Source organism: Nyctibius grandis, chromosome 31, assembly GCF_013368605.1.
Source record: "Nyctibius grandis isolate bNycGra1 chromosome 31, bNycGra1.pri, whole genome shotgun sequence".
Classification (NCBI taxonomy): Eukaryota; Metazoa; Chordata; class Aves; order Nyctibiiformes; family Nyctibiidae; genus Nyctibius; species Nyctibius grandis.
The window spans coordinates 2,980,904-3,102,799 of NC_090688.1; the positions used below are offsets into that span (position 1 = coordinate 2,980,904).

The following is a 121,896-nucleotide window of genomic DNA, read 5'->3' on the forward strand; positions in this document are numbered from 1 at the left end:
CCTCATTTGCCAGCTTCTTAATGGCTGCAGAAGGTTTCATGCATGGAGTTACACACAAACGGAAGATCCTTGAAGTCATTTATATGACTAGGAAGGATAATCCCACTGCAAACTGTGGTGCTTAAAAGAAAATCCCACCTCGCTAAGTGTTTCTCTATGGAAGGAAAAGTGGCTGATCCATAAAGAGAAGTCTCTTTTTGAGCAGCAGCCTCTTACCCCACGCTGCTCCTGCTCTGCTGCGGGGCTGAGCCTCCCCGGAAACACAAGAGGCAGAAAGGAAGCTGTGTCTGTAATGTGTATTTTTAAACTTGTAGAAGGAGGGAGATGGTATCAAAGGTCAAGTGCATCATCTTCACAAGATCTCTGCAGATTGGATGAATTAAAACCAAATCCAACATTAAAAGTAAGTTGAGAGCACTTCTGCTTTCCTACAACTTGTCTCAGCAAGAATTAGCCATTCACACGTACAGCTGGGCTGACTTAAAAAGCTGAAGTACAGATCCCCATCTTCCCTTGCAGTGCAGCAGCATGATGCGAAAAAAGTAGTAAATCAAGATATGGAATCACCCCACCTTGGTCATCAAGTCTCCTTGTAAACTACATCTGGCTGTAAACTCAGCCTGGGAGCGGGAGGGAGCAGGAGACACTCTTGCCACGACTGGCAGTTGGACACACGATTAAAAGCTGAAGTGCTGTTCTAGCCAGGGAGCCCTGGCCAGAAGAGCTGGGATTTTTCAGAGATCATCCTCTGGTGCATTAGTTATTACAGAATCACAGAATCAACCAGGTTGGTGAGACCTCAGGGGTCATCGAGTCCCGCCTGAGGTCTCTTTTATTTATCTCCTGAGGTCTCTTTTATTATCTCCTTTGCAGCCAGTGCCACCCCTGGGTCTTTCTCTGCCTTCTCTTCCAGCTTCTCCAGCACTTGACACCCTTCCCCTGGGATCCTGTTTGCTCTCTTTGGTTCTTTGGGTGTCTTAGCCACCTCCTTTGATGATGTAGCCTTTTCCAACACAGGTGGTTTTATGGCAGTCACCATATCTTTCTTCTTCCCCTTTCTGCCCTCCTGTGACACTTTAGCCATCGCCCTGAAGGGACCCACAAGCCAGTTTAGAGGGGTGTTCTGAGTTATGTACTCAAACAGGTCATCTAGGGACCTTCGGGCTTCTGTCACACAGTCCTGGCTCTGGGTCAGGGTGGTGCTGGAGAGGTCCTGGAAAGACATAGCATTGGAAAAAGAACTGTGGAGCTTGTGGATACTTCGAGTGGCCTGATACACAGCTTCTTGGATGTTGCTGGGGAGACCTTGGACGCTGGCTTTCAGGTTCTCATAAACAGGTTGTAGCTGCTGGGTGATGATACGCAGCATAGCTAGAGTCCGTGACTCTACCTGCTGGGAAAGAGATAGAGCTCAGTTACTTGGCAGATGAGATGTACACCATTCACCAGAGGCCTGAGTAAATACGCCCTGCTAGGGATACCTCTGGTTGGGAAGCAGTTTTAACTTGGTTTCCTTTGGGTTGGGTCAGGCACCAGTCCACCCACAGCTGATGGAGCTTCTCCTGCCCATCCAGGAGCTTCTGGCCAACCTCTTGTTTCACAGATTCAATCTGATGGGACAAAGGAAAGGAACAGCTGTATGGCAAGCACACACCAGCAGAGAAGCACAAGTGCTTCCCTTTCAGGGAGGGATCCAAGGTGACATGCAGCTGGTGGAGGATGGAGGAAGAGCTTCCATCTGGATAGTAGGGCAGGAAGACTAGACAGGAGGAAAAAGGAAAAAGCATGTTTGTACCAGTTTTATTGCCAGCTGCAGTCGTGAGAGAGTATCCTGGGTGCTTTGCTTTACGCACTGCAGTTTGTTCAGGGAGTGCCGATAGGCTCGGCGGCGGACTTTGTTAGAGAGGGAACCCAGACGCACAAAGTAGCTCTGGTGCTGTTTCTGCTCCTCCACAGAAGCCATACCACATCCCTGCACAGCAGTGGCCAGTTTACCTGGAGGAAACAAGAACAGAGATGCAGCTGTGCTCCGCTCCCCCAGCTGTAAGGGGGGAAGAGGTAAGATCAAGCATGAAGGCTGAAGCTTGCTGTGTAAACAGTAGAGGTTTGCAGTTGCTCAGATATTACAGGTAGGCTAGTCCCTGCTTAACGTGTTCTCTTCAGATAAGCAGACTTGACAGATAGGTTGAAGCACGCACCCACGTGTTTATTTGCCTTGAGGCTGATGGGCAAAGACCAGTTAGCAAATGCTTGAACTCTGTCCCATACCATGTGGCAAGTCAGTGTTGACAGACAGCCAACTTGGTGACAAATTCAGAGCTACCTGGCTGCTTCAGAAGATGGGTCTTGCAGTGTCAGGTGCTCTCTAGTCATGTGGGAAAGGATTTTCATTTACAACCGCCAGCTAAGCGTTTTCTCACCTAGTTCCTCCTCTGTCATCGGGAGGTAGTGATCCACCAGATCTTCTGATATACCCAGGACAGATTCCACACCACCTGCCATTGCTTGGCTCACTGCCTTGGCTTTGCTTATGCTGTTGGTCACCACTGAATTGGTCATCTCCACACCCTCCTGGATAGCCTCTCTGCTCTGCTCCAAGGCTGTATTTATTTTGCTAGTTATGGTGCCATATGCAGCACCCAGAGCTGTATTGACTGTAGAAGTGACCATTGATTTGGTCTTCTCAACACCATCCTGAACAGCCCCTTTGGTGAGGTCCACTGCTTCAGTCACTGTGTTGGTCACAAGATCCTTTGCACCCTGGGCAGCCCCGACAGCAGCAGTAATAGTAGAAGTAACTGCAGACTTGGTCAGTCCAACACTGTCCTCCACAATGTGCTTCGTGAGATCCACTGCCCCTGTCACCTTGTTAGTCACAAGGTCCTTGGCACCCTGGGCAGCCTCCACAGCATTGACAATAGTAGAAGCAACTGCAGACTTGGTCAGTCCAACACTGTCCTCCACAATGTGTTTACTGAGGTCCACTGCTTCAGCCACCTTGTTAGTCACAAGGTCCTTGGCTCCTTGGGCAGCCTCTGCAGCATTGACAATAGTAGAAGCAACTGTAGACTTGGTCAGTCCAACGCTGTCCTCCACCATGTGTTTACTGACGTCCACTGCCTCTGTCACCTTGTTAGTCACAAGGTCCTTGGCACCCTGGGCAGCCTCCACAGCGTTGACAATAGTAGAAGCAACTGCAGATTTGGTCAGTCCAACGCTGTCCTCCACCATGTGTTTAGTGAGGTCCACTGCTTCAGCCACCTTGTTAGTCACAAGGTCCTTGGCACCTTGGGCGGCCTCCACGGCACTGTTAACAGTGGAGGTGACCACTGACCTAGTCAGCTTGACGCTGTCCCCAACAACATTTTTAGTGAGGTCCACAGCTTCAGTGACTTTATCAGCCATTGCTTCTTTTGCCTCACAGGCAGCATTCATAGCAGATGTCACTTTGGTGGAAACCAGCTGCTTGGTGTCCGAGATTACCTACAAGAGGGAGAGGCAGAGAAAGATACTTTTTTTTTTCTGAAATAGGTTTTCCCACCCTGAAATAGCTTGTCCATATGGCTAAATTGTGCTTTCCGTCTTGTGGGGGAGCTGGGGAAGTCAAGTACACCTATATTTACGTGGACATCTTCCTTTCCACATGCTGAAGGTGTATCTCCAGCTTTCATCAGCTAGCAGTGCCTCCTCTAGCTCATGTCAGGAACTGACATGACAAAACAGTGCTGCTGAAGTTTATTTCCCCATATTCTTCTGTACCTGTAACAATTCCATCAAGCAAGAGATCAAGTCATGGCTTCCCCAGGAAAAGCCTTTACTTTACCTTATCTGCTGGCTGTTGAAGAAAAGGCAAGTTCTCCTCCAGTTGATCCAATCCTTTACAGGCGTATTCATTTACAAGTGCAACTAGACAAGACAACAGGTACCAGTTTATTCTTCAGTTTGGAGAGGGGTTTTTGACCCTACAATGGCCAATTCAGGACACACTCGTGAAAGCAAGCCAAAAAAACCCATCACTGTTCTGGGCTGGTATGTGTGTATGTGCACAAAGTGAACAAACCCTACAGTTTGGTAGGTTCAAAGAAGTCTCCATTTTCCCTTCCCAGTTTCCTACCTACTGGCAGCACATTGCTCCACTTGGGGCACAATTCTTGCCCCTGATGGGTAGGGCGATTGGCTTAAAGGGTTGAAAAATGTTGGGATGAGACAGACTGAGCTATATCCAAGATGGACACTGCTGCTACCAGTTGGGATGCTCATAACTTGGAGTGACAGAGAAAAAGCAGGGAGTTTTTGCTTAGCAACTTAAAGAAACCACAGATGAGGCCAAACTTTTCTTCTACTAGTAACAGTTTCATGTTCATGGAATTCAGTGAGTTCATTGAGCAGCTGGGAACTGCTGAGTGGAAGACTCAGTGCCACAATTAACTAGAATAATGTGCTATAGGAGGTGGATATCACCCAACAGGCACATGAAACCCCTCCCCACCTATTCCTCTGCATAGAAAGGGTCATTCCAGTGACTTCACTTACTTTGTGGCTCGAGTTGGTTCAGGATGGGCTGTGCCCCACCAACCACGCTACCTACTGCGACAGCAGCCACAGTCTCAGCCACACTGCAGACACCACTGAGGTAAGGATGAGTCTCCTTGGTATGGTTGTAGGCAGAGGAGACCAGGTTGAATGCGGAGTTGAGCAAGGGCAAGCTGGTCACCCGACTGACAGCGCTCTAAAACCCAAGAGAAACAAGTGACATTGGAGACCCAGCCTCAAGCTGGTGAGCGAATACAAGCCGTGTGTCTATCCAGAAGGGTCCTAAGAGGACATCCAGTCCATCTCCTCACCCCTCTTAAACTCAGCATTGAAGGGACTCATCCAAAGACCCCTAGCAAGTCAGTGACAAGCCAAGATTAAAAGTTTGAGCTCTGGGCTCATGGATTCTGTGTCACACCGGGTTTCAGCACCAAACCCAGATGTGGAAATCAGACCTGTAACAGCTCACGTTTCAGAATTACTTGCATTACTTCAGCCAGCCTTGAAGTTTTGTCTCGAGCAACAAAAGTTACCTTCTGTATTAACCGAGTTTAGATTTAGCCACAGCTTCATGTGGTTAATCTTTCTGCTACTCCCTGGTTCTGAGGTGCTGACAGAAGTTAGTCTACCAGCGTATCTGTCAGCAGGTAGTTTAACTGTTGCATGTTGAAGTACTGGCTGCCCTCACACCTACCGCTTGCTGCTGTTCCTCAGCCTTTAGCAGATCTTTCTTTGTGGTCTTTTCTGATGCCATGCCGAATTCAACTGCAGCTGAAAGGAAAAAAAAGAGCGTAACAGCAGGAGTACAACTTAATTTCCTTTAGTGAATTAAAGTCTTAGCAAAACTGGTGAAAAGCAGAGGGCAAAGTTGGGATCCATCATTCAGCACGTCCTAGGATCATTAGTGTGGCATCACTCATCTTTCTTGCAAGGGTATGAAGATATTTGAGAGGTTCCATGATTTGTGATGTGCAGATATTTATGTAGGACAAGGACTGTACTCGGTCACCTCCCTCAATCCCCAAACAGCCAGAAACCTTAAATTAAATAACCATCCTACTTATTTTATTGCTGATAACATTTGACTGGCTTCAAAGTGAAGAACTGGGTGAGAGCTCTCTTATCTGTCATGCGTTTTCTCTGCTAGAGGTGCTTCTGGTTCAGCTTCCCACTGCACGGGCTCTTTTCTGGCCAAGGACTGGAACACTCGAAGGAAAGATGCACCCTGCAGAAGTGGGGCTGATGTGGGAATCCCTGAACGTTGTCTCACTTGATCATGACAGATTACTGTCCTAACAAGTCCTGGTGAAACGCAGCTGCAGCAGGGCTTGTTAGGACAGTAGTATCAGTCATTTTTTTAGTTTTAATTTTCAAAATGTGACAAGCTCAAACAGTTTAATAATGGAGTTTAAAACCAGAAATATTGATTTTGAAAAAACTGTCTGAACTTGCTTAATACCCTTTAAAGGGAAAAAGCCCTCAGATTTCCCCCACTTTGTCTGGAGTAGAGATAGGTTTTGTAATGGCTTAATCCATTCTCCTCTTTGGGGGAAAAAAAAAATTCAAAAAGGCTGGCAGGACTTCAGCTCCCCTCCAGAAAGGTGTCAGGGCCAGAGACGCTGAAACAGCGATAGATGTATTTTACCTTCTTAAAAAGTGTTCAGTGTTCATAGCCCCTCTCCTCTGAAGGCTCACTCTGGAGTGTCCTTTGCAAAGGACATGGAGAGGAGAGTCATTTTAGAGCAGTCCCACTATGCCTGTGTTCGTAGTGGGGGACTTATATCAACTTCCCCACTGCCACCAGCTCCAGCAACACTCGCAGTCTCACAGCTTGGGGAAGGACATGAAAATCCTTCGAAGTTTTCCTAAAAGGGTGAGCCAGGTTTCACAGCTGCAGCATTCTGGCTGGCTACCTTGAAACTTGGGTCCCCATCCTACTGACCAGCTAGGCAGGAACTCTCTCCTCACTTCCTCTGAAACCAAGCCTCAGAAGTGTTCTCTTTACATAACGGGATTAAAGAAACTCAAGTATAAAAATTACGCAAGATCTTGAATGTGTATTGGCTTCCCCAGCATAGACCTAGGTTGGTATCTGGACACTCCAGTATCATGCGATAAATCCAGGATTACTTCTCAGCCTTAGTCAGGCACAGCAGGGTTTTCAGTGTATTTATTTTTCAGTGCAGCGTCCGCTTTCCTCTCCCTTGCCAGTTAATTCCTATTCTTAGAATTGCTGTGGCATTTTCCAGTGGAAAACCCTCAAACCAAAATTCCTCACGAACTGGGTTCCCAAGCCAAGCACTGCTCCAGGCTCACTGGCAGACTCTACCCCAAAAAAACTTGCCATCTTATTTATGACAGAAACCATTGTCTTCTTTCTTGTGTTCTTTGACTTGTGTAAGGTTTTTATTTCGCTGTGGAAACAGGAGCAGAGAGCTGGTGAAGCAGCAGTGGAACGAGCATTTGTTAGCCCTGGGCTGCCTATGGGTAGAGCTAGGGGAGACATCTCAGGAGGTATCTTGCCAGGATGTCAAACATTGCTGTGTTAACTGTGTGATTAGTCAGCATCTTCGTGAGATTCACACAAGGCAGGGACGCAGAGTGCTACGTCTCTACAGGAAAAGTTGTCCCAGAAGTTGGGACCTCCAGCCTCTCAGGTGAGAAGCCCAGAGCCAGCGCTCTTCTGCCCGTCCCCGGTAAGCACCCTGCCCAGGGCGCTGCCCGGTTGAACAGCACAGCAGAAACACAGCTTGAACTTTATCAGTCTGGCAGGACTTGTAGAAAACCGCTCCAGACAAAAGCAGGGCTTGAACGTAAAGCCTCAGTCCCAAAGTCCACATGGTTTGCTCAGTTAGTGGTTTGCTCTTGCGCTGCTTTAGGGCAAGTTTGTTGGTTTTTTTGAAGCCAAGTAGGCTGAATCAGTGTGTCACAGGGCAAAGCACAGCTATTTCAACACCACTACAAACAGCCCCTTTGTTCAGTTATTTTACTTCTATACGGGTGGGAAAAACTCAAACTGCAGAGTCTTACTGGCCTTGCTGTCAGGGTTAGCACGCGGAGACACGCTGCAGCAAAGAAAGAGGCAAGGACTCTAGTTGCTAGTGTAAGGCAGGAGTAACTCCTTGGCTGATGTAAAAACTAGTATAAGGTTAGAATCAACCTCTGAAGTACGAGGAGCCCATCTGAATTATGGATGCAAATGTGTCAGTGACAATCCTTGCAGCACAGTCATGTTAGAACACGGTTTGCTCTCCTCTGTGGAGGAGGAACCGGGGTGTGTTGCAATGCCAGCATTTGTGGTGTGGGCAAATCTTCACGCGCCCACAGCGTGGTTTTATTTTCTCTTTCCCCTGCAAAAGTGCTGAGCAGCCCTTGTTTCACTTCAGAGATTGCAGGAAAGCGCTTAGCAACTCTGGGTCAGTCGTTTCTGAATCCTTTGGAGAAAGGCACAGCTTGAAGCCAGGGCAGTCGCAAAGGGGAGTCCCAGCAGGCAGACCCCACGCGTGGGGACCACCAGGCAGGAAAGCAGAAACAGCGTCACTGTTTGCTTTGCTTCCAGTTTGCTTTGTATGCAAATGATGATCAGATGATTTCATACCATTGCTACACCAGAAACATTAGGTCACTGCTGGAGAAAGTTCTTGAAACGGGTCGTTTCAGAAAGATGAAACTCTTCAGTGCACATTTCTTGCGTGGCACGACAGCTCGACTGCTGGTCATTGCCCAACTGGGCACGAGTCTGAACTCGGTGAAGCCGCAAGGGCGATGGCACCAGCAGTGCCAAGGCGCTCTCCGCTCTCCCTGCCTCTCCAGCGCGACGTCCTAGCCTGGCAGGAGAGCACACACTTTCCTGCTGGGGTGAGCACCTCCCTTGATCGCTGTCGCTCTGACGGTGACCAGCGTATGTAAAGCTACTCTGTAACTTGTGTAAGGTTTTTATTTTTCCGGTGGAAAGCTCTGCCCGATGAAGACAGCCTTGCTGTTATGTTGTCTCGCACACAGAGAGGTGGGTTCTTGCTGTTCAGGAACCTTTTCTCCCTTCCAAAAGTGTTTTACCTTGGGAAGACAGATTGAGCCATAGCTAGCGTGCCTGGTTCAATAGCTTAACTGGCGATTCCTTAATGACCATTTAGGAAAACAAAGCTAAGTTTAGTGCTTTAGATATGAGCAGGGAAGGCTAATCAGGGCAGAGGTATGAATTTGTGGTTAAAGCACTTACATTCTTTTCAAGATTCACCGCTGATACCCCAGTTACCATAAATGCAGTCGGCAGAACTGGGTCACGGGATGTCTGCTGCAGACAGCACTGCCCACAACCACAGAATCAATGAGGTTGGAAGAGCCCTCTGGGATCATCGAGTCCAACCGTTGCCCTGACACCACCCTGTCAACTAGACCAGGGCACTAAGTGCCATGTCCGGTCTTTTCTTAAACACCTCCAGAGACAGGGACTCCAGTGCTCCGAGGGCAGAGTTAGTTTTAGGAGGAGGATCAGATGATTTTCAGCTTTGACCTTGGGACATTAGCATCCGAATTGCGGGCAGAGGTGCCCATCTAACCTTTCTGGAAAAGCCACCAGCATCAGGGAGCCGCAAAGATTAAAGCCACTTCTGCAGATGGGAGCAGGGTTTTCCCTACACACGCTTCCAACAGAAATTAAGCACCACAGCCAGTGGCCAGTACGAGGTCAGTAACTCCTTGGGATGGTGAGTGTTTAAAGCTGTCCAAGCTACTAGAATTTGGAGATTTTAGGAAAGAAGGGAGGGAGTTTAATTAAAACAATTTCTTGGCTTTCTAGTACTTTCCATTTACCCATTTTTCCATGAGGACAGACCTCTCAGTTTCAGGCAGAAGCTGTAACTTGCAGAGCAAGCTGCTTGCTCTTTAGCATACATTTTCATCTGGAAGTTGCAGCAGAACCAGCTTTAGTAATTGAAGTCCTTCACAGCCATACACAGTTTCAGGTAGTCATGACCACATTTAAGAACCCTGTCAGTCTTGAGAAACACTCAGCTCGTTTGCCAAGTGCTCCCTCCTGCAAGCTGGCAGAGCCGTGCATGGCTGCAGCCAAAAGAAGTTACCTCGTCGCTCAGGCCCCCCTTGGTTAACGCTATTATCGTGCCTACACCAAATGATCATGTGAAATAGCTGGAGGCAGGTCTGGCAGCACCGTCACAGGAAGGGAATGCCCAGCTGATCCTTCTGCCTCCTGAGGCACCTACTGCTTCTCCCACCGTCAACACAGGGTGATGGCCAGGGTGCACATCACATGCTGTCCCTTCGTGGCTGGGCGGGAGAGCCACCTCCTGTGGACCCTCTCGCACAGCTTTGATCTTCACCAGATGATAAGCAGAAAAGAGCCTTCAGACCCAAAGCTGCTCCATCACAGATCAGAGACCCACAGTGTTACCAAGCAGCCATCTCAGGGCTGGGAATAAGGCTTTAGGGAAGGATTTGAAGCCTTTTAGCTCTTCCCCAAGGCACGAGATGCAGCGTGACACTGTAAGATGTCACTTTTGGCCTCAAAAAGCCAAGACACCCCCACCCACAGATGGGGGAAAGCAGCAGAGCCCCAGCACACAGCTCTGGGCTTTCCCAGGGAGCTGGAAGGGCCCCGTGGGCAGAGCTGGGGGAGCACAGTCCCTCAGCGGGTACGTTTTAGCCTCAGTGCTCCCCAGGGCCAGGAGCCAAGGGCTCCAGGCATGGAGCCATTTCCGAGCCCAGCCTCCACCCTCCACCCCTGGGAGGGCTGCAAAGAGCCACCCGAGGCGAGGGGCAACCTCGGGGAGCCCCCAGCCCCAAGCCAAGCCACAAACCCCATCAACGCCGCCCCGCCAGCCCTGCCTTACCTGCCTCCTCCATGCCCCAGCACCAACAGGACAGGGACTGTTGGGCCTCGCCCTCATAAATACCCCAAGGGCCCGACGAGCAGCTGAGGGAGCCAATGGGGAGCAGCACTGCAAGGTGCTGGCCTGGCCAATGGGGAGCAGATGGGAGAGCGAGGGGTGGGAGGTGTGTGTGGGGCGGGGTGAGGGAGACAGGTGAGGGGCCTGGGGACCTCATGGCCGTGGGGTGGGGGTGCTGCTGTGTGTCCCCTCCAAGAGGGACATACCTGCTGGGGCGTCTCAGGGGCCCCTATGGAGGGCATCCATCCCCCAGCGCTTTGGCCTCAGGGCCATGCCGTGGGACACGTTGCCCCACAGCAGCTGTGGACAGGGGTGCACCCCCCACCATGGCAGGGTGCTGGGGGACGCGGGTGCTGGAAGTCTACGGGGATCTGCCCCGCGGTTGCGAAATGGGCTCAGCCCATCAGCCTGCAGGCACTGCTCCTGTTCCCATGCCCTTGCACGCCCGTTTGGCTCAGTCTCCGAGCTGGACGAGCCTGCTTGCCACCACGTTGGCCCACACGCTCGCTTCTGGGAGCCAAGAAAGGCCTGGGCAGAGATCAAGCTATTCCTGCAAACCCTCTAGCAGAGACCTGCTCACGAAGGTGCATCCGTGCTGCTGGGGACGTGGATTCAAGCGTGGGCCTTGCCCGCCATCCACGGTGGGGATGTGAAATGTCCTCAGCCTGGGTTTAGCCATAGCACCGGAGCTGCTTGGAAAGAGGGTGCTGGGCCCTGAGCTCAGCCCCTGTTCCCCAGCTCAGAGGACCTGTTCCCCAGGTTGGCCCACGCCAGCTCAGCCAGCGCCAGCAGGCAGCTTGTGCTTGGCTTTTTCCACAGAGCAGCTGCGTGACCAGCCAGTGGCATGGTTGGAAAGTCCAACCATGGGTCCCTGCATGGGTGGTGGGGCTGAGCATGCCAACGCCTGCTCTTGGGCTGCTCCATGGCTTCAAAGATATTGTCAAGAAGCCCCAGAGAAGCAGGACATGGGGTCTGTGATGTGAAAACATCACTCAGCTGTGATGTTTTCTTGGCAAATCTCTCCTACCCTGCAGCAAGGGTGCTGTAACTACCCAAGGAGTACGACATGTTCTCCTGCTCTCAGCCCTTGCCTGGCTACAGCAAATACGTGATGGTGAAACATGCTGCTTCTCAAGTTTGCTGTGATTTTCAAGATAGGGATTGCCTTTTATTTTTATACTTGCAGAGAGCCCAGCAGTGCAGGACTCTGAGCCTGGCTGGGGGAGGTTTGGGCTCTTTAATAGCAATAACAAATAATAAAAATGTTAGTTAATGCTTTGCTTTTCCATTTGTACTTTTTCATCTTCAGATCTCAAAGCCTGGTTTGAAACCATCAATTATGCTTCCTGTTGTCTGTTTTCAAGATCAGTGGGGGAGGAAACTGAGGCACAGGTAAGAATTATCTGAAGTCTTCTAAAGCTATTAAACTGATTGAGTCATCTTGGTTTTGGCTGGTGAATGCAGGAGACCTTGGTTCTCATTTCTGTATTGCCCACAGAAAGCCATGAAGGCAGCGGGAGCAGGAGGTTGTCAGTAGTCTTTGAAAATGTGCTGTTAAGCTGACAAAAATGTAGACAATTATCACTTCTCAGCTTTGAGGTTAAAAGGAATCCCCCTCCTTCCTTGAGTCAGACTTATCACAGAGTCATTGGCTGAAAAGACCTCGTGAGCTCAGGTAGTTCAACCAGGACTATTAGCAATGCCAGGTCAGGGCAGCTGTGGGCTTGGTCTAGCTGAGCCTTGGAAAAACTCCCACGGATGGAGACCTCCCACAGCCTCTCTGGGTGTTGGATCTGGTATTGCATTATGCTGCTGATGAAGAAGCAATTCCTAATGTCCACTCTGAACTTCCCCACCTACAAACTGTGGCTTTTGCCTCTTGTTTTACCACGTGCACGGCTGAGAAGACTTTTTTTGCGTTTGTTCGTGTGACATAAGCTTCATTTTCTAGCATCACCTGGGAACCTTTCGTCGAACAAACTCCCTGGGAGTGCACGGTCCCTCCTTTGATCTCGTTCCCTTCCCAGGGTAAATTGCAGGTTTGAAGTGTTCAACGTCTTGTACTAAAACTGAAGCTGATTAGCAGGCGTCACATGGTGGCTTTTATAGGTCGTGATGTGTGTAGGGGAAAGGATGGCTGTTCTTGTCTGTCCTCTGAAGATCTGATCAAATGGTTTGGGTTTTTTTTTTTTGCAGGAACCAGGAATCAAGAAATTAGTCCTGTGTTTCTCTGAATGTTGGCCTGTATGTGGACAGTGGCTGCGTCCTCAGGTACAGTGTCGATGAAGCAAATTGTCAGTTCATGGGGGTGAAGTTCTTGAGTAGGCCAGGCCAGTTGTGGTGATGGTGAAAGTCTCATGAGGCAGGTTATATTTCATCACCTAAGTGGGTAAACCAGCACTGTGTGCATGATACGCCTTCATGTGGCTTGTAACGTGGCACAGACAAATGTGAGCAGTAGTGGCAAGTGGTTTGCGTGGGATAACATCAGTAATTATAATTAATGAGGCAGTGTTTAATATCTAAAGTGTAGCTTTAGATACTGGGTCACGATACCAATGCTTGGAGCCCCTATGTCAGAGCACTGAAAATGTGGAGATTGTAATTTCAGAGCAAAGGTTTGCATGACCATTTCTGTGATCCTTGTTACTGTATAAACGCCACGTACGTGAAGCTGAGGTAAAATCAGTTCTAAGAAGTTTGGTGGGCGTGGGAAGGGCGTAGGAGGAAGCAGAGGAACGTGTTTGGGGAAGAGAAAGGGAGTTGTGTTGGCTGGAGTGAATGAGCCCTGTGGCGCTGGGCAGCGCTTCCCACAAAGGCAGCATCGCATCAGGAACTGCGGCCTTGTGCAAATGCTGCATCATCCAGACACGGGCAGAATCCTTCTGGTGATCCCCAGGCGTAAGCCCCGTCGCTGGTGCCTGTTGGCAGCCAGGAAACCCTGCTCCTCTGCAGCCCTGCTGCCAGCTTACAGCTCTCGCTTCAGCTGCATGTGGGGTCTGTGTGTGGACGAGGCCTCTCCAGCTACGTGCTTCCCAGTTGTCCCAGTCCTGTTTGGATTTCTGTTGAGAGGAAAGCATGCAGGTATGTGGAGGGTTTGGAGGATCAGGCCCTTACGTTGCGTCCCCAGTGTTAGGCTCAATTCCTTTCCGTGCTCTGTGGTGCGTCACAGCTCAACATCGTCCCTTTGGGGACCAGAGGCCACATGTGACACTGAAGTGCCCCATCTGCAAGTGTTCACCTCCTGCAACGGAAATGATCTCGTTGATCTTCCATGGCATTTACTCCATTAGTAACCTGCCACGATGCCATGGTCACCTTGCCCAGGGCAGACACAGGCACGGGAAAAGATGATTCAAGGGTGAGGCATGCATTGCTTTGGTTTGTGTCCCTCAGTTAAGTCAAGGAAAGCCCTTGGGCTTCCAGCAGGCTGCTTGAGCAGCTCTGTACTGCTGAGCTCAGGTGTCCCTCTTTTAGGAGCTGCAGCGCAGTGTTGTCTGGAGCCCACTGAGGGGACGTGTCAGCCTGTGGTCTTTGCCATTCGTTGCTGTGCAAAGTCCACAAGATATTTGCTGCCAGCCCCATGTCTCCACTGCCCGGAGACTCTGCTTTCTCATGTTCCTGTCTTCCTCTCCTCCACCACTTCCCCTCACAAGGAGTGAGTGGTCTTTGTGGTAGCAGTGGCAGAAGTAGTTTTAGCTGGTCACATCAACTCAAAGCACTCTGTCCCTCTAACGCTCCAGCTTCCTGTCAGCTGCAGCAGTTGTTGGTGCTCCTCACAGCAGCCACAGTCTGAAGGAACATTGGGTGTCCTTGAGATGATCCTGCAGCTCTGGGTGTCTGGATCCAGAGCAGAGTGACGGAGGCAGGGCCATGGCAGAAGACTCCTTGCTGGATCCTGTCCTATGCTACCTGTTAGTCTCTTTCACCAGACTTTGCATGACCATCTCCAAAGGCAACGGCCTTCAAAGTGCTCTGGACTTCTGAAAACAATTCTCCAGCGAGGTATCAAAAGCTTCAGCCCAGCTCTTGCCTCCCAACCAACCCCCTTGGTCTCTCTCCAAGCCTTCAAAGCACTTTCCTAGTTCCGGGTGTGCTGCAGCTCTCTGCTGCCCTCACCCTGCATCAGCAGATACAGGACTTGCCTCTCTCCTGCTGCCTGGCTGCCCACCTCACCCGGAGGGTTTCCCAGCTCCTGGTCCCTTCCAGCAGCTCGCCTACCCTAGCAGGAGGGCAGGCGGCGGCAGCTCAGGCAGGTTCCTGCCCTGAGCCCCAGTCGGCTTTGCCCTCACTGCAGGGAACAGCATGATGGGTTCTTGGCTGCTCTCCCAGTCTTCCAGTTCACCTTTCGGCTGGTTTTCAGGCTTCAGGCTGGTTTTCTACACACCCGACGGTTCCTCCCTGCACTCTTGCCTCATGCCTTAGGTAGAGGTGGGGTGGGTTAATGTAATGCTGGTGGTTTTTTGATAGATGAGAGAGTGGATGTCATCAGGGCCTGCTAAGTGTGTCCTCTCCATCTCAGGCCGTTGCTGAGACCCCTACTCTTGCTTCCCCAGTAATCAGAAACACCCGCTTCGTTTACATAATAATGTAAAATCAGTCTTGGGGTTTGCCTAGCCTGACCCAGGTTATTTTAGGAAGTGTAGGAGCATTAAGGAGGGCAACATTTGTCCTGGACTGCAGCATCATCTCTTCATTTTGGTCTTCCGAGAAGTGGTGAAGTTCTCATAGAGAACAACTGAGTGCTAAGTAAATAACACATTTTAAATGTATTTGCTCAACCTCTTGTCAATATCCATTGTGCAGACGGTGATTTCACCAAGGGCAAATAAGTTTTTCCCTAGAGAAGTCTGAAGAATCACAGAGCCTCTCTGCTGAAGCAGCAGAGAGAAACTGCTTCTTGTTCAGCTTCCGTCACCAAAGAGCCTTGCATGGAGGGGGAGGAACATGAAGCCTGGTGAGTTCTTGTTGCTGGATGCAACATGACTCTGTGTCATCCCAGTGCGTGTGGAAACTTCAACACACCTGCTGAGACTGCTTGACCTTACACACAGGCCCTGCTGTTCTTGGCATTTTTTTCCACCTGTGTCAGGTAGAATGGTCTCTCTTGCGTGTGTCCTTCATGATTTGGAAGAGATCTTCCCTATAGCCACATATGGCTGCTCCTCCATAGCTTCTCTATAGCTCCATCTTCTCTAGAGCTGGGATGATTTTGGAGCCACAGCAAGTCCCTCGGACAAAGCAGACGTGGCCTCTGGTGGGTGTGGAGGGGAGCCCGGGCGGTTAGAGAGGAGAAGTCAAAGGTGCACGTTCCTGAACCCAGCAAGCTAAGCACCCTGCTGTTACCATGAGCCTTTTAAACATTGAGGGTGTCTGTACCTCTTGTGATGCTTCTTGTGGTTTTATGGGACCAGCCCCCCTGCTATTTTTCCCAGAAGGGGCTGTGAAGGCATTGTAAGGGACGGACTCTGAGTCATGGTGACTGTAACGGGGAGACTGGGCTGCCCACCCAAGGAGAAATTTGCCCCCCTTGGAATTGATAAGACCAGCTATCAATTCTGCTCCATCCAAGTCTTGTTTTAATGATGTTTATCAGCTCGTAGTTCTCATGTACCCGCCTGGACTTTGGTTTTCCTAAACCATTGTGCCATAACTTCACTTTGAACGGTATTTCCACGCGCTGCGAGACTGTTAGAGCTTTGTGGTGCTAACTGCAGCTTTGTGCAAATGAATTCAACAATGCTTGAAGATTTCATAAACGGAACTGGCTATCCCTGCTGGCGGGGGGACCGAGATATTGTTTCCTCACAGCATGGGGCATTTACCAGATGGCAGAACAGTGTTTTCAATCAGAATTGTAACTCCAAAGAAAAGAAATGCCTCAAAGAATCTGAAAGGGAGGAAACTAAAACTCATCAGCCTCTTAGATAACTGCAATATAAGCAAGTCATGTTATTTGTTCTGTGGAAACCTGAAGCTCCCAGGGCTTTATCTCACTGACACCAAGTTCTCTGTAAGTTACTTTGACAACGTTCTTGTTTTACTAGAAGAGAGGACCTTAAAAGGAGAGCATATATAATTTAACCTCTAATGAAATCAGTGTTCCACTGCTAGAACGATCTAGAACTGAGCCTTATTTTAAGGGCTTTGTAGACCCAACTGAGCAGTGTGTAGGATGCAGCACAGTTTTTGCAGCATGTGGATTCACTGAATGAGTAAAAGTTTCTCTAGAAAGTGGGCTGCTTGTTTTCTGACTCGGATGGTTCTCGGGGTGCTACTAGTCATACACAGCGACTGGCCGGAGCCTTTTCCTTGAACAGTCCCTGTCTTACAGTAAGACTGTGTTCCCTGTGCTGTGATGGGAACTGCTGAGGGTAAAAGGACGGAGGGGTACTTGGATACAGGTATATATAATTCTTAAATGGACGTGAGTTGGGACCCTAATGGGGCATATGGGAGGGTCAAATGCCAGGCAAGAAGGTGCTGTCAGAAACATGTTTAGCATCTGAGTGTCAAAAAGGTGACACGAATAGTTAACTGTTCAAATACACAATCCTTGTACATCAGCTTAATGGCACACAGAGGACTCGAGGGAAGAAGGGTCAAGTGGCTTTTTTTGACCTTCTCATGGCACTTCTATAGAGATGTGAGTGATGCTGGAAAAAAAAGTCTGAAAGAGAGTAGTGCCAGTGTGTTATTAAACTGTCCTGCATCGGGAAGTCATGAGGGATGTGTGTTCTCCCCTCCTCTGGAAATGGGACTTACATGGGTGACCGAATATGGATCCAGGTAGGCTGTTAAGCAACGCTGATTTGAACTTCAGGCTAGGAGATCCAAAACCGAGCTGCTTTAGACACCCGACCTGCCCTTGTAAGGGTGAAAATGTTTTTTCCAATACTCAGCCTTCCCTCCTGCTCCCTGCCAGGTCTGTAACGTCTGAGAACCCTCTCAGGCTGTGGGAAGGGCTTGCTGCTCTGGTAGGTCAAGGTTAAAACTCTAGTGCATCTACAAGAGGAAAGAACGACTTTGTGGCGAGGCAAAGCCTTCAGATCTGGGAGGAAATGCAGCCTGACTGCTGCGGGTCGCGGGTCAGACTCAAGGCTTTTGTGCACTGACACAGGCCTAACCTTTGGTCCGAACCTAAACCCAGGCCGGGGACTTTCAACCTGTGATCTGTGTGGGATCCCCAACAGACCCTGAGAAAGGAGGGGAGTGAGGAAGGGGCAGCTGAGGAGGCTCGTGCGCGCCGTACGCCCTCTCTGCAGCGGGCTGCAAAGCGGGGGGGGCGCGTGTGGGTGCTGCGTCCCTCTGATTTTGTGGGTTTTAATAGATGGATGTGAGAGGTTAGCGCTGCGGGCGCGGGGGGTGTAACACGGGAAATACCGTTCTGCATTTCTCTTCGCGGCGCCTCGTGTTCTCTTTGTCCGCAGAGGCAGGACGGCGGCTCTGCGGGGCCTCGGCACGTCGCCGTGGCGGTGGAGCTGTTCTGGCAGCGCCAAACCCGCCGCCATTTCTCTTTCCCACCCCGTGATCTCCCCCCCCCAGCCACCGATTTTCACGCTTTTATCCTTCTTCTGAAGCTGATTCTTCTCAGAAATCACTTGGTAACCCCCTGCTTACAGTTTACTCCATCCGATGACCGTATTAAGGAAACTTTATCGTTTTTAATTTCCTCGTAGCATTAGTAGTTTTGGGGGGAAAAAACATCCTCCCGGACCAGCCCTTTTTGTCAGCTCACGCAGCCACGCTCGCGGCCTTGCCGGGTCACCCAGGCCATGTTTTCAGGAGCGGGGCTGTACCCAAGCCCCAGAAGCGAGCGGGAGCTAGCGGCCTGGGGGGTTAGAGGCCTCTCACGGATTATTCGGGTTATTCGGATTATTCAGTTTATTCAGGTTATTCCGATTATTCGCATCACGGCAGGGCCTGGAGCTCCCTGGGGGGACGGGACCCCTCGGGTGAGGGGGTGCATTAGGAGCGGGGCTGTTAGAGCGGGGCTCCCTCGGCTCTCCTCTCCCGCAGGGCTCGCAGGGCTCGCCGTGCCCCGGTTTTTTAGAACGATAACCGGCACCATGGCCGCGGCCCCGAAGAGCGAGGGGCTCGCCCGGCGGCGGAGCGGGGGGCGCCGGGCCGAGCTGCTCGCCGGGGATCCCCGGTGCCGTCCCCGGGGAGCGCCGGTTCCAGCGGGTCCGTTCCCCCCCCCGCCCCGCTCCCGGGAGGCGGCGGCGGCCCCGCCCCGCCCGCCCGTTCCCGCCAGCGGCGGCCAATGGGCGCGCGCCCGCCGCGCACGGGGCTTTTCCGCGCCAAACTCCAAAGCCCGCGGAGAGCGCGGGCGGCGGCCGCGGGGCGCAGCGCGGCACCGGCCTCCAGCACCGCCACGCCGGTGAGTCCCGCCGGGCCGCCCCCAGCCCCATCCCGCCGCGGGGCAGGGAGCGGCCGGTGGCACCGGGAGGGGGAGGATGGCGCCGTGTCCGTGCCGGGGGCTTTGCGGGGAGCGGCGCCCGGGCCGGTGACAGCTGCCGGGGCACGGTGCGCGGGTCCGCTGCTCCCCCCGCCCCGGCTCGGGGAGGGTCTCCCCGGGGAGTGAGCGCTCCGGTGCCGGTTGGCGGGACGCATCGCTCGGGGGCTTTGGCAGCGGGACCGACCCCCCCGCTCCCGAAGCGGGACCGCGGGAGGGGGGGCTGTGACCGGCGGGGACGGGGAGCAGCGGGGACGGGGCGGGGCACGGACCGGCATCGCCCCGCTTGGCTTTCGGGGCAGATGCGGCCGGGGCTGGCGGCGCCTGGGCCAGGGGCGGCGGGAGCCGCTGACACCCCCAGCTTTTTTCCGAGGTCGGAACGAAAGCGATCCCGCCCACCCTGGGCTGAATGTGCGGGTCGCGGGGCCGTCGGTGCCCTCCGTGGCGCGATGGGCGGGGGGCTCTGTGTGTGTGTCCCCGCCGGTGAGACGGTGGGCGCCACTGGTTGCCGACGGCCCCTTTAAGACCTCCCGCCCCCCAACCCCGCTCTGATTTGCATGATCGCGCGAGACTTGGGCCTCTGGGGGGGGGGCGCCCCCCCGCGAGAGCCGAGGGAGCTTTTCAATTGTGGCGCGAGATACAGTTGGCGCGCGCCGCCCGCCCGCGAGGCGGCAGAGAGGCATGAGCACAACCAAAGCCGTTAGGCTCACAGTGGGAGGGGCGGGGTTTAAGCCTCTAATAACCAATCGGTGCTGGAGCCGGCCGGGCTGTTGACCAATGGGAGGTGGCGGGGGAGAAGGGGGGCGGGCCGGCCGCCTGGCTGGCGGGCCGGGCGGCGGGGCCGGGCCGGCGCGGTAGGTTGAGCGGGCTCATTGATAGGATTCGCCGGCGGGACCGGGACTCAGCGAGTTACCGTCGTTTTAACACTCGTTCGTTCTCATCCCGGTGTGAACAGGACCGGAGCCATGTGGATCCAAGTACGCACCATGGACGGGAAGGAAACTCACCGCGTGGATTCGCTTTCCAAACTCACCAAGGTGGAAGGGCTGCGCTTACGGATACACGAGGTTTTCGGTGTCGAGCCTCACCGGCAAAGGCTCTTCTACCGCGGCAAACAGGTACCGGCGCGGCGGGGGGATGTTTGACAGCCCCAGCCCCTCAGCAGAAGGGGGACGGAGGCGGGCGGGGGGTCCCGCAGCCGCTTAGCGGCTGCGGGACCCCCCGCCCGCCTCCGTCCCCCAAACTTTGTCCCCCGCCAGCTGGGGAGAGATATTTTAATTAATTAATTAATTTATTTTTTTTAATTGCCTGAAAAGGGGATGTTTTGCTGCCATCTAGTGACTCCCGGCCTCCCTTCCCCGCTGCTCGGGCGGTGGGTCTGCAAGGAGAGGAGGCAGCACGACAGTGCGCTTTGTTTTTTATTTAAGTTTCCAAAATTTTTCTTTTCCTTACTATTTTTCATCTAGTGTGTTGCTTTTCGGTCTTGACAGCGCCTTTGCGAAGTCTCTGAAAATATTACTAAGGGTTTTGTGGTTTAGTGCTTAAAGTTTTCAAGCCTGGCGGGTTTTTACTCTGAAAGCCGTAAAGATCCCGTTTCCTATTTTTCTTTGGAAATTGAAATAGCAGCTCGTGCTTTTTAGGTTTTTCTGCTCTTATATCAAACTCTCCTTAGGTACAGAACTCGCTGTAAAATCTTGAGTGTCTCAGTAGTAGATTATGTTCTCGACAGTATGTTTACTATCGCAGTTGTACGACGATTTTCTTCCACGTGAGTTAATAATGTATCTAAATTAGCACTAAGAACAACTGGTTTAAAACACTTTTTCCATATCCTGCACAGTACTACACTGCTAAACCTTCATGCTAAAGAAACTCTGAACCAGTGGTTGGTTGGTCTTTAGCTACTTTAGGCTGCAGTTGGGATAGTGTGAGCTGGGTGGAGTTAGACAATTCCTTCTAGTCGCTTTTTTCCCACCTTCCCCTCCATTTTGGGATGCCTCGAGCTAGCCGGACGGTGTAATTAGCAGTTGGGACTGTAGGATATGGAAATAAACCTGGACTAGCTTTAATCTAACAAGCTCAGGTACCAGTAGTAGTAAAAAAAAAAAACAAACAGAGGTTTGTAGGAATATGAAGCATCTCTGAAGGGCTTGTGTCACCTCGTCCCTGTTGTGTTAGGGTAGATGCAGTAATTAGCCATTTGTGATTGTAGATAAGGGAGGACTGGGCGAGGGTACATACCAACTGTCTGCCTTGCTTCCACCCAAGTCTGGGCAGATAATTAAGGTTAAACAGATTTTTCAGTAAAGTAGTGACTTTTTTCCAGTAAGGATGCACTTGCCTTACCAATTACCAAGATAATTCCTCTTTGTGTAATTCCAGTAGTTCTTAGTTTAGGCGTGGTTTTAGACAGAAATGTTTATCCTGTGTGATCTCACCTCTCTTAGTCATCGTTCACCTGCTGCGCTCATTTGTGCTTTGTCTGGCTTTTTGAATCATTAGAAATGTTCAAATTCTGATTCCTTAGGATTTTAAAATGATGTCAGGGAAAGACTCGTTAATTAAAAATCCTGCCTCCTTTGTGAGAGGTACATTGTCAGATGTTGGCACCTCTTTCAGACTGTCCTTTGAACTCCTGTGGTTTCATGTCCCGTTTGTGTTCTCTGCTTTTCCGTTTCTGTTTGCACCTGTTGTCACTTGTGTTCCTTGGTGATAACTACGGTTGATGATACCCCGCTTGTCCTGTTGTCTCTTTGTTCAGAAGAAACAATCGATTTCTCGTTTGCTCTTGTGTATCTCAATGAGTTTTCATCTCTTAAACCAGAAAAAGTCCAGATCACTTCCTGTACAGTCAGATTTCCAGGGACTGTTCCGTAGCCATTTTATGCCATAAATCAGAATTGAATTATCATGGTGATTCCTGTGAAGTGTAAATTCTTGTGGTTTTGCTCTGTTTCCCCCTGATAGAGAACAAAGCTCTGGGGATTGCTTTTTCTGGTGGTTTGGGCTGGAAGGGGATGATCATTTCCTGTATAATTTCTTAGTCAGACCTTAAATATGTGGTGAAGCTTGTCTAAACTTCTAACTGCACTGTGGTCTCGAGTACTACATTTTAACTCTAAAATGGTAGCGCTCCTCAGAGTTCTCGAAGGGTAATTGAGAGCCCTGTTTGGTCCTCTGTACTCCTCTTACTTTTTGCAGGGGTAGGATCTTGATTTGACTACACACAATGCCAGAGCTGCAAAATAAACTCTTAAAATTAGCGAGGGTGTGAAATGAGGACATGCCTGGCTACGTGAAAAAGTGATTGGGTAGTTTCAAGTTGAATTGAATCTCTTTTGATTTTACTTTCAATGGAAAAATTGTGTTCTTGCCCGGAGAAAAGTAGGTGATTAACTCTTTGGCTTCTACTTATGCCGCATGTAACAGAGTGATGTAACAATAATCTGGAACATACACAATGACGACATAAAGACCAGTTTGTGTTAATGTTGGTGTTACAGGTTGTGTCTGAACTAAGGCAGAAAGAACTTTTGAGTTTGTAGGTAATGTGGAATTATCTTTACATCCTGATAGGAATGGAGGGCATCTGTAGTTCTTTAGTCCTTCCCGGAGCTGATATTTCCAGGGGATGTGCTGCAAACCTTTGCAGATCTAGAACGCGGTGGCTTACTCTGGGTAGCAAGTCTACCGCCGCGTGGAAGTCTTGTTCTTCTAGCTTGTAGAGTCCGTTGAAAAAAAGAACATTTTAAATAGTAAGAATAACAATCTATAAGTAACTGTGATGCTGAAGAGCTGCCAAGTTCCTTGATTATGAATGGTTTTCAAGCAATGTGGTCTGTCTTGGCGCGTAGAGACGATTACAGCATGATGGGTGGTTTTGAATTGGAAAATCTCCCTTGAATGAAACAACCAGATTATTTTGATGCTTTCCCTGTAGATGGAAGATGGTCACTCCCTTTTCGATTACAGCGTTGGACTGAACGATATTGTTCAACTCCTGGTCAGACAAAGCCCAGCAGTGCTTCCTGCTGTGAGTAAGGAAAAGGATTCTGAACTCTCCGACACAGACTCTGGCTGCGGCTCAGGCCAAAGTGAATCCGACAAAAGCTCTCACAACGGAGAAGGTGCCATGGAACTGGAGGGGCAGCCGAGCACAGCGGCGCAGCCTGACTGGACTGACCCGGGGTTTGGCCTCTATAAGGTGAGTCATTGAAAAATTTAAGATTACTTAAAACTGCACTTCGGGAGGGGAATTGTTTCTCTGTAGTTGACAATTTCTGAAAATCTTTCATGCCCCAGTTGTGTGGGTGTTTTCTTTTTGTCTTAAAACCTCCAAGAGCAAACAACAAAATAACCAACCAACCAACCCACAAACCAATTAAATTCAACATATTGTAAGTTGAAACATCTTATTTTTCATTTTATCCTTTTAACTAAAGCTACAATACATTAATTGATTTAAAAAGAAAAGCCTTCAGAGTGCCTGTTTTGATTTAAAAAACTTTCCCAATATTTTTGCTTGGAGTCACTGCAAAGCTGAAACTTTCTTGAATGAACAAAAGAAAATCTCAACCAGCTGTTCAGAATCATTTTACTTGTCTGTTTCAATGGATTTTATTATGGATCTAGTGATGTCTTTGCCAGACTATGAGCAAGATGGTTCTGAAAGTCTGTTACAGACTAACTAATAATGGCTTGTACTTGAGAAGAAAGCTGGTTGTACACATGTTGGTGTAGAAGGGATTTTTAGCCTAACCTGAGAAGACTGTAGGGGTGCACAACAGTATCAGGAAGGCAAAGGAAACCTTAATTTTTAAGACCATCTGTTAAATGTCTTGATGATGGTGAAGTTCTTGAGATAGTTAAATCTTCAAGTAGACTTGGAAATTAATGCTTGATTTGAAAATCCATTTTGGTGAGCTGTGTGCTTTGTTTCGTGTAGATCAATGACTTGGTTGATGCTCGAGATATGAACATGGGAGCGTGGTTTGAAGCCCAGGTTGTAAATGTAACCAGAAAAAAACCTACAAATGGATCAGCTGACAGTTGCACAGATCCTGATCAGCCGACAACCATTCCTGAAGAAGATGTAATATATCATGTGAAATATGAAGAGTGAGTTTTGTTACCTTCTTGGCTAATAAAGTCATTTGGATCATGATGTTGCTGGGAAGTTTTATTGTAGAGATCCATGGGGTAAAACAGAACTGGGCTGACTCGGGTCATTACATTATTGAGCCCTGTTAACTGTAAGTTTGTCTTACAGTTGGAATTCCAACTGGAATTCCAGTGGGCTGGAATCATGTTTTTAGAAATATGAAATGCTGTTATCCAAGTTTTAAATGGGATACAATAGTAGTAAACTTAGGCTGCCTGATTCTGGCTGTGCCTGTGTGGGAGAAGGGGATTTTATTCTTGATGGTGGTGTTGTGTGTTGCATGGCATCGGTTCTTAAATCAGCCTCTCTGGATAGGAGCTATCACTTGTAACAACTTGCGATGTTGAATCTGATTTTTCTTCTTTGTCCCTCCATGCCTCCCTTCTACTTCAAGTTATCCAGAGAATGGAGTTGTAGAATTGAGTTCGAATGATGTACGGGCTCGTGCACGGACTATTTTGAAGTGGCACCAGCTAGAAGTAGGCCAGGTGGTGATGGTCAACTATAATCCCGATGAACCAAAAGAGAGAGGTTTTTGGTATGATGCGGAGATTCTGCAAAAAAGGGAAACGAAAATGATCAGGGAGATAAATGCAAAGATATTACTTGGGTAAGCAAATTCATAATGCAGAATAAATTGAATTCCCCACCTTTGCTTCAGCTTTCACGAGGTCTGAGTGACTCTGCTGAAAAAAAAAAAAACAGTGCAACAAAAATGGTGCACCAGAAGTGCTGGGGAGAGATGAGGAGTTGGGCTGACGTTTGTGGGTGCTCGACTTCATCGTACTGCGCTTTTGATTAACTTTCACTGGAGGAACTGGACAAGGAATCACAGGGCACGCTGATCTGTGGGTTCACGTAATGCTGGGAGGATGTGAAGCCCCGTGTTCGCTAAGAGGCGAAGAGTTGTTTGCTCTGTTAACTATCCATAATGGGTTTACAAAAACTTCAGTGTCACGTTTTATGCTAGATATGATAATGTAGACTGAACCCTCACTTTATAAAGATGATGAAAAATTACTCTAGTTCTCTCCTGAAGGAGAAAACGCGCCTACATATAAGGGACTGCCATTTTCGGGGGGGGAAAAAAAAGTCTATTTTATTTAAAGTTTCAGATACAAGTTTCAGAGGGTTGCCAGAATATTCCTCCTTTTTCCTCTCACCACAGCGATTTTGACTTTTTAACTCTTAAAGGATGAGAAGAGTTATTCTGAAACATATTGTGGGGGCAGAAGAGTCACTAGTGGTAAATTGAATGCTACAAGTGCCTGGATTCTCATTGAGACAAGAGGGGGTACACTTCAATTGCATGAAAAGGATTTGATTCATAGTAATGCTGTCATGCCACTGTCCCAGGTGATGTGATGCTATGACAGGTTTCTTGTGGCACAGGACTAACACCAGAGCAGTCTGCATGACCGATGTTCATGCATGGCTGTGAATTCACGCTGTGTGATACTTTCGAAGTCTGATCTTTTTGACTTTTATCAACTCACAGGGATGCTGGGGATTCCTTGAATGACTGCAGAATTATATTAGTGGATGAAATTTATAAAATTGAAGAACCGGGCAGTGCTTGTCCAATTAGTGCCAGTCCATTAAAACGTGAGTCTGTTGCATAGTTCTTGCATGTCTCAGTTTTACCTTCTGACGTTCTGCTGATTGCCTTTGTGAGGATCAAAGGTCTAAGAGCTCCAAGACACTTGTAGTTGTGACTCCTTTGACCATTTCCAGCGTATCTTGGTGCTTTCTGGAGTCTGAAGTAGCCTGTGGTTTCTTCTTGCTAACAGGACAAAATGGACCTGTGTGTAAAGCTTGTAAGGACAACCCGAACAAGACCTGCAGAATTTGTGCTTGCCATATCTGTGGAGGTAAACAAGATCCAGATAAACAGCTAATGTGTGATGAGTGTGATATGGCTTTCCACATCTACTGCCTCAACCCTCCCCTTAGTAGTATACCAGATGATGAGGATTGGTAAGTTCTGAGTATGTGTGTGTGGTGTCACAATTACCAGCTAATTAGGAGCAGCAAGTGAGGTCTAGGGCTTCATGCTGCCCTTAGGTGGCAATATTGTGACCGTGGGAGGTGAAGAGATGTTTGTGTGGGTTTTGGTTTGTGTTTTTTTTTTTTTTTTGATAGGACTTCATAGCTTTTCTTGAGTGTCAGTTTAGTTAGAGTATGTTTTAAGCCAGTGGCTTTCAAACTTCTTTTCCCAGGTTTGGGATCTATATGGCTATTCAAAGAGAACTGGAGCTCCCTATAAACCAAAGGCAAACCTGATGCCAGGAAGCTTAACTTGTGTAGTGGTTTTTATGGGTCCCCTACAGGTAGTCCACAGGCCCCATCACCATATTAGGCTGGTGGTATATATAGTTTTATATATTAAATATAGTTGGTGGTAGATATATAGAGATAGACATAGATAGTGAAATACATCTATTTGTATATGTATAGATAGTGAAATATACTGTTTTATTCCTTGTGTCCTGTTTCAGCATTTTACACAATGATTTTATGATACAGCTGATTTCCTGACACATCTGCAATGGCTTAGAAGGTTGTGCAAGAACAGCAGCTAATACAGGTCTAATTCCAGTATGGAGAGTTGTTTCAGTGTCCTGTCTAGTTTCACATGAGGAAATCATAATGTTACAACTCGGTATGTTTTGAGGAAATTCTCTTTGAAGGCTTTGCTGCTAGTTAATTTTCATTGACTGGTGACTTTAGGTATTGCCCTGAGTGTCGAAATGATGCAAGTGAGGTGGTTTTAGCAGGAGAGAAATTAAAAGAAAGTAAAAAGAAACAAAAGATGGCATCTGCTAATTCATCCTCGCGGAGAGACTGGGGCAAGGTCAGTTCAAAAGCCGTTTTATTTTGACAAATAGTGTGTGTTAGTTCCTTGTCATTCTTGGCTGATGGGTCTTGCTCTTCACAACAGGGTATGGCATGTGTTGGTCGCACCAAGGAATGTACCATTGTCCCCTCAAACCACTATGGCCCAATTCCTGGGATTCCTGTTGGCACGATGTGGAAGTTCAGAGTTCAGGTATGAAGCTGAATCCTGGCCTGAGCGACTGTAGGGAAAAATGGGAATGATCCAGCTCTTGGGAGAAACCTGAAACAGTTAATCTTGGAGTGTATGTCACTGGATATGTAAGTGCAGAAAGGAAAGAATTTTGGCTTTGTCTAGATCAAGTGTTCCATAACTAATGCTGCATTGTCCAGGCATTTCAAGTGTTTGTTTTTCTTTAGCGCTTTTTTTTGGTAACTCAAAACCCCCAAACCAAACTTATTTGTTCCCAGTAGTTTGTCCTGGAGATGGGTGGTATCTCCCACTTGTTCTGCTGGTAAGGGTCTCTCTCAAATACCTAGATATATTAAACAGAAGGTTTTATCATCCTGTTAGCTGGGGAAGAAAAAGCACTGACCTCTCCAAATCTTGTTTTGAAGTATTAGGTGAAGGTTGCTATTGCAAGTCTTTCAAAACCAATCCCCTTATACAAACGTTTAATTTCTATATTATTCTTAAATTCCTGGAGCTTTTTAATAAGCAATCTCAGTGAGAAAGTTCCAAATTTCTAAATTCACATAATAAAAAACATCCATGTGTTCAATTAACTGAAATAGTGAATGGATTATTTTTTAAAGGCGTTTTTCTTTCCTCTACCTGGAGCTTTTTGGAGGAGAGTGGTGAGAACATGATTTCACCCTGTAATATATGCAAAATAAATCTGAAATAGTACCACTGCCTAATTTAGTTCCAAGACCAACGGGTAGTCATGTTGCCTGTAACCTGCTGACAGCAGTTGCCTGGCAAACTTTTTTTATTTCAGGTGAGCGAATCCGGTGTTCACAGGCCCCACGTCGCAGGTATACACGGCAGAAGTAACGATGGTGCCTACTCCTTGGTTCTGGCAGGAGGCTACGAAGATGATATAGTAAGTGAATCTTGATTATTTATGCCTGAGAACCCATCTACCTTGTAGTTAAAGACTTGGCCTTAGTTACTTTTTACACTCTATATCAGATGTTTCCCCATCTTGACGATACGTACGTTCTTCAGAAGAAAACTAGGCAAAGGAAAATACAATTCACTAATATGTGCCAACCTGAGAAAGGGGATCATCTAAATTAAGTTTAGTATCCCATATGTCAGCTTTTAATCTAAGAGTCCTTAGTCCAGGGTCTCCATCACATCCACAGTTTGAACAGTCTCATGGTATGTGCTGCCAGATTTTCCTGTGTCAGGAGAGGACAGAAGTCCTACTTCTGAGTGTCCCCTTTGGTTCTGCTAGCCAAACCTCACCCTCACGAGGCTGTACCAGGCTCTACTGCTCGTTCTTCTTGCAGATCACCGGTGCATTGCTAGCCTGCACCCCCTGATCCCCAATGCCTGTTAGAACTCCTGTAAAACAGAGAGCCAGGAATCTCAGGAGCTGTTCCAAGTGTTAATTCTGACTGCAGGGCCCTGTAGCAGTGTAAGTACTGAGGCACAAGTTACGTTATCGTACCTGGAACATGCCCCCCCACTTCCCAGCAGCTCCTGTGAGTGGTGCGCTGCTCTCGTGGCAGAGGTCTGTGCACTGTTAGAAGTGTGTGACAAGACAACAGTTGTCACCCTGACTCTCCTCTCTTGGCAACATGAGAGAGGACCATAAACTAACTGAGTCTGGGAGCTTAAACACAGGAAGCATCTTTTCTTTTTTGAGAATACCATATTAAAGCTGCTTGATTAAAAGACTCTTCTGCTTTTATTGAATTATTTTTGTGAACGTGTTGAAACCATCCATGTACATTTCAGGATCATGGAAATTCCTTCACATATACAGGGAGCGGAGGGCGTGATCTTTCGGGAAACAAACGCACAGCGGAGCAGTCTTGTGATCAAAAACTCACCAATATGAACAGGTCAGCAGCATTCACGCTCCGTTCCTAACCTCAGTAGCTGGCAATCTGTTAACCTGGAAAAGTGTTTGTCCTGTTTATATCAAAAGAAATGGACTAAGTGGAAAAGCTGTCAAAGTTTCAACTGTGCTGTAGGCTACAGATCAGTTGCACAATGGAAATGCTTCTTATGGTCCACTATAAATGAAGCAGAATTGTAAAAGGTATTAGTCTCGCATTTAATATTGACTGAAACTTAAGGAACAGAGTAATAAATTAGCGTAGAAGTTCTCATACTCTCTCCTGAAGACCTTTGCAGCCACTGGTGTGTGAGTCATGTTGGGAGACCAGATCATTTGTAATTCTGAATGGTTGCTCTTATGAATAAGGGTGGACTTGAGTGGAGGAGGTGGTCCATGCAATTACATTAGGGTAATATAATGAATAATCAATATATTTAAAATGTGGTCCCCAGTCAGGAGACTTAATTACTGTCTCCCAGAGTTCTTAGTGTTACACAAGATACTTGAAAGTCTTGCTGTTTAAGACAAACACACGGGAGCCTGGCTACATCCTTTTTCCTGATTCTGAACAGTTCTGCCTGATCAGTACACTAAGTTGGTGGGACTTTCTCTTACAGAGCTCTGGCTCTGAACTGCAGTGCCCCCGTCAACGACAAAAATGGAGCTGAAGCCAAGGACTGGAGAGCTGGGAAGCCGGTCCGAGTGGTGAGGAATGTAAAAGGAGGCAAACACAGCAAATATGCTCCTGTAGAAGGGAACAGATATGATGGGATATATAAGGTAAGAAGGATTTGAATTTGCCTGCTGATTTAGGGAAAGATAATTGGGTTATGGCCAAGGGGTTTTTACAGTGTCTGATGGACTTCCATCTGATTTTTTTAGGTTGTGAAATACTGGCCCGAGACAGGGAAATCTGGATTTTTAGTGTGGCGTTACTTACTTAGGAGGGATGATGAAGAACCTGCTCCTTGGACCAAGGAAGGAAAGGACAGGATGAAAAAGCTTGGCCTGACAATGCAGGTAGTCTTTTGGAACATCTCCATGGTTCCCCTGGACAAGGAACTTGATGGCTAGCAGGAATTTTTCTATTACATGTTCTTACTGAGGATGATCCTTGCGTAAGAATCAAGACAGCCCTCCTTGGTGCTTTCAGTCTTGTGGGTTGTTTGTTTTCTTTTTACATCAGGAGGCTAAATGGACAAAACTCCCTTTCTTATATGGAATTTCTATAGTCTGAATAAGTGCTTTGCACAAGCAGGGATCTATTCCTTAAACCAGAGCACCCCTGGAGCAGTCCTCCAGAGGTCATTCTTCTGACCTGTGATAGTCTGTAACGCTACGAACTGGCATGTTTGCATTGGATGCTTTTTGGTTTGTGTTTTCCTATAGTATCCTGAAGGGTATTTGGAAGCTGTTGCAAACAAAGATAAGGAAAAAGAAAATAATGGAGATGATGAGTTTGATACCCCGGGGAAAGGAAAGAGGAAAAGGAAATCAGCAGGTTTGTGGAGTAGGCAAGTGGATATAGAAAGCCTTGTAGGTTTTTGTGCGTTTTACCTAGTTACTCTTTTCTGGTTGCTTTTTATTTGTTTGTTTAAAAAGTCATTGTGTTTCCTTTCAGGTGGGGAGGAAAAACCCATTACCTCCCCTACAGGGACTCCAAAGAAAACTAAAGTTGAGCCATACAAGCTGACACCTCAGCAAAAATCTCTTATAAAAAGTGATGAAGCCAATGAAAAACTGTGGAATGAAGTACTAGAAGCTCTCAAAGATGGACCGGTATATCATGCTTTTCTTTCCAGAAATACAGTGACAACTAATTAGTGTACTATCCCTAGACACAGACCTCTTGGCTGCATAAAGAAACAGCCTCAGACCTATAGCATTTTTTTTTTCAGTGTAGACATCCAGAGCATAACTTTAAAGTACTGTGTTCGAGGTCAGTAAGTAGGACAAGAACTTGTTAATGAGACTATTTTTTTCCTTGTTGAACTTTGTAGAAAAATTTTCTATGTCTAAAATAATCCCTTGCATTTCATGTGGGGTGGTTTGGATTTTTTCTTGGCTGTATCTTTCCAAGGGTAGTAGCAGTAAGTTGAATCAAATGTTCTCTTTACAGAAATTTCTAAATAAAGTTGAAGAGGCCTTCTTGTGTATCTGCTGTCAGGAGGTTGTGTTCCGGCCAGTCACAACCGTATGCCAACACAACGTGTGCAAGGTGAGCAGTGGATACAACTCCTCTGTCGAGTTCTGTCGAGCCAACAAGCCTTGAGCTGACTTGTTTAGTGGTGAGAGAGGTGGGGGTGTAGGTGTAGGTTTGGGGGGTTTTGCCAGTAATCAGTCTTTTAGTGTGAGTCAGGTTTATATGTTAAAACCTTATGATTTGATGAAAGTTCTTTGGTATAGAAAAGTCTGTGCTTTAGAGAAAGTTTTGCAAACTATCAGGTTGTTGCTACTATCAGGCTCTTTTAAAAGACGATGAGAGCTTCTCTCATCGGGCTCAGTAATTCTGCTAGGTGACACGGATGGATTCGACAGTGTAACAGAGTGCATAGGGGTTTAGTTTGTTTTTTGAAGAACTATGTGAAGTGTTTCTGCAGAAGCTCCAACAGTCTTTAACAGCTGCAGGGGAATTCTTGATCTTTAGAAACATAATGTTGAGGTGTTGGAGCGAGTCCAGAGGAGGGCAACCAAGCTGGTGAAGGGTCTGGAGGGTCTGACCTATGAGGAACGGCTGAGGGAGCTGGCGTTGTTTAGCCTGGAGAAGAGGAGGCTCAGAGGTGACCTTAGTGCAGTCTACAACTACCTGAAGGGAGGTTGTAGCAGGTGGGAGTCGGCCTCTTCTCCCAGGCAACCAGCGATAGGACAAGAGGACACAGCCTCAAGCTTGGCCAGGGGAGGTTCAGGTTGGACATTAGGAAGCATTTCTTCTCAGCAAGGGTCATTAGCCATTGGAAGGGGCTGCCCAGGGAGGTGGTGGAGTCACCATCTCTGGAGGGGTTTAAGAAAAGACTGGACATGGCACTTAGTGCCCTGGTCTAGTTGACATGGTGGTGTCAGGGCAACGGTTGGACTCGATGATCCCAGAGGGCTCTTCCAACCTGATTGATTCTGTGATAATTGAATGAAATATCTCTACCCTATACCTAAATCCTTTGTCCCTGACGAGCGTGCTCTGTTGAAATGCACGCGCTATTGCCTGTAACGAAGGAAGTTTTCTCTCCCACTGCCAGCCTTGCGTTGCTCTCGGCCTTTCTCAGCCCTTGTCAACACCTGGGGGAACCAGCATAGAAAAGGAATCTCGTTCTCCCCATTGGGGTCTTTGTAGAATAAGCTGAATGCCACCTCTCTATTTCCTAACCAATTCTTTTGTTGTCCTTCACCAGGATTGTTTGGATAGATCCTTCAAAGCTGATGTGTACAGTTGTCCCGCCTGCCGCTACGACCTTGGCAAAAATTATACCATGCAAGTGAACGAAACACTGCAGACCCTTCTAACTCAGCTCTTCCCTGGATATGGCAATGGACGGTGATTCTGTAAAGCACTTCTAATTTTCTTTTGTTCAAACTTATTAATGGGTTTTCAATGAGCTTAATTTAAAAAAAAAAAAAAAGTAGTCTGTTCTCCCAGACCCCTAAAAAAAGTTTAAAGTCTTCCTTGTTTTTAAAAAAACTATAAACTTCAAGGAAAATCCTTTTGTATGTTCGTGGGTTTTGTTTTTGTTCTAAATGTTGAACTTTGCATTTTTTTTTTCCCCTTCAAAACTGCCATTCATCAGCACAGAATCATGTTTTTGTTAATGGACTTACAAAGTGCTTCCGGTAGGGCTGCTAATCATTGTGAAAGTTCTCAGAGTGCCCCTTGGGTTTTTTTTTCTTTTAACTTTTTTATTTTTTAATTAAAAAGAAAATGGCTTGGTTGCTAGAACAATCTTCAATGGGGATTTGGCCATAAAGGTAGACTTGTGTATCACTTTGGCAGCATTTTGATGCTCAGTTTGTACAAGATGGTTCCTGGCTTATGATATTTTACCACAAGTGGGTATTTGCTATTTTTTTTTTTTTTAAAGAGCTGTTCTTTTATACATTTGAGAAACCTATCAAAAGCCATTTCGTGCTAATTTTGTGTATCAAAAAAAAAAATAAAGCTGCTTGCGTATAGCCAAGTGGTTGGAGCAATATGAAGTACTACCTCAGTTGGACTTCTTTCTATTAGGGAACTATTTGTTCAGCCAGGTGCTGTCTTCTATCCAGAAATGCCATTGTGGAATATAGTAAAGCCATTCTTGAAGTGCCTTTTGTCCTTTTTGGAAAGACTGGGCTCTGAACCACCAGATATATATTTTTTTTTTTTTGTAAGCACTGAATCATTTAAACTTGCCAACCGGATTTTATTCTTTGGGTAAAATAGAACACTGTAGCTGTATGTGATTAGTGTGGATTTGCAAACTTTCAGGTTTCCTCCTAGGTGTGTTATGGTAACAGGAATTCTTTTTAATTTGTGTCGTTGCATTTCTGCCTGGAAATGGAGAATAACCAATTATGACTTTTTTAATGAAACACTTTGGTTCTCGTACATGACACCGAGCCAACGTGCTTTTGTGAATGGGTTGTCTTTTTCTACCATTACCAAAGTTTGCAGTTTGATACCTCAACAAGACAGGAATGTTTTAATCACACTTTACTGCAGACAGACTGGAACAAATGTGCCTATTTTTGGTTTTCTTAACTCTTACCCTTTTATAAGATTATGATGTTAATATGTTAGGGAAGGAAAAAAAAAAAAAACATTTTATAGGTTTTTTTTGCTGGATTTGTCAATTTTTTGTACAATGTGCAAGTTGAAGTTCTCAAAATAAATATCTTTTCAGATGAAAGTGGTGACTGTTTTCCTTGAATTCTTTTTATCTGAAGCACGTTTCCAGGTTCGTGTTAACATTAAACACTTTAAATTTCTGGTATTTGAATTTCATTGAAAATGTCCTTCCACTTTTTAATGTATATTGTGATGAGAAGAACTTGAGGTGAGTGGGCAAAGCTGAGGAAGTGTGTGTATTTAAGTGGAAAGAACCTATTGCAATGACTTCCTTAGTATATTGGTTTTGTTATTATTTGGAATTTGGAAAACAAACTTTGTTTTCCTCAATAGGTTTCAGTGTACTGCTCTGAGTGTTAGTGTTTGTTTAGCCTGAATTAGAATTTCTCTGCAAATCAGACACTCTATAATTTGGGGCTTGCAGATCTCAACATAAAGCTGTACTAGGAAAACTGCTGTGCTATAAAGTGAGCTGACGTGTGGCTTTGGATGTGAAGGGATTGTGTGTTTTAATGGTAGAGATTATTGGTAGGATGTATTCATTTCCCATACATCCTTGTGTCACTTATGTTGTGAAATTCTGGAGTAATTTCCAATATGTGATTTGGTAAAATAAATGTTTTGTGGATAAGGAATTGGGAAGTAAGAAAAACAATGCTGCAAAAAACCCCCCAGAAAACAAAACAATGTAAGGATCTTTCTTTAATTCTGGGAATTCCCATCTCCTTTCCCAGCAAGTGTACAGAATCGATGGTCTGCACAATTTAATTGAGCATGAATTAAAAAATGCCCCTGATAGTTCCTCATCCTGGCAGCCTTCCACGGTCCTATAATCGCAGCCAGTTTGAAAAGAGTTATCTGACGTGGGGTGATGGTGACTGCTGGAGACTGGGGTGCGAGGAGACGGCGGGAGCTCAGGGTACAGGTACAGGTACTGGCCACTACTGGTGGCATCTCCACAGGAGAAGGGGGAAACCGTAGCTCTGTGTCAGGTCCTCTGCCAGGAAAATGCCAGTCACCATCTGTCCAAAATCACATTGCCATCATCGTGTGGTGCTGCTCTGGGGGGGAAATTGGAATGAAGTGTAGGTAAATCCCACTGCTTGGACACCATGAACTGGCGGGGAGAGGCAGGTTCAGCACACTGTTAGCAGGTGATGGTTAACTTTATTTTTTTTTAAAAAAAGCTCTAGGTACTGGAGTCTACAAGGACCCTAAAACCACCACCTGACTATTGTGAGAGCTTGAGCACATTACACCTGCACACCTGCTCTCACCCTTTGATGTTCATTTCACCCACAGGTGCTCTGGTTCCTCAGGTGCCTCCGGGGGTGCCGGTGTCAGGGGCGGGGGGAGGCACAGGGACGGGGCTGGGCTCCGAGCTCTGCCTTGCCCTGAGCTGGTGGAGAACACCCCGAGTTTGGCAGATGCGGGTGCTGAGGGCGATGCGACCGTCGCTGTAGCTGTACGTGTGCCATCTTTAACACCTCTGTGCCACCCCCGCTCCAGGCTCCCCTCGGGGGCAGCGCGCGGCCGCCCTGAGGGCCACAGGCCCGGCGAGCTCCGGCCCGGGCCTGTGTGGCTCCACCTCGGGGTAAGCCCCCCCGCCCAGAGCGCGATGCCGCGGCCCCGCGGCTGGGGGCCGGCCCCGGTGGCCAGGCGCTGGCCCGGGGGAGCTCGCGGCTGGTCGCCCCGGGGCCGCCACAGCTGGGGGGGGGGGGCGGTCCCTTCCCGCCCCATTGGCGCAGGGCGGCCGCAGCCCCCCCGCGCCCCGCGCGCGCTGCTGTGCGGCTCCTCACGTACTCACCGCCTCGCGCCCCCGCCGGCGCGCGGAGCCGCGGAGCGCTGACGGGCACCCCGCGCCGCCTATCGAAGCGCGCCTTACCCCTTTCTCGCCCAATAGCAGCTGAGGGCGGGCCGCCGTCTCAAACGGCCGCGTTCTATTGGCGGAAAGCGACAGGGCGACATTAGAACGACCGCCCGTTGGTGGGTGGACCGTTACCCGTCGCAACCGACCAATCAACGGAAGAACTCGTCTTGTTGTGCAGTGGCCGGCTCAGCCATGGGCAAGCGCCGCCGCCGCTTAGGGGCGGTGCGCCCAATCGCTATGGAGGTGGAGCGTGCTGCAGCCAACGAGCAGGCTGGGGAGGCGGGCGGCAGGTGCTGGCCGCAGGGAGCCGAGCTCTCCTCACCACCCCCCTTCCGCTCTGACCCCGTCGCCGGGCCGCCGAGCGCTCCGCTGACGGGTAGCGCGGGGCCGCCGCCGTCGCCTCTGCAGGGGACCACCAGCGAGCCCAGGTACGGGGGCGCCCGGCGCCTGACTCCCCTCTCTCTCCCTCGCTCTCCCTCCCTGCGGGGCCCTGCCGCCGCCTGCGGCTCCACCCCCGGGACCGCGGCGCCGGAGCCCCCCGCGGCTTGGTGCTGCCCACCCCCGGGGGTGCTGGACACCGTCCCGCCGGCTTGTTCCCGCTCCCTTCCCCGGGCTGAGCCCCTTCCCCACCGCCTCTCCTCAGCGACGGGCCCCGGCTTTGCCTCTCGCTTCCGGACAGCGGCCCGCCGCGCCTCCCTCCGCCGGCCGGCCCTCCTCCTCGCGGCCCGGCCCTCGGCCGCCGCCGGGCCCCGGCCCTGGGGGGACCGGCCTGTGCAGCCCAGGGAACGGGACGGGCCCGTCGCGGCCCGCTCCTCCCGGCCCTGCCGCCCGATTTGTCTTGGGGCGGCGCGGTAGGAGCTTCCCCCGCCGCCCCCGTACTCGCACCCCGCCGCGGGGCCGTGTCCCCCCGCCGCACACCCTTCCCAGGGGCCTCGGGCCCCGGCCCGGTGTCCGCGGGAGCCTCCGCGTCCGAGCGCGGGGTTTCAACGGAAGATTTTTGGTGTGGAGGACGGGGGGAGGCCCCGGGTGGTCCCTTTCCCCCCCCACTCCCTGAGGGTACCGGCAGCGGGCGGCGGTTGCGTTCGGAGGCGGTTGAACGGGGGATTTCTCAGTGCGATGGGTCAGGAACCGGCTGGGCGGAGACTGGCAGCGCGTGAGGTGCGGTGTCCGCGAGGCGAAGCTGCCGGCAGCTCCGGGGTCGGTGTGCGGCAGGCCCGGCGGCCGGAGGGGCTGCTGGCAAGAACATGACAACGGCGTATTTTTTTTCCTCTTTTTTTCTTTTTCCCTCCCTACGCAGACTGTCAAAGCCAAGGGCCAAAACTAGACTTTTTTTTATTTCTTCTCTGTAATAACCCTGACGTGAACAGAAACAGCCGTGGTTGTACACAGAGGTCCTTCCTCTTGCCCAGCAGCCCTGAGCACAGATGTGGCAAGGTGAAAAAAGTGAGATGACCGGCTCTGAAACAGTTGCGATCTGCAGAAATTGTTTGTCTGGTCACGCTTTGGTGACTTGCCCTGAGTTTTAGCAGCTCAGTTTGCCCCTTTTAAGAAAAAAAAAAAAAAATAGAAGATATATTAGGCTCATTTGGGATGTAGTGTGTGGTGGAAGGGGAAACTATTCAGGAAATCCCTCACCTAAAGGTGGTGCTTGGCTTTTGCTTTAAAGCTGGCTTTGATTCTTGTATGTATGGCTGTGTAGGAGGCAGGTGTATTGCAGAAAGTCTCTTTTGGACCCGTTTGTTTTAAAGGGTTAAAGTCACAAATTAGATTTACTTTTATATGTGTTCTTTAGCTTTTATACTTTGTAATAAAAGCTGCTGTAGAGAATGGGTGTTGTTCAGGGGCACAAACTGTTTTTGTGCTGCTGTTAAGGCCTAGAACGTTGGAGTTGTGCTGTGTGATTTGGTTGTCTTTGTGCTGGGGCAGTGTAAATGTATAATCATGTTATATCAAGCTTGGCCCTTCCAAAGTTAAGTTTCCTTTGACCAAAAGGAGTAAATTTTAAGGAACTCTGTTCATCAGAAACCTAATAGCGTTTTTTTTTTTCCCTTTTCACACACAATAAGTCACTTCTTTCTTGTGAACTTTGCCTTTTTTTCTGTTCTGTTTCCTTTTCCTGTTTTGTTAGAATTCACATAATCACTCGAAATCTGAAGACCAGAATTTAAAACTTACAGTTACATTTCAGCAATTACATCAAATAACCGTTGGAGTGTGCAGGGGTAATTGCTTTTTGATGGCAAGTTCCTAATTTTTAGGTTCCCCTGTAATAAGTGGCAGAAGTTGAGGCAGGTGGACTGACTCCTCCGGTGCCAAAAGGAATCGAGGGCTGTTTCTTCCTCATTAGTGGTAGGAGTTACTCCTATGCAAAGTGTATGGAGGTGGATATACTGATTCCTTGTTCTAGAGCTACTGTTCACGTATAAGATGCTCACTGAAACATCTTGTGTCAGGAAGATGCTGTCCAGCACTCAGTAATGTGTTATTCTTTCTTCTTTTTTTTTTTTTCTCTTGAAAAGAGATAATTCACTTATCTGATTCAGTGGGACCAGAATTTATATGGCCTTATATATAAGAAGTTAGTTTTCTCAGTAAGTTAGAACACATGGACGAAAGAATAAAGTACACAGGTCTGACATACAAGGTTTGACTTTAGGGTGAACATGGCTTTTATAAGTAAGACCTGGAGAGGTTTCGTCAGCTTTTGATGAGCTGATAGGGAAATGCACTTTCAGGGAGAATCCCACCTATTTCCTCTAGATAAGGCTGGTTGTTGGTCCAAGACAAATTCGGTACTGAGAACTACTTACCAGCCTGTTAAACTAAACTGTTGGAGCAAAATGAGGTGAAAACTATTTCTGGTGATACCATCAATTCCTGTCGTTTAACAGATAACCTGGAGTGATTGTTTTACAGCTCTACAGGCACTGGGCGTTTTTAAATTATCAAAAATACAGGCAACTTGTGAAAACTTGGAGCTATTTCCATAGAAGAGGTCTCAAGAAATTTCACAGGAGTTGGGAAAACCAGTTTGTCCAGACGTGCTGGATAAGCATGTTCGCTATATGTTTTTTTTTGTACACGATTATCAAGAGTGATGTATTCTTATTTTCTTTTAGAATGTCCAGCTGTAAAACAATACGTAATGTGTTGGCATTCAGGTAGCTGTTAATGAGCTTTCAAAGTTTCCATCTAACTCCCATGAACAGGGAAGTTCACATGTAAGTAGAAATAATAGCGCTGCCTTGCTGCAGGCTGAGACACCCATGCATCAGTTACCACGTTATGAAAATCTCTTTGCAGTCATAAGAATTGGAAATTTCATTTCCTTTTAATTAATTCTAGGCAATATAGAACTGCGGACTGGTGAATTTTCCACCCTTTCTGTCTGACTTATTAATGTTTTACTGTGCTGTTGAAAAGGATTTGCAACGCCTGTTACTGTCTGTCCGTTGCCTGCGTGTGCTGCACGCGGCGTTACTTGCAATATAGCATCTGTTAATATCAAAGATGGATGACAGCTAAATATGTCACTGCGAGCGAGGGATTTGCTTAATATATTTGGATGCCATCAGGATTCTCCGTGGCTGTGCGAGGCACTGTTTGAAGTAATTATTTGTCGTCTGTTTAAGAATCAAAAGGCGGCTTGTCCGTTTGATGCACTAGCAAATGAAATCCTCGAGTACCACAAAATATTGGCAGAAATGATGTCATTTTACATGGTTTTAGCGATGCTAATGTGTTATTGTTCTCAGGATAAAATAGTTGTGGGATGAGAAAGGTGTTTTCCCATTTTCAGTATTTTTCAGAAAACTGATCATTGCTTAGTAAGATTTTTTTTTTAATCTTTTTTTATGTTTGGTCTTGTCACAACTTATGGATGTAGTCACTTATTACCATGCCTTAATTAAGGTACTTATTTTCATTTATATTTTCATGGAGTAAATTGTTCTCTTTTATAAATTAAGCAGTTCCTCAATTATGTTCTTACTGGATGGCTGCTAACACAGGAGAGTGCATTTCTATTCTGTTGTAATATTTTTGTGTAGTATAAGATCCTTTCTTAGTCTGTGTGTGCCTCAGGCATGGCAGAAATGTCCTGCAACTTAATTCCTTTTTTTTCCTTGCTGTTTCAGAAGGCTTGTGAACAAGCCACAGTTCCCAATTTCTTGGAAAATACAGGATTGTTCTTTTGTTTCCTAAACCTATTTCTTAAAAATACTGTATTTGAACATGGCCTAAGAAGACAATGTTGGACGTTGGTGGTGTGTTAAGATGATTTTCTGTGGTGTTCTGATATTCCTTTACAATTTCTGATGTGCGTTCAGTGTAGTGGGGAGGATTTTGCTGAGCCTCTGTGGGTTTTTTTTCATTGTAGATGAGAAGTTTGTATGAAGTTTGCCACATTTGTTCTCAGTTCTGTGTTGGCAAAACAAGCAGCGCAGCTTTGGCTGTGGTGTAAGTGTTAAGGTTTGGAGCTGTAGCTTCCAGAGAGAACTGCATAAAATTGAGCTGGGAGAGATTCAAATTGTCTAAAGTTACCTTGAAGCTGATGTGAAACTAGCTTGGTTTTCTCCTAAGTTTTGCTTTAGTTTAGGTATTAAATTGTCACTTCTTTCAGTTGCGATTTTGGTTAGGAGGTGTGAAATGGATATGAAATGAGAGATGAAAAGCCTGACAGAAGGCTGTGGGGTTCCACCTGCTTCTCTCTGTGATGAGGAGTTATTTACAGGTGCAGCTGAGGACAGGTATTCCTGCTGGAGTCCACTTCTGGAGCTGTGTGAGCTATGTCATGCTGCTTGGTCCTGTTCTTCCTCCTGCTGGCTTTGCCTCTTGCTCCCTCTCTTCCCGAGTAGATAATTTTCTGGCAATGCAACTGCTCTTAAGCCTGGAATCTGGGTCAGTGTGTCACACCCACTCTAGGCAGGACCTAAAGCACCTTGTGCAAAAAATTCAACCATGATTTGGATTTTACATTGGCAAAATAGTCAAAAATACTTAGAGCAATCCCATTTGTTGGAATTCTGTCTTAGAAAAAATCTGAAGCAAGCTGGAGAAGAAGTTGAGCAAGTTACTGAGAACATTGCTGCAGGCTTGTAGTTCTGGCACGTTTGCTGAAGGAAGACTGTGGGGATTAGTCCTCATTAAGGTATTAATCTGATACAGGAATTACCTTTTTGTACGAAGCTGTGCAGTAATCAAGTTTTCTGAAATGTAGACGCTTTCTGAGAGGAATAATCGACTATGGGTTACTTTATTTTAAGGTTTGCAGCACTGCTGCATTGAACTCAGGTGTTGTGCCTTGAGACTTTGAATTCTTGTTCAAACTGAGCAGGAATACGTAAAAAGCAGGTACTTTCATAAAAAGCAGGTACTTTTTCTGCATCATTTGCTCCAGGTGTGGGCAGGAGGTTTCTCCTTTCACTGTGGTCGTGCCGTTTGAAATGGTGAGCTCCTAAATGCTGTTCTTCATATTCTGGCAAAGTGAACCTGAAGTACTTTTGTGTACCTGGCACCAAAGATCCCAAGTCCCAGCAGAGCTGCCGAGAAGAACCAGTCCAGATGAAATGCTTTTTTTTTTTTAAATACTTCTATAGCCTTGCAGTAAATATAGCAAAGATAATAAAAGACAGCAAAGGTAACTTGTGTCATGCAGTAAAATACCTGGTTGCAGATTCTGTCTCAGTAGTGGTGTGCTGAATTGTGTGGCTTTAGGATGAGTTTATCTTGCCTTTTCGGTAAAATTTGCATTTGAGGAGGGAGACAGTTGGCTACTGATTCTGAATTTAGTCAGAAATAACCATTACATGTTGGCTACCTTGCTTCAGGCGGTAATGAACGGTTTTGATTTCTTACAGATTTATTGCTTTTAAATCTAAACACTTTTTCTGCTTTTAAATGCTGTTTGTGACTAAATAGTTTTGCTGCAGTTTGAAGAAATGTGTGAGTAACGGTACACTTAGCTAAGAGCATGTTTTGAGGGAAAACTTTTTGAGGGAAAACTTATATTTTACTTTAATGAGCTGCATCTGCTGCTTGATTTCAAGTACAGGAGGATCTGGAATTCTGGAGAAGCTTTATGGAGTGTAAAATTTAATAGGGGATACTCTAATTTGTCAAATCCCAGATCTTTATGCCCTCAGCTGGTGGGGACTCGCCCTGCCTGTATGGGAACGTTGTGTCTCTGTTCCTCTTTCTCAAATCTTGTAATATTTACTAAGGCCTTATGAAGGATATAAAAAGCTCAAAGCAATTTGGAGGTTAAACATGTAATGAATTGAATATATAAATAATCTTGAGGAAAAAGTGTTATTTTAAAATTTTTGCTGTAATCTTACAGTCATTTAAAACTGGGCTGAGCAACACCACGATGAACTGCAAACTTACACATTTACACTTTCTTTCTCTAAATGCTGTAATCTGATTCTCGGGAAGAAAGGAAAGTTGTCTTAGCTTATCTCTAAAGCTAGTGATACACGATTGCTTATTTTATATCCAGATGTTATTTGATGTTTTGCAAAAGTTTGTCTTTTCCTCTGCTAAGAAACTTTTGATAGTGCCTGATCCCTGAGAATCCAGATGTAAATTTGAGTATAATTAGTTGGCTTACTGAGAAAGGAAGTAGATGGAAATAGAAGAATCTGCCCTCTAAGTTCCAGCCTAATTCATCAAAAAAATGCCATTTCAAATAAACACATGAGGTTTCCATTAATATTTGCACTCAGTACTTAGTAGTCAAAGAGTGAAAAGTAAATTTAAAGAATTCTTTCATGAACTTATTGTTCTTAACTTATTGTATGTGAAATGCCTCAGAAATACTAAGCGAGTCAGAACCAGAAGTTAATTCAGGCGCACTTGAAATCTGTATTTTGTTGTTTTTTTTGTTTCATTTTGTAACTTTACAGTATTTTCAGTTGAGGATCAGCTTATTTTTTTTTCCCTTCAACTAAATTTACTTTCATTTCAAGTTTACCAGGGACTTGAAGTGGACTTGGGCAAAACTCACAGACTGCAAGCTTTCCTATGTATTAATGCTGAAGGGAGCCTGCAGCCCAAGGCCAGGTACAGGTGCGAGCCTGGGGATGTGGTTCCTGGGGCAGAAGTTCCCCCATTTCTCAGAGCCCTTCTGGCAAAGAGCAGAGGGAGGTAAAAACTTGCATCAAGGCTGTGAATTCTGATTTCTTGTGATGGTGCTTGGCTGTCTGATTGACTCTGTACAGGCTGGTTTTGTTTTTGCTGAGAGCAGTGTGCGTTACTGCAGGCGAGGGAGGCTGCTCTGCCTCCTCCCACACTCCATGAGCGCCGGACTTGGCCTCATCTCCCTCAGAATGGGCATAAAACTAATCTGGTTGAGAGTTTAATTGAGGACAATGAGATAAACGACCAAGTTTAAATCCTTTGTTCGGTTTTTCGGTTTTCCAAACACTGACAGAAGTAGTTGTGTTAAAGTTTTGCCCACCACGATGTCCTGCCAGCGTGGTCTCACTGGGTACAGCTGCAGAGACGGGGCACTGTGGCGTAAGTGATGAGGTGAGAATGGATTTCCATGGCACTGAACATCCTGCCAGAGTTCCCTGAGAGCACACGGTGGTACACGCATGGTCACCTGCTTCTCGATGACCCCGAAGTAAGGCACGTCGTGTTGACTGGTGGGCACCATGGTGAGGTAATGAGGAATTGTTAATATGCTGTCCAGCCTGCTCTAGGATGAGGAATCCTAGGATGAGTCAAACCTCTCTTTTTCTTGTTATTATTGAAAGGGCAGGGGAGGTTTAGTAGATGTGTGTGGATCAATAGATGTGATTTTTTCAAGGGAAATTGCCAGGTGAGGCAAGAAGACAGAAAGTTGAACAATTTGGGTGTTGAAACAAGGTTAGAGAATTTACCATTGATACTCAGTTTGCCCCATTGTGTTACGCAGTGCTGCCAGGCTTTGTGCTCTGACACATCAGAGGGTTATAATGAAAAATAGAGGGCAAGGGAAGTTTTAAGATTGTGTTGTTATGATTTAAGGGCCTTGCTTAAGATACAGCATCTCTCTTTATCTTTCTAAAATATTAAAACAGTAAATTATTTGGCTGCTAGCAGCTTCCTCCACTCAAGAGTAGAATGCACTCAGAATTTCTTCCCCAAAGAGTGAGCTGCTGTGTTTTCAGCATTGAAATGAATAATTTGTTATATATTAAAGATCTTTGTGCTTTGTGGTGGATACATCTTTATGTCTTCAATTATCTAACCTATTTAGATGTGCCTCATTTAGATCTTCTCATTATATCTCCTCTTTTTTTTCCCTCCTCAGTATGTGGGACTTATGACACTTTCCTGCCTTGGTTTGGCGTGCATTGTCCTTAGCTGGTCTCCTGCAAGGGTGTATAATTCACTGTCCTTACATAGTGTAATGAGCTGTGGAACTTAATTTTCTTAACTGCTAACAGCAGTTTTACTGGTGTTACAAGTGCAGTGATGTTTGTTGTCTGCATTGATTAGATTAAGAGTTAGTGGGTTCAGTGTTCTGTAATAAAAGGGTGATTTGCTTGAGGAGCACCAGGAACCCTCAATCCATTTTTAGGCCTGTACAAACTCCAGTTTGTGTAGGAGATAACAAGCTCTTCTGTTTGGGGAAGAGAGACTGTGTTGTAGGAGGAGAATTTGTTACAAGTGTGCCTTCTAGAAAAGTTTAGTCCATGAAGACTTCTCCTATAACAGTTTAAGATGTTTGAAACTCTTCATCACACGCTGAGGCTGTGGTTTGAGGTGGTGGCTTTGCACTATTGCCCTAGAAGTCCTACCCTTGCAACTACACGCTTGTTTTAAAGCACAGCCGTGTAACCAGAGTCAGCTCCCTGATCGTTTTGCACTGTGGCACCACAAACCATCGTGTTTGGCACAGGAGAAGAACAAATGGCCGTGGATGGGAGCTCAGCAGCTATCCAAGTTGGTACCGCTGTGAAATTTCCTCTTGCTTCAAACTGTGGCCAGCGCTTTGTTTATTCTGTGAAATTTTGATGGCTGTGGTTGTTTTTCCTTCAGCGGGGTGTGACACCGGTGCCAGCGTGCGTGCCCACCCCCAGTGCAGTCAGGCTAACGCGTGTGTTTTCAGCCCCTTCCATCACAACCCAAATGAAATCTCGTGGAGTCACTGTGGATATTCTGTATCCTCTTTCACAAAGTTATTTTTGCTGCCCGTGGCTCGCAGGCAATGGTTTTGTCAACCAGCTTTTGAACGCCTACTTTCTCCTTTGTTGCTGTAGGCATCTGTTCCAAAGGGCCTTTTCCTTCATCTTTGTGAATTTTGGTTGTGTGGTTTTGAGGCCTTTGGCAAAAAGCCAGCAAGAGATTTTTGGGGGTTGGCGGTGGGAAAACTGCGCCTTTGGAGAGACAGCAAGTTGTTCAAAACTGTTTTTGCCTGTTGTATACAGTGTAATGCATGTGGTAGCAGGGCATACATCGCTTGGGTTGAAGTTTACCTTTAGACCTGATGCCTTCTTTAAAGGGCTCTGAAGATACACGTGTTCTGGTTTATGGAAGAAACTGATAATCCCAGAGAGCGTATTAAGTTTGTTTAGCAAGATTAAAGATGGTCTTCAGTGTTACTGTATAAACAAGTGAGTCCTGTCGTAAATTCTGCTGTGTTTTTACTGTTCAAATCCAGATTGATAACAGAGGGTTTATAGTAAAACAGGAGTAGTTTGCTTTGTGTTTTCTGGCGTGCATCCTGGGTGCAGGTACAGTATTTAGCTCCAGCGCTGGTGCCTAAAGGCAGGTTTGTTTCCACTAATAGTCACTACCTTGAGTCAAAGTTACCCCCTGACTCAAAAGCGGAGGAGAATGGGTTGGCGTTACCCACTCCTCTGAGATCAGTAGCGGGGGAACACTGGAAACTACTTGAAAGTCCCAAGTCTTTCCCTGGAAGAAGGATTCCCCATCCTGGAAGTCCTTTAGCAAGCACGGGTCGTTGATCTTGGCTGGGTTTCTTGGGCTTTTTCTGTGCCCTATACAAAGGTTTCAATCAACAGGTGTAGGATTTTAGTCACAAAAGTGTCTTATTTCACATTGATTTTAGAGGGAAAAGTCTCCTGTAAAAGTCATTGAAATTAAAAACTCCGCTCTTTGTGTCCACCGAGATCATCCCTCTGGAGGCACGTTTTAGTGTTCCCTTATTGCAGTTGCAAATTAGAAGGTTTTCATAATACTTCAGGTTGGTACTCTCTCTCACAAAGAAATAGAATGCACCCAGCTGAGAAAAATACCTTAATACTTCTTTTCAAGAACTAATAGGGGGCTTAGACTCTTTCTGCAAAATCATCCTTTTCACTATTAATAATGAAGAGAAAAGAGTTTGTTCACATCGTCACCATCGACCCCGCTGCACGGCAGAGCCGTGAATGAAAAATGCTTCCAGTGTTCTCAGAATAGTTGGATTCTGCTGTGAAATCTTCCTCAGTGATGCTGGCGAGTTTATTATGGCACTGGTTTATTGAGGCTATCTCCTGAAAATCCCACGAGGAAGCTGCAGCGTGGCTGGGCTCCTGTCGCAGCCCTGGGCTTGTCCTCCATGAGACGAGGACCTGGGAAGGAGATAACAGTAAATACTGCTGCTATTTATCCAAAATACATTAGTGTGCTGTATGCACAGTAGTTAAGAATTTCTTTTCTCCTAAAGCTTTCTCTGTGCCTTGGGGCTTTCGAGCTCCTTGGGGCTGGTGAGGGGAAGCACATAAAGGCTCTGGACACTTCTCTGACTGAAGTAGTTGAACTGACTCTCCCTTCCCGTGTACTCGATGGCAATTTTTTTGTAACAACTTAATTAGGTGAACATACATTGCAGCAAACATTATCTAGGGTAGGTGTTAAGATATTCCTTAGAATAAAGAGGTGGGATTAAACATGAAAAAATTGGTTGTGCTTTGCTGTTTCTGCACTACAGAGTTCCAGAGTGCCAAGTGACTTCGCATGTATTGAGGCAGGTAGACCCTTTAATTAATTAAGTTTTACATGACGTAGGTTTTGATCCCCCCATCGGAGAATGTATTTTGACTATTTGCTCCCAATTCTTTGAATAAAAACTGGAATTGCTAGAGATCATCTTGAGGAAGGATGGGATAAAACCTGGCTTTGACTATTTTTTTTTTTTTTCCTGGTTGTGGGTAAAGCTGCAAATACTGGGAAGGCATCCCTGGAGCAGATGGTGCTGGCACGGATCCTCCTCAGGACGGAATTCAAGTTCCTTTCCCTGAGCCAGATACCCTGATCAGCCGGTGCGCAGCACTGCTGCAGAGCCTGACTTGGTGCTTCCCGCTCGGCTGAACTTTCGTGGCATTTCTAGACCCGGTTTAAAAATAGCAGGAGCATTCTCAGTAAGATTGCGTTGGAATAGAAGTTTGGGGATGGTTTCTGTCTGCGTCCCACTTCTCCAACAATCACTTTTCTTTTTCTTCTGACTCTTCGCTAGGATCAGCCTTATTTTCCTGGTAACAATGTTTTTCTTCAGTAGTTTGGAGGCAACCTCCGGCAGATGGATGCCCAGAGCTTATTAGCTCCCATGGTTCGTCTTGGGGACGGGAGATGCTTTTTTCTTCTTGTATTTCTGCAAAACATTTGTGTAGTAAATTGTTCTTGTGGCAATGGACCAAGTATAATTGTCTTAAAATGTTGACCGTGAAACGTAGTGATTTTGTTTTTTTTTTTTCCTGTGTGGCAAGGTTGGAAATCTCTTTGAGCAAGGCCACCCTGAAGATAGGAAGGGATGGTTAAAGGGCCTTTTTGTTTTAAGACTGCAACAATTTCTGTTGGAAGTGCAGCTGTTAGAAGTATCTGTCGGGGTGAAGGGAATGAAACGGTGTTTTTTTTCCTCAGTTGGTTTTGCTCTGGGATATTGTGCAATATTGGGGTTTATAGTTTGATTTTATTACAGAGTGTGCCTTGAATCTCTGGCTCCTGGCTTGGGAAGAGCTCTCCTGACATCGCCTTTCGTTTAGGGGCGCAGTGACACTGCGGTTGAGGAGGCACCAGGCAGATGCTAGAGGATAGGACGAGCGCGTGAGAGGCTGTGATTTTACGTGTGACAGTCCTTTAAAGACTGCCTTGGGGAAGGGCTTAGACTTGCAGACCTTTGTTTCAAAACAGATTTTACATAAAAGTTACTCTGAAAAATTCTAAAATTTTATATTTTTTAAAATTTCAAGTCAAAACTCTTCAATTGCCTTTGAAATGAAAAAAAAAAAATGTTTTACCTGGTTGAAATTGTAAAGGAAACCTTGGTGCTGTGGGTGAGCTGGGTGTTAAGTCTGTCCAAATTAATGTGTGATGATGTTTTTCATTGTAGGAGGCAGGTGAGAGTGTCTGCTGTCTTTGGAGAAGTGTGAGGTTTGTGCCATGCTCACTGGTTAAAACACCAATATAGCAGTATTTTTTGTTTCGTTTTTCCTAACGCAGAGTACTTTTAGTAGCATCTGGAATACTACTTGGCTAGTTTGAAATCAATTTAAATCCAAACATACTTTGCTTGTGATTTAGAAGTCACATTTGACGTAGTGTTGCTGCACCTTTTATCCCTTAAAAGCCCCGTACTGCCCTCTCGTGATAGCTTGAGCATATTGTATGTGCTGCAGCTGCTTTGCTGACATGGAGAGTATTTTCATAGCTATGTTTGCAACTGAAACACCATTAAACCAGTTTGTTTGCCTTATAAGTTTCCAGTATAACGTTAAAGGTCCATTTTAAAAATTGTGATTTCATCCTGAATTGTTTTGGATTTCCCCCCCCCCCCCCCCGCCCCGCAAATTTTGAAGTAAATTGGTCAATGTTGCTTTTCGCGTTGAAAGATGTTTTGAAATTGTGCATCTACATTTCTTTTAAGAATTGTCTGACACTTCATTTTGTCTATGTACATTGTAAATACAAAGTGCAATGAAGTTACATTTAAAAAAACCCGACTTTTTAAATTTTTAGTGTAGCCTAGAACATGAAAAAAAAAAAGAACATTGGCCAGAGCTGCTGGTTTTGAACCAGAAAAGGGTGAAGCGTTCTGGTGGCAAACTTTGAGGGGCAGCTACTTTCACACACGCACTGAATAGATGCTGAAGGTAGTGAGAAGTCTGTTTGTGACCGCCACTCTGATGAGACACAACCTCATATGATGAATGGATGGGGCGATGTTAAGTCTATGATCTATATTTAGGCCCCCTCTGGTCTCTCAGATGATACTGGTATCAGGAGTTCCCTGATACCTGACCCTTCTTAGGGCCCTGCTAACAAATAGACTCTGTGGATTTTTGGTCGGAAGCTCTTCGTATCCACATTAGAGGATAGTTCTTACAAATACTTTCTTGGGGGAGTAGGGGAGAGAAATAAAAAATATATCCATGCATTTCTGTGAAATTCATTAAAGCAAGTAGAAAGAAACCAAAGGTTTTTAACCAGTATTTTTTTTTTCTGCCTCACTTCTTTCTTTCTCCCTCTTTTGTTTCCCCTCTTCAGGCGCTACCGCCATCCTAGAAGTATGGGATCGGAAACCCCGAACCCTGGCTGTAAGATCATGACCTTTCGTCCCACCCTTGAGGAGTTCCGGGACTTTGGGAAGTACGTTGCCTACATGGAGTCGCAAGGAGCTCACCGAGCAGGGCTGGCCAAGGTGGGTTGCTCTAGCTTAGGTGGTTGAACGCTGCCATCCCCAGCCTCTGCTTTCTGTAAGGTGTCCACTTCTTAACACTGAAACTGGTGAAACGTTATGAGAACTTTTCCTGTGAAGCTTCTAAATTCCATACTTGACATAAAACTGCATGGAAAAAACCAGGACTTACTGATTAGAAAGAGTATTTGTGTGGCTGTGTCATGTTGCACCATAGGCTGAGGGAGATCAATTGTACTGACGACGTAGTTGTTACCTATGGTATTTAGCAGAGCTTAATAAAGCACAGCAGAGAAATAAAGCTGTTAGGCATGAAATAATTCTTATTCTAAACCATAGGTCAATTACTGTTTTTATTACAGTTCTAAATAGAGCTGGGTATTGATAATAAGCTCTGTGAAATGTTTCCTTGTCCACTCAAGTGTACTAGCAATTACAGTCCATGAGTCTGCTAGGGTAGGTTTATTTAATAAAGGTTGTTGGTGAATTCCAGGTGTTGTAAAGAATTGCTCTACTTGTAGGACTAAATCTGAGCATTTCAAGTTAATTTTTGTCTCTCTCTATTGCAACTGCAGTTCAGAGCTTTGTAATGGAAGTAGAGCTCATATCCTGGAGGAACCATGCCCAGGAAAGTCAATAACTTGTCCTCCAGTTCCTGTAACTTTTTTGGTTAATCCTTACACCAAATTAGATTGCAGATATTTTATTTTTTCATTCCACGTGCCCGCTGAATGTCCTGCTGATTGGTCTCTGATCTTGAGCCTAGAATTACTGGCAGCTTTTCTGTTTAAAATTACAGCTTTTTCTTCCAGACTCGGCAATTGCTTTGCAGCAGTTTTTTTTTTTGCACAGCCTTCAAGAGTGAGGAAAGAGTTCTGGATGCATTCCCCAGGGTTTTCTTTTGTTCTTCTCTACCCCTTAGCCCTTTTCATTTAAGGAGTTGGTCCTCAGTGTGTCACCTACAAATACAGAAACATCAACAGCAATAATACAACAGGATTTTGATCCTTTCTAGTTAAAAAATCCCAAACAAACAAAACCCCAACCCCTCAAGAAAACCCTAATGTAAGTGATCTTCTAGATGGAACAGTCGTTTAGACTACTATAAAAGGCTGCGGAGCTCTAGAGATGCAACACACTGACAAAGCTGTTGGAGTCTTCATGCAGCTTTGTGGAATGGTAGGTGAGAGAGGAATGCCATTCTGGAAGGGAAAGCATGTGCAGTCTTTCTGGCATGCAGTGTATTTCCTTGGAATAACTATATATCTTTTAGTCATCACTGGCCATCTTCTGTGACACTGCTGATGGGACAGCTAGCAGGCGGGCTATCAGCCCTCTAACCATGTCAGCTAGTCCTGAGCTTCAGCAGATGCAGAACAGGTGTCTTGTCATATGTGCTGGTTATTTGAGCTGCTGCTGTTATCTGATAACCTGCAGCAGCAGGATGAAATACCTTCCACTTCAACAGTTTTTTCTTCAGTAGAAGTTGTGTTTGCCTGTTGTGAACATGAAGTGGTTTATTTTTTTTTATTTTCCCAATTCCAGGTGATTCCTCCCAAGGAATGGAAGCCCCGCAGAACCTACGATGACATAGATGACATGATTATCCCAGCTCCCATTCAGCAGGTGGTGACTGGACAGTCTGGGTTATTCACCCAGTATAATATACAGAAGAAACCTATGACTGTGGGAGAGTACCGGCGTCTGGCTAACAGCGAGAAGTATGTTGGTGTTGATGATGCGTTTACATTGTGAATGGGGGAGTTGTGTGGAAAGCCTTTCGTTCTAGAAACAAGCTGAAAAGAAAATGCAGCCTTGTTAAATAGGAAGTGTTTTTAAGGAAACAGCTTTTTCTTGAAAGCTGACATTCAGAATCTCAAACAAGTTTGTAACTTGGTGGCTTCTGGTGTATCTTAAATCTTTTTCTGGGAGTTGGTGTAGAAGGATTATTTGAAATCAGTATTTGACTAAGAATCCACCTGAAAAGAATGGCTTGGGACTCAAAGAACAGCTCTCGGAACATTAATAGTTGTTCTGGAAAACGTGTCCCACTGCTGAGGTAGAAATACAAGTATCTTGGAGTGCCTGAGCTAATGCTAATGATGTGGGTGTCTTCCGAAGTGACCGGGAGCTTCGCAGAGCACTTCAGTTAGTTGGGACAAGCCAACTGCTACGAGCTGCAGTTGTGTCCTTTTTCCAGAGTCATTTTCCCAGAGCTCTGGAGTACCTTGGGTTTTAACTCAAGCAATACTGACATTATGCAATCAACTTTGAAATAGTGCTAATACAGCACATACCTGGGTGCTTTCCCTGCCTTCAGCTCCCTGTGTAGTAACTTCATCTCATGCACCCTTAGGGGAGGGATCTGGTGCTTCACAGAAGTCTGCACCCTGTTTGTCAGCATGCACTAAGATGTTTTGTAGAAAGATTGAAAAGGCAGGAAATTATATGAATCTGAGTAGAATTAAAAATGAAATGCCCCTTCAGTAACCTCCTGAGCATGCCTACTTTGAAATGCACGCTTCTTCTCAGTCGTTTGTCTGTCTGTGATGAGTGTTCCTTAGGACTGCTCACATCCTTATCTTTTCCATGTTCTTATCAGGTATTGTACTCCTCGCCATCAAGATTTTGAAGACTTAGAGCGCAAGTATTGGAAGAATCTCACATTTGTCTCACCCATTTATGGGGCTGATATCAGTGGCTCACTATATGATGCAGTAAGTGAAATGCTCCTCTTTCTTTATTTTAAACATGGACACTGACTTCCTTATTGCTCTTTACTCATCAAGGAACAGTAATTCAGAATTTATTTGATTTAGCAACCTTAAAAAAAGCAAATAATATCTTTATTTTTCCCTCATTACAAAAGTGTGACTAAACTTCCCACTTTTTTTTTGGAGTGTTGTCTAATTGTCTGCAGTATAAACTGCCTGTTAATGTAAAAGTGTCTTTTTATTATTTTATCATTTTTCAGCTGCTTTCTTCCTTCAGCCCTTCCCCCCGTGCCCCTGTGTTTATTTTTTTTCAGGTTGATTTAGAAAGTTTCAATATTGAGCAGCTTGATTTTCACTGTCTTGTAGTTACTCCAGCACGCTGGGATTGCTCAAGTACCTATCAGTTACTTGCGTGCCTATAAAGTATATTGGGGAAAAGGGGTGTGAAGGAGACTGTTGGTTTCCTTTTGGAGATTGTATTACTCTTCAGGCAGTCTCAAGGTTAAAGATTTGTACCAGTTTATGCGACTTCTCTATTTCACATTGAAGTAGAGAAAACCAACTATCAGATTTAGAACAACTTCCTATTGCTCTTTCTGTTTGAGTATTGGTAACAGTAAACGATCTCACCTATTTTTATCTGAAGCACTGAGCTGATGTAGAGGCCTCTACACTTTGGCCACATTGAAGTCTACTGTTTCTCATCAGCTAATGCATGTTCATGAGGTGAAGAACATCTGGATGGAATATGTCATTGAGAGAAGTGTATTTTACACTTAGTTTATCTTATGTTTATTAGTAGAAGAGTTACCTAATGGTAGGGCATCACGTAATACACGTGCCTCTTCGGTGACACATGTAGTGAGAAGCTGGTAATCGCTTTACCACAAAGTGGTGGTAATGCTGTAATTTTGATGATTATTGATGAACATTAAAAGTAAACTTTCTGGAAGCAGGTGGAATTACATTAATGCAGATAATACTAGGATGTCCACATTTTAAGGCACTGAAAAGAAGCTGTGGGCTATTATTCTGCTATAGCAAGTCCTGATACTTTCCAGTACAAAACATTTATTTTGAATTACAGGATGTGGAAGAATGGAATATTGGCAATTTGAACACTCTGCTAGACATGGTGGAACACGAATGTGGCATTATCATAGAAGGTGTAAACACTCCCTACCTCTACTTTGGGATGTGGAAGACGACATTTGCTTGGCATACAGAGGACATGGATCTCTACAGTATCAATTACTTGCATTTTGGGGAGCCAAAATCCTGGTAAGTGATAGAGTACTAATAGATGGTGGCTACGTGCCTTTGCCCTCTGCTTAGAGACCGCTGCAATACCCTTTTCTTCAGGTCTACCTAATTCCACCAGACTTACCTAATCTCTCACTTCCCATTTGTAATCCTCTCCTACATTTGAAAGCAGTTTTACTTTCTTTCATGCTGACTTGCTTGGAGGCCTAATTCTTGACTTTCTAGAAAAGTAGCAGAATTAGAGAGACTTGTTGACATTACAAGTAAAAACAGATTTCAGCACTTGGGGCTTTTTGGAAACTAATGCCCAGGAGAGCACTCGCACTAATGTGGGAGAGCGAGTGGTGATGGGAATGTGTGGATGCTTCAGATGCACTTTAATAGTGAAAGCCTGTTGTTCTTGCATTGTGCTTTAGGCAGGAAACATCTGTTACTTTAAAGTTTCCATTATTTAAATATGTAAATATGCTGACAACTCCAGGGACAGGGTAGGTCAAAGGGTTACTTTTTCATGACCAATTTTTAGAATCACGATAAGCATTTTTCAACACTGTTGATGCATAGACTGGTTGGAAATAACTTTCCACAAAAATAATCAATAGATAAGGACGAAATTAAGAAGGCAGGAAATCTGGAATAAGTTACCAAGAACCATTCTCTCCTCTTTTTTCTCAAGCCTCCTATTTTAAAGTATAACCAGAGAGACTTAGCAACCCAGAAGAGCTTTACTGAAGATCTTGATGTGACTAATAAATATTGACATTTGCGTGCAATTTAGAACTTAAATGTCACTGTGAAGCTGCTGTCATTGTGCCCTGGCAGTGGCAGACAAGATCCTCCCATCTCTCTGCAATATGAGTCCCCGGTGACACCAAGTGTCTCCAGGCTGTTGGTGCCTGCGGGCATATAAAAGCCACCAACAGCAAAGAGGCTGTAAGGAATGGCTGTAGTGTTCTTTTACAGTCTCGAGTGGAAGGAGGGGCTGAATCTGTAACATTCAGCTATAGTCTTAATGTCAATTTTAAAAATCTTTCCCACACATCAGAAAATGTTTCCCCAGCATACCTGATTTTTAGTCTTCCTCTTTCAGGCAGATGCACAAGGATTTTGCAGAATCTCTTGGGATACCTCTGTTAAACAAGCTTGATCTCAAGAAACATATCTGGACTGTGAATTAAATGTGACATGCTCTTATTTTAGATACTGTCATTTTTTTCCTTCATCTTCAGCAGCAGTTCATTCAAAATCTGTTCTATTTGGTGCCCATCTCCAGAAGGTGGTGCCACCAGCACACAGAAGCACTTGCTCTGCTTTGCCCATACAGCACAGTGACCACCAGCAAAGCCTGTGTCGTCTTCAGCGTGGCAGTTTCAGCACGTCAGCACACGAGAGCTGGCTGCTCGGAGTTGTACAAGCAACTGGCCTGAGGGTTGCGTTGGGGTCATGCGATCACGGCTGTCTCTGACCTCTCCTTTATCAGTTCTACCTCATCTGTCTTCTGCTTGCTTTTTGTTCCGAGCCCAGAATAGGGGTCTATCGCTTTCAAAAAGTAGAAATAAGAACAGATTGCCTTGAACAGAGAAGCTAGCTACAGCATGAAAATAGTGGCTGTTCCACAAACCCTCACATTGTGAGCAAAAGGTGGAGAAGAGATGCTAAATGAAGTATACACTAAATATTTGTAGCCCAACATAAACTCTTTTTCTTCTTGTATGCATCTTAGGCACTTCATGTTGTTGCTTTTTGGGGTTTTTTTTTGGTGTATTTTTGGGTTTTTTGAGTATTGTAGATTCGATATGTGGATATCGACATACTGTGTATATCATAAGGATGATAAACTCCTTGCATAAAGCTGTTGCCTCATCTTTACTAAACAGTGTTTTTTTCTTATGTTTGAGGTTGTTTCTGTGGGAAATATGGATTGCATAGCAGAGAAACAAACAAAACAAACCTCCAAACAGGAAAACCCAGAACACCTTTGTGTAGTGTGTTTGTGTGGAGAGGTGAAGAATCAGAAAGAAGTGGAAATTGTAGATGGAAAATTGTATCTGGCAAATATTGGATCTTAGAAGTTCTTGGTTGCTTTTATTTTTGTCTAATCTGAGGATTTTGAGGAGGTGCTGAGGAACATCTGACATTCCCCTAAGAGGCGTTTCAGTTGTTGAAGAGTTCAGTCACTACTGCTTATAATGGGAGAAGAGAAATCATAAAATCTTCTTGAAAAGGAGCTCAGGTGTTGCTGGTTAAAAAAATCAAAGCAGGAACATGCTCTGCACCTGGTTGGTTTTTGGTTTGCTTGTTGTTTTTTCCTTTAAAAAAAAAAAGATACTTTTACCCCACTTAAAAAGGAGGGGAGGATTTTTTTATCCAGCCATTCTGTGTTTGTATAGGGGTTTTTTTATGGTAACTAGTTCTATAAACCTTACATGGTTGGGGGAGAATGAGGATTTTGAGGACAGACCATGTTTTGGGCAAAATGTTTTCCCATTCAACTGAGTTTTCTTATATAGGTGACAGTGTATAACACAAAAAATAGATGTATTGTGACAGGATGCCACTGCTGGTTTGGCAGTGCTCCCTGCTGTTCCCTTAAGCATAAGGCAAGAGTCTGCCACTTGCCCAAGTCATTTCTTCCTTGTTTTCTTCACTATGACAGCTTCTGTTAATGAGTTCTCAAGCTCTTCTGTGAACAAGCATTGGCTTCTGAGGAGTAAATCTGAATAACCCTTTGAGCAGAGCTGGAACTTTCCAGGTACCTGAGCAATCGCCCCTTTTCTGGTTGTGATTGCAGTCATCCCAGAGCTCAGCTGGGGGAGCTCTTGGACTTCAGTGATGAAATTCCAGTGGTGCAGCCTGGCTTTACTGAAAGGTGGCTAAAATGTTAGTTCTGTTTTTCTGGCACCACCTCTGTGGAAATTTCCCGGCTTCCTTCATCCTTTTTATAGACTCTTTGACTCTGACAGTGATCATCTTAGAAGCACCTGGGGGAACAGCAGGAGTGTGGAGAGTTACGAAGTCTACCAGTTTGGGGTTGAGCTCTAAAATAAGAGGCAGAGTTATTGTTTGGCTGTCAGAGATATTTATGTAGTGAGTCCAAGGACTCTGTATATTGGTAGTGTTCTGCCTCAAAATTGTCTGTTAAAAACCATAACTCTTTCTTCATGTCTGTGGTAAATTATCTTAGGCTACTTTTATCTAGGCTGTACAACCAAAGCCCTGCTTTGCAGGGTAGTGCATAGGAGCAGTGAGAAGCCACCAGCTCTGTTTCTGTATGAAGGCAAGGTGAGAAGGAAATCGAGCCAATTGAGTTTGCCTCCCAGACCTCATTCAAGTGGATTCTACAAGAAATCTTGGTGTTTATTTGCTGTGGAAGAGGTGAAGTACCTTCTCAGGGAGGTCTGGATACATTCAGACCATGAGAAGCCACCTCAGTGGACAAAGATAAGCTGAGAAAGGAGTCTGTCTCGTGGGTCAGGGAGGATAGTTACTGAGGTATTATTTTGTATGTTTTTCATTTCTTTGAGATTTTGGGTTATAACTCTTATAAAGCAGGTGCTTTGGGGACTGTTGGGATTAGAGTTAAAGTAAATGTCTATGGTTCAACAACTGAAGATGGCTTCTTTGTGCAACCTAATGAGCATCTGCTTGGTCATACAACTCTTTGATTAATGTGTGTCTCTGTCACTGCAGAGAAGTCCTGCTGCCAACGCTTTCCCGTCGCTTTTCCATAAGCAGAGCAGAAAAGGCTGCAGCAATATGAGTTGTCTACTCAGAGTCATGTCACAAGGGATGCAGGTTAAAAAATTGTTCAGACTAAGTGAAGTACTTGAGCAGTAAAGGGTCATCCAGTGATGAGGGAAAGGGGTTAATGGAGGACAGCTTTTTCCTGCTTCCAGTCTTGTTAAATGATTTATCTGTGCCTGTAGATTGCAATGCATTTATTTCTTAAATTCTGTCTTGTTGTACCAAGAAGAATGACCACCGTTATATGTCTTCAGCCATTATGGTTGCTGCTGCTAAGACATCCCTACTGTGCCTTTCGGGTTAGACTTGCCTCATGTCGAAGCTGATCATCTTTCCTGATGTGCTGTCTCTCAGGTGCAGGCATCTGGACTACATGGTAGTCACGCTGTTGTTGTTTGTAACTCTCAAATCAGTCTGACAGACTGAGAGGTAGTATGGAAGGTGTGGGCACTTCCCATCAAACATACTGGGAATCTGGAGCTGTTGTGTAACTTCACATTCAGCTTCTCAGGCAGGGAGCTGCCACATTGAGTCTCTTGCTTGTTTCTCAAATTACAATAAAATGTCCCTCTCCCATTAGTAGTTTAATTACAACCTTTTCATAGTCTTCAGTTTTTTCAGAAGTTCGAATATATTTCATTTTGCAGCCCTACATTAAACCTCTTGTGGTAGGAGTTTCTACTGTATCAATTATACATATTATGTATAATTACCTTATACATTCATATGCCAAGATCTAAAATAGAACATATTGTCAGGCGATGCTAACAGAAGACTGATTTTTTTTTTTTTTTTTTTTATAATGACAGAAGCAACAAAACTGAATGCCAAGCCTCATACTTCATGGTTATTACAGCATTTTATGGAGGAACGTGTGCATCTCAGCCCTTGCAATTTCAAAAGCATATTTTTAAACACTGCGATACTCCACCATCACTTTGTTTCATCTCTATAAAAATGTGTGATACCTACCTTGAGGGCTTCCTGGGGTAGGGAAGCGCCGAAGGAAACTTTACATCTCAATAATGGGACTTTGATGGATACACTTTGGAGGTGTAATGTCTCTGTCCTGTTTTGTCAACACTGTAACACCTGACTGGGTAATAAGGTTATTTTTCTCAGATATTTTGTGACTGATCTTGCTGTATAGCAACCATATTTAATCTATCTTCTGTAAGTACTAATGGGATTTTATACTGTATTCTTTCTCCCAGAAGCTACAGGTATTAAACCAGAGCGACACAGAGGACAGTAATTGATTTTTATAAAATGTCCCTTTTTCCTTATGATGGATGTTTAATCCCCTTTAATTAACACAGGGAGCCAGCTTTAACTTTCAAGTTATATGGTCTCCTCTACAAAGCAGTCCCTTGCTGAAGTGGGTCATGCCTGATCCGTGTGACTTTGGTATCACAAAATACGCTTTACAGAACAGCACTTTATGTGGAGCTAAGGACAAATTACCAAAAGAAACTTTAAAATAATATGATTAGTTGAAACCACTGGTCGCAGATACGATTACATTTTTAAAAAACATTTCTGTCTTGTAAAAGTCCTAAGACTGCTTACTTGGAAGTACACAGTTACCTGAAAACTGCTGGTTAAAGTATTTTAGACTTTCTACTTTCTTTCCTCCGGGTGTCTAGCGAGGTTCTCTGTGTGGGGTGAGTCTGTCTGTAGGAACTGAGGAAAACAAGTCCCTGGGCAGACTTGCTTGTAACATCTACAGTTTAATAAACTTGTAGTATGTGTAACTGATGCCCCCATCAATAGGGATACCTTACATTTCCTAACAGTGATATGATGGGGAGATTTAAAGCAAGACATGACTGTTCCCCTGGGACAGGATTGTGAAAGGAGCCCTCTTTATTCTTGGCTAAAAGCATATACTAAAGCAGCTGCAGATATGAAGTGCTGAGGATCTCACTGCTGATTTTATTTTTCATTGTTGTCTTAGGGAGCACTGCAGCTGTCTTAGAACTGCTGTCCTGTCCTTCCCCAGGATAGAAAATGTTAATCCCTGGAAAACTATCTTGGGGAAAGAAAAGGACCTGATACTATTATGGAGCTTAACTCCTCCAGCTTCTCTCCTTCATCATTTTGAGTGCAGGATCCTTCTCCCCATTTCCCTGACATGGCACCATCCCTCTGCTTTAACACACTCACATATGTTGCAGTTTGTTGCGAGCTTGATGTAATCTCATTTAAAGCAGCTGGGTTTGATGTTAGATACTGAGTTGTACGGCAGCAGGGGGGAAGGGCACTTGTCCCTTGCATCATTTATTGTCTTCTATTACATGCCCTTAGGGGGCCATTGTACAAGGCAGTTGAATTGCTGAATTGATCAGATGTGATTATAAGTCTTGATTATCGGGATCTCAGTAACCCTTGCACCCTGGAGATCCTGTGAGTTTCTTAAAGCTAGATTAGCTGGAATCACATACGTGTTTTGCCCTTGAGGGAACCGAGGAGTCTGAATTTGTTACCCTATGACTTTCCATTTTGCTCCATACAGAGATTTTTTTTTTTCTGAGTTTTACTTTTCCTATTTCTTGGCATTAGGGAGTTCAGAAGAAGATTCCACAGCCTTTCCACCCTCGATTCCCAAGCTCTGCATCAGCCTTCCATGCGAAGTGTGTGGCGTTGCCTTGCCCTTAAATGTGTGCGCACATCTGCAGTTTGTGTGTTGCACTCCTGACAGTAGAGATTTATAGGCTTGTTGGGGTGGAGCGGGGGAGAAAGGAGAGGCAGGGGAAGGCCATTTGGCCATGATGGGCTCTTTGCAGCTCACAAATTTCCTTCCTGCCTCTCCTATCCTATGTAATCTGTTTTACAGCTCTGCAGTTTTGGATGGAGAAAGAGTAGAATTTATGGTGATGGTTGATTTATAGATTAACTGCAACACCATTTGGTCTCGGGCAGATTTGGCAAAGCAAGACCCTTTTCTGTTGATAAAAGGGATAGAGGAAGGAAGAGTGATATTCATTAAAAGAAATAAAAGGAAAGTGAGATAAAGTATGGCCAGGCAGAACAGCTTTTCACTCTCCTACCCCTTCCAAAACTGTTAGGGGAAAGCTGCTTTGGAACAGGCTTTCTGCATTGAGAATCCGTGTGCATGTTGATTTGCTCTGAGATTCGTGAAAGGAGTGATATATTGAGATGCAGAGTGGCATCCCCCTCTAATTCACTGATAAATGAGAGCAGTGCAGCAGTGAGTTATTAATACAGCCTTTCAAGCTTCATATACCGCAGTCATTAGTTAATCAATACGAACCACACTATACTGCTAATATTCAAACAAGCCTTCCCCCAGTGCTGTTTGTCCTGGAGGTGGTGCTGTGGGTGAAGGATGGTGTAAATCTCATTAGAAAGGGAACAGTTGGAGCTGATAGTCTGCTTTAAAAATGCAAGGGATCATATTGTACAGAGACTGAATCTTGGGCGACTGGAGTGGTTTTAATGGGGTTAAGTCATCAAACCAAATGATATGAAGAGTTATGTGCTCTAACTTGTGTTACGTGGGTTATCTTCCCAATCAGGTGCCTGCGGTTGGAATAGTGGAGATTTTTCTTTTTAATAGACTTAGATTTTTGTTGTGTTTTATTATGCTGTTGTAGGCAGGTTATTAAAAGATAACTTTTCCGATGCAGAGGTATTCTGGGGAGGTAGGACTCATGTGTTGCCTTTCTTCATTCACCCTCATCTAACTTTGACAGAAAATGCCGTGAGGATCAAGCCAGACTCTTGGACTGATGGGATCAACTACAGAACTTGTCTGAGGAGGGGCTGTTGCTGCGTAAGAGAATGGATGAAATGACCCCAGCCAGCAAGCTGGCTGCTTGTACCCATTCGGTCTCCCTCCTCCTTTCACTCAGCTCTGTTCTGTATATGTACTTCCACTTCCAAAGTCCTCTTCTCTCTGTTTCTTATTCTTGTCTAAATCCACTGCAAAAGGCATTGTATTAGTACGCACTTTGCTGCCATTTCCGTTTTCAGTCTATGCATTTTATGTCCGACTTTACTGGGCCTGTTTAGTTAGTTTGTAGAAATTATAAACTCTTAGAGGCTGGGGTTCATCTGTGAGTTGCACCTAACCTAGCGAAGTGGAGATCCTTCCCATCTATGGTTCATCTTTATATCCTTCCATAATGATCTTGAAAGGTGGCAATGCTGATCTGTGATCTCACCCTCGTTTTTAGAGCGGTGTCTTCAAGTGGGCTCCTGCTCCACTGACACGGTGTTTAACGCATGTGCTGCTGTTTCCGCCAGCACTAATAATTCATCGCAGCTCAGTAGTGCCAGTCTGGATTGAGAGAAGCAGGTCTTTGATCCAAGAAAGCTCTTGCTGCAACTCATTCTTGCTGTTTGAAAGTGTCTGCTTAAAGCTCAGGTCTGATTTGAAATGAAGATCTATGGAAGTCTGACAGGATCACAGATTGGTTTTAATAACCGAGGCTTTTGAACGGTGCGCTCTGCCGTTGAGACAAGATGGGAGGGAGATGTGCTTCCATGCTTCATATCACTCTTTCAGCCTGATCCGACTTGGGCCCTGTGGGAGAATGAGCTTGCAAATTCTGGCTTGGCGTGGCGCTGAAAGCGGGGCTTGGAAGGGCCAGAAGGAACCAACAGCGATACTGCGGAGCTTTGTCTTTATTCACGTTTTGTTAACGCGTTGGCAGAAATCAGCGGGGATTTTTTTTTCTCTACTCAGCAGAGAAAATTGACGTTGGGTGATGCCAAGTGCAGTACAAGTGTAGTTTAAAATAACAGAGGCCTATAGTAATGGCAGTACTTAAATAGCACTCTGCGTCTGAGTGCTGTGCAGTTGTTAACTAGTTAATGTTCTAAGTAGTATGGATGCTGGGTTTCCATTCACTTCATTTGGAACTGGCCAACCAACGTGACAAAGGAGATCAAGTAGAAGAAATAAAGGAAACTTTACAGACTCTGTCACTGATCTTTATCAAATCTTAGCTATAACCCTTCTAGCTTTGATGCTGACAAGAGCATACGTGCTAGCTTCAAAGTAGTAGCTGTAGTTTGAAACAATGCAGCTTGATGGATAAGGAGCATTAAACCTTTGGAATAGTTTTTTTTTTTCCCCTCAAAGAAGAAAAGAGTGTGTGTGTAGAGGCACTGCGCCTCTAGCACAAGGGGTTTCCTAATCCAAAGGTAACTTTCATTTCTAGTGAGCAGATTTCTTTTGTTCTGCTGTAGGCAATTATCAGTATTTTTTTTCCAAGAGCAGTGAGCAGGAGTGTACGTGTGCCTGTGCCCAGTAAAGGTGGCAGCTCTCATGGGCCAGTTGGTACAAGATAGGAACATCTGTGATCTCCCCTGGTTACCTTTTTTTTCTCCTTGTTTCTTGAGTTGAATTCAGGTTTGTTTGTTTTTTTTTTTTTTTTTTAGAATGTAAGGTCTTTCAAGCATAATCTTCCCTTTTCTTTATATTAGTACAGTATCCACTGCAAAAAGCAACCAGTAATTAATAATCCGATTACCAGTTTTGGGAAATAAATCTGATGTGAACAGGTTCTTCAAAACGAATGACGGAGAATGGCAAGGGGATGAATATTGTAGTCATTCATCTCTGTTGAATTCTATACTAATTATCTTCTTGGCCAAACTGAATGAATAAATGATTTCATAATGTTTTTCCCTAAACACCTTTTCTTAGTAAAATACCCCCTTCATACCACTCATTCACCGCAGACAGAAGCAGACTATGGTTTTGTTTTTTACGTGTCACTCCAATGTGGTTTGTAATTTTGTGCCTGGCATGTGTTGCTATGAAGCTTACTGGACTGGTACATTGATAGTCTTTCCAAGAGCAGATGGTTGTTCATATTAAACTCTCTGTTTTAAAATAGCATTTAAAAATGGCATTTGAGTTTTGGAAAAATCTCCTTTTTGTGTTCATTGAGTTTTGGGTTAGTGAAACAATGTGAAAGTAGCCAATTGCTCTGTTGTTTTGTGCAGATCTTGTAGTTACGAGGTCGGGTGTACCTCTTGAAAATTCATGTTGCTTTAAAATCAGAATTTTAAAAAGCTGCTGTCTAATGTCAATTCTTGAAACTAATGCTTCTTTAATACTATTTCTAGCTCATGGAAACTTTAAGGGTTAAAGTCTTTAGCATTAGCAGTGTGTGATTGGCTCAAGGTAGGTTTGACTCTAATCTTCCACCAGACAATCCATAAGGGTTCGATCCCAGCTCCAGAGTGACCTGAGATATTCTGCCCACCGTTACTGGAAAACAAATCGAGAGTTTGCAGTTGCACAAACTTCAGTTTCTTAAGGGAAGGAGGAAGTTTCTCGTCTCACCTACTGTTCTGTTAGCAGAATTGCTTCCTGTTTCTCCGTATTGTGCTTGGAAATGGGGTTGATAATCAGGCAGCGATGTGCATGGAAAGGGATTTAATTGAGTGAAGTCAGCTCCGTGGTGTAAGCGCTGAGAATGCTTGCTGTTACCCAGGCCCTTTCTGAGCAAGTTTTGTCCTCATTTTCTTCCTGTGCTGCTTCCCAAAGGATTGTATTTGAGCAGCTGTCTGCAGAGCTCATTTTTCTCCGTGCTTTAGCAGACAGGTTGATTTGGTGTGTTTGTGTGGTTGTAATCTTGTTCTGTCATTACCTATTTACTCCTTATTATGGCTTTTTGAGCAGATACTCCCCAGCCTCTGTGTTTATCTCTCTCCCTACGTGTATTTCAATAAAAATGTCATTACTTGAAATCATTGACACTGCTGGTTAAAGATACTGAATTCCATCATCTATTGTCCTGTAAAATGATCCTTTAAAGATAAAACTGCAGACACTCGATAAAGGTTCTTTCCTAGGAACAAGGAGCTCTCTGATCTGTGGGTGATCTTATCTCCAGAGCACATGTTTGCATTCTTGATGTAAAGGAGCCACAACAGAAGGGAGGCTGGAGATTTTCCTTTCCAAATGATGATCTTGAGAAGGGAAACTGGATACTTAGAGCAAACTCGCTGTGGGGTGACCTCAGATATTGATGAGGAGAAGCAGAAAGGGAGTTGATTTCTGTCTTCTAACAACAGGGAGGGAAAGAGGGAGGGTAAACATGGAGGAAAGTAAAGGTGAGGAAAAGAGAGGTGACCACAAAAGGGAGGGAGATGACAGCGCTATTGACGAAGGAGAAATCCATTCTTGTTTAAATGCTCTTTTTTTTTTCATACAGGCTGCAAAACAGCTTAAAAATAGTGGGGAAAAAATGGCTTTTGTTGCTCTGAGCTTTATTTTGACACTGCTAGATGTAGTATTATAAATACTTTACCTTGTGAAAAAATTAGGCCTTTGAAGCAGGATATGAACTTTGCAAATGAGGGACTACCCTGTATGGAGTGGTAGTTCTTAATGGCTTCTGTTGGGTGGTAACTGTTCTTGATAGACTGAGGGGTTTTCTTTGGAGGCATTGCTGCTGTCATGGGGGCTAAAGATGTTGAAGGTCAGGGTTCAGATTATGCATTTATGGACACACTTTGTCTTACAGAGATTGAAATAATAGCTTTTTATTCTGCCTGTCATGACTGAGAGTAGGTTGGCATTTGAATCTTCGAAGGGTCAATACTCTTGGCACAACTAAATCTGCTTTGAAGACAGATAACTAACCCCCAGCTTGACACATGGTCTTAGACATTTTAAATGCGCTGTTCTCTCATTTCCGTCATTATTGCATGTTAAACTGTGCGGGGCCTGTTCAGCCAGACCTTGTGCAGACACTGTGAAATTAACTTTCTTACCTTCTCCCATGAATGGGACTGAAGTGACATTTCCAAAGCCTTGTGGCTGAACCTTCTCCTGCCCGTGGTGCCCAAGCTCTAGTAGAGAGTGGGTACGTGAGATTTAGTAATCTAATCACTGCTTAATTGCTCTGTGTTGGTGCAAGGAGAGGCTGACGTGTAATGAGGTGGGGAGGCAAGGTATTGTAACTATCAAAAACTCTGTGTATTTGTGACAACTGTAGCAAGAAAAGGTCCTGTAAGCTTTGAGGGGAGGTTGAACTAAGGGACAGGATGGTCTGGTCCTCTGCCAAAGGTAGTGATAGCTTCAGGTGAGGACAGCTCTTCTTAAATGGAGAGGAACCGGCAGAGGATTGCCTTTGTTGTGGATAAAGTTTGGAATAGCTTTCAGTGGCCAAGAAAAAGACAAAACTGAATTGCCCCCCCTTTGAAGAAGCAGTGGTGAGGACAGAATCTGAGCTAGGCTGAAAGGTCCCTGCAGAGCACCTGATGCTGGAAACTGTCGCTGCTGGAGTGAATTCCCTGTTATGTCATCTCTTAATGGCTTTTACGCCGGTCCTTGTGTCCCAGGATGGTCTGTCTGCTCTTTTTTACTGACACTCTCATTTAATTCTTAACTCACAAGACATTTGCTTATTTATTTTCGTTGTTCCTGATAATAATTCTAAGCCATTAGAGGGGAAAATTGTATTCAAAAATGCTGTTTCACACTTTATTTGTTTGATGATTTAGAGCGATAGAAAATAGCACATTTGCTGGCTTTTATAGTCTGATAATTATCCGCATCCATCAAGCCATTCCAGGGGAATAAACAAAACACCAAGAAAATTACACTATTAATGACATCCTTTATGGCAAATGGGAAGGATCTTGCTTTTGTGTTAAGGATAAAAAGGGGACTGTCCAGTTAAACTTATGTTAACAAAAGCAAACTACTACCACTGTAGGGAAATGATTATCTAATATATTTGTAGCTTTGGGGCAAATACCTTTTGGACCCATGACCCTGATGTCTGGTAATTACAGTCAGAATCAGTTTTGAAGGATACTCAAGAACTCCAGAAATTATACAGAAGCAGAGATCAGAAATGCCGGAATTGTGTTTTGTGAAACAAGTTTGGAAGCTGAAAGTCTTTCAGGTAGAACAGTAAGTTCGTATTTGTTGAAGTGATACTGAATTGATTTCAGGGACCTGCGTTTGTTTTGGTAGAAAGAGCAGAAAAAGGTAATTTGAAAGGATCAGTATATTACTTTCAGATTGTTGACTTCAGGGTAAGATGACACTTGAGTCCTATAGCTATAACTTTTTTTATCTTGAGGGTTTTTTTTTCCCAGTTCTGTAAGTCTCGTGTTCCCTGGCAAAGCAGCAAGACATTATTCATGCTGTAATCCGACAAATTGCTGAGTGGCAGGTTTTCAGGTTAAGCTTGGCCCTTTGTCTTGGTCAACCGCTGCAAGGCTGACCCTTGGAAGTGCGTACTTAAGGCATTAGTCTCTTGGTTTGTTTGCAAGCCCAGTTTCTTGGAGGTTTGATATGTCTTAAAACACTTGCTGGGTTAGCACTGTTCACGTAACTTCGCTTTTATTGGGGAGTGAGGTTGAACCAGAAGGGACAGATTCTGCACTTGAAGCAGTGGCTCAAGGTCAGCACTTTTGGCACTGTTGTGTTTTCCGTTGGCTGTTGCAGATGTTTTCTCTGCAGCAGTAGCCGTCTATAAAAAGATGGTTCTTAAGAAGGGCTGTTAAAATATTTATTGTTTGGGGCGATGGAAAATCCTTGCTCCATCTTAGCTGTGGTTAAAGGGAAGTGTCAGCTCAAGGCTGAATCAAAGTCCTGCTCTACGCCTGATTTGGTTTTCCCCAGGCAGAGGGATGTCATGAAACTGCTTCTGTCAGAGGGGTGAAGCATCGGGCAGTTCAGTCTGATACTCTTGACACAGCCAAATTCAAGATATTTTGTGGGTACTATAATCTATTTTGGCCAATTAGTATAAAAGTGGCATATTTTTCTTGTTCTGAGGTTTTTTCTTCCCTTTCCTTGTCTTTGTGGAATGCACTTGTGCCATGATCTGAATGGGGCAGAGAAGGGAAGAAGCTTTACATGCATTTTGATATTTTTTAAAAGATTTTGATAGGGTTTTTTGGTATTTTTCTAGAGGAAACCTACTACATTTAGTATTTGGGCTGGGCTACTAAAGGAAAATAACCACACTATTTGGTGAAAAAAAATCTTAAAGTATTCAAAGTCATGCATATAGAAAAGGAAATTATTGGATATGGTTTACCATGCATAATCTTATCAATTGTCTCTGCAAGTGAGGGTGTAAGAGGGATGGTAACAAATCCTATTACTTTGTCAGTTCCCTCTGTCAAGGATTTTTGTCCCCAACAAGTGCCTGGCCATTTTTCATAGTGAAAGCAGGAGGGTGGTACCGTAAGGTCGTACCTCCGTGGATGTTTGTATGCACAATAACAGTACTCCCTTGATTGCAGCAATTTCTAATCCTTCCATATCGCCTCCATTGTTATTCTACCTTGTAATCAATCATTTTATGTCTGGATTGAGCGAGCGAGCTCAATCTGTGTGATGCTTACAGAAGCCTTCTGTTTCTCTTACTGGTTTTAAATAACAGCCCAAATTCTTTCTTTGTTGCCTATCTTTATGTAAATCAGTCAGATTTGTGTCTGTAACTTAAAGCAGGATTTGACCTACTTTTAATTCTTTTCTGCAGTTAATTTTGCGAATTCCTAAGAATAAAGGCATAAGGATGTAGAGGCTCTGCTGCCTAAAAGACTGGCCCAAACAAAAAAAGTTAATTTCTAAAATTGAAGTCGGCTATTACCAAGAGGCTGTTCTGTGGTAGGGTGTTCTGATTTCTATATTATTATATATAGTTCTTTTTTATAAGCTGGAAATTCCTCCTCTCTTACTGGTTTCTATCCAAGCAAGTCCTTTTTCTTTGTCTCTCCATGGACCGTTCTCTAAAGCTCAGCTTGGCTTTTTGCAGTCTGCAGTTTCAGATAACACAATAACCATGTTTCAATGTATTAAACTTTTAACATCCGCAAGATTCAATTAATCTTATCTTTACAACTCCCAATTACAGGCACTAATTAAGTGAAGGTTGCATTGTAGACTGGGGATATTACATTAATCATCGGCAGCCTTGTAGCCATAAATTAGTTCTTTCCCAATCCTTGAGCGTTTTTCCCAGAAGGAATGGAATGTCTCATTTCCCTGTTTTAAGGGACATTAATCCCACAAAGGAGCTTTGGATCGGGATTAGTTTTATCACATTTATGTAAGTGATGAATGGTCTTTGTAAAAGGAAAGCTGCTAGCTTTGTCCCAGACAAATGAAATTGAATTGTTTGATAATTATGCAGTTTAAGGCACTGTCAAATTTTGGTCAGAGGATGTTGGCAGCCCACTGCTATATTTATTATTTTACAAGATTAGGTGCTACATAGTGTTTTCCCTTAGTTTTTTTTTTCTTTAAGCCATCAGTTCAAATCGGCTTAATGTCTAAATCTTGAAGCATCCCATCTATGATTTCTGTCCTTTATCTTTTCTAACCTGCCAGACCACAATAGGTAAATTTTATTTTTGTACAACAGCAATATGGGATACGACTTCAGTCTATTTCTCTTTACATTGTAGATAAACTTTAGACTTGAAAATTGAGGAGCTGAGCAAGGGGACTGGCTGAAAGTCCTCCAAAATCAGGTGTATTTTGAGAGATTCTATCACAAGTAGAACAATACTGTTTACCTGTTGATGAGATAGTGTGGTTGCCTGCCACAATATCCTGTTTTCAGGTTGTTTGTAATGAGACATGATGGTTTTGACATCTTTATTGGAAATAACAAAAATAATGCATTTTTTATTATTCATATTGAACAAAAGTTATAGCTGGCAAGAAATGTCATTCTCACAAATGTAAATTTTCAAAATTCTCCGATACAAAAAATGGTATGAGAGCCAGATTGAATTTGATGCAGTATGTAAATAATAATTTACAAAATGCCATTGACATTATTATGTGTGTCATCATGTTAAACATGTTTAAGTGTATCGTGGTATTTAGTTACCTCCTTATAACCCGAACACACAAAACCTTCGTCGCCTGATTTTTGCTTGTTGTGTGAACACTGAGGTAGTATAACTTCAAAGGAGTGAGGTAACTAACAGTTTCTGGGGAAGAAAACCAACCATTTGAAACTTTCCTGATTTTTTTAATAAAAATATATACCCCTTAATGTTGTTTTCCTCAGAAGACCCTGCTTTTTCATTCACCTCATCAATAAAATTATCAAATAGTTTAATTCTGTTATTTCACAGCAGACAATACAATCCAGCATAGATATAAGGACTGACTACTTCAGCTGTGATGAAGAATACTTAATTTTTGAATAAAAACAAAGAGATTTGCACAGAATTTTCTTTGGAAAAATTGATCTTTGTTCGCTGTAGATATGCCAATGGACACAGACCCTCCTTCACGCCTTCTCAGCCCATCCAGAATTTCTTGTGTGTTAATCTTTAGCACAGCCTCATAGTTTTACTTTGCAGATATCTTTCCAGTGGAAAACATACCTGCTGTTCCCTATACTGATTTATTTCTGTTTTTTTTCCAGTGCTGTATCATCACTTTGCCATCTTTGTTCTCCTTCTACCTTGTGAAGGCCTGTGATGCCATTTAAAAAAGATTGCAGGAAAATAACACACATTATATAACATGTCTAAGGACTTTTATTAAAATACTGCCTTTCTTCCATGTATTATGTGTTACTGATACCTTCCAGGCTTCTAAAATGTTGGTTGTATTTCCAGATGTTAATTGTAAGTGTGCTGTGCTAAAAGTTATTACCACACTTGTTTCCAGCCTTCTTTTTCTTTCACTGTTTTCAAGTTACAGAGTGATTTTTATTCTTTTTTTGATTCTGTGTTAACTTTCTCCTAGGTATGCCATACCTCCAGAACACGGCAAGAGATTGGAACGCCTGGCAAAAGGTAAGCTTTGCTTCCTCTTGTGTTTGGAAAAACATATGTGTTCTCAGCGAAGACTGAAGCATCCCAGGGGAGAATCCTACCCTTGTTTTTTTTTTAAACGGATTGATAAAGAATTTACATTGAACTGGCTGCTGTAATTTAATCTTGCAAGAGCTGCTTGATGAACCTGCTGCATTGGTATAATAGCTTCAGAATCAGAAAACTTGTCAGTGAATTTCCCTCCTAGTGCAAGTGTTTTCTCACTGCCTCAGTCTTCTGTGACCCTAACTAAAACTGATGGGAAAAAAACCTTGAATTTTGAGGCATTGGGACCAAACGCTCCCATGTCTGGGGAATGGGTTTAATAAGACACTCATCATGCATCTCTGTGTGTAATATGAGGTTTGGCACGGTGAGGTGAGAACTGTTGCTCCAGATGTGTGGAGTGCAGCCTGGGGGGTCTTCCTGATACCCCCAGACACACATTCTATGAGGAAAAAGGGTAGTAGGAACTATTCTTTCTTCCTACACTATAAATGTTACACATACAATATTAGCATTGATTACTTTCAGTCTTAAGTAGGAAACTGCTTACAAATTCAGCAACACATTCAAGGACAATAGTCAGTGGAGTTCTCATTTCCCTCTATAACGATACACCCTCTGTGTATCGTGTACCTTTTATTCCAGCCTCATCCTCCTTTGTCTTTGCAGTGCAATAAAGGCCATCTTAAAAAAAAAAATATTCCAGTTGGTAATGCTGGAAGCTTCAGGGAATAGGTCTGACTGCAGAAGTATATATATTTTTAATCCGTTGATATTGTGATTGGGTTTTGTTGCTATTTTTGTTCCCTTGCAAATGTTCTAAGCACTGCCCAGCTAAAAAAAAAAAGCTCCTGTCCCAGAATAATTAACTCAAAATCTATGTGTTCCATCTTCAGTGAGGCATACTTTAATGATTTAAATCTGGTGTTGAAGTTAGTGCAGCAGAAGCAGGCAGGAAGATCTGGAAGACTGTATTCTGATGCAAAATAAATAAGCAGGCAAAATAAAAAAGCAGGCAAATTCATAGTAATGACATTTCTTGCTGACAGCCTGACATTCTGTTGACTGTTTCATACTTGAATAAAAAAGGGGAGGGGTTGAAGGGAGCAACAGGCTGTGTAGGATAAATGTAGAATAAATGGGTATGAATGTCCTAGGGCATGGTAGTATTGTTTTCCTGTGCACTGAGAGCCCTGATCCCTGACTACAAGTAATATTGAAAATTGCTGCTCAGAAATGCTGCATTTCAAAGTTACAGTTTGATTTAGTCCTTTGCCAAGTTTTACAAAAGTTACTTTTTCATCTACTAAAAAGTCAATAAATCCAGATGACCTGTGTTCTGTAGAATCTGAAATACCCCACCAAAGTCTGACGCAAGTAATACAAAGCCTCTTGCTGTTTGTAACTTATTTTTACTGATGATCAATTTTTGAGGCACACCGATGGTTGGCAACGTATAAACCAGAAGCAAATCGTCAATGGTCTTGTGTTTATTTTAGTTTTCTGTTGCTTAGTACCTTTTGGAAGTTGGAATGGATAATGTTTTGAGACTACAATGAAACAGCATTACTGCTTGGGCATTCTCCCTGTCCTACGCATCAGTGGTCTATACTATGAAGAAATTTACTGTGGAGAAATGAGTGTGCAATTAATATGGAAAATGAATAGCTGAGCTGCAAATGGGCTCACTGGGAGAGCTATGGAGCCCATGGAGAGAATGTTAATGTGTTGCCATGTTATTGGTGCTAATCACTTAAAATGTGCTTCTTTATTAGTAGCTTTAATGAGAGCCACTTAAACTGTGCATTAAAAAGAGGAACTGCAGAGAGGGACGACAAACTGGGTAGCAGACAGTCATAATTTTAATTGAAATGCTTTTAGTACAAAAATATAAGAAAACCCAGAATCCAGTAATCCTTTTCACTTTCTGAAACCCCTTCCATTATGTCTCGTCAATTAGTTTTGTTTCCCGAGCTTGGGTTATTTATTTTCCTAAATGGTGATGTTTTTTAATCCCTATAAACACATAATTTGTTATTGAATCACCCACTTGGAGCAGAACACATGGTCTTGAACAAAATGGTGTTACATTGCTTTAGCTGACATTTCTGGGAGCAAAGTGCTGACATCGAGGGGTTCGTTCAGCTTTTACCACAATTTTCATATTTTTAATTATTTGTTTCAATAGCTCAGCGTGGATCTTATAGAACTTAACACTTCCTAGCGCTGAGATGCTGTCTGAGTCAGATCATCCTGTCTCTGCCAGGCTTGCTGGTGACCACCGTGGCCAGTGAATGAGTGTCCCTCCTTCCCTTGCCTTGTGATGGATATGTTTTGTTTCCTTTCTTTCTTTTGACTGAATATTAACACCTACATACTTATTTTTTTCCTTTAGCGGGTGGTACGTAGGGCAGAATGGTCTGGAATCTTATGAGTTGTATTACTTTCCCAGGAATAATATAGCTGCCCATCAGAGAAGGTGTGAAAAGGACAAAGCAGTGTTAGGAGTAGATGGTGTGTGCTTGTTACTTTTCCTTGTCCATATTCAGAAAAAGGGCAGCTCAGGGTTTAGGGTACGAGCCAGAACCTGAGACAAACAGGTTCTGTTTCTTAATTTGCTCTGTTTTTTTCTAAGATTTTGGCCAAGATGCTTCTTCCCAAGCACAGAAGACTCAGATGCTAACTCTCAATTTGAATGGAATTTAGACTTACGTGCCTCAACACTCAAGCTTTTGTCACAAAATTTATGTGGTATTTTAAACAATGAGGGGTGTACTAATTACTGACATCTTCACTTGTATGCCTGTTGTTTTGATCTATATAAAATATTTAGGCAGGTTTTCATTTTTCAGCTCGTCTCTGCTTAAGTATGATGGGATATAATATTCCTGTAGTAACACTCCTCTTTTTAATGTTTCTGCAGGATTTTTTCCAGGAAGCTCTCAGGGATGTGACGCTTTCCTCCGTCACAAGATGACCCTCATTTCGCCCTCGATCTTGAAGAAGTACGGCATCCCTTTCGACCGGGTACGTACAAAGGATGCGTTGAAGCCACTGGCAAGTTGGTGCACAAAGCACAGCACCTCTCTTCTAAGGATGCAATTCACTGCAAGCTGCTGGGGAGCCATTTGCTTAATTTCTAAATGCATTATTATGCCAAATGTATCCTATCGGTTTAAACCAGGTGGCTGCCTGTAAAGGAGGATTTGTGGTTTGGCTGAGACATTCTCTGTGAAATGCTTCCCTTCATAAAAGCTTTCACTAGAACTAACTTTGTCAATTAGGGAGCCTTTCCAGGTAGAGAGGGACAAACTGTAATACAGACACTGTGGCTTATCAATGGGCAGCATAACTCATTGGCAATTCCTGAACACAGACTTTTCCCCTCCTGGATCCAGTACAAACCAAAAACTGGAGTTAGATGTGCTGGTTCTCTGTTGTATAAGTGCTCGTTCTATGCTAAGCCAGTAAGGATCCATGAATCTCGTAAGTCCTTTTATTTGAAACGAGGGGTCATATTTATTTGGTATGATCGTTTTAATATGCTTATTCTTAAAGTCTTCTGGCAAGAAGTAAATCTCCTCAGCCCAGCATGCTTACCACGGATTTAGTATCCGTGCAGAATCAAACAGCTACTGCTGCTGTGTTACCGACGCACAGAGCCTGTCCTGCCAGGACAGCCAAGGACAGCCTTTGGATGTGGGGAAAGGAATGGAGTTAGAGGTGCCAGGACTCGTAACTCCAGTGGGAAGTGTCAAAGAATGCCTGATTCAAACTGATTTCATCCTTCCTCATCCCCTTTGCATCATCAGCTGTAGAGATATACTATGACCATCTTTTTCTAAGTAAGAACTCTCGCGTTCTGATCATTTTTTTTTAAGCATGGTTTTTGCTAGGGTTAGTCCACCTGAGACAAAGTATAGCACCTATTTGATGAGGCTGGTGATTCTTTGAGATGGAAGTAAAAGATCTTGGCTTTTTCAAAGCATAAAAACTATGAATTCATTCAATTTACTGCTCCAGAGACTGTTTCATTTTTCCTAGTGGAAGGCTATGATGAATGAAATTTGAAGTGTGATCATCTGGCTTGTCAGATGAGTTTGCTGTCAGGGCAGGGCAGACTTGCACGAAGCAATGTGGTGCTTCTGGTTCATTGTCAGTGGCTAGACTTGGCCTAGTTTGCACATGATGGTTGATATTAAATTGTTCATAGAGAGCAACAAACCGTTTCTCTTGTAATTCTATCTGTGGAACTAGATTTTCTTGTAATTCTGTCTGTATTCTATTCCCAAGTGTGAGAACACAGGTACCTGATACACAGGGTTGAAAATAATAATGAAAATACCTAATTGTGGGATCTGAATTTTTTGGTAAGGATTTTCACTTTACAAATTTCATGAAAGTGAATATGTGGATTGGAATATGGGAGGGGTCTCAGTTTAATGCATAGATGCCCCTCTGAGAAATGACTTGTGGTAGAGGATAAAAGACATTCTGTATCCCAACCATATTCAGAAAAGAGTATGAAATCTGTAGCTGGTCAAGCTCCCAAAAAATCTGTCTGACTTTATCTTTCTTTATTGGCCTAAACTGTAAAGTTTAAGGATTTCTTCTTATGCTTCTTTCTGCTTCAGTGTCAGTTGAACGCTGTGTCTTGCTGCTTCTTGTGGTGGTTTCCTTACGATGTTGTTTTAACCTGGAGCCCTAAGTGGTACAATAACGGGCTGAATGGAGCCTGAAAGCTGCTGAAAATAATTTAAAAAGTACCTGTTGGTGCACACGAAGGGAAGTTTGCCGTGCGATCCTTGGGTAAGATGCAGCTGTCCTGCAGAATGGAGGAGAGTAGGAACTGGGAATTAATTTCTGCCCCTTCATTCCAGCAGCGTGCTGGGGCAGTGCTCTTGGGGCTGCTGGAGGTCAGAAAGGGAAGGAAATTCTTGCAGGACTTCAGATGTTGGAATGTTGTTGGTGGGCATATTTGTCGCTAGAATAATATATTGTTGTGGGTTTGCTTTTCCATCTGTCTGAGGAAAGTGCCATTGACTAGTAATTACATACTAAGTGATTTCTAATCAATAACCAAGCAAGGGGAGCAAAAGAGTTTGTAAAAAGGCAGTAGAGAAAAACTTTCCGTCCAAGCTTATTCCAAGTCAGCTTTACTGAGCTGTATGATGATAGGGATGGGATAGAAAGTGGTTTAAATAAGAGTTTGTAATTTACTGCTTGGTGAAAAGTCTTTACCTGCTTAGCTGTGCTTCCCACCATGAATCTTTTGATTTGTGACATGAAGGTTTTTTGCAGATTGATGCCTCGTGTCTCCTTCGTACTGACTGTATGTAGAAATCTTAATGCAAAGAATCTGATTTTTGTCTCCCTGTTTTTTACAAAATATAGGAGACACCATTGTACACACAGAGGACAGTATAGCTGTCAAAAACAAACTTTCTTTTTTAAAGGAAGGGGGATTATTAACATGTTACTTAAATATAATTCCTAATCCTGATTTACAGAAGGTGGAGGCAGAGTGTGTTTTTATGATAGCTTCTCTCTTCTCCATGGTACTTACTGAAAGGATGTTTTTAAATGTAAAAAGGAGGAGGAGATCTCTTTAGTCTGAGCAGCCTAGATCTGAATGCCTCCTGTCCTGAAATAGTAGCTTTTGAAGGAGGATCGCTACTATTCAGAAACGGTGAACATGTGCTATTTTTTTTTAGAAGCAGAGATAGGATCCCTTCATCTAAATTCTTGGCAGATTTCAATGAAGTGAATAGGCACGCATTTATAAATCTCCATGATGGTATTTACTTCTGGAAAAAAAGAAACAGATCAATTCTAGGGCTTTTTAATAATTAAAAATGTGTATTTCTATAATCTCCTATTGATTTCCCCATTTATTCCTCAAGAGCTTGCAGAAGTCAGTAAATTTAGGGCTTTCTCCATGAGTGGCAGTTTGTGCTGGCTTTCCTTCAATAGTTATTACTTTTCTGCATGGCCTATCCATCATCTTGAGTGCTTTCTAATTTATTGTAGGGATAATGTTGACAGCAGTGACATGGAGGACATACACTGCGGGCTTGAAATGAAGACACCAGGATGTAGATTTCCTGACAGAAACATAATCTTTCCATCTTGTGAAGTTAGCAATCTACCACTCTGATTTATGGAGGGGGCTGGATGGGAGGATGCTCCGTGAAGCTGGGTGCAGGCTGGACTTTGGCACCTCTCATCCAGAAATACTGCAGAAGCTTCTTGTATTATCATATCAGTTTTTATTCTGTCTTTTTTTTTTTTTTTAATTATTCTGCTAATGTTAATAACATTAGCACATTTAGGTGTTAGTCCAGCCAAGTGGGTCAATGTTTTAACTTCTGCCTGTTTACATTTTCTATCTGGAGCCATCGTTGTGTTCCTAAGGGTTAAGTTCATTGAAATCTCTGTGGGCTCCGTGCTGCTGCGTTGGGAGTTAGGGCTGGTGGGAAGGAATCCAAGTGGGGTTGCTCGGCATGTGGCTGCTATGAAAGGCCTGTCAGCACTTCTGGGTTGGAAGACAGGGAAGGTCAAATTTTGCCTCTTTCCTACTCCGTAGGAGGGAGGTGCTGTCGTGTGCTCGCTAAACTGGAGAGCAGGACTGGAAGGATTGCTCCAAGTGTGCCGTGTTACTGCCAGTTGCTCTATGATCTGTGCCATACTCTTTACAATTAAATCCCTTTTTTCCCCATTATCTTTTCTGCATAAGATTTAAAAAGAGGATTTTCTAGAAGCGTCACAAATCGATTGGCCTCTGGATACAGCCACAATCTGCACAGTTTTTAAACCTTATGTTGATAATGGCCATAATGCTTATTGTTGTTTTAATTTTGCTTAAGTAGACAAACGGTGGGCTGTAATTTTTTTAGGGTGTTTGACTTATGGGTGAACAAATGGGAGTAAGACTGATAAATGTGAGTGAGGAAATAAATACAGTGAAAGGTAGTGTGTACTTCAGTAGGTCCCTGCAATATAGAGTGCACGTTAGGAGGGAAATCCAGTTTTCTTGGCTCCACTGTCGTGGTGGTGGGAGTGTAGATTTGGACTTACTGTGAGCAAAGTGGTCACGATCTAAAGATTTATTGATCTTTTGGAACTCTGCAGCCTGAGACCCTTTTTGTAACTGGAGCCTGTGAGTTTAAAAAGTTCAGATCTTGTGACCCCTTCCATCCATTGTATTGTCTTCTTTTTCCTTAATAGAAATACTTCAGTATTTCTGCAGTTAACAAGAGATTGTCTGGGTTTAGCCAAGAGCTGGCAAGAACTGTTCTGCCTACCTCCAGTTGAAAGAGAGAGATTTAACCAGTGAATTTTTTTTATAGGTCATTGTTCTCAAGCTGCTACATCAACTGATCTGTTGGGTATCTCTTCCTTTTGTTTTTGTTTTGCAGATCACCCAGGAAGCTGGAGAGTTTATGATTACATTTCCTTACGGCTACCACGCTGGCTTCAATCATGGCTTCAACTGTGCCGAGTCTACTAACTTTGCAACTCTGCGTTGGATTGACTACGGAAAAATGGCAACCCAGGTAGGTGTCTGTTGGGATGAAGGGTTCTTTAAAACCACTAGCGAGTGAAAAACAAAGGGATAAATGGGAGATTTAACCTTAAAAACAAAAAGAAAAGTGCCATTGTTTTGACGATGGGCCCTTTTCGTTGTGCCATGTCGCTGGTTTATGGCTGTTGATAATTCGTGTCATTTCAAGGGCGTAGTAATGACTTTCTCCAACGCTAGACGTTACATACGCCTTGTGGAGAGGTGGTTTTGAGACTGGTAAGTTAGGATTAGTTTCTGATGCATCCAAACCGCATTTCACAGCGAATAAAGCGACTGATGTAACTGAGCACAATTCATTAGGTACACACTGAAGGGGAAGGAATAAGCTGGAAATACTTTTAAGCTTTAATAAGACTATGGTAATAACCTTCTGAAAATATCTGAATTTCTCTAATCTATGCACTCAGTTAAGTTTGAAGAGGAGAGTCATGCTGAAATGACTTTGTGTGGCTCTTTTTCATTAGGGCAAATTTCTTGTATGTTTTTTTACATTTGACAGTTCTGAAGTCAGTGACTGTTTCACGACAGCACACGTACTGCATTCTCTTGTTTTTGAGTGTGAAGTATAACTGATTCAGTAGGATCTGTGAATTTTTAAATTGAAGATCAGTTCCACACAGTCTTTGGGGAAAGGATCAATGCTTACAGAGGGAGTAGCATTTGAAAAGTGCCTCGTTCCTTTCCAGAAAGGCAGACTTTTCACTCTAGAACAGCATTTATAATTATCTCCTCCACTTATTTTTCTTCTGTCAACTCACCTTGACTCTGTAACTGTTTAATGCATCCTAATGCTTTCTTCTGGACAAACCCAGCTCTGTTCAAAATGGACTGCAAGTACATCTGTGTCTGTTTGTGGAACAATGTAGTGATGTCCATTTTTCCTTTACAAAGGTTTATATTCTGAGAGTAGCAAAAGGAAGATGACTACTGAATGGCGTCATTCTTTTCTCAGCATTGGGATCCTGAGGTCCTCGACAATGCCCTTTTTAACCCTCTGCCTTTTAGCTTTAATGCCTTCAGCCATTTTTGAGCCAAGCTGAAACTTTCTGCCCAGGATTATATTGGGTAGCGATCAATGTTGTGTGTTAATCAGCCTGAGTGGCTCCTTTGTGACAAATGTGAGTCACACTTTTTTACATCTGGAGGCTAGAGCTGTTTCTGGCACTGCAGGCTTCGAGGGGTCTTGTAGAATCACAAAAAACCCCATGCTGTTTCTCCCTATTTTTCATAAGTGAGCATCATTAACCCAACTAGAAGAGGAAGATGGTTGTCACCCCACAGGAGCTTTTTTCCTGCCTTTTCCCCTCTTTGGTATTCTATATCCTCCCTCAGCAACTGCAGCCTTTGGCTATCCAATGGCACAATAACTCGTGTCTGAGAAGCTCATCCCATGGAAAGCAAGCTCAGCTGGTCAGGTTCCTGAAAGGTGAATTCTCTGTCTTTATTTATATTTTTTCAATAATATTCAGCCCATAGTTGCAAGGACTCCACTGTTAGCCAACAAATTTGGCATTTGAGCTCACTCCTTTTCTAAAATAAACAGATTTTATTCTTTCATTTCTGAAACTACAGTGGTATAAAAGCATCTTCTGTTAGGCATGTTAGTGGCTGTGCCATGAAAGCTAAAAATGAAATATGCCACGAAATATAAAATACACGAACTCCCTGTGCCAGTGGGGTAACACCTCTAAATTGCTAATAATGGCAACTGAAATTCTTCTCACAGCAGAAAAATCCTCATGCTGAAAAGTTATGTATCTGTGCTCTGTCCCCCATCACTGTTCAAGCAGTGAACCCCACGTTGGTGTTTGTAATCTCTTCGAATCCCATCAAGGCTGTAGACCAGACCCTGTGGCAGTAATCGAGGCTCCAGGGCAGGCTGGAGGCTGCAGTGGGAGTAAACTTACTTACTGCAGTAAGTTTGAATTTGTTCTGGAGTTAAAGGGATGGTAAGAAAAACCATAAGAGGCCTCAAATCAGTGTTAAGTGTCTTAAACTCAAAAAGAGCCAAGCAAATTTGGTTTGAAAATTTTAAAAATCATGTTTGTCTGCTGTGACCTTGTGTACCAGGTTTATCTGTAGCAAATGGTCATGGTGCTACACCCCAGAAAATGGGGTTTCTCATGGAAATCCTGACAGACCCTTAACTACAGCAGTGCCAGTGGGCACCACTCTAATATTAAAAGCAATTTTGAGTTCAGCCATGTGTTCACAAATAAGTGACATTTGGGAAGTGCAGTTTTAGATTGAGCCTCCATGCTTACATTGTTAAGCAGCGTAGCGTGAAATTACTGAACAAGCAGCACAGAGAGCTCTGAGCAAATCTAGGGAGAGAAAGTTGAAGTGTGGAAGGAGACGCCCAATTTATTTCCTTTGCACTCAGTGACACTTGTCTGTTCAGAGATTTCCATTTAATATTGCCCAAACCACGCGCTGCATACATGTTAATTAACCCTTTGATACCTTACTATCAGGTTCCAGATGAGGTATGAGTGCTGTTACACTGTAAGGGCAAAAGGTTTGTTTAAATCTCATTTTAAGTTAAACAGAGACTTAATGAAATATGAGCTAAGTGTGTAGACTCGAGCTGCCTGCACGTTTGTGGAGAGAGAATTTGTGGAGAGACATCCTGGAGTGTGTGAGTTTTGGTTTGCTGCGGGCTTACTAAATTTAAAAAATGGCTATATTGATTTCTGTGCTCTCGGGCACAATTAGGTTATCCTTACCCATGTCAGAGTAGGGTTTTTTTTTTCTTGTCACATACTCATTTATAAAGTTATTGGAAACTCTCAACTGGGCAGTGCTCTGCAGGTACATGCTCTTACTGCACTGAAACCAGTTGGCTGGGAGGTGATTCTTCTCCTTTCCTCAGGTTAGCAATACGGCTGCCTTGTCCTACCAGTACTCATGAGATTGGTGACAAGGTAAGGTTCCAAATTAGCCAGTTGTAATGTTCTCCTGGACGTTATCCTGGGGATTAAATTTGAATTCTGCTCCACTGAGGGCAATATATGTCAATGGCATAGCGTAGGAGAGAGCTCACGTAGGAAGGTAATGGCTCACCTTGGAGAAACACAGACAGAGCCGTGCTAATTGCCTGCCAGATGGATGAGATGTTCTGCTAACCACAGCAGAACCTGCCTAGGCTATAAAAATACATAATAACCAGACTGAAGTTTAAAGATCAGCTTCTTAGACCCTGGTTCTGCTCTCATTGTAGAACAAGCATTGGCGTTAGCAAAAAAAAAAGCAATGGCTGCAGAGTTGTGTAGGAAAGTAATAGTGGGTAAATATGCTTATATCTGCGTGAACTTGTAACCAGGATGATCAGATGCTTAAAAATTCAAGTGGAAATCGGTTTGGTGAATACACATGTGAATAAACTGGCTGTCCTGTTTGGCTCAAAGCTTTTTGAGAACCTAGTGAGAGGTTTTGGAGTCCCTTTCAGAACTGCTTAGGAGAAGATGATGTGAAGGGACTGGAAGGGTATAACGGTAACTAGGGTGTGATGTGGATTTCATGTCTTTAGATGGAAGTTGTAACCATTGCTGACAAGTAGCCTCTTACTGTAAGAACATATTGACCAAAACATCTTTATTAACTAAACATAGGGCCAATACACAGACATAAATTTGTGACTTCATCTGTATCAGATGTCTCCAGTGTCTGTTTAGCGTGTCCCAGGCTCAGGTGGGCAATTTGGGAGCTGGTGGCTTTGGGCATGTGGGTTACCACAGACGTCCAGCAGAATTCTCTGGTTTCTCTCTTTAGGTTTGCCCTGGTCTTGTTTCAGCGCTTTAGTTATAGCAGGTTCTTGCCTCTTAAGCCTGATTTGCTGGTCTTTCTGGTAATTGCTTCTCTAACCTCATTGCTGAGTGCTGGTACGTGACAGACAAAATTCATGTCATCTCTCCTGTGTATAAATCCTCAGGACTGATTGTTCTTAGCAAATGTCAATCTCCTTAGATTCAGAGGAAGGGTATAACATTCTCCGTTACTTCATGGCTTAATTATATGGTGGTGTACCACTGGGAAATAGATGTCTTGCCTACAGCTGGACATTGTGCCCAGAAGTGTTAGAATTAACAGCTCTTTAACTGTTATCCCATTTATAGTCAATGTCTCCATCTGTCCTTGAGGAACCTTGTGTTGCAGCTGACTTCCTCCCAGTCAAGGTGACTTTGAGGCCAACCACAGTTTGCCTGTTCTACCTGTGAAAAGATGTGGTTGAACAGCACAGCTCTCAGTTACTTGTCTATGGGTGGGAGAGAGACCTTTGGTTAATCTTGGGGCTCCCATAGATAATCCTGGTGTGCTGTCACTAGGCTTTTCCAAATACGTGATGGGAATTCAGTTCAGCTGTGCTGCATGGGGAGATCAGGCTCTGGCAGGGAATGCTTTTATTAACACGCAGTCCTATTTGACTAATATGAGTATCAATCTGTCACAGCATTGTGAGATCCAGAAGAAATGAGTTAAAAGGGGGTTTCGTAGTGTTGGGGAGAGTGGCACGATATTTCAGGAGTCAGCTGTAATCTGTATACTCTGCTTTAGACCTTAATGTTACTGATTAAATAATACAGTTGAGTAGGGATGGCTTTATTTGTATATACTGTAGTTAATGTTTACCTGCATAGGCAGAGTCTAGAAAATTAGGGAGAGAGATTTTCCTTTGTGCTCCATAGTTGGAGTTCTTCGTTCATTTGTCTTCCATTAACTTTGTCATGTTCTTTTTTCTGTTTGGTTATTGAAGAAGGCCTGGTCAGTGAAAGGCCTTGGATGATAATTTTAATTCCTTACCATCAGTTTTTTTCCTCTTTGTTTTGCTACACGAGCGGTGCCTTTTGGTGTTACTGTTCTGATTCACTTTGTTTCTGAAAGCTCTTGGATGCAACCATCGACAGACAGAGGGTCTTAATAGCTGTGTATTTGACTAAACAACCCTTTTAAAGGCAAGTGTTTCAGTAAAGTGTCCTTCCTGAAGTCGAGGTGGCCTGTAAGTCTCCTGGTATTCAAAAAGACACTTTCAGAGCGTACAATTTTATAAGAAATTCAGGCATACTTCATAGGTTGGCTTTTCTATTTCTTTTGCAAACTGGAGTGGAAATAGGTGGATGGGAAGGGAACAATTTCTTGCCCTTTCCTTTATATTAATAGCAGACACTCCTGGCTGATAACGTCTGTGTTACTGTCGGTTGACATTTTCATACCTTCATTTTATCTCCTATTTACTCCAGAGAGAGTGCTGGAATTATCTATCTCAACATAAAATGGGGTCAAGTTGCCCTTCCTTCCCAAATCCTACCATTTATGTGCTGAAATAAGTAGCCTTCATCCCATCCTGCGCAGGATTCCCACACAGACCTCCACTGCGGTGAGGTTCAGTCCCACATTTCTCTGGGGAGAAGGGGAAGACAAGTAAAATCTTCTGTCTGGATTTTACCCAGTCTCTTCCAGAGAGGTGCCTTTTGGATCTCAGACTGTGGTTTTTACATAGTTTATTGCTTCTGAACCCTCTCCTCCTGTGGGTTTGGGGTTTTTTTTGTATAATACTGGAATAACAGATCTCAAACTTACATTTGGAGTATTTGTGATTTACAGTTGTCTAGGATATAATTTTCCTTGTAAAATTGAAGCTTACTTCTTACTGTTCAGGCCTTAGTAGGTTTTCTCTTAAAAGATATCCTTGTTTTCCAAGAAAATAAAATTCATGAGGTTTTTGCAGAAACTGTTTGGTAATATTGTACAATTGGTCTCCAAAATAAAGGAAATCAGAATTGTATTTTTGCATTACTTTGTAGGTGTGCCTTAACTGACTCTAATTAGACCTTTTAAGCTTAGAATACACAAAAAAAAATTATTATGGAATAGCGTCCCATAGTTTATTTTTGTCAGGCAGATTCAAAATTGCTCTTGTATAAAATCATCCACTTTTTTTGTACTTGTTTTCTTTTATTATTTGTAAACATCCCTAATACCTTACTCTCAACAAAGCACTGATTCTGTGCAATAAAGAGGAATTTTTACAGTGTTTTTCACGCTGAGGTGGAAAGGAGACAGTAATCTTTCTGAAACTCTCTTGGAGCTTTGCTTTATCAGCTCTCTTCTGAGATCCCCTTCTGAAGTACTGACTGGGAGGTTGCTTGTCATCATTTTTGTTAATGAAGGAAGAACACTTCCACTTTGGTCAGCAGAAAAAATACACCCTGGAGGTTTCCAGGATTTCAGTCCTCGGGATGCCCGGCTGCCGCCGGACCTCATGACTGACATCCACATGGATGGATGGGTGCTAAGTAGGTACCTGGCCTGCCCCTTCTGGGTGTCCTGCCCTTGAGAAAGGGCATCTGAGAGACTGATTTTAAATCCAGACTGTAATTATAAAGTGTTCAGGACTTGATTGCCAGTAACTGGGACATTTCTACCTCGGGGCAGGTGGTTGGGGCAGTGATGACTTCGGGCAGCTCAGTGTTTGGTGTAACCCTTAGAGCACTGACTTGGGAAGAATCTGCTTTTTTTTAAACAGATTTTTTTAAACAGACTAGGCCTATGTATGCTACTCAGCCTAATTTACTTTTGCTTAATTACCACAAGGTGTAAAGCATGCTGTTCTTGACTTCTTGAATGCTGCTTAGTGATGACTTTGCCAGCTCAGGGTGACTCTCAAGGAGCCTGCGATGGAAACTGCTGGATCTCTGGGGTGGAAAGCTGCCCTGAACCTGTGGAGTCCTCATGTTCCTGGGTTGACACGGTCTCCCATTCCCTCTCTGCCTCGCTAACCCTGTGATTTATAGTGTGGAGGTTGGGGTGTGCTTTGTGGCTGCAGTAAATAGTGATGTGAAGAATGTGCTCCCTGCAGCTTATTCGTTCAGCTTCTCTGTCACACGGGAGTCCCTGATAAAGCCTACCAGCCCCAATCATTCATGTGTCAGAGCAGAGGCTTAAGGGTCATCTGGCTTTGGGGATGCCAGTATGTCAAGGCCATCAAAAATCCCTTTTAAAGCTGCCTTAGCATTGTGCTTGCCTGTGCAGCTGGTGTTGCTCCACTGGAATTGCTTCAGGGGTGACACATGGGGGCCTAGATAGGAAGAAGGAAGAGCAGTCTTAATTCTACGTAAGAATAAATAACTAAATAGTGCATTTTGTTCAAGAGTTGAGGAAATGGTGCTGTTAGAACTCTGAAAGGCAGTGTAAAAGCGTGAAGTAGCTGTGAATTGCCATTACGCTTTCCCATCAGGTACCTTTCCTTTCTGACGTCCTCCCAGAAATTCCTTCAGTGTGCTGAAAGGCAACATTTTTTACCCTTCTGCCTCTTCGCTTTGTGCATGAAGAACACTTTAAAAACAAAGCCCGCTTTTTATTATAGTGCAGTGAGAGCAGATTGCTTATGAACAGCCTCTTTTATTTTTTTAACTCCATTTTGCTTCATTATTTGTCTTTCCTGATAGCCGTGCTTCTCATTTTCTTCCAGCTTGGTTCCTTAGTGGCCGTTAGCAGTTTCAGGGGTTTTGTGGGGTGGCTCATAGCTGGGTGCTTCCTAATCTCAGTCATCAGGATTCAGATCTTACTTCTGCTTTGTACTCACCCAACTCTGCTTCAAAGATGCGTGCAGGTGGGTCTGGATTGTAACAGGAAAGACACAGAAGCGCTTCATTTGGGGTGCAGTTTTCAGAGGCCTCTTGATTGTTGTTTCCTTTAGGATTGATATATACAACGCCTTGCCTCCTTTATTTATGCATCAACCCTCCCTTGATTCTAAGTTGCAGCATTTGGAGTTGCAAAATATATATTTCCAGCTTCATATCCTTTTGAAAAATCTTACTGAAGAAAGGGGAGAGTTTGATAGCATGCAAGAAGCACATCTTGGGTTGTTGCTTTAGATACCGACACTTCATAATCCACCAACCATAATTATTCATGTTCCTACAAGCTGCCTATAGATCTTGGTTGTTGAACATGGGATACAAAATGGTGGATTTTACTACTTCGTCTGTTGGTTTACAGGTGTGTAAATACAGCACAGCACTCGGCTTTCTTTTTCAAAGAAATGAACCCAAAGCAGGTGATCAAACGGGAGGATAAAAGGATAACTTTACTCGCTTAGCAAGAATTGTCTAGTGTGCCTGTCACTTCAGAGCTGTAGATCTTCGCCAAGCCACGTCAGTTCACGCTCGCTGCTTGCTTAATGCGTGAGCACAGGGTGCTGACCTGCTGAAATGACATGTTTTCTGCAAACGACTGGTCGGTGGTAGAGTGCTTTCACCAACTGCAAGTCTTACGATGCGGAAGAAATAATACCTCGAGATAACCTCAAAATAATGTTCGCTATAGACTACATCATAGCCACTCTGATTTTGTTTATCCCTTGTACTGGAATGAGTCTGTCAAACCAGAAAAGAACTGGTACTTCATTGAATCCCCTTCTTGCAGTGCTGCTGAGAGCGCTGAATTGCCTTTGCTGTTCTTTCAGCCTTATCTGAGACACACAACTCAGGACCCCACCGAGGTGATCCTCCCCTCGGCTGTGGTTGTGTTCATCTTACAGGAATGAGGATTGCATATATGTGAGATATACTCAGGAGCAGTTTGGCATCCTTACAGGTGTAGTCTATGGAATAGCAAAGGGTAAAAAAGAATTCTGGCAGAGGTTGCAAAATAGCTTTGCCAAAAAAAAAAAAAAAAAAAAAAAAGAAGAAAAAGAAATCTCCATGTAACATCAGCAGAAGCCTTGATGCCAGTTGGGGTGGGTTATTATTTTATTTGCCTAAAATGAAACAAGTTACATAGCTTACCCAACACTTCTACCCACAAAAATCTGCATGGAAGGTTACGGAAGCAAGTTAAGGAAGCACGCAAGGAGCGAGCGTGCCTTGCAGCCAGGGACCAGGGGGAGTCTTGGAAATCTTTGCCTAATTGTTTTGTTTATGAAACTCTGTAGAACATTTCCAGTGGGTTTCCTAATGAACTGGTTTGTTGTTGAGACTTAGGGCAATGCTGGTAATTATATGAGAAACAGGGGGTCAAGACTCATCTTCTTTCCCACAAGCTTTCAACTACCAACAATTAAACACACAAACTACACATTTTAGGTTTTTCTCCTTCTTCTCAAAGTTTAACTCCTCATTGACTTGCAGGATACCTGCCACTCATCTTTCAGGCACATACTTACAATTTGTGTGTTTTTTCACTTCTGAAACCTTGGCTGTCTGTGAGAGCGTTGCTGTAGAGGGCCTGAGTGGAAATGTAGCTTTGGGCTGAGTGGAAAGAAAATTAAACTGGAGCCCAGACTAGTTTATTCTCTTTTATTGGGTGAGTATTAACTAGATCTCAAGTAAGACCATCCATAATCCAATAACAAATTGGATAGCTGTTTAAGAGTATTATACTGGGAGGACTTTGTTTCTCCCAAAAGCTGAAACTCTATACCTTGTCCTGGAAATTTATGGAGAGAAGTTTAGGAGTGTTGTCTGCATTAGCAATGTGTGTTCCTATAATGTACCGCAAGAATTTCTTAGCTGCCTTTTGAACGTAACCGTCTTTCTTTCCCAGTGACTTGCTTTTAGGCTTCATTGTTAAGAAAAAGCAGATGCAAAAGCTTGAAGAAAAGATTTTGGGCTGGCATTTAATGGTGGCATAATAGCTGGAAGAACTTCGACTTAGCTTATTTGGTTTTCGTATATTTTAAATTTTCATTAAGGCAAAGTAGGAGGCTGGCTGAGTCTTAAACAACGGTGCAGTGGGCCCTGATTTCATCTAAATGTGAGGGGGTTTTCCATGAGATCCAGAGGTGCCAATTTAAATCTATCATTTTGGTGACTATTTCTACGTAAGGAGAAGGGTTATTTTACATTAACTTTTTATATATTATGGAACAGATGGGGTTCAGTTTAGTGTTAATAGCTGGGGAATGAGGGAAATATCCTTACAAAAATGTCACTGAAGGTTGAGGTTGAATGAAGCTGCATTTTTCCATATATCATTTCATTTTATTACTGCAAGGAGACAGTCTTTTTATTTGACTGTTGTTTTATATAGACTTATTAGTGTGTTTATTTTAAAAAAATCTAGCTAATAAAATAACTGTTACACATTCTGTAGCCACAAATTTCCCACTATCAGTCTTTGAGTTGTAATTGATGAGACAGGGTTCCTGGTGTGGTCAGATATTTCACCACAGTCTCCAACTTTGAGTAGCAGATAATAATAAGTAGAGGAAGAATGTTGGTTTTCTGGGGTTGAAAAGCGCTTCACTGGGCATTTCCTTATAGTATTTTTGCATGTGCTTACATTGCAAGTTGCATTTGCGTGTTCTTATCCTGTGTAGTCAACAGTCATTAGCTATGAAAAAGGAGAGGTGAGGCCTAGGCCAAGCCTTCAGAAGATGGAACAAATGACCTTCCTGCAGATTTGGTGGATACGGAAGCTCCTCTTGTTGCTGTTTTGAGTCTTGGATCCCCTGTAACTGAAGGCAAAGAGCTAACCCTAGAATTGTTTTGGTTTTGGGTTTTCTTCCCACCCTCATTTTCAGGATTTGCAGTTGGTCCTTGGAGATCCCCGTTATGAATATTGTGTTTATTCTGTTGGTTGAGCTGTCGCTCCAACGGCCTCACTGCTCCCCAGCATTTTGGTGTGGGGCTCTGGCTACCAAACTGGGAATGACAGAGGAGAGACATGAAGATACTTGATTAGATCTCAGAGTTCCTTAAATTTCTCACCTGTCATTTTGATGTGACAGGCGTATCCTTCATGTTGCCATTTAGTCACGGTCTGTGCTTTGGGTGACCATATCGCTCTTAAATCTTTCACAGGGCTACAGGTATGTAGGAGTTCTGCAAATACCTGAACTGTGGCTTTGTGGGTTGATTTTGCTCGCATAAAGGAAACAAGGTTTTTTATCTCTCCTTAGCAGTGGTGTTTAAGTGTAGACAGGTTCATTTTATAAATTTTAATAATAAATGGAATATGAAAGTGTTAGAATTTGAGGGGGGAAATGGAATATGGAAGGATGTGTTATTGGGATAGGGAGAGGCAGAGATGGGGGGTATAGGCATAGTATGGCTTAGGAATTACACACATTTATGACCACAATTAAATACTTTGAAAGAAATATGACTCTGTGTATATGGAAGGGGTGGCACTACATGGAAATGGGTATCATTGACAGGGAAACACAAGCCTGCTGGTTTTGTCCTGCTCTAATGGAATAGAGCAGGTAATTAATTGCAAAGGAAATTTCTTGCCCTTCTCTATCCACAATCTCTTCCTCTGATCTCCCCCGCTCTCCTCCCTCTCCCACCCTGCACACACACATGCACATTCCCTTTTGCAGTTGTATTGGAAGCATCTGCTGCGTTAAGAGTGATCTTGCTGCTGTGTCTGAGGGAAGGGTATGGAAAAATACCCTGGCCATTATGGGAACGAGAATGTGACACAACTGCAGCAGCTGAGGAAATATAACTGCATGGTCCGGAAGAAGCCCCAAAGGAAAGAGGCTTTGTAAATTATTCATGCTTACTAGTGTGAAAGCAATAAAATTAAATTAAAATTGAAATATAAACATACATCAAGTTAGATTTATGTGAAGAGAGGAACTTGGCTCCTGCAGGCTTCTGGTGGTGTGGTACGCTGGAGATTGCAGCCCACAGTGTCATTTTTCTGAGCAGCAGTCTGAAGAGCATCCAGATAGCTCAGCGTGTGGTTTCTCGATAATCTGTGTATACTTTACATTTTTGTGAGACTCTTAAGCTGGCGGTGGTTGGAGGCTGGACTGGAGACCTTTAGTCCCGTCTGACTCTGCATTTGCTCCGCTCGATTTGAAGGATTTGTTTGCTGCAGCGTGTTGGTTCCAGGTTAGGATCAGCAAGTGGACTGTTTCCCTTTTAAGCCATTTTTCGTACTTTGTGAAGGCAGAGGAGGTCAATCGCCGTAGCTCACTGATGAGGTGTGCTGTGGGGTGCTCTTCTGTATTCTTTGTAGCAGCACACAGGTGCTTTTAAAATTTCTTAAGGAAAAGTGATTGAAAATCTGCTCAATACAAATCCCTTAAGCCAGTATTGATGGAGGTGCCGGTGAGAAGCTTCTGCCTGGCCAGGAATTTGAAGCATGGGTACCATCTGTGTTCCTGCCGTTCTTTGGCCAAATTGCATTTCCAGCCTTTCTGTCCCACACTATTTTTCATTAAATGAATTGAATTTTCCTGAAAGTGTGTGTCCATAAATACTCCTTCCCCCTCAGCACGCTCAGGTTATTGCTGCTCTCCCAGTCAGAGCAGCAGAAGGAGCCACTGGTCTTTGTAAAATGAAAAGCAGGAGTTGGGAGGGAAGTGGGATAACCAGGAGCTGTTCAGAAAGACTCTCTTCTCTCTCTCTCAATGACTTCTTAAATACAGCCATAAATCTTTTAATAATGGTAGTGAAAGAAGAAAGGGGAGAAGCGAGTTTAATTTCATGCATTTCTGCGAAGAGAAAGAATACAATAGTTTTGAAAAGGTGTGGAGGGAGGGTGAAAAACAAGTCCTGCAAAGTGGCTATAATTACCTCATCCTGAATTTGAAGCTGAAAAGTGCAAAAGCAATTCAGTGCGAGTGCGCACCAAGCAAAGCTTTGCACCTTACAGAAGAACCAAAAAGGGGGCTCAACTTTTCACACACGCCAGCAAAGCCGTAGTTGCAGCCCCGTTGAGGCGAGCGGGCGTTGGGGTGTTGCTGTGTCCTTTTCAATCCCGTACCTTCTTTTGAGTTAAAAGTTGATGAGGACTCGATGCTCATTGAGTCTGTATGTGCATCCTGGGTGAGAATCCCCTTGCTAGACTGGGTCTGTTAATTCTGTGCTTCGTCAGAGCAAACGGATATCCAAGTAAAGACGCCTGTACGTAGTCTTTGTGTGGGCACATACGATGGCAAGGGTGTAATTCCAGAGGTTAATTTTAGTGAGCGTATGCTAGTTGAAATGAATAATGCCCATTTTCTTTGGCTTAGGCAGTGTGGTTATTGTTGTAGCCTCTTTTACTTCTCTACAGTCTTATGAAGGATTTATGTGCAACGTCATGATGTATAATTATGAAGTTTAACCGCCTTGTTCACTAGTTTAGTCTTGTGTTCCTTTAAGGTGCTTTTTTCAGTTATGAAGTGATATTAATAATCTGTTTTCAGCCTGAGAAGCTCTGCAAGAGACTGGCTAATGCAGGGAATGTAGATTTGAGATCTGATTCAGACCTGGTCTACATCAGCGAACGTTATTACTGTCTAATGAGTGTAAGACAGCAGATGAGCAGTGTCCTGGGTGTCAGTCACCAGCAAGTTTTAGCTTGGTTGGTGGGCTCAGAGGGAGAAGGTGATTCTTGGGAACAGAATCTACTACCCTGGGAGAGTGGCAGCTTGTGCTGTCTCTGGTTTTGCCAAGGGCAGGTAGAGTCAATGCTTTCCATTAAGCTGAAATACTCACGTATACGTCAATGCCTTGACTCACCCCAGGCCTTACAGACAAAATGGGTAGAGTGTTAGTCTGCCTCTGGAGAAAGGCAAACTCAGCTGATGAGAGAAGAAGATGTTCCTCTGATCTGACGGTGGTGTCTGGGTATCTCTTGCAGTGTACTTGCCGCAAAGACATGGTGAAGATTTCCATGGATGTCTTTGTGAGAATTCTGCAACCAGAACGTTACGATTTATGGAAACAAGGAAAAGACATTACCGTCCTGGACCATACAAAACCCACAGCTGTGACTAGCCCTGAACTAGAGGCCTGGAATGCGACAAAGACTGAGTTGAAGACTAAATTGCTTCGCAGGTAAAGAGAAAAACAAGAAAGAAAAAAGTCGTGTCTGAGCACTGTGTTTGATTTTAATTGCTAAGATTTTAAATGCTATAATTCTTAGTTTGCCATAGTTCAAACTCTTCTTTTTTTTCTTGTGTTATACTTCCTTTTGTAATTTTTCGTGGGTGATGTGCTCTCTCATTGTTCTGCTTCCTTTAAATGTCATAGAAGCATGTTTTCTGAAAGTAGGATGCTGGGTACCCCCTCACATCTCATCTCTTATCCTGGAAGACAAAAAAAATAATCTATAGAAACCATTTATAGCTTCACTTATCAGAAAGCAGGAGGAAAAAACCCCATCTATTGCAAAGGGGATTTTGTGCATGCCTTCCTGTGCTTCCTTTGATCTCTGTATTAATTTTCTACAAGTTTGTGGGGTTTTTTTGTGTTACAGCATGCTTGAATTGACAATTTGGCATGCTAACCTTTTACTGTTGGAATCTTGCTTTATAGGATAGGAGATGAGGAAGAGGACAACAAACACCGGTATGTGACTTCCCTCATCAGCTTAAATGACTTCATTCTTTCTCCTGTCAAGTGTCTTAAAATCTGAAAGTGTTTTCCATTTTCAGTTAGTTTTTTCATGTCTGCTTCCTTGAAAGGGCACAGAAAATCCTTGGCCATCAAAGTTTGTCAGACTTCATCTTGGTTTGGTGTAGTTTTCTGAGATCTCCTCTTGCATCATCATCAAAGCTCAACTATCTTTGTGCCTGTTCTGGTTTTCCATTCTTGAGTGTGCAGTTAATCTGCTGAATTAGTGGTGATGTGTAATGATTAACTGGTTGTGGATAAAGCTAAATGGTCACTGAAGCAGAGAGTTAATAAAAAGCTGTCGCTGTCTCAAAGTGGAATTGAACTAGAGTGTTTTAGACATGGGCTGCTGATGGGAGAACTTTCCTTCCTCATCAAGCTTGCTTGAAGAATGAGACACTATATTCTAGGAAATTTAATTATCATAAGGCTTTAATGTACTCGGATGTAAAGTGTGTGCCCTTCCATAAGGTTCCTTACTCTTCTTTTTTTAACATCATTCTCATTCCTGCTCTGCCTGTTGCCCGAAGTGCTTGCAGTGTAGCACACAAAGCTTACTGCTTCCTGCTCTCATCTCATATTTGTTGAATTTCTGGTGTGAGTGTTGGCAATCTCTGGAAATTATACTGCTTCATCCAGATGTAATATTCTGCTTGTAATTTCAGTTCCGATATCACTTCTTTGAAAAAAGCTTTAAATAGACTTCAGGTTTCTGGGGCCATCTTTGATAGGGACTTTGAGTACCAGTTTAGAAACTATTGGCCTAATAATTTGATGATAGCTGATTTATTTAGGCATTGTATCAAAGAAAAATATAACATACTAGGAAGGGGGTGTCTCTCTCTCTAGCACTGGTCTTTATTGTCTTCCAGTTTTTGGTCACCTGCTGTTGCTTTGGACTGATGGTCCTGTCTTACCTTTTCTACCTGAAATGATTTGTCCATTATTTTACAAAGGCTGAAATGGGATAGTGTGTTCCCCACTAAATCCATGCTCCAGAAGACATAGCAGGGTATTTGGGCAGATAACTGACCTCTGCAATGTTGCTCTGCTCCAGAGGTTATCTTCCCAAAAGATTTTCAGCTATTCCAGGAAAAGCAGTGAAGCCTGAAAGTCAGCAGCTGTGATTTCTGCTCTCTGGGCCGTAACTGTCTGAACTCCAGTGGGTCCCTGGATGTTTTTCTTCCACATCTGGAAATTGGGAATCTTTACTGCCTATGAAGGGTTACTTAGAGATATATATATATATATATATATATGTAAAATTTTTGCATACTGTGAGGTACTGTATGAACACCAAGGATTATTTTCCCTCTTTGAGCCTACTGCTTAGCAGAGAAGCCTCTCACTTAACCTGAGCTATTGCAAAAAATCCAGGTACTTTTTTTCCCCTTATCTATTCATTGTTTCCTAGATTATTTCAGTATTATCCTGAAGCAGCTTTGAAGCTGTTGAATACTGCTTAGCAGTAGTCTCTCTCCTATGCTTATGTCTTAAAAAGACACCATTTTACTTGAAGACTGACTTTTCTCAGCAGGATGGACTTTACTGGAGGAATGGGATTCACCTCTGCCCAAACCTTTTCACAGTTGTATCTACTTAATTTCAGTCACTTTGTGGTCTGTTCTTCAGAGAGTACAAACGCTGCTTTTTTTGCCAGCTGTCTTGGAAAATGCAGCTTTTAAACTCTGTGGAGATATGTTATTTCTTCTCTAAGGTCATTCATACTTAGTTACCTTGAAAAAGTCAGCTTTGTTTACTTCATGGCTTCAGGAAGAGACTGTTTTAGTCTGGTCCACAAAAAGCCCATTTCTGATATGTGAATGATGTCAGATACAGAACATCTTCACTTCTGGAAATGTACAGCCTTCAGCTTGCAGTTCTGGAAGCACAGTTTCTTTCAATGATGCACTTTCTGCCTCTCTTAATTTTTCCACAACTTCAGAGTGAGAGGAGCACTGCAAAAAGATCTTTTTTTATCTACTGTGAGTATAAAGCTTTGTGATTTAATTTTTGCCTGGCATTTCTATACCATGAGAATAAAATACACACTTTACTAAAAAAGCTTGTAACACTTGCTTCTACTCTAATGGTTTCTTCACCAACTATGGAAAGTTCCAGCTGCAATGGAGAAGTCTTAGAGGTTTATCTCCTCCTCCCACCTTGCTTTTCCCCCACAGAGAAAGTGGTGTGTACTTAGCATATGGGTGAAGTGAAAAGTTGATCCTTCTGGGTTCAGCTGTGTGTTCCTGCTAATGAATGTCTTGCAAGTGTGAAGTTAACATCTATACTTGGAGGGCTACTGTATGGTTAGAGTCTAGCAATTAGAAATTACTGGGCATATGGATCAACTTTCTTTTCTATTAATCATTTGCCTCAGGTTGAATATTTTTTTTTTCTTCCTTCTTTGTTGGTTACCTGAGTTAAGGGCTCTTAACTCCATTGTACTCCAAATCTAATTATCAGCTGAGTTGCTGGGCTCTGAGGGTGGGAAGCTGAATTTCAGCTTTTCTAGAGTTTTGAATGCAGTGTGATGGCATTTTACAGTTTGTTACACGATGTTAGATGCAAGGGCCTGGAACAGGGAGGCCATATGGGAGATGCTGCTTTCAAGAAAATCTCTACGTGCTAAAACGGTGTAAAAATTGCAGGTCTCTGAATCAGTCTCTTCTGAGAGCTTGTTAGACTTAAACCCAACATTGAAGCAGCTAGTTGATAGACCCTGTAAAAAAATTGTACTGGGTCTGGCTGGGATGGAGTTAACTTTCTTCATAGCAGCCCACGGGGCTGTGTTTGGGATCCGAGGCTACAGCAGTGCTGATAAGGCACCGATGTTTTGGCTATTGCTGCACAGTGCTTGCACGGTGGCAGGGCTTTATCTTTTTCCAACTCTGCCCAGTGCCTAGGCTGGGGATAAGCAGGAGACTGGGAGGGGACACAGCTGGGACAGCTGACCCAAAGTGACCAAAGCATATTCTATACCATAAAACATTATGCTGAGTGATAAAAATTGGGGTAGAGAAAGAACAACAGGGGTTGGCTTCCAAGGTGCTCGTTGTTTGGAGACTGGCTGGGCATTGGACTGCCTGTAGCAGATGGTGAGTGGATTTCCTTCGCTTATTTCTTGCTCTTTTTATTCTTTATTCTTTCATTCACCTGTTAAACTGTCTTTGTCTCTACCTACAAGTTTTCTGGCTCTTTTCCCTCCCTGTCCCACTTGAGAGATGGGGAGTGAGCGAGGGGCTGTGTGGGTGCTTGGTTCCTCGCCAAAAGGCATTATCCTGACTTCTGAATTTGCATTTATCTTTGCATTGTGGCTGCTGGAATCCCTCTGTTTTAGTGGCATTGACTCTTAGAAAGAGCAGCATTGCTCTTGGCTCGTTAGTATCAGTCTGATCATATTAATATGCACTTTTTTTAGTTAGACTTCATAGGCCTTGGACCCTGTGAATTATACTCCTGAAAAATCATAGACTACCTATTGATTATGCTCTGAGCATTCATTATCCTGTGTTTTTGGAAACTGGCAGCGCTGGGTAATGTTTCAGAGCTGGAAGATGCTGCTTTACAGGCTTCCAGCAGTTTGTCAAAGGGAAGCACATACAGAATGAAAAGAAATGATGGAGTGGAGGCAGAAGATGAAAGGAAGATATATAATAAACTTTCATTTATATTTTGAAATGCAAGGAAAATAGATTTAAAATACAATTAAAATCATTTTAACTGCAGCTCGTGAGCTTAAATTAGTAATGGTGGGAAAAAGCTCTTCAAGAAACCTGGACAATTAATGGCTGCTGTGAATGGATCTTAGAAGTTGTGTTACACAAGGTTCATCTCTTTCCTTCCAGAGATCTGTTTTGCCCTGTAGCTATTGTTAGTGACCTTGTGTTTTCTCTCCAAAGAAGATCCTTTTGTTTTGTATTCAGCTTTTTAAGTCAGTGATCATTTTATATATTGAAGGCTGTTCTTTGATGTCAAATCACCCTTCTGTACTTCTAGGTCTCAGAGGAAAAGAACTCAACCCAGACGACACAAAACAGAGGATCAGAAGTCTCTTGGAGATGTCATGGCTATTGAAACTGCCTTGGAAGATGTGAAAGTGAAAGAGGACATGAAAAGAGGGCCAGATCTGGAGGAAGAGGAGAGAAATAAAGTGATTGAGGGAGAAGGTGAGGCCCCCGCTCACTGCTGGCAGATCGCTTCAGTGAGGAGCTGTGGCAAGCTATCTCTCTAAACCACGTTTGTAAATAACTTGTCTGCTGTTGTTTGTTTCTGTTGAAATATCAGTAGAGTCTTTCCCAATATTAAGTCTATGCTCACTGAAATGCACCATCATTTACAGCAGCAATTGATTTTTCCCTCTCTTTAAGGATTCAGTCCAAATAGCTTTCTTGGCAGGGCTTGAAATTTCTGCCAAAACTATTACAGGTTTGTAAGAATATATATTAGAGGAGGAATATTTTTAAATATTTCATGGAGAAACAAATAAATATATTTGATGTCCAACTCTGAAAGGGAAAGATTTGTGCACTCCTTTGTGCAATTAATCTTTTCCCCTTTCCCTCCGTTCCTCCCCATTTCTTACAGACACTGTGAATAAAGCCAGGCTTAGGTTGTGTGGGATCCATAGCTGCTGCACGAGTCCAAGTTGCAGGTTTGGTTTTCTTCAAGTCCAGCTGCAGGAGGGAAGCTTTTCAGCTTTCTTTGCATGGCTGAAGTTAATTCCAGACCATGACAATTCCCAGTCCTTTATGATTTCTTCTGCATAAAAGCACAGATTCCAACCTGTTTAGGAGTAGGCAAAGAGGAGCAGGAGCTGATAAAACAGCAGACCTGTTTTCCACAAAGCTGAGGCTAAATTTAAGTGCAACCTTTGATAAGTCACTTAACCTTTCTCTGCTCATTGACACATCTGTACAGTGGAGATGATATTCTTCAGTACTATGGTCCTCCTCTAAGAAACAGTGTCTGTAGAATTCTTTGAAGCTGTTGAACCAGAGAATGTCTTGGTTTGTGGGGTTTTTAGTGTGACGTGTTCCTAATACATATGGTTAGTCCAAAGGCCTGACCTCAGCCATCTTGCTGGAGGCTTTTTTTGTGATACTTTTGTTTTCTTGGGTGCATATGAAAGATTGCAATTCTTGCTGGGAATAAGCTGCCTCTTTTTTTTCCCCTAATGTGCATGGTTAAGTATCTGATGTGTCTCTGATGCATTCTCTCTTTGAGGCACTCTCAAGCATTTCATAAACACTAGTGAATTCATTTTCATATATTGTATTTATCCATTATTTGTTTAGCATTTGGAAAAAACTGATGCTGCAAACTGTTCAGAGAACCTTGATAATGATCTTAAAGGAAATCTGTGGAAGCTCTGGGAAAAGAATTGAGGTCTCTGTTCGGTGCCAGAGTCTCTCAGCTAGACAGTGTATTTTCTCTTTTCATGGGAAATAAGGAGTTTGAAAATCATTGTTGCACAGAGCAGGAGTAGCACAGTGCAGATAGCTAATTCCTATTGCCCTAAGCTGGAAAGTGTCAGCGGTGTGTTAAATTGTGTGCTGGTAGCTCTTGTACAAGTTTAACAGTTGATGCTTGTAATAAATGGCCCGAAAATGCTGATATCCCTTTGGAGATAAGTGACAAGGACAGATCCAAGATCCTTAGAATGGCAGAGCTACAATAAAGACTGTTCTAGCTGAATAGATTCCAAATCACACACTGAAGACTACATGTTAAGAGCTCTTTAACTGTTAGCACAGGAGGGAAAACCTTATTTTCAGCACCATTGTAGAGTCACTGGAACTATTTGCTTTGCAGTTTCTGAGGGGTCTAGTGCTCAGGGTGGCTGTTAGCAAATACATAAGTTTCTTAACACAATATAGCAATTAAATACCACTGAATTCTCTAGTTTTCTACATCCTCCTGTCTGCATTACCTCTCACGAGTGTCTTACAGTTTCATCTTGAAAACAGCATGTTTGGTTGGCCCTGCTCATGGCAATTGAGCTTCCCCCATCTCGCCTTCACTTCCTTTTTCTTTTCCTCTGGTTTTAATTTGGCTTCATTTCCTACTTACACCAGAAAAGATGACCTTGAGAAGGAGGAATATTCAAAGTAATCATTGGTAGTTTCAAAGTAGGTCTTGTGCTTCATGTTGGTTATTTGGACTAGCTGAGTATTAATAACTTGAGGTGTTCAAGATTTCTGACCCAGATACCTTAAGGTGTTTTCTTTTGATTTTTATGACTCAGCTTTGTATTCATAATTTATTATGTTTTTATTAACGCATTTAGAATTCTTAGCAGGTTGTCTTGGGACTTGAAATGAAAAAGGAGAGTCTTTAAGCTCTGCTCTTCCCTGGGTGTGCTAAGGAGCATAAATACATCCCGTGATGTATTTATCTGTGATTCTGTGCCTGTTAAGAGACCTGCAGACTTGGGCTACAAACCATAGATCTTACAGGAGGATTTTTTTTTTTTAATAATGTGAGAAGCAGCAATGAGGTGCCTAAGTGCAAAATAGTTGCGTGTTATTTTCCACCACTTTTCATTAAATGCCATTCCCCCCCATCCTATTGAGGGTTGAAGTTGTAAACTAAGTACATAATTCCATGAAGTAACACTGTGGTCAAGATGCCAGAAAACTAGAACTGAAAACTTTTCTGCTATTATCTGTATGTAACAGCAAATTGGTGCATAACTGATTTTTAGATGATGCTACGTGAGGATTTTACTTCAGGCAAGATCTCAAGGACTGGCCAACTGCCAAGGAGCGGCTGGTCTCTCGCTGATTCTTCTCCAGCGTTGCTTAAGCTGGCGATGTAAAATCCTTCAGAGATGAGACTGTTTAATGTGATGGAAGGATTATCATGAAATAATGTTATAGCACAAGAGTTTGTCCTGGAGGGTTTCTGGACTTTTCTAGCATCGTGTAGAGAAAACAGAGCCTTTTTAGAAACCTGCTAGGAGTTGCTGTGGCCACCTCTGTATTTGTAGCACATGCTGCGTGAAGTTCTGATAATGACCGAGCAGACACAACTCCTAGAAGCAAGTAGAAGGTGTTTTCCTACCACTTTTGCTTTCTGCTCTTGTGTCAGTCATGTTCATGTATTGTGTTAGCAGAGGTGATGTACAAGATATAAACATGGGGCATGTAGGGATTCTTTTAGGGTAATATTCTCTTCCTAGAAGTAATGCTGTTTAAGTGAAAACGTGAACTTGGTGTTTAGGAGGGACTTGGAGATGGTGGAATAGGCTTTGTGATTACTTCATCTACTGCATAGTCTTCTATGTTCTGCCATGTTTAGTTTCATCTTATCTATGTGCTTGTGCTCCTGCTAGATTAATAAGTCTAATTTACAGTTGCTTTTTGAGCTGTTGACGGTCCAAATTATTTAACTGAAGTTGTGGCTAAATTCCTGATGCTGAAGTCCCTCTCTAGTTGTCTTTGCCCAATACCAGGGGATGTTGCTGTACCAGGTGAAGTCCATACTCTTATAACAGCTTTTTATAATCTCATTGCCCAAAGCCACAGTGTACAGTCCTATGTAAGTGGTTTGATTTCCCCACCAACGCCCCTTCCCCTCAAAGGTACTGTATACCTGCAACTTTAGTGAACTCTCTATAGTATTTCAAATTATCTCTAGACAAGCAAGTTTTTACACCTTGAAAAAGTGTTGTCATGCTACAGTTTTCCACGTGTACCAGCTCTGCTACGTGGGCCTTTCTTCAGCAGAAGGACAGCAGATAGGCATTCCTCTGCTAACCATATTGTGCATAATGTTCCCTTTCCTTTCTAGAAGAATTCACAATAGCCACACAGGGACTTTGAATTTTACCTCACTTTTTCCTGGCTTCTGATTTTATAGATCCACTTGCAAACTAGTTTGTTCATCTTAATGCGAAAACTTTTAAACAAAGTTCTACATGCCAGCTGCTGTCAAATTACCCATTTAGAAGTCAATAAAGCTGGTGAATGGCATTTGTTTTGTTGTTGGGTAGAGAATTCTCCGAGTGTATAGAGAGTAAATATGATCTGGTTTTGTGCAACTGGGGAAAAATCCAATTTGCCTTTCATTCAATATGTTTGTTTCTCTAAGGAAATTCAATATTCCTTTCTCTGTGATAGAACAAACCAGTTTATCTGAGGGACTGCCTACACAAGTACAACAACTCTTTGGGCTGGACTTGTTCCCATTTTTATAAATTAGTGTAAATAAAGTCATCAGACCGGACTTCTGGGAAATGTCGAGGTTGAGGTATCCCCTGGAAGATTTCAGCAGGGATTTTAGCACTTTATCTTCTTGTGGGATTATTCACCTTCTCTTTTCAAACCCTTCTTCCTGCAGATACCTGTTACTGTGTGATGGTTTATCTGATTTTCTGTTTACTGGGTTTGGCTGGTTGGCTTTGGTTTAGTCCTTAATGGAGGAGTCTGAGTAGGTTGGGACTGGTGAAGCATCGTTGTTAGGGTGAATAGTCTTCCTCTGTCTTTCGGTGTCATCAGCCCTCCTCCCCATCCCATCAGTGGGAAAATGACCTTTTGCAGCAGAGTCATCTAGTCATAGCATCTGCAGGTGAAAAACAATCTCTTATGAAAGAAATTGAGCACTGGCATCTGTCTGTGGAGCATCTATTATTTACTTGCCTTTGAGTGAACTGATAACTTCATTCATGAAGAGGGTGAAAGAGTTGGGCAAAGGGAACATACATCATCGTAGATGGAATAAGGCAAGATGTGAAGGCATCTCCTCTCCTAACCTAGAGACACTCACTTAATGGCCAGTAGGAATTTTAATTGCTGCTGTAAAATCAGTGTGTGTGGATCCTTTAACAGAGTTCTATTGAGAAGATGGATGGGGAAGACTTTTATGGGTTGTTACTGCTGCTGATAAAAATATTGAGACATGTAGCTGTTCAAGAGGTGTTTTTATTGTCGCAGCCATGTAAGAGACCTGCACCACTATGCAGATAAGATGAATGACAGTCAGCCAGGAGAAACAAGGACAAATGGAGCGAGCGTTAGGAAAGGATATGTCAGTAACCAGTGCTGGCACGGTGTCTGTAATAGGCTTAGTTCAATGCTGTACTTGATTTATGCTTTAAAGGCATCTTTTTAAAAGGCCTTACAGGAGAAATCCTTTGGTGCTAATGATTCCGATATCTTTGTTCAATTCTTCATTTCCTAGGGCTGTTGAATGCATTGACACACAGTAGTGCTCAGATAAGAGCTATGCTTGCACGTAGAGGGAGCAGTAAATGGGGATGGTCCACAGGTGAAGGCAAACCTAGTGATAGAGAACGGTGGTCTCCAAACTTTTTTGATTGCACACCCCTATCAGTAGAAAATTTTGAGCACACCTCCCAATATATGTATATTTATTTATAAAAATCTATACATGTATTACTGTGCTAATATATTATGTACATTATAAAGCACACACAAAAATAGACATTTTTAAAAGGATGAGATAAAGATAAAATAGTATTTTATAAGATATATTTTATTTATTAATGGTACAAAATTACTTTCTTCCTGCACCCCAGTGGATGGTTTTGCAAACCCCACTTTGGAGACTGCTGATACAGAAAACTTAAAATACAGAGTCAGGGCTAGTGTAATATATTATATGTTTTCTGGCACACTGTCCAGTTTCTCAGGGGTTTAGATATTTTCCCTCCAGGCAACATTCATTCTGGCAGCCTTTCTGTTGCAGTCAAGAATTAAATAGTCTGTAGAAATGACACAAGTCTTTTCTTTCTAAAGTGGCCTTCTCCAAGTCGGTGCTGAGGTACAGCTGAATCTGTCTACAGCTTTCAGTCTGCCTGTTTGAAGGGAAGAATGATACCATAATGTAATATGTTAGCCCAGCATTGGAGCCCTTTGAAAGGAGAAAAATATTAAATGCCCAGGAATCTTGGCATGTGAAGCTAAATGTTGCCTATTTCTTGAAACAGGTGAATGCAAAATAAAGATCCGTCCTCCAAAAGTGAAAGGGGAGAGGAAGAAGAAGCACCTTTTCCCTCAACACCAGCACCATCTGCCAGCACCTCAGCCTCCTCTGCTGCAGCAGCAGCCACTGCTGCCACCACCCCCTGCACCGCAGCAGCAGCTGGCAGGGGACGAGATGCCAGCAGCACGGCCACCAGTGCCCCCAGCAGTACCCACCCTGTCCGCAGCAGAAAAGATCTCGCCTCCAGCTCCCCTGAACATTATCCAGCCCTTGGAGGCACCAGCTGAGGAAGATGAGTTTAAACCTCGGCCGATCATTCCCATGCTTTATGTGATTCCACGGTCCAAGAAAGTGTTGTTTGACAAGGACCGCATGTCCTGCCAGCAGGCCTTTGAGCAGTTTGCCACACAGAAGAGTCCAAGCTGGCAGGAGCAGACCCTGGAAATACCAGTCCCTATGGAAATCACTGTGAAGGAGGAGGAGAACGCAGAAGCAGAAAATACAGGGATTGCTACAGAGGTCAGTGCTGCATGACCAAGGAGGTGACTATAAGATTTGCTAGTTTTAAGCAACAAGTTGAGGACCAAACTTGGAATGAGAGGAATCCTGAATTGTACCTACCAGTGGGTGCAGTACAATATAAATATACTTGGCATAAAATGCACTGTAAAGTTCTAGTAAAATGTTTCTGGTCCTATATCCCCTGTACATAATTTTCATGCTAGAGTTCCTAGCTGTTTCTGTGATTGACCAGACTTTTCATAAGCTAATGGAATTGGCAGGCTTGAAACTGTTCTGATTTTAAGAAAACACTGTAGTTTACCTTTACCTGACATCCTAAGAGATAGCATTGGCTTTATCTCCTGCGGTAATTGCCTTGGGAGGCTTTGTTGATTGCAGCCAAAAGGCAGTGAGAAGTTTGATGTGTAAATTCAAGAACTCCTAATGATAAGTATTCTGCCTCTGTTGTCCTGTACTCTCCCTTGCTTGCCAAAATATTTTGGGGTTCCCATCTAGCTTGTTCTGGTTTGTTACAGGCTGCTTCTGCTTTTTCAAAAATAAAGATGGAAATAAAGAAGAGTCGCCGCCACCCCCTGGGGAAGCCACCAACACGCTCACCACTGTCGGTGGTTAAACAGGAGGCCTCGAGCGATGACGGTGAGTGCACTGGCATTAACAGTGCTCCTGTGTCTTGTCTGATCTGAAAAACTGCTGAAGCCGTTAACATAACTGGGTGGCCTGAAACTTTGTGTGTTACCCTTAACTGATAGAAAATGCAGCATATTCTCATTTTGATAACCCAGCCGGAAACAAAATTCATCCGTGGGAGGTGTCCCTTCTCACCTCCCACCCTTTTTTCTCAAGAAAAATATTTTGCTGGGTGCAGAGTGAGGCAGAATTTTGGGCAAAGGGAAAAAAGAGTTCACAGAAAATAACATCTTAATGTAAAAGCTCCTTCTTAGCTATTGCATTAGAATGAGATCTGTTCACCTCGGAGGGCGGTGGAGGTTAGGTCTGCTGTTATGTGTATGCGGAAAGTTAATTCTAACTTTTTGGATGGCTTTTTAATTCATTTGAATGCTGGGGTCCAACTTCTCTTGGCAGATCCAGAAATGAGAATTAGAAAGTCTGTCAGTGCTTAACTGTACATCACTGAGTTTTCTTTTCCCACATTCCAGTCACTGTGAATGCTCTAACAGTCTGGACCAAGGGGGGGGAAAAAAAAGACAGACTCTTACCTCTCCCTTCTGTTGTGTGCTGTAATTTACCACTTCTGGGTCTTGCCCACATTATAAAGTACTCAGAATGTAGACGAGTCCACAGTAAGAAGCTTTTGTATGCAGGGCAGGTACATGGAGGTGTAGCCGGCAGTCCCTGCATTCAAGGTGCTTACAACTTCATATTCGAAAGGACAATATCTTTCCTGTTCGCTTTCTTTCAGAGAATATATCCATTGATTTTAGAGAAACTTTGTGTGGGAAGGGGATATGCAGTACGTACACAGCTCCATTTCCTTACCAAGGATGACGCATTTGATTTCTTGCATATGTGTAACGTGGAGTGAAGCATTGAAAGGCAGTTGAGACCAGTTACCTTCCTCAGCTGGGAGACCTTGCAGCAAACTTTGTGCTAAAGGATCCTCATTAGACAGATTCTTTCCGCTGCTCTGACTTGTTGGATGGTGTACGGGGACTTTGCTGGCTGACTCAGGAGCAACTTTCTGTGAAAGCTGGCATTTCTTGGGGACTGATTTACAGCACTGCTGGGCAAAATCTGATCAAACGGATTCCTCTCTTCCCTGCCAGGGAATAGAAGCAGCTTTCTGCACTCTTTGCTTTTTCAGGGCTAATGTGCAAGGATGATCTGGAGGCTGCAGTGAGGAAGGGTGGGCATGTAAATTAAGGGGATGCATATGCTACACTAAGATTCAGTTGAGACAAATTGTTAGTCTTTTCTACTTGTGTGTAACTTGCTTGAAATGTAGGAGCCATCCTGTGTGTCACCTAGAATCCATCCTGGGATGAGTGAAGGTGATAATAACCTACAACAGTCATTTCCTTTTTCTCTCAGACTGTCACTCTGGATTATGATGCTGGTTTCATTGATTTCACTGGTATCATAAATCCTTCCCTGTCTTCTGATGTGCCTCGACTAAAACTTGGAGGTTTGGTTTTTGGTTCATGTCTTAAAATATCATTAAAGGTGCTTGACTTCTTCAAAAGGTGAGGGTTGAGCTCTGCTTTGAAACTTAAGACATTTCTTTAGCACTTATAGTGACTTAAAATTCCTTAATAAGGAATGGTAAGAAACTTGGACCCCCAAACTGTCACGAGTGGATTCTGCAGTGGTTTAATCCTCAAATGCCAAGGACCTTTTAAAAGTTTTTAAAAAACAAAGAATTAGCAAACTAATTAGCACAAGCAGTACCTATCAGAGCTCTGGCAGGAGAAGAGGTGGTGGTGAATGCAAATTGAAGGCTTAGCAGTGCGCTCTTGATGGAAGTAGCTGTGAAGCAGCTGCAGAAAAGTAAAATGAAAACTTGAACCCAGGATATCTCATGGCCAAGATTTGTGTTTGCAGAAACAGGTACGGGATGTGCTTTGGGAAGGTTGAAACAGTTTCTGCTGATGGGTGGGAACTGGGAACTGGCCTGACCAAACCAGCACCAACTGCTGGTGTGTCTTCCGGACAATGCAGCTCCCAGTTGGGGAAAGAAAAGGGGGATTTCCTTGCACTTGCATCATGTGTTTTGAACTTGGCTTCATGAACACGATGTTGTAGCTTTCCACAGCTAGAAAGTGGAGTTGTGAAGGCAGTAAATCTAGATTCTCTTCCTTCTTCCTCCTTGCCAGTTCCATTAGGTCACCAGTGTCTCTATCATGTCTATCCTACCCATAAAGTGGAGATTTTATTCATTTAAGGAAATATTTGAGGCATACACATATGAGAAACCACGGATGAGTTGAATGTTCTTACTTCTTATGTTGTTGGAACATGAGCTGTTCAACCCTAACTTGCTGCCTTTTGCCTCTACTGTCTATAGATCATTTTGCCTCTACTCACTGTCCATTGCTGTGGGATTTTTTTTTTTCTTTCTAGAAACATTTCCGTTTACTGGAGAGGAAGAGATGAGCGACCCAGAGGCCTTGAAATCTTTACTCTCCCTCCAGTGGATGAATCAAGCCCATAATTTCCAAGCTGAACGAAAATTCAACGCAGCCGCTGCCCTGAGCGAGCCCTACTGTGCTGTCTGTACCCTTTTTTACCCCTACAACCAGGTAATTCCTGATGCTGCTTGGATGGATGTGTCGGTGGGGGGTATTGAGGGTGGCTACTAAGTTATGATACAGACCTTTATAATAAACACAACTCATATAGTTTGCACACCAAAGAATTGTGTTTGGATTTGGCAGAGGCAGTGGATGGAGCCTTTTTTTATTCTCTTTTTTGGCTTCTCTGGCTTTCTCAGCTTTCATTTTTTTAAATCACACATAAAGAGCTTTGCACTGCAAACACTATTTCATGCAGAGAAACCGTGCCATACTGGGCATGTGATAGCTCTTGTTTAGATACGGGTCCGGACTTCTGAATAGATGCAAACAAGCAGCAAAATAAAAATTTACTGAGTAAGCACATACATCATTTTTTGGAAACTACCAATATGCTTTGGGATATGTTATGAGCAGAAAGGCAAAATTTATCAGATGAATTAGTTATTTGCCCAGTTGTGTATTGATTTGTTCTTGCATGCTGATAGAGCCAAATCTGGCTTTGTGTGCCCACTAGGAATACGTGCCTTAGATGCATATTTGTGTGTTGGAAGCTTTTTCTGAGAAAAGCAGAACCCACCTCCCCCTTTCAATAAAATCTCTTGATTTATTATACAGACAGAAAATAAAATATCTGTTCTGATTGTTGGACGTTGTTGTATAATGGTTGTAAGGAAAACTGGGTACAGCTGGGCTGTTTTAATCCATTGTTTTTAACTCTGCTACCAGAAACCTTGAAATGCCCTTCTGGAGAAATTCTGGCAGGAAGAGTAGGGAAGGATGCCAAAAGGATGGGAGAGGGGGAGGGAAGGTTTTGCTTTTATTAATTATTTTTTTTTTTTTAACCTTGGTGTTTTCAGCTGCAATTTAGGAATTTAGATTTTTACAGCAGAAAAACAGGGAAAACTTCTAATTATTCTAATGCTGCTTTGAGCTTTCAGAATAAATTACAGATCCCAGTAGAGGCCTAAGGAAGAGAGAAAGGAGCAAAAGGCAGGGGTGGGGGTGTGCAGGAGAAGACAGGGCTCAAAGTTCATTATTTGTGCTGCGTGACGTCAGGTGCTGGATGCCTTTTTTTGCGAGGGGAGCGCTCTGACTTTAAGGTTAAAATTGTGACCAGGGAAGAGGCGATTCCATACGATGATGTTTTCTCTTTCCGTCCTTACAGATGGATAAAGAAGCTGTCCCCGCCTCAGCAGGGGACATCACCTCTTTCACCCAGCTTTCGAAGTGTGGACAGAAGACCAAGCCTCTCATCCCAGAGATGTGCTTTACGTCAAGTGGCGAAAACACCGAGCCTCTTCCTGCAAATTCATACATTGGCGAGGACGGAACTAGCCCCTTAATATCGTGTGCCAAATGCTGCGTGCAGGTTCACGCAAGTGAGTGTTTCCTTTTTCACCAAAGCTTCTTGGGTATTGAAACTCACAAGTTTCTTTGTTGCCTGTATTTGAATTCCTTCTGGGCGTGCTCCCTATACCTGTCACTCCCACTTTCTCCTTTTCTGGTGCTAGTATGTGTCTATATTTGAGTCCATCTTGGCAGTCACTGATCTTAAAAATACACACCAATATTCTTTTTCCTGTTTGTTTTGTCGGCTGATTCTTCTCTGTCTCCCAGAAACAATTCTTTCTTTTGTCATCTTTCATTTTTTGTAATAAAGCAGAAATCACGAAGCCGATAGCGCTCTTTTCACTTGCTCAAATATTGGTCTGCTGGGTAAGGTTGTATTGTTCTTGCGTGCATCAGAGATTAGGGAGTAGTTTCTGAGATATATTTTATTAGTGTCTGTGTTACTGTTTGTAGGAATGGCACCTGATTACAAAAAGGAACATATGTCTGTTTGTTTCCCTGATAGTTATGTCTAAAAGAAGATCTGATTAATCCTGGTAGAGGGTACCTTAGCTGTAGATTGTACAACATCTAGTTAATATTTGCACTCGTGCTAGGAGATGTGACGAATTACTCTTCAGCTGTTTGATCTTGACAGATGGGAAATCTTATTTGACTTGCATCAGCTGGATTTACTTTTGTTGTTCCAGTTTTACAGTCCTCAGGTCACCGTGCAGCTCAGCATGACTGTTTCTTGTGGAGAACTAGAATGCAGCTTTTATTTCTGTGCTGCATCCATGATCATGGTCACTTCTGGCTAATAAGAGCATGTGATACAGAGTGAGCGTGGGGATAAAGACTGCTTTCTTCTTGAATTGTGATCAAAACAGAGATGCTGCATCTTGTACATCCATATGACTTTAATAGTCCAGTCTGTCAAAATGGTTTCAGTGATCAAACTATTTAGGGACAGAGGGATGTGGGCAAGGTGATGTTAATCTGCAGTCTCGGAGAAATTTGGCTTCCTATTTTGGCTGTGCTCTACCCTTGAGGGTAGGACAGAGGTTCAATCAAGTCTGATGTGGTCTCCAGCATCGTCTTCTTTCCTTGTTGCATTTGTACTTCTGGACTGTGATATCCCTTTGACTTTGCTGCAGAGATTCCGTTTGCTTTTAGTGTAGAATTGCAGTGTTGAGGTGTATTTTGGTTAATCGGGCAGCACGCTGTAAAAGCAGTTGGCAGTCTGCTTGTTACTGAGAAGTGCCCTCACCCAGCTGTGCGAGGTTACGACAGCAGCGAGGACGCACAAAGAAAGCTTTTGAGAAGGTTTCTGGGCTTTTAAGGTGTTGACAAAATCCATAAAGAGAGCGTACTTCTCTTGTTCCATTAGGGCCATCGTTAGGGGACAATCTGGTGTTCAGTAAGTGTGGCTGATTGTCCCCTCAGATCCCATAGTCCTGCGGCCCGTGGTTCTCGAGGAAGAACTCAATGCTGGAATTTCAGGCAGTTCTACACCGCTTTGAGCTCCGGCACTATCTCAGTCCGGGGCGTCTGTTTCTCTTTCAGATCAGTTTTTAGACTCAACCCCCCTGCCCATTTTCTAGGACTGGGTTGAATCTGCTTTCTCAATTTACCATATGATGAAAAGAGCCTTCAGATGTGGCAGACAGCTGTGGATCTATATTATTGACTTCTTTTGACGCAATGTTTATCTGGTTAATTGGATGATTTTTATAAATCAGGTGGTTGTGGCAATCTCAGTGCTTTCTGAATAACTTAGTTTAATTCAGTAATTGGAGACTCTCCAGCTGAAATTTTATGTTCAGTTTTGTTAGGATAGGAAAAGGCCACGGGATGAACTTTTAGCTAGGATGCTGGCCAGCCATTTGTGCTATGTTTAATTCTCTGCTGCAGGCTTTCTTTGCAAGCTTGTGGGAATCACGTAGATCCAATTTTTCAAAACTGTTTCTATGTCTTGTCCCTGTTGTCTTCAGTGGCAAACCTCAGTGCCTTTTACAGAATTTAAGGGCTTTTTTGGTCTTATTTCCCTGTCTTTATAATGAGTGTAATAGCACTTTGCTATTTTGGTGCTGCAGAGAAGCATGTAGGAGGATTTGGTGCTTGCACATTACAGTCATTGACGCTGTATAAAGTCAGATGTTTCTAACACTTCATATAACCAGAAATTAATGTTAGTTTAAATACTGTTAAATATGTGAAATGCATGTATTTAATTTCCTCGCAATATTAGTGGGTTTGTCCCTCCTCATAATACCACTTAGCAAAAACGACTGCTTCAGTCATGCTAAAATTCAGTGGTCTTAACTGTTTTGATGTGTGAGTGCATTCCAGCAGTAGTAGCATCACTTCTGAGCCCAGTTCTTGCCTGAAGGATCAAAGTACTGCTATTGTAGTCCTTGCAAAAGAGAAAAAAGATGTTGAGGGTTACCTGTGTGTGGTTTTGTTTGTTTTTAGACCTGCTGATCCCAAATTCTGCCCGCCCTTCCCAAAGATGACTTTCCTTATGACTTTTGTCTCAGACTATTGAATGTAGTTATTCAAATGCTACACCTGATCTAAATTTCTGAATGGAAAAGTCAACAAGTCAGTACTACAGATATGTTAGCAAAACTCTGAAGGATGTAACTCCCTTTCTTTCAGGCTGTTATGGAATACGCCCGGACTTGGTGAACGAAAGCTGGTCTTGCGCACGATGCTCAGCCAACGCGTGGGCAGCGGTAAGCACCTGCTCTTCTGGAGACAAAAATTACTGTGGGAATTAATTAGATACTTCAACAGAGATGGGTGGTGGGAGGGTACAGTTTGCCTTTACATCCCAGGTGTGGTGTAGTCGTTTTTTGGGAAAGACAGGCAGTCTAGCAGAGCTTTTTGGTCCAGTTCTGAAGGAGTTTTGTTCCTACAGGAATGTTGCCTCTGCAATCTCAGGGGAGGCGCACTTCAGATGACCACTGACGGGCGGTAAGTGATGGTTTTAAGTATTTTCTCCTTCCATACTGTGTCTGATGTTCTAGTGTTGTGAATTTGGTCTTGACGCTCAGTGTAACAGCTGGTTTTGGCATTGTGGAGGTAACTGCTACTCACTAAACTGGCAGGATGAGCTTGAATAACTGTGCTGTCTTACACTCCACACCAGACTTTTAAGTAGCAGGGGTAATGTGGCTCTGAACACTGTTAAATTTGGTTCATTCTCAGCGAAAAGTCTTTCAGAGAATGTTTAGCATTGTGGAAGATCAGAGGCATAAGAAGGTTGATCCCTGTTGTTCAAGAGACTTTGTGCCACCATGAGTTGGTAATGGTGCCAAGGCTGCTGACCACCATAAATATACCTTGATACTGAGGGAAACAGAGAAATGTTAACTGCCCTCTAGAGTATTTAATTCAAACAATGGTAGACTCTGATTTCTCACTAACTTTTTTTCCAGGTGGATTCATATAATCTGCGCGATTGCTGTCCCCGAGGCCCGTTTTCTGAATGTAATAGAGCGCCATCCTGTAGACATCAGCGCCATTCCAGAGCAGAGATGGAAGCTGGTAGGTGTCTTTTACCTGTAGAGAGTGTTTGTGAACAAGAGCCAAAAAAAGAGGAAAAGAGAAAGGCTTTAACTAGACAGAAAAACATTGTGTGGATCAGAAAGTAGCTGAGGTTGGAGGTGATGTTCTCACTCTTATTTCCAAGAAATGCCCCAGGAAGCTGTGTCGTTTGGGTGTTTTCTGAGGTACTGTCTCAGTGCGTTAACACACAAACAAGTTGCCCTTACCAGATCTGCCTTTACTCTCCAGGAGTGTGCTCTCACCCTGGGCAGAGCCTAGGACACGTACCCACCTGGTAGTCGGGGCTGAACTACCCGAAAGCTTCATTTACTGCAGGTACTGCCTAGCAGGAGTGTGAAGGGATGTGGTGACTAGAAAGAAGCTGACATATTGCTGGCTTGTTCATCTGTAATTTGATTTGTCTTTCTTTACAATATTTCTCTCTTTCTATCAAGAAATCTCTTGTAGAAATTAATAAATATTTCTTTGTGACCATGACCGCAAGGCGAGACTCTGCAAAGATTTTAATAAAAGTCCAGCTACAACTTGTTATTTAGTTGCGTAGCCTCATCTGAGGGATTAGTAATGGATGATTCATTAGCTCAGAGCAATTAATCTTAATGTTAGTTAATGCCCCATCACTGTAGCGTGTTATTGCAAAATAAATTGTGCTTTTGCTGCTTTTTTTCGCACAGAAGTCAGCTGGGTGACAGTCGGGAGGGTGGTGTGGGGGAAGGTGATGCAGCAGTGATACATTGGTTAGCGTTGATGTATTTGTTAACTGCGCAGCTATTTAGTGCAGGCAGCCCAGCCAGGACCTGGATGAGAGATTAGGAAAAGTCTCTGGCTGCTTCCAGAGTTATTTCTCTGTTGTGCAAATGGCTTTTGTACACAAATGTGAATGTAAAAAGCATTCATTATTCAGGTGGAGTGATGGAGCAGTGTGATGTGAGAGCGATAAATCTTGCAGCAGTGGTTCTTTATGGATCATCTGACAGTTCCAGCGTGCATCCTCTTCATTACCAGCACTTGTAACGATGAACTAAAAATCCTTTTACACAAGACTCACTTGTATTGCTTAATGGAGCCTCACAAGGAAACATGACTTAATTCTTTAACTCTTCTGTGGCTGCCTTACAATCCTATAGAGCCAGGGCAGCAACTCCATTGCTTCGTTCCGCTCCAAAGCGTTGGCTGTTCCATCCCCAGCCTCTGCACAGACCTACTACACATCCTTGTGTTTCATTCCTGAATTAACGCTTCGTAGTTTTGTTGATTACTTCAGTGTTGTATTCCGTTCACACCTCATGTTTTCTTCATGTCTCAGGAAAGGCAGAGAATTTTTATGTGAAGTACCTTGGCTTACAGAGTCTAATAATGTGATCTACAGGCACCTATTCCTCATGTTGAAGTTAGCAAGAGGCTGGCTTGTAGCTCAATTCTTGTCAAAGCCTGGCTTTAGGCACTTCACTTGGAACGTGTTGGCATGGATGGTGCTGCACACTGCTTCATCATCATCAGAGTAACGTTTCTAGAGATGTAATGCTGTTTTATTTCTGCCAGGATCTGTCATGACTCTGCTAGCAGGGAGCTTTGTCTAGTCCAGGTAGCTTTGGACACAGGTTCAGGTCTTGGTCTTGAGTGCCCCTATACAGGTAGCCCAACTGTTAGGATGTAAGTAGACTTTCAGCCTAATTACTCTGTGTTCCAAGAATGTCATTGGGTAAATATTGTTGTGTTTACACTGATTATAAAAATCTTTCTGCTCTGTTGGTGGACGCCTTTGCACAATATACACACACACCATCGATGTCTGTTGAAAACAGTTTGTTGGTTTTGTCACCACATACGTTGTGGCTTTATGAATGCCATTTGCTGCAGGAAGGAAAGCAAATAAATTGTCTTGAGCTAAAATTGAAATGGGTTTTAGAGTTATGAACTAGGTAAAGATTAGAACAAATTAATTTGGATGGCAGAATGTAAAGGCAGTGGTGCTTATAGCAGCAGCATTGGTGTAGTGTGTGAAGAAGTACAAAGGCAATTTAAATTGGATAAAATTGTACGGAGAAACACTTATGAGCCACTGTGGAGAGTTTTAGGATTCTTTATAGGAATTTGCAGGTGATTTATGGAGCACAGGAGGAGTCAGTGGAGGAGCTGGGGAGGTGTCTGTTTTTTGGAGGGTGTGCAGCTGCATTTAGGAAGGTAAACTGAAGGTGACTGAAAGGTGTGATGGTGTTGGATCTGATGACTTTGGCAGTGATGGAGTTGATGCAATACTAGATAAAATTGGAGAGGTGGCCTTTGTTGCTGACAAAGATGGAAAAGGAGCAAAGGAATCATGGGAAGGTTGAGGACAGTTGAATGGATGAAGGTAATGAAGGAAAGAGGGGGGTAGGGGTTATCTGTGATTATTTTTTGATTTTTTTTTTTAATATGTTTGTATTGGTTTAAGTTACTGTGAGAGGGCTGAGGTATTAAGGAGTTGCAGTGATCTCTTTAAAGGCGTCTCCTGTTCTTTGAGCAAGCACCAGGCCTCCCCTTTCGAGCACAGACTTTTCAGCCCATTTGTGGGTATTGCATCACTTTAAAGAATGCACTTTGCATGCTTCCTGATGAATGGTGTATTACGGGCCTGCGCGCGTAAATTATTTATGACGTGGAAATTTGGAATAATTAGCTGTCATTCCTCAGTGGAGTAAATGAATTGCAGCGTTCATCATGCAGGAGACAGCCCATTTCTTACTCTCAGCTATGACCTGACTCTCTGGTGTGCATTTCTTCTGAAGATTTTTCTCCTGTGCTTTAGCCCTCCTCTCGTGCTGCTACCTCTCCTCCCACAGAAAATGTCTTTAAATCTACGTGTGCTGCTTTACCACAGCACTTGGCACCGGTGCTTCTGTCTATCCCATCTCCCACACTTCCAGATCTTCTACATTTTTACCCTTTCCACCATCTTCTACATTTCACTCTCACCGTAGCTCACATTTTTCTTTACCTTTTGATCATATTTGCTCTGAATATTCCCTTGGTGTAGCTCTTTTGCCTGTCACAAGGAGTTTGTGTGCCACTGGGGTATCATGAGGTGCAAGCTAATCCTTCTGGCTTGGAAGAATCCTGATCCTGGAGGGTTAATGCTCCCCTGAGAGACGGTATTGAGCACGCTGTATATCAGCAGTTGTCCCTGCTGGTGGGAGAATTGGGTATTGACAGGTTAATAACGAGATCTCGTTGCTATTGACTCGCCTTCGGTGCCGTGTTCCTGCTGCGCACTTCGCTGCGGTGCTTATCTGGCTCTTGGACGTGGGTTACAGAGTGATAAAGGCACAGCTTATTAAATACTAAAAACCACATTCTGGCAGCACTGAGGCTCTGGCTTTGAATTTCCTGGCTTTTGTTTGGTTAAGTAAAAAGGCCAAATTAATCTTTGGTGTAAACATACTGACTTCAGTGAATTCACAGGGAGGGAATTTGACTTATTTCATCTCCATGTGGGGCAGACCCCAGCCAGGGAGGGGTGGTGTTGCACAGAAATTGGGAAGAATGCGTCTCCCTTTCTTCTGCATGTTTTGCTTGCATGGAAAAGCAAAATACTCTTTGGAGAAGGAATGGTCTTTTATTTGGCTTGGCATTTGTAGCTTGCGCAGCAGGGCCCTGTGCTATGATAACACCAATAAAACATGACACTGAAATTTGGTAATTCTTATTTTGCATTTACCAGATAGTTTAGAATATGATACCGCTCTTCATGTTTTTGAGGGTACGCTTTTAAGATAGCTCAGATCTAGGAGCAGAGTGAATTTGTACTTCTGGGGGTTGTGTTGGCTTGTGGTGTGATCTCGGGCAGCTCACGTTACATTTCTAATCCTGTGGGATGCAGTAATTCCTACGGATCTTAAAATTGAGGTCGTGCGTTCTGTAACGTTGCATACTTGGAGCACTGCGTTAATGGGAGTGAGGTAAACGAGAGGCCACGAAGAGTGAAAGAGGGAGGAAAGGCTCTGCTTAATATCAGACGCTGCAGAGAGAAGAGTCTGTCATTCATAGCACCACAGTATGTTTATAGGACGTGCGTGTTTAGAGGGCACATGAAAAATTATTTTCTAGCAGTGTATCTGTGAAGATCCAGCTGCTGTTTGAGTTAACATAGGAGGAGGAGGAGGAGTATTGAGCTGTAGCGGTTCTCTGATGACCCTGGTGTGTGTGTCCCTGCTTTGCCCTCCCTTTCCCTTGGCCCTCCAGTGAGCAGAGTCTCGCACTGGATTTGAGTCTGCCTCACTGTCCAGCACGGTCCTGGAGGGCTGGGGCACTGGTGGGTGGCGTCACGTTCAAGGGAATGGTAAGTTAAAACCTGCTGTGGTTTCTTGAGTCTGGGCAGGTGTAAATAGGCAATTCTGGAAGCGTTAGAGGTGACCTCTCAGCAGGAGACGTCACAGTTTTGGCTGTGGCTCCTGGGCCATAGGCACTAGTGATAGAGACCTTTCCACCCGCTCAGGTACCAGGGGTGTTGCGTGACCGCTGCCGTTCCCTGCCCGCCTAACGCCGAACTGTGTTTCATTTCAGAAATGTGTCTACTGCCGGAAATGGGTGAAGAGAGTGTCTGGCGCCTGCATCCAGTGCTCCTACGAGCACTGCTCCACATCCTTCCACGTGACCTGCGCGCACGCGGCCGGCGTGCCCATGGAGCCGGATGACTGGCCCTACGTTGTGTCCATTACTTGCTTCAAACACAAAGCAGCTAACCAGAATGTACGTCGTTTGGGGTTTTTTTGGTTTTTTTTTGTTTTGTTTTTGTGTGTGGTTTTTTTTTTTGTTGTTGTTTTGGCTTGTTTTGGTTTTTGTTTTTGGTTTTTGTTTTTTTTTTTTTTTTGTAGAACAGTTTCTCTGTGCCTGTATTTTTGACACAGCTTTTATGATTGCAAATTGCACCTTACTCCCTTTTCTCCACAACGCAGATTCAGTTACGAAGGGAAGTGACCCTTGGACAGACTGTGATCACAAAGAACCGGAACGGACTCTACTACAGATGCAAAGTGATTGGCATGACAACACAGACTTTCTACGAAGTAAACTTCGATGATGGTTCATACAGTGACAACGTTTACCCAGAAAGCATTATTGTAAGCAGCTCTTTGTGGAGTCTGTTGCCGTTATAGATGAGTACAAAGTGTAATGTGTGCATTCCTCTTCTACGTGCTTTGGGGTGGAACAAAGTAAAACTTAATCAAAAAAGTATTTTTAAAAGTAAAGTTACTGCTTGCATAGGAAAACTCGTACCACTCTCCATCACTGTTCTTCTTGTTTATGACATTATCTCATTTCATTTTTTTGTTCCCTTACAAAGACGTGATTTTGCCATATGCAGATGGCTTAACAGAAAGTAATGTTTGTTTTAAGTTGCATCCTGTTTGTTTTATGGTTGAATAATCTCTTGTGTTTCAACTGACAAGTACGATTCATGCAGGAAGCAGATTGGAAGCACTTCTGGTTCAAAATGGGGAATTCACTTAATAGAGGGAATGTATAGAAGAGGCTGACTTGTCAGCTCATGCATTCTCTTCCTGATTGTGCCATTGATTCACTATGTGAAGCAAAGCAGGTCACCTCGCTTGCTTTTGTTGATACAGGAGATCTGAAGTTTTGGGATTTGTGATGCGAAATTTCCTAGAGCTGAGTACTGTCACCCAGAGGAGGTGCAGGTGTTTTTCTGGTCTCTCACTGGTTAATGGTTTTGAGATGACTGCAATTAATCACAAGTGTAGAAACTTTCTTGTACTTAATTATCGTGTTGTGTAGCAACTTCCTTGAGCAGTGATTGTAACACACCTCTTTACTTGGCTCTCGAGCTTTGTTGGTGTTGGCTGTCTGACCTCTTTCACTCTATATCTTCAGAGCAGAGACTGCATCCAAATGGGACCCCCTCCAGAGGGTGAGTTGGTTCAACTGCAGTGGACAGATGGAATTGTCTATGAGGCCAAGTTCATTGCAGCCCAGATCAGTCAGATTTACCAGGTGAGTATGGCAGAGTAGCCATGTACTTCGTGTCAACACGTCTGTCCGCCGCTCAAATTGTGTAGCTCACTGGTGTTGAATGCTTGCTCTGGTCATGAAGGGAGAATTTGCCTTTTGAAATGAATACTGCTGGTAGTCTAAAGAGAAATATAGTGTTAAAATAGATCAGGGTAGAGGTGTTTTGTGGCAGAATGTGGATGTATGGGTAGACATATGTCTAGACTGTATCTACTTTTAAAATCTAAAATAAATTTGCCCTTTTCCTTATAGCTCAGCTCTGACTCAGGTCACAAGTGACCTACTCGAACTGCTCTCCTATGGCTGGAGCTGAGCTCATCTGTAGTTCCCCATGAGTCAGTACCTACATAATTACAACTTTCCTCCACACTTTTAGAGGAAGTAAGGGAAAGAACAGGTCAGGAGATACTTCAAGGGGAGGAATAATCCTCTGGTCATGGGAAGGTACTTTGTGGAGCAGCAGCAGCATGTGGGAATGATGTCCTGCTGCTGCTGTGTGAGGAATTGGAAACCTTCCGTCTCTGGTCTCATACACTCTCACCATCTCTATTTTTAAGGTGAGGAAAAACAGCAGCCAGGCTTTTTTTGTCCTTGAGTCTGTTCCACGTATGGGATTTTTCCTTGTGGAAGGTTGTAATAGTCAGTAAAGGAAGATTTAACCTGGTACACAGTGTTAGTATTTCAGCATAGAAGGTTTTATAAGATGCAGTACATTCATTTGATTAAATCCATTTTAAATGATGCCAAGAAGTTGAAAATTCTAGTGATTTGGAGACTATACTTTGTGCATATCCTTTTGAAAAATACATGCTGAAATTTGCAAATAATTAGAGATTAATGCCCCTGGACAAAAGGCAAAGGAAGTCCCATATCTTGTATTTGTTTGAAATGAGGTTCTGGTTTCTATCCTTTCTACGCCGAGCGTTTCATATCTGTGTGGGAAGAGCACAATAATCCCCCTTGTCAGTTAACAGTCTTTTTGGTGTGTATAATGGATGTTAACTGCTTCAGAGAAGCTGTGATCTGAGGTGACCCTGGTTATGAATACGTACAATATATAGTTCCATGAAGATCCATTGTTATTCGTGCTTTCCAGTTTAATCACAGTGTAGGAAATTGTCATTGATTTCTCGAAGGTACAATAATTTGAAATAGGCTATTCCTCTGATAGTGCCAGATGACAGAAAAATATGCACGAGTCGTCTGTGGTTTCAAATCATGCAGTTACCTATAAGTAAAGCTCTTCTCCAGGGGGAAAATACCCTGAGTAGCTTTCCACATTGCTTCCCTGCATAGATACTTTTTCAGTACTTGTGGTATCTCTTTTATCAGTTTTGGAATAGGATTATATTTAAAAACACAGAAACAGTTTTATCATGAAATAAGCGTGTTCATAGGCAGACAGCATGGATTAGCTTTTGCATTTTAAACTTGTCTTATTTTGCAGTAGCTTCCCAGTTCACATCTCTGCGTCTGTATTTTGCGTGCTAAGATCATGTGTGTATATTTTTTTTAAAAATTGAGCCCAAATGACTGTCTTAACTTGCTCTAATGTGTGATAACAGGGGTCTGACCAATATCAGTGATTTGGAACTTAAATAAACAAGGTTCAACCATTCTGTGGTAGTTTAAGATGTGGAAATGGCAGACAGCGATCTGCTTGTGTCTTGGCTGTTAGACTTAATTCCTCTTCCCTTCTGACCCTGTGATGGTAGTGGTGCTCGTAAAACCAGAGAGTAAATGGGACCAGTAGCATCTTAAACCACCTCAGCCAGGGCTCAGCTTTCGAAGCCCGTTCTCCCACCTGCAGTTATTCCAGCTGGTGTCTGCTGCTCAGTTACGGGACCTCAGCAGGCATCGCTGGGCTTGCAGGAGGAGTTCAGAGCACAGATGCTTTCTTCCTCCTGAATTTGTCCAGTCTGAACCTGACATCCCATATTAAGCTGCGGTGTTTGTCCTTCTGCATTATCCAGAAAAGCGTAATAAGTGTTGAGCAAAGGAAATGAGAATCTCTTAAAAACTTTTTAATAGTTTTAACATTTTTATGTGCACGTTTCATGAATAAACATTCCTGTAACATCTGATGCATAATTCATGATGTAATCAGTGCTTAGCAAAAAAGGTTTGACATGAGGAGCTACCACTTGTTTTTTGTACCTGGCTGACTATTTCTGCTTGTTAAAATATGAATGTGTTTTAGTAGCTGGAGTTGTTTCCGTATGATGTGGGAAGATGCTTTGTTTAAGATAAAAGAAATTCTTATCCCTGTATTGCCTGAATACAGGGCTGCCTTGTGTTGTAAGTGAAAAGCTGCTTTTTTTCAGGATTTGAATCAAAAATCAGTGGAAATCTCTAGTGCCCTGCCTGGGAGGAGGGAGCAGAGGTGCTGGTCCAGCTGTAGTGTAGACATTTTAGGATCCACAAATGAAACCATTTGGGCCAGATAAGACAGGGATGCCTGAGCAGCACTGAAACCAGCCCATTTTGGGTTCAGCATCCTTAACACAGCTTAGGGATGTTCATTCTGCAGCAATCCTAGAGACACACAGTGCCAAGAGCAGGGGATCATCCACGGGAGCTGGCCCCGATGCTTCCCTGGTGTTCCCATGAAGGGGCCGCACGTGGCATAGTCTGGGAATGGACTGTTCAAGTACTATAAACGTGGAGGCCAAGTTCTTATTTCATCTTCTGCCTACTCTGCAGGTTGAATTTGAAGATGGCTCTCAACTAATGGTAAAACGTGGCGATATTTACACCTTGGATGAAGAGCTTCCCAAGAGAGTGAAATCTCGCCTGGTGCGTATCAAAGTAACAGGAACAGTAAAAAGGCCATGGCTTGCAGGACTCATTCACATTTTTTTAGTGTATTGTTTAGACATTAGGTGGATGCAGCCTCCAGTTTCTGTGGCTGTAAAACCACTTGTCATTCACAAAATGTGTGGAGTAGGAGGAATGCTTGATTTAAAAGCTTGAGAAGCATTTAAATGATTTTCCCTTTCACACGTTCAGATCTGATTTTTGTTTTCTCTGGTTAAAAGATTGTTCATATCATTTTACACCCTGTGAATTTAGTTATATGGACTGCCCTTCTGTCTGAATGCTGCCTTTCGTCAGAAGTGAGGTGAATTTGTCTACAGCTAAGGGGTTTCTGGAAAACTGATTAGCAACATGGGACCAAACCCGCATTTCTCACCAAACAGGAGATTTAGAACGTAGCTCTTACCTATAAAGCTCTTAATCTCAAAGATCAGACTGTCTTTAACAGCATACAATGGAATTATTGAGCCTAGAAAATATGAGGGATTTATTTCACAGCTTTTTTGGTTCCAGACGTGCTGGGTGTTTTCAAACCTGGTGCTTTAACCTTTAAAGCCATCTCATTTAAGCAAATAATGAGACTGGTTTCTAGGCAAATGGAGGAGGTACAGTTTTCTTCTTCATCCTAAATGTCTGTCCTGTCAGCTGCTGCAGGACAGGGTTGGATCCACAAAGTTAACCTGTGATGAGGTGCTGGGCTTCTGTCTCTTAAGAGACAAAAAGAGGATGGTCCAGCCTTCCCTTAAGAATATACAGAACATATGAACTGCTGTGCCAAGGTTAAACCAGTGGTTCACTGACCCTGTGAGCCCGTGGCCACTAGCAGAAGTGTGAGATGGTGTCACCAAAAACAGCCTGGTGACAGGCAATTCTGTGGAAGAACTGATGAGAATTTGGAGGAAACTTTTTTTTATTTATGCATGAAATCTTCAAGGGTTTTTACCCAAAAACCACCTCTAAAATACTTTCTCTAATGCAACTCTGGATGGCTTCTCCATCTTGTCTGAGGTTGTTTATCTCAGTAAGACCTCATGGCATAAATTTTAGAGGTTAATAATAATTTACCTTGTTCTCCTTGAAAGAGTTTTGGTGGCAAAGCAGCACCCTAGAATTCATTTCTAGTATGTGCACAATATTCCAGTTCATTTAAACTTGTCCAATAATGAAGACAACATACTGGAGCCCTGAAATACAGGAGCTGGAAAGAAACGTACTCTCTGCAGTGGAGACCTCAGGCTTTATAACAGTTTCAGAGAAAGGAACACAAGCTGGAAAGTGAATAAAAAGTTTCAAGTCCATCTGAAAGCTAAGGCTCTTCTCCCACATTTGCTGCTGCCAGAAGTGTTAGACTGTGCTCTGTGGAAGTGATGCTGACATGTAGGACAGCAGAACAAAGGAACAAAGCGATAGGAGAGAATTTCTACCAAGAAACGTGTCTCATTTGAGAGTAAGAGCAGGACGAATGGAAGCAATTGTTCATACAGTGATCCCCAAATGCTTCCTTTGGGTCTTTTATTTGTAAAGACATGAGGGAAGCCCCCGATTTCCTCTGTGCCTTCTACTAGGAGTGAACAACCTGAAGAGGCAGAGGAGGATAGGAGTAAACAGAGAGTTGGCAAGGCAGGAGCTGAAGTGAAAGATAGTCTGAAACAGAAAAAAGGCAACCGCAGCGTTTCCCTTTCCAGAAGCCCAGAATTGTTAATTTCAGCCGTGTACTTTGCATGTTTTGGAGTTCACTTTTTGTACAGAAACACAGAGACCCAAGTTGTTCGCTTGCTGTCCCTGCTGTCCTGTCGTGCAGGCGTGCTCCACGGCTTGCACCCGTGTCTCTCCCTCTAACGATTGTATTTTCCTGTCTCCTGCAGTCCCTCAGCACTGGGGCCCCTCAGGAAGATGTATTTTCGGGAGATGAAGCAAGAGCAGCCAAGCGGCCCCGGCTGGGGAATTCCAGAAATCCCGAAGAATACGGACAAAACCCAGATTATTTGTCCTTTATGGAGAGCCTGTTGCACACACAGTACCAGCCTGGCAGTCAGAGCAACATGTTTTAACAAGAATTAAATAAAAAAATTTTAAATTAACCCTTTTCAAGCCTGCAGAAAAATAACCAGGAAACTGTGGAATAGAAGACCATCCTTGTGCAATAGCCTGCTGTGAATTCTTTCGTCTGCTCTTGGTTTGAACTGCAAGAAGATCCTGTCTGGCTGCACGCTACCTCTCCTTCGCCAGACCTTGCTCACCAAGAGAGTAGAGAGCTTGAAAAACCTTCAGACAGCACCCGGAGACTTCGGAAGAGTTTGTAGTACCGAAGCTTTGTGACTGGCTTTTTTTTTTTATTAGGTTTGCAAAGGGTTAAACTTTAATAAAATGACTTTTAAAAATACGTCAAACTTGTCTTTGAAGGTGCTATTACATTGACTACTGAAGCAGCCTTTGGAATTGTGTTTCTGTACATAGAAGTCACCTTTGTGAAGTTTTCTATAAATGAGCATTATAAAAAAAAAAAGCAAACAAAAATAGGAAAACAAAAACTTTCCACAAAACATTTTTCTAGATATGGCTTTAAAAACAGAAAATAAACAAAATCCTCCCCCCTCCTCCCCAGATGCAATGTGACTAATATTACAGTGGGGAGAGAGCGAGCAAGGGCAGATGTCCTGGAAAAGTTCTGGGTTCTTTTTTTGTAAAGAAACACTATCTTCTTTGTAAGCTGGGGAAGATGGGGA

The 121,896-nt window shown here is 43.6% G+C and overlaps 3 protein-coding genes across 5 annotated transcripts; 2 read left to right on the top strand and 1 right to left on the bottom strand.

Moving 5' to 3' along the window:
• Positions 1 to 832: 832 nt before the first annotated feature.
• LOC137675050 (perilipin-3-like) lies at positions 833 to 10,395 on the bottom strand. Its single transcript, XM_068420939.1, has 10 exons — positions 10,383 to 10,395; positions 5,228 to 5,304; positions 4,534 to 4,729; positions 3,824 to 3,906; positions 3,409 to 3,483; positions 2,635 to 2,760; positions 2,421 to 2,517; positions 1,796 to 1,995; positions 1,482 to 1,610; positions 833 to 1,390 (listed from the first exon to the last, which is right to left on the bottom strand). The coding sequence occupies exons 1-10, from the start codon at positions 10,393 to 10,395 to the stop codon at positions 833 to 835; spliced, it is 1,554 nt and encodes a 517-aa protein (XP_068277040.1).
• A 9,464-nt stretch (positions 10,396 to 19,859) lies between these two features.
• UHRF1 (ubiquitin like with PHD and ring finger domains 1) lies at positions 19,860 to 32,498 on the top strand. The gene is made up of 16 exons (XM_068420481.1): positions 19,860 to 20,012; positions 22,835 to 23,098; positions 23,840 to 24,012; positions 24,450 to 24,665; positions 25,554 to 25,642; positions 25,822 to 26,032; positions 26,786 to 26,909; positions 26,997 to 27,104; positions 27,892 to 27,996; positions 28,860 to 28,966; positions 29,583 to 29,745; positions 29,848 to 29,985; positions 30,355 to 30,466; positions 30,587 to 30,744; positions 31,085 to 31,183; positions 32,352 to 32,498. Exons 1-16 carry the CDS (start codon positions 19,860 to 19,862, stop codon positions 32,496 to 32,498), a joined length of 2,367 nt encoding a protein of 788 aa, XP_068276582.1.
• A 3,416-nt stretch (positions 32,499 to 35,914) lies between these two features.
• On the top strand, positions 35,915 to 121,553 carry KDM4B (lysine demethylase 4B). 3 transcript variants are annotated; one of them, XM_068420470.1, is made up of 23 exons: positions 35,915 to 36,079; positions 49,131 to 49,284; positions 50,827 to 51,002; positions 51,884 to 51,998; positions 53,083 to 53,276; positions 69,724 to 69,773; positions 72,721 to 72,824; positions 77,216 to 77,353; positions 90,967 to 91,163; positions 91,644 to 91,676; positions 95,721 to 95,890; positions 101,674 to 102,188; positions 102,707 to 102,827; positions 105,270 to 105,448; positions 106,608 to 106,821; positions 109,433 to 109,509; positions 109,695 to 109,750; positions 110,215 to 110,323; positions 114,887 to 115,072; positions 115,279 to 115,443; positions 116,216 to 116,335; positions 119,057 to 119,149; positions 121,036 to 121,553. In XM_068420470.1, exons 2-23 carry the CDS (start codon positions 49,153 to 49,155, stop codon positions 121,219 to 121,221), a joined length of 3,330 nt encoding a protein of 1,109 aa, XP_068276571.1. In that variant the 5' UTR covers positions 35,915 to 36,079; positions 49,131 to 49,152; the 3' UTR covers positions 121,222 to 121,553. The 3 variants fall into 3 exon arrangements, with proteins under 3 accessions (XP_068276571.1, XP_068276573.1, XP_068276572.1); XM_068420471.1 differs by lacking the exon at positions 35,915 to 36,079 and adding an exon at positions 47,119 to 47,196; XM_068420472.1 differs by lacking the exon at positions 91,644 to 91,676 and having other exon boundaries at positions 35,916 to 36,079.
• The last annotated feature ends 343 nt before the right edge of the window (positions 121,554 to 121,896 follow it).

Coding starts and splice junctions, on each gene's coding strand:
- LOC137675050 (XM_068420939.1), bottom strand. Junction 3,907..4,533: donor GAACCAACTCGAGCCACAAA/GTAAGTGAAGTC, acceptor TGTCTTGTCTAG/TTGCACTTGTAAATGAATAC. Junction 2,518..2,634: donor TCAATACAGCTCTGGGTGCT/GCATATGGCACC, acceptor AGCAAAGCCAAG/GCAGTGAGCCAAGCAATGGC.
- UHRF1 (XM_068420481.1), top strand. CDS start 19,860: ATGTGGATCCAAGTACGCACCATGGACGGGAAGGAAACTCACCGCGTG. Junction 29,746..29,847: donor GATATGATGGGATATATAAG/GTAAGAAGGATT, acceptor TGATTTTTTTAG/GTTGTGAAATACTGGCCCGA. Junction 29,986..30,354: donor AGCTTGGCCTGACAATGCAG/GTAGTCTTTTGG, acceptor GTTTTCCTATAG/TATCCTGAAGGGTATTTGGA.
- KDM4B (XM_068420470.1), top strand. CDS start 49,153: ATGGGATCGGAAACCCCGAACCCTGGCTGTAAGATCATGACCTTTCGT. Junction 51,003..51,883: donor CGTCTGGCTAACAGCGAGAA/GTATGTTGGTGT, acceptor TGTTCTTATCAG/GTATTGTACTCCTCGCCATC. Junction 102,189..102,706: donor ATACAGGGATTGCTACAGAG/GTCAGTGCTGCA, acceptor GGTTTGTTACAG/GCTGCTTCTGCTTTTTCAAA.